Source organism: Schistocerca americana, chromosome 3 (genome assembly GCF_021461395.2).
Source record: "Schistocerca americana isolate TAMUIC-IGC-003095 chromosome 3, iqSchAmer2.1, whole genome shotgun sequence".
Lineage (NCBI taxonomy): Eukaryota > Metazoa > Arthropoda > Insecta > Orthoptera > Acrididae > Schistocerca > Schistocerca americana.
This window is the reverse complement of record NC_060121.1, coordinates 19,389,217-19,533,395: the sequence shown is the minus strand read 5'-3', so window position 1 is coordinate 19,533,395 and position 144,179 is coordinate 19,389,217. Positions and strand designations below refer to the sequence as shown.

At 40.1% G+C, this 144,179-nt stretch overlaps 1 protein-coding gene across 1 annotated transcript; it reads left to right on the top strand.

Moving 5' to 3' along the window:
- Positions 1-54,916: 54,916 nt before the first annotated feature.
- LOC124605201 (molybdenum cofactor biosynthesis protein 1-like) lies at positions 54,917-119,486 on the top strand. Its single transcript, XM_047136735.1, has 7 exons — positions 54,917-55,045; positions 56,152-56,372; positions 63,783-64,038; positions 83,037-83,261; positions 92,235-92,380; positions 97,281-97,366; positions 119,431-119,486. The coding sequence occupies exons 1-7, from the start codon at positions 54,917-54,919 to the stop codon at positions 119,484-119,486; spliced, it is 1,119 nt and encodes a 372-aa protein (XP_046992691.1).
- The last annotated feature ends 24,693 nt before the right edge of the window (positions 119,487-144,179 follow it).

Genomic DNA, 144,179 nt, shown 5'->3' with positions numbered 1-144,179 from the left:
AGTATCTGGGCAGTAGTTGACTGGAGTGCAATCATGCCATACTGAAGAGTGGAAGTTGTGGATCAGACCGGAGGTGGTTCTGTGATGTTTTGGGGCAGTTTTCGCACCGTGACTTGCGACCATTCATTGCCATGAAAATAAACCACGATGTTCATCTCTACATTATCTGTAATTAAGCATTACCCCTCTACATTTTGATATGGATATGCTGTGGACCCTCCCGTCTTCCAGGATGACAGCAGCCATTTTCACAGGGTTGTATTCTTATGTTCCTGGTATGACAAACACTCTCACTCCTCTCTGCAGATGACAGCTCTTGCAGGGGTGGATTCGTCAAGTGGATGTGGCATGCCTGAAGAAAGTTCTGGAGCATATCATTGTGTGGAACTGAAATATATACCAAGCGAAAATTTGAGAAGTATAAATTAGAAGGACCGAAGATTTGGCTTCCTTTCAGCATCATCATGACTAGAGACTGTGCATAAACTGAGATGTGTGAAGGGTGTGAAGGGAAATCGGCGTATGCTTTTCAAAGGATCTATCCATGCAGTGACCTGAAGTGGTTCAGGGAAGCCACGAAAATCTGATCTCAGTGTGGGGCGAGTATTTGAATCCACCGTCCTCCCCAGTACGAGACCCTTACCTTCATCACTACGCCACTTCAAATGATCAGAAGTTGGGGGGAATTTGATCCTTTCAGATGAGGTACTATCGAAGAAGGTAGTAAAGTAGAGAGACGGGATACGAAACAAGGAGGTACTGAAAAAACAGCCCGCCGCAGTGGCCGAGCGGTTCTAGGCGCTACAGTCGGGAACCGCGCGACCGCTACAGTCGCAGGTTCGAATCCTGCCTCGGGCATGGATGTGTGTGATGTCCTTAGGTTAGTTAGGTTTAAGTAGTTCTAAGTTCTAGGGGACTGATGACCTCAGATGTTAAGGCGCATAGTGCTCAGAGCCATTTGAACCATTTTGAAAAAACAAATAGGCCCTATATTAAATCTATGGGAAAGCCTTACCAGTAGAATGGTCACGTTAATGGAACATTTGCCACGCAGGCCGCTAAAATTAATTTTGCGCTGGAAGGAATTAGAAATGGAAAAAAGTAATGTAGGTGTAGACAGATACTAGAACACGCGTCCTAGTACAAAGAAATTATAAACTTGGTGTTCTAGATACGTTGAAACAGACTTCGAGGGGTTGTAGATGGTATCTTGAGGAATACGTTGCGGGTAGAAACCCGTGTTGGGGAACGTCGTTCAACGACGCTAGAGCGCGCCGATGTTATAGGCGCTGGCAGAAAACGTGACTTTGCACGCTGAAGGACGGTAGGCAGAAAGTCTCTTAATGTTGTTTGTTTATTCACTGATCGACTGATTACCGCGACCTTCAGTGGAGAAGGTGGAGCTAGCTGCTGCTTAGAACGGCTTTGTTTCCTATGAATACGATGCTCTGGTGCTTCGGTTGGTGGCGGTTTCTGACACGAGTATCCACCCGCAGTTTATTTTTCTCCTGAAACCCTCTAAAATACAGGAGAAAAATAAACTACAGATGGAAACCCGTGTCCGAAACAGTCATCCACCAAGGCAACAGAACATCGCATTCATTGGAGACAAGGCCTGTCTACGCAGCAGCTAGCTCCATCCTCTCCAATGGCGATCATGGCAATCAGTTGCGATCACTGAGTAAGAAATAACATTGCGAGGCGTTCCTCTTACATTTCGTCAGTGTACAATGTGAATTTGCTGCCGAAGGGGTGCCCTAGTGGCAGACATAGGCTTCTATGACTTCGACGTTCTGTAGCTTCGTTGGATGAAATTTCTAGACACGTACTCCTATCCTCCATTTGTTCCTCAAGACACCCTCTACAACTCTTTGAATTTTGTCGCAACATTTCGGGGACACCCTGTAGAGATGAAAAGTAGTGCAGAAGATAGGAAGCGATGTAGGACTCCAAACCAGTCGAAAGACAGATGAATTAAAAAAACAGACAGTACTTTGGATACACAGCTGTACACCAGGATAAACTGAAGCAATACCACGTGGGAAGACTGTGGCTAAGGTCCTAAATTCTAAGCTTGTATATGTATTGTCAAGCAACGTACAACTGGTTCATGAATCAGTACTGACAATGTTTCGCGTCAATTGTTAAATGTGTGATATAATAACCAGAACATGTTTCGGGACTGCGTTATTACGTTATAAAGTGGTATAAAGTAAGGAAGCAAATTGAAGATCGCAATACTACATACACTGAAAACCATGTAATTATATTGTCCTGCATTATACCATACCCTGATTGAGCCGTGCGCGGCTCGTGTTAGTGCCGTTTATTGCTTAACATCTTGTCTTTGCGGTACTGCCGTCCTGTTTCTTATTAGATTTACTGGCGTCACTAAGTTGCTGGCTTGCCTGCCCGTGAGTGGCACCAGCGGCGCTTATCGATAAGAGGACTGTCGTACTATCTTTAGAGCGACCGCTAGTATTTCCGGGTCGTTGTGTGTTGGGACGGAGCAGCAGTGAGGTCCGGACAGCCATGTACCTGTTATTGGAACACAGCATTCTGGACAGCTCAGGAGCATATTTAGATAGTTGCATGTATTCTCTGTGGTTAACAAGATTAGTGGTGAACCATCTTTTTTTCTGATTCAGTGCTGGCAGACAGTAATAAACTTAGTTTCATGTAAGTACTGTGTGAATTATGAAATTTTTCCACCACACAGTGCTGCCTGCATATTACTGGATGTTCTGTGAGTAAATTTTCCACTGTAACTGCGAGAAATGCGTTCGATTTTCCCCAGATAGTAGCATAGCTATATTGTTAAAACACTTTCCCCGGTTTTCAGAAAGCATGGGTGGTTTTTCAGGAATTCCATTTCTAATCTGTGCAATCGCATTTGAGCAAACTTTTTTATATCCTATTTTGAAATTTAATTCATAGTGTCGCACTTCGTAGATTTATACTTAGTCATAGGCTACAGAAGTGGGGGGGGGGGGGGAGGGAGGAGGGGGACGTCAGGGGACAGACAGCAAGGAGTTGCACTTGCCACCGACCCCCCCCCCCCCCCCCCCCCCCCACCCTCCCCACCATGAGCGTCTGCGATAAACTTCATCCATTTAAGAATTCTCACTAATTTCTGGATGTGTCCCGCATGTAATTCGTGACAGACTAAATATTGAGTGTCCTGTCAGTTATTTGTGCAATGTTTCATTCGTTATAATAAATACATCATTTGCCTGTCGTTTCGGAACACTGCTGAAACAAAGTACCTTGTGTTGCTTCTTTCGCCCCCTCATACAGCTGGAAATTAGTTGCGGTAATGGACAGTTCCGACTTAGCACCGTGTATACCTGTCTGACAACTGTCCGAAATTTTAAGAACAGCCCTTTCGTTTCTGGACATCGTGACCTTAACAAAATGTCTGAACTTTACCTGTTAAGGCTTGCTGAGACTTTAACAGCAGACAACTGGATTTCATATCCAAAGATTTATTTCATTTGCAGTATGGACAACATAACATCCTATACTATGTGTTTCTTTACTTTTGGTTTATCTGAGGGCAAACAATAATCCTAGGCTAAACACGATGGAAAATTGTGAATATTGAGGTTGAAATGGTGTTTGGATCTTTCTCAACTGCATGGTTGAGAATTTATATGCTGTATGACCCTGTCTCACTTCTAGTCACATAACTTGTGTACTCGAGTTCACGCATGTACACATGATCACTCCAAACCGAAGAGACGAAGACCATTTTGTTTGCATCATTGGCCTTTGATACGTGATTATGGGTATTCATGTCGGCTCTCCAGCCAGATCAGATGATGTTTTGAATCTGGAGCCCCGACATGAATACAACCAATTATTACGCCGGCAGAGATTACGGAATCACATGAAGATCCTCTACGGTGAGGGGACGTTTCAACTTTCAAGGGTATTTCATGAACTTCGTAAGAAGGGGAAATTACTGAGCAACCTCGCTTTTTGGCTGAGATGCTGGAATGAAGTTTTAATACCTAAATTTGCCAGAATTGTTGATTACATTGAGACAAGAATGGCCAGCACCATTAAGAAGCGTGCTGGTTTTGCCTTACTAAGGGAGCGCAATAGTTTTATACGCGCACAACTGGATTTCATATTCAAAGATTTATTTTATCTGCATTTGGCAGTTTCAGCGCTGCTTCCGCTGCATCCTGGAATTGGGTCGACAGTTCGTCCTGGGCAATATCAGACTGGGTGTAGGCAAACGCCGTCAGTAGGAAATCTTCGAAAATTCAACGGTTTTCTTCGCAGTCTACACTGATAACACCCGTCGACATGTGATTAGTCTCACAACGAAAGAGTGAACGATGCTATGCCTGCAGTATTGGAACAGGAATTCAATTTTACCCATACACCCAGTGATGTTCCAATTACGGAATACATTTCTGCCGTTGAACAAGTCGTGTCCAGGTTTCCCGACCATCTAGCTGATGAGGTTAGGTAAGAGGTGTCTCAGCTGTTTCAGGTGCCACCCCCGCGAGGTAACATCTCGCTTTAAAGAGCCGCAATCCGGTCCTTCAGAGAAGATTTCGTAATTCCTCCAGCGGACAAGGCCAGTTCAACGGTTCTTCTTTTGCGGGACAATTATGTGCTTAAAATTTATCTCTCTCTTGCACACTTGGCATTCCAAAGATTGCAGAACTATCCAACTCACCGTATAAAACCCAAGACTCTCAAGACTCTTCCAGTCATTAAAAGAGACTTCATTATCTGATGAAGTTCTGGGAAAAACGTCGACCTGGTTCTGCAGTCCAGCCGAGATTATATGGTTTGCCTAAGGTAGACAGGAAGTACTTTCTCTTCGGCTTTTTGTTAGAAATTTGGGCACTCCTACTTATAAGTTGGCTAAGTATCTAGCGTCCATGCTCAGTCCCCCAGTCGGAAATTGCTATAATCTTATTTCCAATTCTCTGGTTTTTATTCAACATATGACTGAGTCTCAATCCCAAGAATTGGCTCTTTAGTTTTGATGTTGCGTCTCTGTTTTCCAAAGTTCCTCTTGAGGATTCTTTGCAGTTAATTTGTGAAAAATTGGACGAAGAAACAACAAGCTTTGTCGCCATGTGTTGACGTTGACGTATTTTTTTACTTAATGACAAAAGTTTTAAACAAACTGAGTGGCTATTGGGAGTCCATTATCCCCCGTGGTCGCCAATTTGTGGAAGATTGAGGACATTGCAACATGGTTCTTTAAACCAACTTGTTCATGGAGATACGTCGACCATACGTTTATGGGATGGCCATTTGGGAGGGATGTTCTGGATCGTTTTCTGTATCATTTTAATTGTGTGCATCCCAATATTGAGTTCATTATGGAAGTCAAAGAGGACGGCGAACATTCGTTTTTAGGTGTCTTGGTCCACAGGAGGGGTGATGGGACATTAGGACAGTTTATCTGAAGCACACGCATACGAACAGATATCTTTATCCATCAGGCAGTTATCAATCCTACCAACGCAACGGGGTCCTACTTACATTGGTGAAAAGGGTTTACGCTATCTGAGATGCAGACAGTTTGACGCAAGAACTGGAGACTGGACATTCGCGGGAACTAACAGAAGATACAAGCAAATCTGCGGAATTCCTACATTTTGCGGGGAGCATATCTTCAGAAACAGGAAAAAGTTTAAAGAAGTTTGATATTAAAAGTATTTTCCGTCCACCGCCTGAGACCACAGCTCTGCTGGGCTTAGTGAAGGATAACTTTGGTTCGAGAAAGCCCGGGATCTACACAATTCCCGCAGTTGCGGGAAAGCCTGTATTGGATGAACTATTTGTACGCTCCAGTATCGTTGCGTGAAGCACGATCGGCACGCACATTTAATTCAGCCAGAAAAATCTTAGTGTCTGAACATTGTCTTACTGAAAAATATGAAATGTTGTACGATGAGACAAGTGGTTGACCCTGCGTCGCTGTATTGGGACTGTGTAGTGGAAGAAGCCATTGGAATGCCGCTATCTAACAATACTCTGAATTGAGATAAGAGGTACCCTTTAACTAACAATTAGAACCTTGTTCTGTTTGATGTTAAGAAACACAATGGTCCCTGTTTCGGTCATCAGAAACGGTCAGTTTTTTATATCTATTGTTCCCACGAGCTTTCACCACCTGTGCGCTGTTGTGCCTGTCGCTAGAGGGCAGTTGTGTTCGCGCACGCGCGGTGGACCCACGGTCGATGGATATTTGTGTTCCGGCTGATAGTGCGACGGCTCACAGCCATAGTATTGTGACCAGATGACGATGTGTTCCACCTGGAGACCTGACATGAAAACAACCAATGGGGACGTTTACGGAACCTCAAATGGTGATTCTGCTGACCAATTCTATAGTTGTTTTTAACTATTATTCTATGTTCACATTCACATCAAGCATGTCAGAAGATGTACTGCTGAGGTACGCTTACTTTCAAGGTACAGCTGCCATCTACATTTGAATAATGTTCGCTGTGTAGCTGTCAAGCGTTTGAGACAGGATAGGCTGTGTGTACTTCATGTGAAACTTATTTCTGCTGCCAAGGGTATTTAACTCCACTGGACGCTCTTTGTTGCTTCCGTACAAGGTAAAACAAAATTAACCACTCTGGAGCAACCCATACTCTAGCTACGCTACATATAAATCTGACCACAACCAACATTTCATTGGGGAGTTGGCAGTATTTCTAACTAGTCAAAATCAGCCTCTGATTATCACAAGAAGCAACTGCATGGAAAAAAGCGGGAATTTCAGAACATCCTTTAGTTACATGATTTGGCGTCACCAAACACCTGTAATACTTTACTCGGAAGAAACACAGCAGTATGATGAATCTCACAGGATACTGAGCTACAAGCATGTGAATTGGGCATTGTTCAAGGAAATGCTTGAAAAGTCGTATCCCACAAATTCCCAAAATTACACAAAGCAGGAAACTTGTTGAAGCTGTCAAAGCCCTTACCACCGCAGTTCAGGATGCAATAGCAGGTACCATTACAGTACTTATACCACAAGAATGCTCAATGGCCCTGCTCCCAGAAATACAGGGGCCGATGTCAATGAGAGATCATCTCGGGAGATACTGGCTGTACAAACAGAATATTAGCAGGCTCCAGGGGATCATACGGGCTAAATTAAAACTTTTAAAACCACAAACTGGGACAATACACTCCCAGGGCTGCACACCACATGACCTGGAGTGTTGCAAATAGCTGTCCACTCCACCAAGAAGAAATACTACACACCAAGTTTACAAATACCTTACAGACCAGCATACTCCATGGAGGAGAAGCATGAGCTGATGACCAGAACACTAGCAACATCATTCACACTGAATCTGGCTCCTTCCAATCCAGCACTGCTACTTGAAATGGACCAGGAGGTTACATGGCTTGTAACCCAGCCCAAGTGCAGTGTAACAATACATACTGCTACACATGAAATTACACAGGTTATTAAGCACAAAACAGCTAGAAAAGCTCCTGGTCCCAATCACTTTCAAAACCGTGTCACCCAGGAGTTCATGAATAAAGCTATAGAGCATCTCACACATATGACGAATACCATTCTACAACATCAACACTTCCCTGTCCTGATGTTCAGGAAGCCAGGGAAATACCACTCCCTACCACAAAATTACGGAGCCATCAGCCTGCTGAGCTCCCTAATTAAGATTGTTGAGAAGATGATTCTCAAACATCTTACTATGCACTGCAACACCAATGACTCGCTGAGACTGGAGCAATTTGGATTCAGCAATCACCACTCCACAACACAACAACTCCTCCGCGTAGTAGAACATATTACACACACCCCCAACACCAACAAAGCTACAGGAGCGCTGTTCCCGGTCTTCAGTCATCTACAGCACAATCGTCTCATTCGCAAACTCTGCACTGCTAGTCTCTCCGATGAGCTCATACATCTTACACACTCATATCTCACCCACAGAAGCTTCAACACCGACGTTCAGGGCAAACAGTCAACACAACACAGTATACAAGTGGGAGTACCCCAAGGCAGCATCCAAGGGCCCCTCTTGTTTAATCTCTACGTCAATGACTTTCCAACTGAACAAAACACAATGGCAACCATCTACGCAGATGACACTACCATCCTAGTGCAAGACTGGAAACCATCAGGCATAATTCGCAACTGCAAGCAAAACTGCCTAGCTGCAATGACAGTGTGTTAAAGCAAATGCTGACAAGTGTGAAGCAGTTCTGTTCATTGACAAGCCATAACAACTGCACAAACATTAAGTGTTCTGGCATACCCACAAGCTCTGGAATGAAAATTAAGATCGCAAGAGCAAAGAAGGCAGCCAATAGCCCATTGGCAAGGACCACACCACGACGGGAGCAGGCCCCTAGACCAAGAGAATATAAGTGCCGCTCCTGCCAGCCTCGGCCACTCAGTATTTGGACAGGATTAGGACAGTATACGGACAGGCCTAGCGCAGAATGGTACAATAACAGTTATTAGTGATCCACAAACTCTGTGTCAAACTTGCACGAACATTGTATATAGCAAAGGACTCTGATTTATACTGCATGTCGCCTATTGCTTGCGACACCATTGTAAATTCCAGGTTAAGCATTGTCAAACTTCTTATTTGTAATAAAAACTATTGATGTTGTTTGCTTGAATTGTTGTATAGCATTTTGAGAATGCAGCATCCTTTAGGCACCCTATATGAGATGAGTGGGCAGGACCCCACATTAAGACTGCAGACGAATAACACTACACACACGCCCGATACGTTTCAGTGTGAAAGTCAAACACTTCAGTGACAGGCCAACTGAGCAAATGCAAGGCTCAAACAGTGTTACTCTAAGCTCAGCAGGCATAGCACACTGAATAGGAGGGTATCGAGGTCCGTGTACATGATACTGATTAGACCCATGATGATACATGCAGCTGCAGTCTGGGGTTACGTGGCTCTGACCGCCTGTGCTGCCTACAGGTGATACAGAACGAAGTGCACCACAGTCCACACACACACTGTTGACCTTCACAGAGAATACTGCCTTGAGACTCACACACAGATATTCAAAAAACTCACCACACGACTGTACAGGAACTTGAGACACTCTGACAATCACTTCATTCTTAACCTGGGAAACTACAACCACAACCATGGGTGAAAACACAACTGCTGAAAAACACTTCTATCTAGGGACAATTAATCACCTGTGGACAGCACAAGCTCACAGACAAAATAAACACTGGTGAATCCCTGCATTACAGCAAAACTAAATGGCATTGCCAGCTGCAAATATCTAGCTGACCAACTGGCAATACGGGAAAGCAGTATTGCACACTAAACATAAACATATCCAACCAAACCTCTTTATGGCCAATTGACCACTTGTATAATGACCTTGGCATGTTACAAGTACAGATGCTGCAGGTGGCCCAGGAGACACTCAGGTGCACAGCCCAGGAGTACCCCAACTCAATAGGACTGACACTCGTAAAGAGTGTTTTAAGCTGCGACAGTGGTATTGAGCATCGCACGATACCCAAAACTAACGACAACCTCACCCTTGCAGACAGAAAGAAACTGCTACTGCTCTTACTATCTGTCCAGACTATTGCAGAAGTTCTTTTCCTTTGGTGCTTGCCTCGGCACTTTTCTCCCTCTGCCCTTAAAACTGCTACGTTCTGCTCACTTCTTGACCACTTCTATCGCCTCAAAGTACCTGTATTAGTGGGTAATCCTACGGACAACATCATGATCCCGCATCCTGTGCACTTCTCAATTGTAACAAAGCAAACGGAGGTGATGGTAGAACTTTGGTGATGGTCACCATGTCAGTGTGGGTGTGGAGTAGTTTCGCCCTTTAAAGAAAAAGGCATTACCACGAATTGGACCTGGGTCCTCCACATAGCAGCAAGATATGCTGACCTCTGAGCTGCTCAAATGGACAAGAGAGAATTTAGCATTAATTGCAAAGTTTGCAACCATAACAATCACAATATAAATAATTTCCATAGAGAATATGCATTGAAGCTTAGGGTTAAGAAAACTGTTTTATATTCAGGTGCAACACCCTTTTAACATCTGCCAGCCGACATTAGGAGCAATCTGGAAATCCCCAAATATTCAAAATTAAAGTAAAAAATGTTTTATTAGCCAGTCCACCAATAATTTACCTGGATATGTGAATTTACCTACCTGTCCCACCTCAGATACACAACGCACAAACACTTTCTAACAGAAACCATATTTAGCCATGCAACATATTCTCTAGGAGCAGACAGGAATGGCAGATGGTTTACTCCACAGAGGGAAGCTGGCAGCAGCTTTGGAATGCCTTTTGAAGTGGTGATTCCACCTTAATAATAGCCTATGTGCAGGTACGGTTGGTTCTCCACGGAACAGAAACTACTGTACTGGTCCCAACGTGGCATTGACAGCATAAAGGGCAGCAGCCCTGTAAAGTTAATTGTTTTGGTATCATTTTAGAAGTGTCAACTACATTTCATTTTTGATTATTTTATTTTTGTGATTTAGGAGCAGAAAACTATAGTGGTAAGTATACTTCCCACTGTCTTTAGTAAGCTGTTATGAGTTACTACTACATGTGAAAAAAAGGAATTTTCTGTTTTTATTTGACTATCTATTTTACAATCCTAGAAACTTCATTCAACACTACGTAAAGAAACGAGCCGAGACAAGTCACAATAGCATATATTGCAGAATGAAACAATGTGTTCTGTTGTAACAAGTGACAAAAGCACTGATGTCATGACAAACAGACACCAGTTGTTTAGCATATTATCACAAAAGGTCAACCACATCCAGAGGAGGTACAACATTTCCCCAAGAGCATAGTAAAACAACTAAATTAGTGGTAAGTATGGTCAGTTGGTGGTAAGTATCCTTTCTGCTGTCCAAAAAAGAAATTAATTTTGTGGTAAGTATATTCCCCTTGTATCATGGAAAAATTACTTTGGTAGTAAGCATACTTCCCAGTGGCCTTCAGAACAACATTATTTGGTGGCACATATAGTTGCAACTGCTTCTGAAAGGAACAAGTGACATTTAATGACAATTAAAAGCTACATTTCATAACAGACAGAGAGTTCAGCTGGTGCAGCAAACTAACATCAGGTGCCAGGTGCATACAGAGCTCGTATGATGTGTTCTCAGGAATACAGTAAAGAAATACAGTTGATGGTAAGTACACTTCCCACATCCTGTGAAATGGTTAAATCAGGAACTTCTCTCACAATATATCGAGCGAGGTGGCACAGTGGTGAGCTCACTGGATTCACATTCAGGGCGACTAACAGTTAAAGTCCATGCATTACTCTCCTGTGGCAACCTGTTCATCTCAGAGTAGCCCTTTCAACCTACAGCCTCAATTATCTGCTGGATGTATTCCAGTCTCTGTTTTCCTCTACAGTTTTTGCTCTCTACAGCTCAATCTAGTCCACCCAGAATTGGGTTTTCTGAGCTTTCTCTAAATCAGTATAGGCAAATGCCGAGATGGTTTCTCTGAAAGGGCACAATAAATAGCCTTCCCATCCTTGAAACAATCAGAGTTTGTGCTCAGACACTAAAGACCTCAATGTTTATGGGACATTAAACACTTATCTTCCTTCATTTCTCCTTTCTCAATATTCTTTTGTCTACCAGAAATCACTAAGTACAACTGACTGTGTAATGTAGGTGAAAGCGAACCTGCACTCTCATTTACCTTAGCAGAGTGCACTGTGTCTCCATTCGTTAATGGGACAGTGTGACTCACGTGGGCCGTACAGTCTGTCGACCTGCTGCAAAGAGTCACTTAAGGCTTTTACTGGTCATGAGAGATATACTTAGCAGTAGCTGTGTTTCTTTACTGCATTTATGGGAATACATTGAACCACTCTGCATGCTCCTGGCATCCAGTGATAGTCCGCTGCACCAGTTTACTTTCTTTTTGTTATGAAACATAGCTTTTAGGGCTGTGAGAAGTATACAGCCCACCAAATAACAGTGTTTTAATGGCTCTTGGAAAATATGCTTTCCATCAAAATAGTTTCTCAAAATGGTTTGGGAAGTACACTTACTGTATTTACCCGAATCTAAGCCGCACTCGAATCTAAGCCGCACCTGAAAAATGAGACTCGAAATCAAGGAAAAAAAATTTTCTTGAATCTAAGCCGCACTTGAAATTTGTGCCTCGAAATTCAAGGGGGAGAAACGTTTTAGACCACATCTCCAAACCGAAACAAAGTTGGTCCATTGTAATATGAGACAATTTAGGTCGAATGAATGATGATACAGCTACAGTAGTTTGGTGCGTGTGGTAAACTTAGCAGTTAAGCTTTACCACGTAGTCATTGCTATGTGTCAGGCTCTCTGTCCGTATTTATACTAGAGAGCCTTTTTCACGTGCTTCGTCTGGTTTGAATTGATTGCTTGTTTTTCTTTGATCTGATAAGTGCCGTTCTCTCTGTTATAGGTGTTTCCGTCAGTCTAAGCTCAAAATGCATTATCATACTGTGCCATTCTGATTATGCGTGTTTACAGCCTGTCACCGCTCGCGGGATGGCTTGCTTTTGCGCACGCTACCGCCGCTTACAATTAAAAAAAAAAAAAGAGAGGAATCGTCTCATCAGCAAAACAATGGGAAGAGACTGCTATTTGTTGTTACTTACACTGCCACTTTCTTTGATAATGATCAACAAGAACCATATAATAGACTGCATATGATAGATGTTCCAAACGAAAGTTTAGCGAAAAATTTTCTCCGTTTGAAAATTTTTGCAGACGCCTCTTTAGTGCATTACATTCTGCACAGAAATTAGATCCATCTTAGGTTTAAAAATCTAGTCAGTTGCCATGCTTCATTTCCGACTGTATCACTATTCAGCATAGGAATAATACGAATATAAACATGACATGATATATATATTCTTCCGCGTTTGCTGTTGTCTCTCTCTAGTTTTGTAGTTTATTAGGAAGACAGGATTTAAATGAGATAGCAGGAAACACGTAGGAATACATGGCAAAATGTTTACATTCGAATTATTCTTATGGTGAAGAGAATACTGCATGTGATTCACAATTCATAAAAGTTGCTATTAACAACCATCTCTTGTCACAGGTGGGACAAAAATTCAGAACGTAGACTTGGCCATATTGACAAACATCCCAAACACTCTTCCAGTTGGATTTTCGTAGTACATTGAAAGGCTGCAACATTTGGAGATGAAGAATACGGAATTTGTATTTACTTCATTGGATAAAGTATGAAAATGCAGTGGTCGAAACTTGGGGCAGAGAAAAAAGCTCGTCTTCCACCCCCCCACCCCCATTTTTTTTTAATTTGTTTACTGACGCAGAGGTTTTGGCGCCAGTATTTATCTTTGTGCCTGCAAAGCATGCCTGTGTAGTGCTACAAATATTCGATGGCAGAAGTTAGTTGTGGCGGCACCTACCAACATTTTTCAGAACTTCCGCTTACTTTGCACTTGATTCTAAGCCGCAGGCGGTGTTTTGGATTACAAAAACCGGAAAAAAGTGCAGCTTAGATTCGAGTAAACACGGTATTACACAATTATGTCTTTTGTGAATCTCGGGAAGCATACTTGCCAACCACTTAGTGGTTTTACAAAGCTTTTGGGAATATATATTACCATCTGTAGATGTACCTGGTATCTTGTGATAGTACACTGTACCAGATGCATAAAAATTGCTACAACAAATAGTTTTTGTTTGTTGTCTGATCACTACTATCGTCACCTGTGTAGTTGGAAAAAAAATTGCCTCATTTTCACAGTGGGAAATAGCAGCTCACAAAAGGGCTTTAGGAGAAATACACTACCACTACAGTTTTTGTCCTAAACCACAAAATAAAATTACAAAAATAAATAAATAAACAAACTGATCACATGTCCAATATAACATCAAAAAATTTGACTTTGCAAAGGGATTAAAGCGTTAATGCTTAAAGACTGCCCAAGCATTGTTACTTTACAGTAAGAATGTTTGTCAGCATGGAAAGTTACCACACAATTGGCAAACACTACAGCGACGTCATATGAACATTCCACAGCCTTTGCAGTAACAAAATGTTAAAAATCGGCACTACAGAGATTGCTCAGAGCCAACAACAACTGACGACTGCTAACTTCAAATTATAGCTGACAGGTAGTACCTCGGGAAATTAATGTAACTGCACTGTGACTTTTTTTGCAGCTAATGGGGAGAGCTGTGTTGACTCACACGGTACACAACCATCTCAACCCATTCAGTGGGGTCTCTAGGTGTCCATTATGTACTACAGTACAAACCCCCGGGCAATGTAGTGCACAAAGAATCGTGGTGTACATGGAAACCGATGGATGGAAAGCGACATTCTTTTTAAGGAGCACTAGTGAGAAAATTTAGAGAAATGGCTGTTGACGCTGACTGCAGAACAATCTACTGCGACTAATGTACATTCCATGTAAGGGCCATGAAGACAAGTTTAGTGAGATTAGGGCTCATTCAGAGGCATATAGACAAGTCATTTTGCCCTCACTCTGTTTGTGGTACAACAGGAAAGGAAATTACTAGTGGTGATACAGGGTGTCCTCCAGCGGAACTTGGATCAGTGGTATTGTATTCCTTTCACAATAAGTGAAGCATTTCTTTGATACCTGATGATCCTTGTAGAAGGGTGCGGAAATGACCAGGTACCAATGCATGTCTGAAGTGTGAAGACCCACAGATTCAGCACATAGTTGAGTCAGCCTGGTTTTGGTCTGGTGTCACCTATGGATATCAAATGCCTCTAATAACTAGTAAGTATAATTTGAGAGCTGTGCAGTATCAGAACTGAATCCTCCAGCCTACTGTCTAGCCAACATAATGTCAAAATTTCAGCAATGGGTCTCTCGATAAATAGTGCACAATGGCATAGGTCCTGTTCTTAGCATGCATTTATTGTAATTTCCTGCTTAATACAAAGTCCTAAGCAATTGGAAAAAGCACGGTAATTCCTGTATATAAGAAGAGTAAAAAAATGGACCCACAACATTACAAACCAATATCCTTAACATTGGTTTGCTGCAGAATTCTTGAATGTATTTTCACTTTGATTTCCACGAGACAGAAAAGCTTCTGTTCACAAATCAGCACAGATTTAGTAATCATCGTTCGTGTGAAACTTGACTTGCCCCTTTCTCACAAGATATCCTGCAAATCACGGATGAAGGGAACAGGCAGATTCCACATTGTTATTTCCAGAAAGTGTTTGCCACAGTGCGCCACTGCAGACTGTTGATGAAGGTCTGAAATTACAGATTAGGTTTCAAGATATGTGAATGGCTCGAGATGGCTTCTTGTGTAGTAGAAGCCAGAATGTCGTCCTTGATGGTGAGTGTTCATCAGAGGCAGGGGTATTGGGGTTATTCTCAGGAGTGCCCCGGGGAAGTATGATAGGACCACTCTCATTCCCTATACAGGGTGTTACAAAAAGGTACGGCCAAACTTTCAGGAAACATTCCTCACACACAAATAAAGAAAATACGTTATGTGGACATGTGTCCAGAAATGCTTAATTTCCATGTTAGAGCTCATTTTAGTTTCGTCAGTATGTACTATACTTCCTCGATTCACCGCCAGTTGGCCCAATTGAAGGAAGGTAATGTTTACTTCGGTGCTTGTGTTGACATGCGACTCATTGCTCTACAGTAATAGCATCAAGCACATCAATACGCAGCATCAACAGGTTAGTGTTTGTCAGGAACATGGTTTTGCAGTCGGTGCAATGTTTACAAATGCAGAGTTGGCAGATGCCCATTTGATGTATGGATTAGCACGGGGCAATAGCCATGGCGTGGTACGTTTGTATCGAGACAAATTTCCAGAACGAAGGTGTCCCGACAGCAAGACGTTCGAAGAAATTGATCGGCATCTTAGGGAGCACGGAACATTCCAGCCTACGACTAAGCGACTGGGGAAGACCTAGAACGACGAGGACACCTGCAATGGACGAGGCAATTCTTCGTGCAGTTGACGATAACCCTGTTGTCAGCATCAGAGAAGTTGCTGCTGTACAAGGTAACGTAGACCACGTCACTGTATGGAGAGTGCTACGGGAGAACCAGTTGTTTCCGTACCATGTACAGCATGTGCAGGCACTATCAGCAGCTGATTGGCCTCCACGGGTACACTTCTGCGAATGGTTCTCCAACATTGTGTCAATCCTCATTACAGTGCAAATGTTCTCTTTACAGATGAGGCTTCATTCCAACATGATCAAATTGTAAATTTTCACAGTCAACATGAATGGGCTGACGAGAATCCGCACGCAATTGTGCAATCACGTTATCGACACATATTTTCTGTGAACGTTTGGGCAGGCATTGTTGGTGATGTGTTGATTGGTCCCCATGTTCTTCCACCTACGCTCTATGGAGCTTGTTATCATGATTTCATACCTGTGCAGCTAGAACATGTGCCTTTACAAGTACAACACAACATGTGGTTCATGCACGATGGAGCTCCTGCACATTTCAGTCGAAGTGTTCGTATGCTTCTCAACAACAGATTTGGTGACCGATGGATTGGTAGAGGCATACCAATTCCATGGCCTCCACACTCTCCCGACCTCAACCCTCTTGACTTTCATTTATGGGGGCATTTGAATGCTCTTGTCTACGCAACCCCGGTACCAAATGTAGAGACTCTTCGTGCTCATATTGTGGACGGCTGTGATACAATACGCCATTCTCCAGGGCTGCATCAGCGCATCAGGGATTCCATGCGATGGAGGGTGGATGCATGTATCCTCGCTAACGGAGGACATTTTGAACATTTCCTGTAACAAAGTGTTTGAAGTCATGCTGGTACATTCTGTTGCTGTGTGTTTCCATTCCATGATTAATGTGATTTGAAGAAAAGTAATAAAATACGCTCTAACATGGAAAGTAAGCGTTTTCGGACACATCCACATAACATATTTTCTTTCTTTGCGTGTGAGGAATGTTTCCTGAAAGTTTGGCCGTACCTTTTTGTAACATCCTGTATAGACTGGTGGTCCAAGACATTATGACCTGCTTAATAGCTTGTTTGTCCATCTTTGGGACAAAATACATCACTGATTTTGCGTATGAGGGATCAGACGGCTTGTTGTTAGGTTTGAGGAGGTATGAAGCATTAGATGTCTGCACACAGGTCTTGTAATTCACGTAAATAACATTTCACTGATTTGCATACGTGGTAATGATGCTCAATAGCGATCCAGATGGGTTCTTTAGGTTTACATCAGGCAACTATAATGCTTTTCAAACCTCTGTAGCATGATTCTGGCTCTGAGACACAGACATTTACACTGCTGAAAGATGACATCGCTGTCGGGGAAGACATCAAGCATGAAGGGACATAGGTGATTCACAGCTGTCGGCATGTCTTCGATTACTACATGCAAGTGCAGGAAAATGTCTCCCAAGCATAATGCTGCTCCCACCAGCCGGCATCCGTGGTGTGCTGCACATTTGGAGCCGCCATTCTCCTCAATGATGGTTTTTGTGGAGACACCTATCAACCTGGTGTAGCAAAGAGCCAACAATTCCATTGATTGATGGTTTAATCCGAATGGTCCTGTGCCCACTGCAATCACAACTGATGATGTTGTTGGGTAGACATGTGAACATGTAGGAGTGGTCTGCTGTGGAGCTCCGTGTTCCAGAATTTACAATGAACAGTGTGCTATGGAACACTTGTGCGTGCACCAGCATTGTGCTCTTTCAGCAGAGTTGCTACAAATCACCGTCTATCCTACATTGCAGACAGACATGCCCTCAAACCCCAAGTACTGTGAAGCGTCATGGATGTCTAACCATTTAGCACCTAGTGATAGATAGCACATGAACATTTGACCAGCATTGCTGCTTTTGAGATGTGTGTCACAGGCTCAGCATAATAATAATCTGCCATTTATCATAATCACTTATCTCAACTGATTTCCCCATTTGCAGCCCATATCTTCCCTAAAGTGAGCCCCCGTCTGTGTCTGCTCTATTTACATATTTTTGTTACCGCATCACATGCCCGCAATGCCACCAGGCAGCATCCAACTCGCAGTGGGCAGTGGTCATAATGTTTTGGCTAATAAGTGTACATTAAGGATCTGACAGCCAACGTGGCCAGCACTATGAGGCTGTTTGCTGATGACGCTATTGTGTATGAGCAAATGTCGCCATTGAGTGACTATAGGAGGATATAAGATGACTTAGACAAAATTTGTGATTGGTGAGATGAATGGAAGCTTATTGTAATTATAAAAAAAATGTAGCTTAATGCAGATGAGAAGGAAAAAAAATCCCATGATGTTTGAATACAGCATCAGTAGTATGCTGCTTGACAGTCATGTCAATTAAATACCTAGGCATAATGTTGCAAAGCAGTAAGACATGAAACAAGCAAATTTGGTTGTAGGGAAGGCAAATGGCCAAACTGGTTTATTGCAAGAATTTTAGGAAAGTGTAGCTTATCTGTAAAGCACACAACACTAGTGTGACCCATTCTTTACCATTGCTTGAGTGTTTGGGATCTGCATGACATTGGATTAAAGGAAGACATTGAACCAATTCAGAGATTTATCACCAGTAAGTTTGACCAGCACATAAGTATTATAGAGATGCTTCATGAACTCAAATAGTAACCCCTGGAGGGAAGATGATATTCTTTTCACAAAACACTATTAAACTATTTAGGTACCTCGTACTTGAAGCTGACTGCAGGACGATCCTATAGCCACCAATTTACAATTCATTTAAAGGCCACAAAGACAAGAGAAATTAGGGCTTGTACAGAGGCATATAGACTGTCGTTTTTCCTAGCACTATTTGTCAGTGGAACAGGACAAGAAATTACTAAGGTGGCTTGTGGGGTATGTACGTAATTTTAATCAGCACGATAGATACATTTTTGTGCATGTTTACTTTCAAGGAACTTTGTTGTGCTGTTCTTTTTTAATAAAAACAAATACGAAGCTCGTGCTTATTCACTCCATTCCTGGCTGATGAAAGTGTCTATTGTAATTATCATCTTTCTCATGTTCCCAGTACCTCGGAAGCTCTCTGTCAATTGTATTTCTTTTTATTTGGCATTTATGGTGTAGACATCTTGGAATTCGCGAGCATCTATTCTGTTATCAGAAACATTACATTCTCTTCAGACCATTATGCTGCTCAAAGATCTTGAGTTGAAGACAAAAGTTCACTGATGAAACACCAGAATTTAGCTCTTTCTCTCCTGCTCTCACCAATGCAGAGATAATGGAGACTTCATTTGACAGTTCATCGAAAGACTGATAATGGGCAGAACACGAGTGAACACCTGTGAATGCTAACCAAATGCAACAGAATGGTGTCTGCTTGTGCTCAGCTACTGTTCAGAGCCACAGAGAATTCTTGTTCATTTGTGTCCGCTCCAGTGAAAAATGAGTTTCAGACCTGCAGTCCAGTCTTTTAAGTTTAGCAGGCAGATGGATCGGTCATATTTTGGGCCAGTATGGTATACAGATGTCTGACACATCTCATTTCGAATGAGGCTATTTGAGGGCTGTGCAATGTGATGATAGGATCCTCGAACCTACTGTCCTGTCATATAGTCGACGTTTGGATGATCATTGGTTGTGTTACAAGATGACAATGCACAAGTACACCATGGGATACGAATGATGGAGGAAATCAAAGTCAAAATGAGGGCAGCTCAGTCTGTATTATTGTAAAATATTAGGAGAGAGAGAGTCACGGACATGATATGCAAGTTGAGATGGTAATCACAATAAGAAATACTTTTTTGCTGTGGCAAGATCTTTTCACAAAATTCCAGTCTCCAACTTCATCCTCCAAATGCAAAAACATTTTCATTTTCATAGCACTCACCTTCATAGGGAAATATGATTGTTATAATAAAACACAACAAATCAGAGATCACACAAAGCAATTTAAGTGTTACTTTTCCCCACACATTGTTCAAGAGTGGAACGGTGGAGAAAAAGTATGAAAGTGGTTTGATAAATCCTCTGTCAGGCACTGAGCTGTGAAATGCAGAATAGTCATATAGATGCAGACATTTCATATCCCATAAGCACGGTGGTTGTGGTGGTCTAGTGGGTAGCGCACTAGACTCCAATCAGGGGGTCCTGGGCTCAATTCCCAATAAAACATAAAAGGTGGGGATTTTTCCTTGTTCCAGTGACTGCAGGGTGGCCCCAGGTGACGCCAACCTGTTATCAGATGACTCCTGGGGATATTTCCCAGGGGTAAAAGGAAGCTGGGGTGATAGGCCATAACCCTCTCCCTCCTAGTGCCACGGTGAACAAAGGCTGCACCCTACCTGCTGTCAGGACAACAGCCCAGTCACTGCCTGCCATCATAGACCTTACTTTAACTTCTATGTTGTATGCATCTGAACAATTACTTTAACACAGAACAAATACGGAATGAACAAGACCAGAATAATTCACATATTCTGTTGGATTTTCTGTTGCGGCTATATCATAAATTAAACAACAACAGAAAGACATCTTCAATCAATTTTCTAAAATTCATGACATAAAAGTATTGTATAAATCATTAAAATTCTACTGTACTCTATCGAAATTGTAATACTCCTGGGTAGATGCCAACGTTAGCATGCAGCTAGAGCCAGTGTGGACATAGTTTTTAGGCTGTTGTCCACATCCGACTAGATGAATAGCAGACTGGTATGCACACCCCACATCAGTTACATGATCCTCAAACATTTTGAAAACATTCTCACACTTTCACACACGATAATATTAGATACATACAGATACAGGGTACATAACTTTCATCCTGGTGTGGGTTGGAAGGGGGGGGGGGGGGGAGGTGGCACGGAAAGGGCATCTGGCCACAATTTACCACTAATACTACCAAATCCACATTAACATGCTGAGACTGTGATAGCAGGGGATAAAGACTAAGAAAAAGTAAAATGTATCAAAGTTGTGAGGTAAAAGTCTGTGCCCACTGCCAGAAGAAAATTCACTCCAGATTTAATGTTGTAACAGTGCATATGGAGTACATGAAATGATCACATTTACAGATCAATACTGCAAATGCTTCTGAGCTATCATGTATCGACCCGTGCTAAAACACACACATTAGTATGTGGTGTAGCCCTCACTGGTGACAATGCAGGCACTGACTGTGGCATGCAGTCGATAGTACAGATGGCAAATACTGTCCTGAGATAAATTATGTCACACATGCTCAATCTGTTCAGATAGTTATGTAAGAGTTGTTGGTTGACAAGTTGCATGAGTCACTTCTCATCCCATGTTCCCACATGTGCTCGGTTGGAGACAAACTCGTAGAACATGCTGGCCCAGGAAGTCACTGCTCATCTTTCGGAGAACACTGAGATTCGTGATCAGCGTGTGGGTCAGCACTGTACTGTTGGAACAGTACATTACCTTCCAGTTGCAAGAATGCAAAAATAACGGGTGTAACATCATTCTGCATGTACCAAGTGCAGAAACACAACAGACGAATGAGAGTTGTAGTTTATCGCACCCCAGACCATAAGGCCTGGGGTGGGGCCACTGTATCTTGGACGAATGCACTCTACAAGAGAGTGCTCACCAGATTTATGTCATTTGCTGATACGACCATCACTTGTGTGGGAGCAGAATCTGCTTTCATCACTTACGACCATGGCGTGCCATGCCATCCTCAAAGAGATCCTCTGATGGCACCACTCGAGCCATGCATGTCAGTGCTGAGGCACGATTGGAAGACGGGATAGATGTGTGCACGTCCGTAACGCAACTGGCAATAACTGCTTCGCAACAGTTTGTGTTGACACATCTGGGGCTCACAAGACCTTTTATCTGTGCTGTGGTAGCCGTACGATCTGCAACTGCTGCCCTTTCAGTACAACAATCCTAGTGAGCATCTGTGCTGTGTGGATGTCCAGAACCTCGACTACGTGTGTGAGAATGTTCACGTGACTACTGATACTAGCAATGTTGCATAACTGACGCAGCACATCCAACTTGTGTGGCAATTCCCCCGAAAGGACCATCCTGTCACTCGGAAGCCCACAATTTGACCCCTTTTTAAACTCACTCGTTGGCTATAAGAATCACAAGTGTGCCTTCCTGGCATGGTTGCCTGCTTGCTTCACATGTCTGCATCACACTGGCTGTGAGCATTTCCTATTAAAGGGTAGACACATATAGCACTCTGATAGCTATGCCATTACACTATCTGTTGGCGGATGACACTGAAACCATTGCCAGTACATCTACTATTCCCAGGTGACATGTGTTGTCATCAGAACAAAATTGACATTGTATTGCCAGGTGTACAATATAAGCTGTATCAGCAGAAACATGTGACTAAAAAGATGCTAGCCTTACATTATTCTTGCACATTATCATTATCTTTTATGTTAATATGACAAGAAACATGAAAAATGCAATATCGAAAGTGAAGTTCATGGGAGAGATCTATGAACCGTTCAAAGTAAAGACAGGAGTGAGGCATGAGGAGAAAATAATCAGGACATGGGACAAAAGAGACAGATGGGTGAAGACTGAACCGTCGCCCTCCAAGTGCCGTGCCAAACAAAGACTGCACTCTACGTGTAGTCAGATCATGTCACACACCACACCATGGCTTGCGGAATATATATGCACATGTAGATAAAATGTCTGGCCTTTGCTGATGATATAGCCATCATAACAAATAACAGAAAAGAAGACAAAAAAGCTCTACAAACTATTTATCAAATCTCAGTCAAAACGGGACTACAAATCTTACATGAAAAAAACTTGTACATTGACACAATGTGAAGAGACAGACACCCACTAGTAACAAAGTATGGAACGATATCACATGAAGAAAGTTTCCAGTGCCTGGAAGAGATTACACAGAAAATGGGACTGAACTCAACATCCAATGAAAAAAGAATCACAAAACTACATAAGGTATTCAGACTTATATGGAACAATTATAACAAAAGAAGTTTTTCCATCAATGCCAAATTAAGACACTGTAGTACAGTAGTTACCACAGGCCTTGTACACCTCAGAACAACAGCCATGAAGGGAAGAACAAAAATCAAAGAGATGGAAAAACAGAAGGAAAGATCTACAGGCCAGTTCAGAGAGAGGGGATCTGGATAAACATATTGACAAAAGAACTGTACAAATACAAACAGAGGATTAAAAACAGCACCAGGTAAAGAAGGACAAGGTTCTAGAGACACATACAAATTATGCACAAAAACAGACTTACCAAGAATATTTTTAATATAGTTATGACTAATAAAGTGAAAACCAACTGGGTATAGGAAACCGTGGAGGACCTCAAGAAACTAAACATCTCCGCAGAAGACATCACAGACAGGAAAAAATACAGAGTAAATAACTGGAAAACAGAAATTTCAGCAGATATTGAAAGAAGGAAACGGGGAAGAACGGTACAGAAGAGAGGAAGAAGAATCACAATGAATATATGAGAAGTTTTTGAAAGACAAATGAAAGAGACAGAAAAAAACCTTGAAAATTGATGGTGCTTTACTGCTCTCCTAAAGGGGGTATTAATTAACAATAATTCAATATAATAATAATAATATTTGTTGTACTTTAGAAAACATCAAACAACAAGTACAAAAAATACTGCAACAAAATAATGTGCAATCAGAAGAAGAAGAAAATACAGTAATGGACTCAAACATCCCAGAGCAAACAAACAAAGAACAACACGCATCGATTAAACAATCAGAGGAAAACGAAATCTTAAGACAGCCACCAGAACAAGCACAAATAGAACATGAAGTGACACACATGTTAGATATAGAAGAAAAATTTCAGCTGACATATATAGAATACAAAGACACAAATACAGACATTAGACCATTCTTGCAAAGACCGCCAAATAACCTACAAGTCGAAACAACAATAAAAACTAACAACACAATCATACACAACAAAATAAATGAAAACACAACTATGGAAGAGTTACAACTACTGGTTTATACAGGAGCACTCACTACACTAAATATACACACTAGGCAGAGATCAGAACCAACAAACACACACAAGAAACCCACAAAACCAGCATGGCAACACAGGCTACAGATCAAAATAGAAAAACTGAGAAAAGACATCGGACAGCTAACACAATTTATAAGAAATGAAATCTCGGAAAGAAAACGAAAAAGGTTGGGTAAAATCTCACAACAAGAAGTGACAGAGCAATTAGATGAAAAGAAGCAGAAATTACAAGCATTAGCCAAATGACTCAGAAGATACAAAAAAAGTGAAAATAGAAGGAAACAAAACCAAACATTCAACACAAACCAAAAGAAATTTTACCAGACAATAGATAACAAACACATTAAAATAGACAATCCACCAAACATAACAGACATGGAACACTTCTGGAGCAACATATGGTCAAACCCGGTACAACATAACAGGCATGCACGGTGGATACAAGCAGAAACAGACACATACAAGATGATACCACAAATGCCTGAAGTGGTAATTTTGCAACATGAAGTCACCCAAGCAATTAATTCTACTCACAATTGGAAAGCCCCTGGAAAAGATAAAATAGCAAATTTCTGGCTAAAGAAGTTCACCTCAACACATTCACATCTAACTAAATTATTTAACAGTGACATTGCAGACCCATACACATTCCCTGATACACTTACACGTGGAATAACTTGTCTGAAACCTAAAGATCAAGCAAACACAGCAAAATATCGCCCCATAACATGCCTACCAACAATATACAAAATATTAACTTCAGTCATTACACAGAAATTAATGACACATACAACACAGAACAAAATTATAAATGAAGAACAAAAAGGCTGTTGCAAAGGAGCACGAGGATGTAAAGAGCAACTGATAATAGATGCAGAGGTGACATATCAAGCTAAAACTAAACAAAGGTCGCTACACTACGCATACATTGATTACCAAAAAGCTTTTGATAGTGTACCCCACTCATGGTTACTACAAATATTGGAAATATACAAAGTAGATCCTAAATTGATACAGTTCCTGAACATAGTAATGGAAAATTGGAAAACCACACTTAATATCCAAACAAATTCAAATAATATCACATCACAGCCAATACAGATTAAGCGTGGAATATACCAAGGAGACTCATTAAGTCCTATCTGGTTCTGCCTTGCCCTGAACCCACTATCCAACATCCTAAATAATACAAATTGTGGATACAATATTACTGGAACATACCCACACAAAATCACACATTTGCTATACATGGATGATCTAAAACTACTGGCAGCAACAAATCAAGAACTCAACCAATTACTAAAGATTACAGAAGTATTCAGCAATGATATAAATATGGCTTTTGGAACAGACAAATGTAAGAAAAATAGCATAGTCAAGGGAAAACACACTAAACAAGAAGATTACATACTGCATAACCACAGCGACTGCATAGAAGCGATGGAAAAAACAGATGCCTATAAATATCTAGGATACAGACAAAAAATAGGAATAGATAATACAAATATTAAAGAAGAACTAAAAGAAAAATATAGACAAAGACTAACATAAATACTGAAAACAGAATTGACAGCAAGAAACAAGACAAAAGATATAAATACTTATGCTATACCAATATTGACCTACTCATTTGGAGTAGTGAAATGGAGTAACACAGACCTAGAAGCGCTCAATACACTTACACGATCACAATGCCACAAATATAGAATACATCACATACATTCAGCAACAGAAAGATTCACATTAAGCAGAAAGGAAGGAGGAAGGGGATTTATCGACATAAAAAACCTGCATTATGGACAGGTAGACAATTTAAGAAAATTCTTTATAGAACGAGCAGAAACTAGCAAAATACACAAAGCAATCACTCATATAAATACATCGGCTACACCATTGCAATTTCACAACCACTTCTACAACCCCTTAGATCACATAACATCAACAGACACGAAGAAAATAAATTGGAAAAAGAAAACACTACATGGCAAGCACCCGTATCATTTAACACAGCCACACATCGATCAAGACGCATCCAACACATGGCTAAGAAAAGGCAATATATACAGTGAGATGGAAGGATTCGAGATTGCAATACAGGATCAAACAAAAAACACCAGATATTACAGCAAGCATATTATTAAAGATCCCAATACCACAAGAGATAAATGCAGACTTTGCAAACAACAAATAGAAACAGTAGATCACATCTCAAGCGGATGTACAATACTAGCAAATACAGAATACCCCAGAAGACATGACATTGTAGCAAAAATAATACATCAACAGCTTGCCTTACAACATAAAGTTATAAAACAACACAGTCCCACATACAAGTATGCACCACAAAATGTACTGGAGAATGATGAATACAAATTATACTGGAACAGAACCATTATAACAGATAAAACAACACCACATAACAAACCTGACATCATACTCACCAATAAAAAGAAGAAATTAACACAACTAATCGAAATATCCATATCCAATACAACAAATATACAGAAGAAAACAGGAGAAAAATTGAAAAATACATCCAACTGGCTGAGGAAGTCAAGGATATGTGGCATCAGGATAAAGTTGACATTATACCAATTATACTATCAACTACAGGAGTCATACCACACAATATCCACCAGTACATCAATGCAATACAGCTACATCCAAACATATATATACAACTACAGAAATCAGTAATTATTGATACATGTTCAATTACCCGAAAGTTCCTAAATGCAATATAACACATACCATACAGTTGAAAGGAAGTGACGCTTTATCAAGGTCCACGTCACTTTCCATTTTTAACCAGACTTAACGTCTGAGGAAGTAAAGAATAACAATAATAATAATGACACTGTCTCTGTCTCAAGAAATTGATCTTCGAAGATCAGCTGAAGTTATCTCCCATGTCTTACTCTGCCTCTGTCCATGTGAATAACAGTAAAATTTAGGCTTATTTGGGAAAACAGCATCAAAGAAATTGTTTATTACAAATGGAACAACAGTATTATAGATTGCACATGACAAAGATTTATTGTCACAAATTGATGTTATCACCACTCTTGATAAATCCTGTTAATACAGTCCAATAAAAAATAACAACACCCGATAAATCTCTGTACACACGCCACATTACCACAAGTGAAAACTACATGGAGTGGAAACAGAGGGAGATACTACGACGCAAAATTGTTTCCATCTTATGACCTTCTTGTTGTTGCTGTGGTAGTCTGAAGATTGGTTTGCTGCAGCTCTCAATACTAATCTATCCTGTGCAAGCCTCATCACCTCCACCTCTACATATCTATTACAACACCCACCCATTTAAACCTGCTAGTTGTCGTGAAGTCTTGATCTATTTCTACAGTTTTTATACCCCTTCCCTTCCAACACACAGACACACACACACACACACACACACACACACACACACAAGCCACCAAGGAAGAGCCTACAGCTTTGATTCAACCTCCCCCCAGTCATACCCTCATACCTCCCTAACTATGCTTTGTTCATTACTCCATCTTCCACAATCACTACGAATTCCTCCATCCTCCACGAGATATATACATCCTAAGCACCAATCCTGTAAAACTGTTGTCAACCTTTCTGCCACAACTCTTAGCCCTGCAGAAGTCTTGGTACTTTCTAAAGGCCTCACCTTTAGCCCAAAACCTAAATTCAAGTGTGCTGGACTTGTAAAGGACCTTCTTTCCTTACCTAATCTCTGCAGCTGAAATTTCTTCAATGTGCATTAGAGAGGTATGAGGGTATGACTGGAAGAGGGGGGGGGGGGGGGTGAATCAAAGCTGTAGGCTCTTCCTTGGTGGCTAGTGTGTGTGTGTTGGAAGGGAAGGGGTATAAAAACTGTTGAAATAGATCAAGACTATGCTCCAGACTGAACGCGGAAAGGCATAATCAGTCTTAAATGATGATGATGATGCATCCCACTAATAACAGCCAACAAAAACCTCACATAGAACCTTGCTTAAAACAGTTCCAGCCTCCCTCCGACCCTGAACCTCCCATTCCAGCCAGTCATCTCTTGGTTATCTTTCAGGAATTCGTCACTTCTAACCCGGCCTTACTTTCCTTTCCTAAATTCTCCCTAGTGAGACCAACATCACTCCTATGTAACACACACCTACCCATATCCTGAAAATCAATCCGTGCCTTATCATCTTCCCTACAGATAAAAGCTTCATCACAGTGTTCATGAATCATAGTGACTATGTGGCTGAGAGTCTTCACCAACTTTCTAACACCTCTGCATACAAACCTTACAACCATGATCACATCCTTGAATTCCAACAAGACTCCAGCAGCTCTCCAAGACCTTAAGTCCATCCCATAACCTGACTCCTGGATCTATCTCCCTCCTCACACCACTCCTTCCTTTTTACCTATTCGCCAAACTACACAAACCCAACTACACAGGTCTCTCCAGTTGTCCAACTGTGGCTGGGTACAATCCTCCCACTGAACATCACATGCAAACCATTGTCTGTAACCTCCCATCCTACAGTGAAGACAATGCTCACTTCCTTCACCGCCTTTCTGCATTTCCTGTTTTGCTACCACATGACTCCTTGCTGGTTACTATGGATGCAACATCATTTTACAACATCCCCCATGCCCGTGGCCTCACTTTCCAAACATCCTCCTGATACCAAACCCACCACCTCTTTCCTAATCCCCCTACCCAATCTCATCCTGACCCACAATTATTTCACTTTTGAAGACCAAGTCACAGGGTGAAATGCCTAAAGCTCGCACCACAAGTATGAAGTGCTATTGATTTGCGGCTTTGACAGAATGGATTGGTTGTCAGGGACTCATTATTGTTACCCAATCAACAGATTGTAAAAATCCTTTCTTGTGCAGATGTACACTTTTTAAATGAAACTGTGCTTACTGACATTAACAAACTAAAAATATGGTAAATCAGAATGTCAGTGGGGTTTGTTGCAGGATTCTAGTACAAGTTGTCAATGAGATACAATATTTTTAAAAGTTTCCACACCAATACTAGTTTGTGCCACTCAATCTGGGTAGTTGCTAGGTATGATGTTATCAACCTCTTCAACCAGTTATGTGGAAGTCATAGCCTAACTCTTAGCAACATAACAGATGAAACAAGTAGTTGATCCACATGTTACCTCTTGCACAATCGCATGTGGAAATGGCATTAATCGGGCAAGTGTCCTATGCATTCTCCATTGATATAGGTTTATCCCTTTCTATAAAGAGCTGCATGGAATTGATCAAAAGAATTGTGTTAACTTCCATACATGGCCATTAAGACAGGATACTCCAGATGTATCATGTATCTTGTTTAGTGGTGAAGGAAATTTTAACAATCGTGGCCTGGTAAAGTGCTGAAATAAGCACAATTGGTCTGTTAAAAATTCTCTTTGGCTGTGGCAGGTGGAATGTCAGCATCCTTGGAGTGTAAACGTGTGGTGTGGGGCAGTGAACCATCAGCTCATAGGCCCGTTTTTCTTAGAAAGAACACTGGATGCGCACAAGTATCACAGCCTCCTAACAAATCATCTTCCACGGATGCTAGAAGAGATTCCTCTGCAGACTAGGAGCAACTTGTGGTACCAATACGATGGCTGTACAACCCACAGTGCACGAAGTACAACATGGCTTCACAAACTGTTTACAAATCATTAGATTGGATGCAGAGGACCTGTATCTCGATTGATCCATTCGCCAAATTTCATGCCTGCAGACTTTTTTTCTATGGGGAAAGCTGAAAGACTGTCTACAAGGGCATACCAACTACATCTGATGATATGCAATGATGTATTACTGCAGCCTGTCGGATTGTCCCTGCTGAAATACTGGTTTGTGTGCAGCAGTCTTTCCATACCAGAATGGGAGCATATACTGGTGCTGCCAGTGGTCGTTTTGAACACAGCCTGTGATGGTCAATTGTCTCATTACTGGTCACAATCCACATAACTAGTGTATGGACTTGGACTGTTCTTTGGTGTGTGCTACCGCAGTACATTGTTGTACCACACATTACGGTTTTTCCCCATTCAATGCTCATGTGGAGTGTGGGAAGAATGATTCTTTAAATGGTTCTGTGCATGCTGTAATTAATCTTGCCTTCATGGTCCCTATAGGAGTGATACATATGCGGTTATTGTATAATCCCTAAATACCTCACTTAATACAGGTTCCTGAAATTTCATAAGTTAGGTTTTGTCATATATTTGGCGTCTATCTTCACTTGTCTGGCATTTCCAATTTTTAGTAGCTTCTTGATGCTCTCCCATGCATCAAATAAATCTATGATCAATCATGCTACACTATTTTGTATACATTCAATGTCTGCCATTAGCCTTATTTGTTATGGGTCATACTTAAGCAATATTATAGAATGGGCCACACAAGTATTTTGTAAGCAATGTCCTCTATAGACTGATTGCATTTTCCAGTATCTTACCAATGAATTGAAGTCTGCATTCTGCTTTGCCTACAAGTGAGTCTATGTCACCATTTCATTTCATCCTGATATTTGAATGAGTTGACCAATTAAAACTGTGATTATTTGATAATGTAGTCATACAATACTGTCTTTTATTTGTTTTGTGATGTGCTCCAATTTACATATCTTTGGATGTTATGACCTGACTCAAATTTGTGCAGATATTTTTCGGGTAATAATTCATTATAGACAACTCTATCATCCAGGAAAAGTATGAGGTTCCTTATAATATCGTCTTCCAGAACATTAAGGTACAACATTAATGTAATGGTATAAATTACTATAACTGTATAAATAAGTTTATAAGTGTGTAAAATACATTGAACTATTTGTTACAACAAAATATTGTACCGGTATACTCAGCAAGATGTTAAATCAGCAGATAGCTACATTTTATGTTCAACATTTTGTGTACAGCATATATGCTGGAAAGGATTTATACCCAAATTAAATAAATCTGAAGAAATGGTAGTGTGTATCTGGAAAAAAAAATCCGTAAAAACTCATACAGTCCAATTTGCTATTATGTCACTGTTACTGAAATATAATACAAAGTAACTGAATTCGATGAACATTCTCAGAGTGCAATATGCCTCAGAATGAAATGCACAGTAATGTCAACATTATTTTTCAAGGCTATGTTTGTGAAAATGGATGAAAGCAAACCACACATTTTGTTCTCAATCTGCGGAAGCATTATGCACTGTGAAACACTGTACTGCTGTTATACATAAAAGCTGTCTCATTGCCAACATCTTTTCCCTGCTGGCTGTTCTACACTTCTCGTCACTGATTCAACACATTGTAAGATATTTTATGCTGTATGACACCACAGTCCAATCTGGTTAGGATAGCATAAAAATAATATATGAATTTCAGTATTGAAACTGGAACAGCAGAACAGCTCTCATCACACTGGATATCAAATCGAGGTTGGATTACAGCCATGGGTACATCATTTCATGCTACTCAACTGTTATGTCATATGTCAGAGTTCATCAACTGTAGTGGCTGGCGACTGGTGGCATACCCATCTCTTGGCATCCTGTGAACAGACGTTCTCCACAGGTGACAGATTTGAAGGAAATGCTGGATACGGCAACAGTGGAACACTCTCTGTATCGAGGTAGCTCAGGTGATGTGTAGTCTTGCATTATCTTGTTAAAAGATAACATCACGGAGCCCTTGAAAATAGGGCACAGCGATAGGCCTTAACAAAACACAAATGCAATGGCTGCTGTCCAAATTACTGGCTATGTGAACCAGAGGTTGTGACATGAATCCAGTTGCACCCCATACCATCACATCACGTGCTGGACTCACATGAGAATGACAGATACAATCTGGCCAGGTCTGTTGGCATCAGAGCCTCCACACACATGTACATCAATTGTGACGATGTTGCAGAACCGAGACTCATCCAATACGATGACACAGTGCCATTCCTGTGCCTGGCATTGTTGTCAGTTGCACCGCTGTCAGTTCACCTCTCTCTAGAGCTGCATTAAGGGCTTGACAGTCTGTGCTGCTCCAGATGCCATCACATTGTCTGTGTGGATACTTGTCTCACTGTATACAAGCCCACTTCCTGACTAAATGTACACAACTTCACTGCAGGATCACGTACGCATGAGCAAACACTTGTCTGCCCTCTCAGGTGCTAGTTGGGTGGCACTACTGAGGCCCTGCAAGGCATTTAGCATGGCCCTCCTGAACCTACCAATTCTATGTTCGCACAAAATGAGATTCTGAGCAATGCAAGCAGCAATATAGTGAAACAATAAACCAGATTCTCAGCAGACCATGAGCCTGCCACTGCCAAATCTGGAATGCTGATAAACATTTCTCCTTCTTCCATTATGCTTAACACGGTCTTCGTGTAAACAACCAACACTGAAATAGAATTTCTGAATGAGAAACCTGCTCCATATGCTTTTCTTGCATACAGAATATGCATGGGAGTGCTGAAAAGTAATGCCTCTGAATTTTTTATTCTGTTCTCAATATCAGTCGAGGTATGACACGTCACACATATTACTTGGTCAGCTTTTCCACTTCACTGACTCGTGGCACACCCCCCTCCCGCAAACAGATGGAGTCGCAATAGGCAGCCCACTCTGACCAGAGATTGTGAATATGTTTACGGTGCACTTCGAGGAAGAGGCCCTGATGTCATCCAAATGGAAATCCATCTTCTTCTTCTTCTTCTTCTTCTTCTTCTTCTGTTATGTGGATAACACACTTGTCATCTGGCCTCATGGAAGAGACAAACTTCTTGACTTCTTTGTACATCTGAACTCCACACGCCACAAAATCAAATTCACTATGGAGACCAAAGAAGAAGGAAGACTACCATTCCTGGACATCATAGTCAGGAGAATAACGGACAGCACCCTGTGCCACAGCGTGTATCTGACTCTATAAAACACATAAACTCAGTTCTCCCTATGGCACTGCGAATAATTTCAATAACAAAAAGTGAGATGAATGTTGCAGCGGATATTTAATTTCCTCTGTGGCTTTGCATTCAAGATCAGTCTTACCTGAGAGTGCAACATTACATCTTTGGTTAATTTAATTATATGTTCATTAGATTTTGGTTATAAGGCACGTTTTGGTGCCTAATGTTTCATCTCCAAATGCTGGAAACAATCCATGGAGGAAGAGGAGTATGTAAGACATTGGTGGACCAGGTTGGAAGAATCTGTGAATTTCAATACTCTGTAGAAGAGCTCAGTCATTTGAAAATAACTTTCAGACCTTGTGGCTGTTCTAACAGATATACATAAGGCACTACATTCTAAAATATTTGCATCTGTCACTGAAAAACAAGCAACTAGAGGAAAAGTTCTCTTGCCATTTGTAAAAACTGTCGCAGATCATGACCTCCGAGTGCTATGAAGAGAAGGTATTGACGCAGTGCTTAAACCAAACTGAAGACCACAACAGCAGCCATACTCAAGTAAATTGCTGTGCAGTAGTTTCAGTGAATTTGACAATGATGTGGCTGCTTTCATGGTGGCCCAGTCATATTGTGGGGTAGGGAATGCCAGTGACAGGGCTGGAATTGTAGGTGACAGATGGATTTTTGGCAAAGCCTTGTATCAATACCTCCTTAATTATTGAGCTGAAAAACTGTAAAAAACATTCATACAGTAAATTCACACAAAAAAATTTCCTATTTCTGCAGGTATTGTGCCTTCTGGTTCTTTTTCATTACAAAAACATATTGATTCATGTTTATAAAGTCACAACTATGTCACTGTGATTTGTGTAACACACATTCTAGAACATGTTCCAGGAATGTCATGAAACAGACAGCTTTAAATACTTACTCTAGCTTATCTTTCAAGACTTGCATGCCAACAACAACACCATCTATCCAATCTGTTTTTATTGTACTTTCATGTAAAGATTTCTCCACAAAGGATATCATCTGCCATGTAGGCAGTGCAAGAGGAAATTCCACACTAACATTTGGGTAATCAAGTGGATTCTGTGTCTTGTCAGAACCAAGTACAATCAACCCAATTTCATCTTTACCACTGGTAAATATCTGGAAACATATTAAATGGTAAAAATAAGTTTTGTTTATAACAAGTTGTATACCAATAAAAACATCACACACAGATACTCTTTATAAAATTATTTAATTGGATAGATAAAAAATCTACTCACCAAGCAGTGGCAGAATACACACATAAAAGACTGTTGCGATAGGCATGCGTTTGGAGCCAGTGACTCCTTCTTCTGGCTGAAGGGTTGCAGGGGAAGCAAGAAGGGTGAAGGAAAAGGACTGGAGAGGTCTAAGAAAAGGGGTAGATTTTGAGAAAGTTACCCAGGACCGTGGGTCATGGGTGACTTACCGTACAGGATGAGAAGGAAAGACTAATTGTTAGGGACTGCATCGGGCAAGATTCGGAAACCTGAGAGCTTAAAGGTGGAAGACAGGGTAATATGCAAGACAGAGATTACTACTAAAACTGTACATGAGTTCATAAGAGTGAGAAGCTAAGTGTATTGTATGCAATAGCTGTGGGAGGGGGCAGTGAAAATAGACGATAAAGACAATGACATATGTAAAAAGCTAAAACGGAGTGAAGCAAAGAGTAATTACAGTGAAGAAAAGCTGAGACAGGAGAAATTAACGTAAATTAAGGCGAGGTGGGTGGTGAGAACCAAGGACACGTTGTAGTGCTAGTTCCCAGATGCGGAGTTCTGAGAAACTGGTGTCTGGCGGAAGAATACAGGTGGCATGTGTGGTGAAACAAGTGCCGAGGTCACGTATGCCATGTTGTAGAGCATGCTCTGCAACAGGATATTGCGAGTTTCCAGTATATACACTATGCCTATGCCCGTTTATCCTAACTGATAATTTGGTGGTAGTCATGCAGATGTAGAAAGCTGAACAGTGTTTACATAATAGCTGGTATATGACATGTGTCATTTCTATTTTTCGCCTGATCCGCAGTTCTGGGTGACTTTTCCAAAATCTACACCTTTTCCTGGAACTCTCCAGGCCTTTTCCTTTACCCTTCTTCCTTCCCCTTCAACGCTTCTGTCTCGAGGAGCCATTGGCTCCGAAAGCTTGCCAATCACAACAGTCTTTTATGTGTATGTTCTGCTGCCGCTTGGTCAGTAGATTTTTTATCTATTCAATTAAATAATTTTATCAATAATTTATTGTTTTTGTAAAAAACAAAGATGAGGTGACTTACCGAACAAAAGCGCTGGCAGGTCGATAGACACACAAACAAACACAAACATACACACAAAATTCAAGCTTTCGCAACAAACTGTTGCCTCGTCAGGAAAGAGGGAAGGAGAGGGAAAGACGAAAGGAAGTGGGTTTTAAGGGAGAGGGTAAGGAGTCATTCCAATCCCGGGAGCGGAAAGACTTACCTTAGGGGGAAAAAAGGACAGGTATACACTCGCACACACGCACATATCCATCCACACATACAGACACAAGCAGACATATTTAAGGATGTCTGCTTGTGTCTGTATGTGTGGATGGATATGTGCGTGTGTGCGAGTGTATACCTGTCCTTTTTTCCCCCAAGGTAAGTCTTTCCGCTCCCGGGATTGGAATGACTCCTTACCCTCTCCCTTAAAACCCACTTCCTTTCGTCTTCCCCTCTCCTTCCCTCTTTCCTGACGAGGCAACAGTTTGTCGCAAAAGCTTGAATTTTGTGTGTATGTTTGTGTTTGTTTGTGTGTCTATCGACCTGCCAGCGCTTTTGTTCGGTAAGTCACCTCATCTTTGTTTTTTACATACAATTTTTCCCACGTGGAATGTTTCCTTCCATTATATTTATTGTTTTTGTTGTTATAGTTACTCATTATAACCTACTTAAAGTACATCACGTACCCTCCTCTCCACAATTCTTCGAACACATAGTTTTGCCTTTTGCAAAAAATCACTGCGTTTCTGTATAACATACTTGGAGTCAAAGTGTCCAACATCTATTACAATTATAAACAGAAGAAAGAAAGTCATTGTATTTATTGGCAGTATTACGCAATCAAATATTTTGAAAGAGTTCCAGTGGTATAAATTTACAATATCTTACAAATAAATATATACGTTTATTCTTTAAATCAATTCTTAGCAATAACATAATAGTATAAATTGCAGAATCAATATAGCCAATTTTAATGTAATGACTGCAATACATATACAATATAACAGTGGTAAGTTATAACAAATGAGAGAGAGAGAGAGAGAGAGAGAGAGAGAGAGAGAGAGAGAGAGAGAGAGAGGGGCATTTAGACAATGTTTCATTACAGTGTGAAACTTATTAGAATTAAAATGAAGCCATAGTGAATTATTACATTCCAAAAATAATAATTATTGTGTTCTTTCACCCCAAAATAATACATTCATTAGGTAATATATACTTTTAATTTCAGAAATTTTTACAGCTCTGAACTTCACTGCTTCGATGAATTTATTACACGTGTCAATGAATGAGGGTTGATAACACTGCTTTAGTCATTCAATTGTTCGTCATGTGATATTCGCAATGTTCTTAATAACTTCTTATGTAAAGTTCTATCATCAAAAAGATAATCTACATAAATTTTAAAAGTTGTGAATCTTTAAACAACAACTTGAAAATGGGTGTATCAGTATTTTGTATACATTCTAGCATTGCTAGATTTACTTTTAAATTTTAAAGTATATGAGCAGATTGAGCGACTTTCCATCCAGAAAATTTACTGTTGGCAAGACCTCACTACAAAGAAAAATGGTCTTTCCGGAGTCAAATGCTAAAAAATTCATAAATACCAGCATTGTAAGTGATACAAACAGGTATTAAGCAACAGGCATAAATATCGTTCTGCTTGATGAGAAAAAAAGTAGGTACATGAAAGAGTAAATTGGGTGCAAGGATTGAACATAAACTGCAAAGGTTAAAAAAAAAAAAAAGAGGGTCACTGCTCAAGAATTGAGAACTGCCCCCCCCCCCCCCCTCCCCCACCCCTTCCTTTTACAGGCTTACTTTCACTTTTCAGATGAGACCATGTCCCCAATATGTGAAGAAAATAGCCAATATGTAAAGAGAATTACAGATAAAGAGTTTTCTAGAATGAGATTTTCCCTCTGCAGCATAGTGTGCACTGATATGAAACTTCCTGTCAGATTAAAACTGTGTGCTGGACCAAGACTCAAACTTGGTGATCGTAACCCCAGACCTGTGTTGCCGTTTTGGGAGGTAGATCTTGTATCTGGAAAGAGGAGATGACAGTTAGGATACTATGGGCGAGCAGCTGCCATCAATTTTTGATGGTGCAGAACCCACAATAGTGGAACTGCTGCCTAGTCCAAAGGCACCTATTACCAGTCTTACCCCACAATAGTGTATCGAATCCAGAAGTAATGTCGAAGCTGATAAAAAGTCGTATGAGAGATTCCTGTAATCTAGGTGTGACTGCACCAATGCTGCATACAGGCATATCAAAGTAGAGTGGACCACACCGCTGAGGCATAGAAGAGCATTCAGGTGCGACCTACATGTCTGCTTTAGTTGACAAAGACGGGGAAGCCATGTCAACTAGGCATCAAAGACCAGTCCTAAAAAACACAATGACAGAAATGCATAACGTAGGTCATGGCAGCCAAAAAATGGATGCTATGAGTGAAAGCCCAGGATTGTGCTTGGTGTATTGCTCCCTGCATTCTGCCTCCAGCAATAGCCGTCACGGATGAACAAAAACGATGGGGACACCATATGTCATGCAGCTGCCGCCAGATCATTGATAGCCACAAAAAGGAGAGTGACACTCAAAACAGAACCTTGTGCAAGTTCCTTCTCCTGCAGGGGGAGATGCTACAGGAGGCACCAACCTGTACCCAAAAAGTGTGACATGGAAGAAAGTTCTGGATAAAAATCGGGAGTGGGCCATGGAGGCCCCACTCCTTTAAGGTGGCAAGGACGTTATGGCACCATGTGGTATCATAAGATATACATGCAGATCAATGAAAACTGCAACAAGGAACTGATGCTGAGCAAAAGCTGTTCAGATAGCACACTTCAAGTGGACTAAATTATCTTCAGTAGAGCGCCCTTGGCGAAAAGCACCCTGGATCGAAGCCAAAAGATCCGGGGATTCAAGGACACAATACAGCCTTCGATTAACCATATGTTCAAGTAACTTGCAGGACACTGAGTAAACAAGCTGGACGACAGCTGTCCGTTTGAAGAGGCAATTTATCTGATTTCAAAAATGGAATAACAGCATTTTCTCACTACTGGGAAGAGAATTCTGCATTGCACCAGGGATGGTTAAAGAAAGGCCAGGTACACTGATGAAAAAATTTGCAACACCAAAAAGTAATTAATGTAGAGTAATGAAATACCAGGAATATATTTGTTGAGACAACGTATGTAAAGTGATTAATGTTGCAGGATCAATGTGAGTGTGAGATAAGCCACTGCAAGACATTGCTGAAGATGCCACTAAGTGAGACAAGTTCATAGAGAATTGCAATAGAAGGCAAAATCGTCAAAAAAAAGGGAGCCGGAGATGCCCAGTGGGAGACAGGCCATTATAGGGTTTATGGTGATAGCAAAGAGAATGACACTCAGAATGGAACCCTGAGACACACCATTTTCCTGGATAAAGGTGTCCGACAAGGCAGACCCTTCATGCACCTGGAAAACTCGGTCTTTTAAAAATGTCTGAAGGAAACAGGGTAGGTGGCCACGGAAGCTCCACATGTGAAGAGTATGGAGGGTACTAGCTCTCTAGCAGGTGTCATAGGCCTTTTCCAAATCGAAAAACACAGCGACAATCTGGGATTTCTGCAGAAAACCATTCATGACATGGGTGGGCAAAATAATGAGACGGTCCACTGCAGAATGCCCTGTTGAAAGCCACACTGTGCATTCATCAAAAATTGTGAGACTCGAGCCACCATATCATCCGGGCATGAATCATATGTCCCATCACCTTGCGAACACACTGGTAAGAGAGATGGAGTGGTAGCTAGTAGGAAGAGTGTGTGTGTGTGTGTGTTTTTGTGTGTGTGTGTGTGTGTGTGTGTGTGTGTGTGTGTGTGTCAGAGAGAGAGAGAGAGCTAATTTCAGCAAGAGCTGGATTTCCATCAATAAACTGAGTTGAAGTCTGCTGTTGTGGTCTTCATCCAACTACTGCTTTGGTGCATATCACCAGCCTATTCCAGCCTTTGTAAGCCTCTTCATCTCTGCATAGTATTTCAACCTAAATCCACTTAGAATGGTGAACCACCATTCAGAGAATAACTTTTTAACAACACAGTTTGACTTCTGTAAAGGCTTCTATACTGAGAATCCAACATAATGTCTCACAAATTCAATTCCAGTAGAATTAAATAGTGGAAATTATCCCCTCTGTCATCTTGCCAAAGCCTTTGACTGTTTAGATTAAAAAATTCTGTGAGGGGGAGCAGAAAAAGTATGGCATTAAAAGTCTTCCCCTTGCATGGATTGAGTTGTACTTTAACTACAGAAAATGGAAGGTCACATTAACAAATGATAAGACAGGAATAAGATTAAACTCAAAAAGGGAGAACATAAAATATGGTGTGGCACACAGTGTTTGCTGCCAAGTCCACAAAAATGATTTACTTGGGGCACTGGAGGGCTTTGGAAAAACTCTAATGTTTTGCAGTGTCACAAACTTATTGATGCAAGATCTAAACTCATCCATACCAGAAACATCCAGGAGAATAACAGAACAGGCTTGTACTGATCAACAGATACCAGCTTAATGCCTAAAAACTTGTATTGTGCAGTTCTAAAGAAATAAAAGTGACTTACAGATACGAATATCAAAAGTAGGGATAAATGGGTAACTAGGCTCCCGTGTTCTGAGTTCCTGGAAATGCAGATACCACTCACATGTGAGACCAGCATGTGAGTCAGTTAACCGAGAAGCTCAGTTCTGCCCATTTTGTGCTTAGAAATCTCTTACTGTATCAAACTGGACAAAGGATTGCTAACACACTTCCACTCAGTTTACTCATATGGCATAATCTTCTGAGGTACTTCAGCTAAGCGGAAAAAAATATTTATTCTACATCTTGAAAAAGCTTCTTCAGGGACCCATGGATTCTCACACTTACATGCCTATAGAAGTTATATTCCCTAATGGTATATGTGATTAATAACAAGATTTAGTTTAAGATGAACTCAGCAATTCAGAACTGCAATACTAGAAGCAAAAATAATTTCCATATATAAAAACCTAAAATCAGGTTTGCCACAAGTTTCTCCAAGTGAAATTCCCTGATATTTCTCTGATTCCACAGACACGTTTTAGAATTTTTCCCCGACAAATTTTGAGGTCTCAAGGGGAGGTAAAGACATAAGTCGACAAAAGAATGTATTTGTGATTAATAACAAGAGTTATTTTTAGATGAACTCAGCAATTCAGAACTGCAATACTAGAAGCAAAAATAATTTCCATATATAAAAACCTAAAATCAGGGTTGCCACAAGTTTCTCCAAGTGAAATTCCCTGATATTTCTCTGATTCCACAGACATGTTTTAGAATTTTTCCCCGACAAATTTTGAGGTCTCAAAGGGAGGTAAAGACATAAGTCGACAAAAGAATGTAAGGGCTTTGTATTTCTCCCCCATTTTGTTTTAGGGCGCAAAAACAACTAGGGTCATATGTGTCCATGCCAAAACTGTGAAACACAAAGATGAAATGAGGAGTTAAAAATGATTACATGTCACCGTTTAATGACAGAAGATAGGACAGCTACAAACAGGGACGTGGAGGAGAAAGCTCTATGAAATACGCAATAGGGAAATGGAGGCCCAGAACTAAAAATTAAATGGCCTTCACTATATTGCTACAACTGATAAAAAGTAAAACACGGTCGACAGCCCACGGATTGTTCACTAAAATGGCCAATAACTCAGATGGCAAACCCAAACGGGAATGTAAACGGTAAAAAAAAAGGGCATCCCTTCAGGAAACGGCAGACAGTTAAAAGTTGGGTGCAATGTGCACAAAGTAGTAGGGGAGCACCACTTAACAAATGGTGATGGCTAAAAAAGCAGTGCCCAATATGCAACCTAGTTAAAATGACCTCCTTGCCGCAGGAGGACTGAGAGGAGGTTGTCCAAGCCACTGGGAGAGGCATAATAACCCAGAGTTTATTCCTATGAATGGAGGACCAGTGGTGATGCCAAAGTGACACCACCTCCTGACAGAAAGCAACAAGAGATCATCAGAGGGAGTGCAAGAATTATTGGGCTGAAGTACGAGGAATGCAGCTTTGGCAGCAGTGTCAGCAACCTCTTGGACCGATATGACCTGGAACCCACATAAACATCACAGTGGCTCCATAAAAAGTGAGGAAGTGGAAGCTTTCCTGGAACGGGTGCACTAAGGGATGGACATGTCATAGGCTTTCTCCAAATTGAAAAACACAGCCAGTCTGGGATTTCCACAGAAAACCATTCATGACATGGGTAAACAAAGTGGGTGATAGCCAGAAGGAAGTTGTTTGTCCTTACCGGGCTTAGGTGTGGGTATGACAGTGGCTTCACGACAGTGGCTGGGAAACATGCCCTCTGCCCAGATCCGGTTGTACGTATTAAGCAAAAAGTGTTTGCCCACAAGAGAAAGGTGCTGCAACTTTTGAAAGTTAACAGTGTCTGGTCCAGGGCGGAGGATTGAGATGAAGTGAGAGCATGATCTAGCTTCCTCATAGTAAAGGCAGCACAGTAACACTCACGATTCTGAGAAGAGAAAGGCATTGTTCGAGTCTTCTCTGCTCATTTCCAATAGAGGTAGGCAGGACGATAGTGGGAGGAGCTCAAAATTTCTGCAAAATGGCGACCCAAGGTGTTGGAGATAGCAATAGGGTACACGATGATAGTGTCTGCTACTGTCAGGTCGAAAATTGGGGAATGTATCTTGCACCCAGAGAACCGTCGGAGGTTGGTGCACACGATGGAAGAGGGGGGTGAAACTGTTAAAAGAACTAGTGAATGAAGTTCAGCTGCCTTTTTGGTTATCCCAAAGAATGCGAATTGCATTGCAGCTGGCTTCAGTCCACCAAAGGACTGGGACACAGCATGGTAAAGAGGAATGTGAGGAATGGAATGTTCTGCGATGGTAAGGATAATGTTTGTAAGAAATTCCACCTGGTCATGACAACTGCGGAAATCGTGTTCGTTGAAGGTCACCAGGGAGGAGTAAAGTCTCCAGTCAGCCTTAGTGAGCTGCCATTTCGATGTGCACGGAGGTGGGGTAGGAGTTAGCAAATGGATAGCACACAGGAAATGGTCGCTCGAGTAGGTGTCAGAAAGAACGGACCGTTCAAGATGATGTGCAGGACAGGCAGTGAAGAAGGAAAGGTCCAAATGGGAATAGGTGTGTGACGAGTCTGAAAGCAACATGGGTGCTTCTGTGCTAAAGAAGAAAAAGTTAAGTTGATTAAGAATGGCAGCGAAGAGGGCACCTCTCGGATAGGTTCTGGAAGAGCCCCAAATGTGATGGTGTGCATTAAAGTCCCCAAGCAGCAGAAATCGGCGAGGAAGCTGTCCAATAAGCTGGAGGAAGTCGAACCTGGTGACATCGAATGACGGAGGGATGTAAATGGTAGAAGGGGAAAAGCTCAAGTGAGGAAGGAAAAGACAAACTGCAACAGCTTGATGACAGGTAGTCAGGGAGATGGATGGGTTGACTATGAATGTCATCCCATAAGAGCAGCATGACTCCCCCATGAGACAGAATGCCAACCTCGAGCGGAAGGTCAAAACAGACCAGGAAGAAATGTGAAAGCTCAAAGCAGTCGTGAGGATGAATTTTGTTTCCTGAAGACAGAGTACAAATAGAAGCTGCGATTCTAAAAGCAGTCATAAATCCTCTTTGTTGGATCAAAGGCTGCAAAAGTTCCATTGGAGGACAGTCACGATGAGGACAATAGGAAGGGGTGTCACCTCGGCAGCTGCCGAGTGCCAGTCTGCGAAAACTCGCTGCTACAGGGCACAGAGGCAAGAGGATCCTGCTCCATGTGGTCCTACAGAAGTGTCGGCTTTCTTCTGCTGTCGACATGAGGAATCCAGGGCATGTTGTCTGTAGTTCAACAATGCCTAGATGATCAATACTGCAGTTCGATTACATCTGCATTATTACACTGTGCCAAGAAGGGCTCTCAACAAGGGTAGTGTCCAGGCATCGTGGAGTGAACCATGGCAATGTTGTTCAGACATGGAGGAGAAACAGAGAGACAGGAACTGTCAGTGACATACCTTGCTCAGGCCACCCGAGGGCTACTACTGCAGTGGGTGACGCTACCAACGGATTATGGCTCTGAGGAATCCTGACGGCAATGCCGCTGTGTCGAATAATGCTTTTCGTGCAGCCACCTTACATCACATTACGACTCAAACTGTGTGCAATGGGCTGCATTATGTGCAGTTTCACTCCACACATCCATGGCGAGGTCCATCTTTGCAACTGCAACACCGTGCAGCACGGTACAGATGAACCCAATAACAAGCTGAATTGGACTGCTCAGGATTGGCATCACGTTCTCTGCACCAATGAGTGTCACATATGCCTTCCGACGATTGTCAGAGATGTGTTTGGAGGCAACCCGGTCACGTTGAACTCTTAGACACACTGTCAAATGAGTGAAGCAAGGTGGAGGTTCCCTGCTGTTTTGTATGGGTTTATGGGGGGCTGATGCGCACTGTTGGTGGTCATGGTAGGCACCATGACAGCTGTGCTATAAGTGAATACCATCCTTATATTAGAACAAATAAGCCCTCGGTCACAAATATTAAGTCAAAATTGACCAGGTTTCGATGCTACTATGAGCGTCGTCTTCAGAATTACACTAACTGTTCTAGAACATATTATGTATATAATACATTAATAAAATTAAAGTTTGTACTGACTGGAAAAGATGAAGTACAAACTTTAATTTTATGAATGTATTATATACCTAATATGTTTTAGAACAGTCAGGCTAATTCTGAAGACGACGCTCATAGTAGCATCGAAACCTGGTCAATTTTGACTTAATATTTGTGACCGAGGGCTTATTTGTTCTAATATAATTCTGACACGGGCACTGAACCTTAGCAGCTATGTTCAAAGTTTTATGAATGCCATCCTCCGACCAATAGTGCAGTCATATTGGCAACATATTGGCGAGGCATTCGTCTTTGTGGATGACATTTCGCATCCCCATTGTGCACATCTTGTGAATGACTTCCTTCAAGATAATTACATCACTCGACTAGAGTGGCCAGCATGTTCTCCAGACATGAACCCTATCGACCATGCCTGGGATAGATTGAAAAGGGCTGTTTATGGGCATGTGACTTGCCAACCACTCTGAGGGATCTACGCCGAATCGCCGTTGAGGAGTGGGACAATCAGGAGTGACAGTGCCTTGATGAACTTGTGGATAGTATGGCACGACGAACACAGGCATGCATCAATCCAAGAGGACGTGCTACTGGGTATCAGAGGTACCCGTGTGTACAGCAGTCTGGACCAACACCTCTGAGAGTCTCGCTGTGTGGTGGTACAACATGCACTGTGTGGTTTTCATGATCAATAGAAAGGGCGGAAACGATGTTGATCTCTATTGCAAATTTCTGCACAGGTTCAGGAACCGAGGGGATGCAAAACGTTTTTTGATGTGTGTGTGTATGTATGTATGTATGTATGGGATGGGCATCAGTTGTTTGGTAAGTGGTGGTTAGGTGTGTGTGTGTGTGTGTGTGTGTGTGTGTGTGTGTGTGTGTGTGTGAGAGAGAGAGAGAGAGAGAGAGAGAGAGAGAGAGAGAGAGTGGAGGGGGGGAAACTGTGGTTGGTAAGACCTTTTTCCTTTTTGTAATGTAGTGGATTTGTTTACGGTTCATTGAGGTAATTTATGTTTGATTAATTTGGTATTATTTTTTGGGGGTATTTATTTGCTTATATCGGTGGGTTTTATGGAGTGTGGTCTGGTGTTGTTGATTTGTGGCAGTTGGTAGTATTGTGCACCTTGGTTGAGCTATATAGGTCAAGTGAAATTTGCAGTACCAGGTTTTTGTGTCTGGTTTCATGGTATCTCTGGCTATGTTTGAGCCGTATAGACCAAGTGAAAGTTTCAGTGTATGTGTGGGTTTCTAGTATCACTGTCTTCATTGGAGCTGTTTAGTTCAGGCAAAATGTATGATACCAATAGCTGTTATTCGCAGTTTTGGGGTGGGATGATTGTTGAGGGTTTGTTGAGGATTTTGTGTGCATAATTTTTGGTTTGATATTTATTTTGGAATGGTGTCATCATCCTTATTGTTGTGTGTGGTGATTGACACTGCCCAAAACCCCTACTTCGAGCGGTTCCCCCATTAGTTTCACTTTATTTCTGGTGTTAAATATTCCACTTGTTAGGGCCTGTTTATGTTTGTTCATGGGTGTAGTGATAGATGTCGTGGTCTCCATATTGAAAACGCTTGAAATAGGAGTGTCACCATCTTGAAGATGCCACGGGTTAAAGCAAATAAGAGAACAAGAACTTTTGGTAATTCCCTGCTGCCTATGTCTGTAAAATATGCTAACAACAAATTATGGCTAGTGCTACTCTGCTCGAATTGATAATTATGAAATTACTTGTAGATTTGTTATGTCAGGGGTAAAACAGCGATTTTGAAAATATCCACTGCTCGTCCTATACTATTTAGCTGCTATTTTTATATAATACTTCAAACAAAACATTCATGTAATGGGACGCAGACTACTGTCAGCTCTCTATATATGGGTAAAGTCAGGATCTATATAATAGTATTAGTATGCAGAATTTACGTTCTGGAGCCCAGGTATTCTTATAAATTATGGACACCTTGTCTCATGGGGTATTTTTTTACTTCATTTTTAAGGATTTGGGGATTTTTGTTTGCCTGTCCGTCTCTTGTCATACTGTTACACTTTTCTAGCAGAATATAAAGCTGTAATCTGAACCGTACGGAGAGGTGCACAGTCTACATGGAAATATGCCATTGGTACTTGAGGGAACATAGATATATTAATGCTTAAATTCACATCATTGATTTTCCACAATAGTATTTGTCTTATAGTCAGTTATAAACCAGCTTTTGGCATTCTGTGTCATCCTCAGACAATTTCTGATGATGTCCAAAAAAGCCAAAATCTGATTCATAACGAACTATAAAATAAATGACTTTGATCATGCTGAGCACCACAGCTGAGACCAATATTAATGATTATATGTGTTATTACATATTTATCATGTTGCAGTTGGTTTCACTGATTGAACATCTTCAAATTGCCCATTTGTGTCATGACTTTACACATGTAGGCCACCTGAATATGTTTAGTGAACAAATCTGGTCATAACACAATAAATGTGTAATAATACAGCTTAGATGGTTATTAATATGAAATAAATATTATTATGGCACATCAATCATGTGTATTTCCAGGGTTGCCACATGTTCTGGAAATCAGGGAATTTCAAATGTATCAGGGAATTTTGAAAAGAGCACTGGAAAAATCTTGTTTTTGTCTCAGTAGATGAAATGGTTTGTTTACTGAGATGTCATGTGTCATCACTGGCTGGGTGCAGCTGAGTACGTGCGTAACTTCCGTACTCCCTTATTCTTACTGCTTCTCCCCTTTATACCACTCCCCTCGAATTGCAATCAGTACCACCACCACTTCTTGCCACTAGCCTAGCAGCTATCGACAAGAGACAGGGAGGCAGGAGGAGTGGTTATTTGAATCTGATTCTCAGAGATTGTTGACGCAGCAGCCAGAGGTGGTGATCACGTATACATGAGTTGTGTCTGGGTGACTGTCTGAATATCTGTGTGCTCTTGTTTTCTGACAAAGGGTATGGCGGAAGTTTAGTTGTGAGAATGTTATTGTCTTTTTTACATGCCTGGATGTGGCTCAGCAATCATCTTTACCGTGAGTTGCTACTATCCTCATTAGCGTTGATTCTCAGAGTATTTGTGCAACTCACCAGCTACACAACCGGCAGGCCGGAAAGGACAGAAGGAAGACTCCCTTGAAGACTTGCTACATCCCTCCAGCCAATCAACACATGAGTCTCCCTCTGCCAACTGGAAAGGCTCAAAAAAGTCCACCAAAGGCAAATGGTCTTCTGTTTCGCTGACCCAAAGATCCTCTTTGATGGTGTCGCCATGTGATACCTTCTCCTGGCCGGCCACCATTTCGCCAGTGTGCCCCACCAACCTTTCTTGTGCCCTGGATTCCTCATGTCGACAGCAGAAGAAAGCCGACACTTCTGTAGGACCACATGGAGCAGGATCCTCTTGCCTCTGTGCCCTGTAGCAGTGAGTTTTCGCAGACTGGCACTCGGCAGCTGCCGAGGTGACACCCCTTCCTATTGTCCTCATCGTGACTGTCCTCCAATGGAACTTTTGCAGCCTTTGATCCAACAAAGAGGATTTATGACTGCTTTTAGAATTGCAGCTTCTACTTGTACTCTGCCTTCAGGAAACAAAATTCATCCTCACGACTGCTTTGAGCTTTCACATTTCTTCCTGGTCTGTTTTGACCTTCCGCTCGAGGTTGGCATTCTGTCTCATGGGGGAGTCATGCTGCTCTTATGGGATGACATTCATAGTCAACCCATCCATCTCCCTGACTACCTGTCATCAAGCTGTTGCAGTTTGTCTATTCCTTCCTCACTTGAGCTTTTCCCTTTCTACCATTTACATCCCTCCGTCATTCAATGTCACCAGGTTCGACTTCCTCCAGCTTATTGGACAGCTTCCTTGCTGATTTCTGCTGCTTGGGGACTTTAATGCACACCGTCCCATTTGGGGCTCTTCCAGAACCTATCTGAGAGGTGCCCTCTTCGCTCCCATTCTTAATCAACTTAACCTTTTCTTCTTTACCACAGAAGCACCCATGTTGCTTTCAGACTCATCACACACCTATTCCCATTTGGACCTTTCCTTCTTCACTGCCTGTCCTGCACATCATCTTGAACGGTCCGTTCTTTCTGACACCTACTCGAGCGACCATTTCCTGTGTGCTATCCATTTGCTAACTCCTACCCCACCTCCGTGCACATCGAAATGGCAGCTGACTAAGGCTGACTGGAGACTTTACTCCTCCCTGGCAACCTTCAACGAACACGATTTCCGCAGTTGTCATGACCAGGTGGAATTTCTTACAAACATTATCCTTACCGTCAGAACATTCCATTCCTCACACTTCCTATTTACCATGCTGTGTCCCAGTCCTTTGGTGGACTGAAGCCTGCTGTGATGTAATTCGCATTCTTTGGGATAACCAAGCAGGCAGCTGAACTTCATTCACTAGTTCTTTTAACAGTTTCACCCCCCTCTTCCATCGTGTGCACCAACCTCCGACGGTTCTCTGGGAGCAAGATCCATTCCCCAATTTTCACACTGACAGTAGCAGACAATATCATCGTGTACCCTATTGCTATCTCCAACACCTTGGGTCGCCATTTTGCAGAAATTTTGAGCTCCTCCCACTATCATCCTGCCTACCTCTATAGGAGATGAGCAGAGAAGACTCGGGCAATAACATCTCTTCTCAGAATCCTGAGTGTTACTGTGCTGCCTTTACTATGAGGATGCTAGACCACGCTCTCACTTCATCTCAATCCTCCGCCCTGGACCAGACACTGTTAACTTTCAAGTGTTGCAGCACCTTTCTCTTGTGGACAAGCACTTTTTGCTTAATACATACAACCGGACCTGGGCAGAGGGCATGTTTTCCAGCCACTGTTGTGAAGGCACTGTCATACCCACACCTAAGCCCGGTAAGGACAAACAACTTCCTTCTGGCTATCACCCACTTTGTTTACCCATGTCATGAATGGTTTTCTGTGGAAATCCCAGACTGGCTTTGTTTTTCAATTTGGAGAAAGCCTACAACATTTGTTGGAGGACTGGTATCGTTTGTACTCTCTACACATGTGGCCAACTGCGCCATCTCCTTGAGGAATTTTTAAAAGACGAGTTTTGATGTACGTATGGGGTCTGCCTCCTCGGACACCTTTATCCAGGAAAATGGTGCACCTCAGGGTTCTGTCCTGAGTGTCGTCGTCTTTGCTGTCGCCATTAACCCTACAATGGCCTGTCTCCTGCCGGGCATCTCCGGCTCTCTTTTTGTTGATAATTTTGCCATCTACTGCTGCTCTTTATGAACCTGTCTCATTGAGTGGTGTCTTCAGCAATGTCTTGATCGTCTTTACTTATGGAGCATGGACAGTGGCTTAAGTTTTTCTACTGACAAAAACATTTGTATGAATTTCTGGCAGCACAGCTGGTTTCTCCCACCATTTTTACATCTTGGGCCTGTTGCTCTTCCATTCATTGAAACTACAAAATTCCTGAGGCTCCTGCTTTATACAAAACTATCTTGGTCCTCCCACTTCATGCTCCCTGCAGCTTTTTCGATGGGTGTGAACCCTTCACCATCTTGGCTTCGTGCGGCAGCCCATCTTCACCTTGACCTTCATTCACTTTCTAAAGACACTGCACCAGGCTCGGTCTATTGCCTTCAGTTTCACGACCTATGCATGGAATTTTGCAGTAGTATCTTTGTGTACACTGATGGCTCTTGGACTGACCATGGTGTCGGGTGTGCCTTCAACGTCAACCAACATTTTTTGGTACTGACGTCCGGCACATTGCTCAGTATTTACAGCAGAGCTCTTCACCCTGTATCAGATCATCGAGTACATCTGCTGACATACTCTTTTCACTGTGTCACTGCTCAGACTCTCTTGGCACCCTTCAAAGCCTCTGTGCAGTGTAGACTGTCCATCCCTTAGTGCACCGGTTCCAGGAAAGCTTCCACTTCCTCACTTTTTATGGAGCCACTGTGATGTTTATGTGTGTTCCAGGTCATATCGGTCCAAGAGGTTGCTGACACTGCTGCCAAAGCTGCATTCCTCGTACTTCAGCCCAATAATTCTTGCACTCCCTCTGATGATCTCTTGTTACTCTCTGTCAGGAGGTGGTGTCACTTTGGCATCGCCACTGGTCCTCCATTCATAGGAATAAGCTCTGGGTTATTAAGCCTCTCCCAGTGGCTTAGACAACCTCCTCTCAGTCCTCCTGTGGCGAGGAGGTCATTTTAACTAGGTTGCATATTGGGCACTGCCTTTTTAGCCATCACCCAACTTTTAACTGTCTGCCGTTTCCTGAGGGGATGCCCTTTTTTTTTTTAGAGTTTACATTCCCTTTTGGGTTTGCCATCTGAGTTATTGGCCATTTTAGTGAACAATGCGTGGGCTGTCGACTCTGTTTTACTTTTTATCAGTTGTAGCAATATAGTGAAGGCCATTTAATTTTTAGTTCTGGGCCTCCATTTCACTATTGCGTACTTCATAGACCTTTCTCCACGTCCCTGTTTCTAGCTGTCCTATCTTCCGTCATTAAACATTGACATGTAATCATTTTTAACTCCTCTCTTCATCTTTGTGTTTCACAGTTTTGGCATGGACACATATGACCCTAGTTGTTTTTGCACCCTAAAACAAAATGGGGGAGAAATACAAAGCCCTTACATTCTTTTGTCGACTTATGTCTTTACCTCCCCTTGAGACCTCAAAATTTGTCGGGGAAAAATTCTAAAACGTGTCTGTGGAATCAGAGAAATATCAGGAAATTTCACTTGGAGAAACTTGTGGCAAACCTGATTTTAGGTTTTTATATATGGAAATTATTTTTGCTTCTAGTATTGCAGTTCTGAATTGCTGCGTTCATCTTAAACTAAATCTTGTTATTAATCACATATACCATTAGGAAATATAACTTCTATAGGCATGTAAGTGTGAGAATCCATGGGTCCCTGAAGAAGCTTTTTCAAGATGTAGAATAAATAATTTTTTCCGCTTAGCTGAAGTACCTCAGAAGATTAAGCCATATGAGTAAACTGAGTGAAAGTGTGTTAGCAATCCTTTGTCCAGTTTGATACAGTAAGAGATTTCTAAGCACAAAATGGGCGGAACTGAGCTTCTCGGTTAACTGACCCACATGCTGGTCTCACACGTGATTGGTATCTGCATTCCCAGGAACTTAGAACACGGGAGCCTAATTGCCCATTTATCCCTACTTTTGATATTCGTATCTGTAAGTTGCTTTTATTTCTTTAGAACTGCGCAATACAAGTTTTTAGGCATTAAGCTGGTACCTGTGGATCTATACAAGCCTGTTCTGTTATTATCCTGGATGTTTCTGGTATGGATGAGTTTAGATCTTGCATCAATAAGTTTGTGACACTGCAAACATTAGAGTTTTTCCAAAGCCCTCCAGTGCCCCAAGTAAATCATTTTTGTGGACTTGGCAGCAAATACTGTGTGCCACACCATATTTTATGTTCTCCCTTTTTGAGTTTAATCTTATTCCTGTCTTATCATTTGTTAATGTGACCTTCCATTTTCTGTAGTTAAAGTACAACTCAATCCATGCAAGGGGAAGACTTTTAATGCCATACTATTTTAGCTTCCCCTCTCAGAATTTTTTAATCTAAACAGTCAAAGGCTTTGGTAAGATGACAGAGGGGATAATTTCCACTATTTAATTCTACTGGAATTGAATTTGTGAGATATTATGTTGGCTTCTCAGTATAGAAGCCTTTACAGAAGTCAAACTGTGTTGTTAAAAAGTTATTCTCTGAATGGTGGTTCACCATTCTAAGTGGATTTAGGTTGAAATACTATGCAGAGATGAAGAGGCTTACAAAGGCAGGAATAGGCTGGTGAGTTGCACCAAAGCAGTAGTTGGATGAAGACCACAACAGCAGCTTCAACTCAGTTTATTGATGGAAATCTAGCTCTTGCCGAAATTAGCTCTCTCTCTCTCTCTCTCTCTCTCTCTCTCTCTGACACACACACACACACACACACACACACACACACACACACACACACACTCTTCCTTCTAGCTACCACTCCATCTCTCTTACCAGTGTGTTCTCAAGGTGATGGGACATATGATTCATGCCCGGATGATATGGTGGCTCGAGTCTCACAACTTTTTATGAATGCACAGTGTGGCTTTCAACACGGCATTCTGCAGTGGACCATCTCATTATTTTACCCACCCATGTCATGAATGGTTTTCTGCAGAAATCCCAGATTGTCGCTGTGTTTTTTGATTTGGAAAAGGCCTATGACACCTGCTAGAGAGCTAGTAACGTCCATACTCTTCACATGTGGGGCTTCCGTGGCCACCTACCCTGTTTCCTTCAGACATTTTTAAAAGACCGAGTTTTCGAGGTGCATGAAGGGTCTGCCTTGTCGGACACCTTTATCCAGGAAAATGGTGTGTCTCAGGGTTCCATTCTGAGTGTCATTCTCTTTGCTATCACCATAAACCCTATAATGGCCTGTCTCCCACTGGGCATCTCCGGCTCCCTTTTTTTTGACGATTTTGCCTTCTATTGCAATTCTCTATGAACTTGTCTCACTTAGTGGCATCTTCAGCAATGTCTTGCAGTGGCTTATCTCACACTCACATTGATCCTGCAACATTAATCACTTTACATACGTTGTCTCAACAAATATATTCCTGGTATTTCATTACTCTACATTAATTATTTTTTGGTGTTGCAAATTTTTCCGTCAGTGTACCTGGCCTTTCTTTAACCGTCCCTGGGGCAATGCAGAATTCTCTTCCCAGTAGCGAGAAAATGCCGTTATTCCAATTTTGAAATCACATAAATTGCCTCTTCAAACGGACAGCTGTCGTCCAGATTGTTTACTCAGTGTCCTGCAAGTTACTTGAACATATGGTTAGTTGAAGGCTGTATTGTGTCCTTGAATCCCCGGATCTTTTGGCTTCGATCCAGGGTGCTTTTCGCCAAGGGCGCTCTACTGAAGATAATTTAGTCCACTTGAAGTGTGCTATCTGAACAGCTTTTGCTCAGCATCAGTTCCTTGTTGCAGTTTTCATTGATCTGCGTGTATATCTTATGATACCACATGGTGCCATAACGTCCTTGCCACCTTAAAGGAGTGGGGCCTCCATGGCCCACTCCTGATTTTTATCCAGAACTTTCTTCCATGTCACACTTTTTGGGTACAGGTTGGTGCCTCCTGTAGCATCCCCCCCCTGCAGGAGAAGGGGCTTGCACAAGGTTCTGTTTTGAGTGTCACTCTCCTTTTTGTGGCTATCAATGATCTGGCGGCAGCTGCATGACATATTTTGTCCCCATCATTTTTGTTCGTCCGTGACGGCTATTGCTGGAGGCAGAATGCAGGGAGCAATACACCAAGCACAATCATGGGCTTTCACTCATAGCATCCATTTTTTGGCTGCCATGACCTACGTTATGCATTTCTGTCATCGTGTTTTTTAGGTCCGGTCTTTGATGCCTAGTTGACATGGCTTCCCCGTCTTTGCCAACTAAAGCAGACATGTAGGTCGCACCTGAATGCTCTTCTATGCCTCAGCGGTGTGGTCCACTCTACTTTGATATGGCTGTATGCAGCATTGGTGCAGTCACACCTAGATTACAGGAATCTCTCATATGACTTTTTATCAGCTTCGACATTACGTCTGGATTCGATACACTATTGTGGGGTAAGACTGGTAACAGGTGCCTTTGGACTAGGCAGCAGTTCCACTATTGTGGGTTCTGCACCATCAAAAATTGATGGCAGCTGCTCACCCATAGTACCCTAACTGTCATCTCCTCTTTCCAGATATGAGATCTACCTCCCAAAACGGCAACACAGGTCTGGGGCTACGATCACCAAGTTTGAGTCTTGGTCAAGCACACAGTTTTAATCTGCCAGGAAGTTTCATATCAGTGCACACTATGCTGCAGAGTGAAAATCTCATTCTAGAAAACTCTTTATCTGTAATTCTCTTTACATATTGGCTATTTTCTTCACATATGGTCTCATCTGAAAAGTGAAAGTAAGCCTGTAAAAGGAAGGGGTGGGGGAGGGGGGGGGGCAGTTCTCAATTCTTGAGCAGTGACCCTCATGTTTTTTTTTTGTTCAATCCTTGCACCCAATTTACTCTTTCATCTACCTACTTTTTTTCTCGTCAAGCAGAATGATATTTATGCCCGGTGCTTAATACCTGTTTGTATCACTTACAATGCTGGTATTTATGAATTTTTTAGCATTTGACTCCGGAAAGACCATTTTTCTTTGTAGTGAGGTCTTGCCAACAGCAAATTTTCTGGATGGAAAGTCGCTCAATCTGCTCATATACTTTAAAATTTAAAAGTAAATCTAGCAATGCTAGAATGTATACAAAATACTGATATACCCATTTTCAAGTTGTTGTTTAAAGATTCGCGACTTTTAAAACTTACGTAGATTATCTTTTTGATGATAGAACTTTACATAAGAAGTTATTAAGAACATTGCAAATATCACATGACGAACAATTGAATGACTAAAGCAGTGTTATCAACCCTCATTCATTGACACATGTAATAAATTCATCGAAGCAGTGAAGTTCAGAGCTGTAAAAATTTCTGAAATTAAAAGTATACATTGCCTAATGAATGTATTATTTTGGGGTGAAAGAACACAATAATTGTTAGTTTTGGAATGTAATAATTCACTATGGCTTCATTTTAATTCTAATAAGTTTCACACTGTAATGAAACATTGTCTAAATGCCTCTCTTTCTCTCTCTCTCTCTCTCTCTCTCTCTCTCTCTCTCATTTGTTATAACTTACCGCTGTTATATTGTATTTGTATTGCAGTCATTACATTAAAATTGGCTATATTGATTCTGCAATTTATACTATTATGTTATTGCTAAGAATTGATTTAAAGAATAAACGTATATATTTATTTGTAAGATTTTGTAAATTTATACCACTGGAACTCTTTCAAAATATTTGATTGCGTAATACTGCCAATAAATACAATGACTTTCTTTCTTCTGTTTATAATTGTAATAGATGTTGGACACTTTGACTCCAAGTATGTTATACAGAAACGCAGTGATTTTTTGCAAAAGGCAAAACTATGTGTTCGAAGAATTGTGGAGAGGAGGGTATGTGATGTATTTTAAGTAGGTTATAAAGAGTAACTATAACAACAAAAACAATAAATTATTTGTGATTGGCAAGCTTTCGGAGCCAATGGCTCCTCCAGACAGAAGCGTTGAAGGGGAAGGAAGAAGGGTAAAGGAAAAGGCCTGGAGAGTTCCAGGAAACGGTGTAGATTTTGGAAAAGTCACCCAGAACTTCGGATTAGGCGAAAAATAGAAACGACACATGTCATATACCAGCTATTATGTAAACACTGTTCAGCTTTCTACATCTGCATGACTACCACCAAATTATCAGTTAGGATAAGTGGGCATAGGCATAGTGTATATACTGGAAACTCACAATATCCTGTTGCAGAGCATGCTCTACAACATGGGATACGTGACCTCGGCACTTGTTTCACCACACATGCCACCTGGATTCTTCCGCCAGACACCAGTTTCTCAGAACTCCGCAGGTGGGAACTAGCACTACAACGTGTCCTTGGTTCTCACCACCCACCTCGCCTTAATTTACGTTAATTTCTCCTGTCTCAGCTTTTCTTCACTGTAATTACTCTTTGCTTCACTCCGTTTTAGCTTTCTACATCTTTCATTGTCTTTCCCGTCTATTTTCACTGCCCCCTCCCACAACTGTTGCATACAATACACTTACCTTCTCACTCTTATTAACCATATACAGTTTTAGTAGTAATCTCTGTCTTGCATATTACCCTGTCTTCCACCTTTAAGCTCTCAGGTTTCCGAATCTTGCCCGATGCAGTCCCCAACAATTAGTCTTTCCTTCTCATCCTGTACCGTAAGTCACCCATGACCCATGGTTCTGGGTGACTTTCCCAAAATCTACCCCTTTTCTTAGACCTCTCCAGTCCTTTTCCTTCATCCTTCTTGCTTCCCCTGCAGCCCTTCAGCCTGAAGAAGGAGTCACTGGCTCCAAACGCTTGCCTATCACAACAGTCTTTTATGTGTGTGTTCTGCCACTGCTTGGTGAGTAGATTTTTTATCTATCCAATTAAATAATTTTATAAAGAGTATCTGTGTGTGATGTTTTTATTGGTATACAACTTGTTATAAACAAAATTTATTTTTACCATTTAATATGTTTCCAGATATTTACCAGTGGTAAAGATGAAATTGGGTTGATTGTACTTGGTTCTGACAAGACGCAGAATCCACTTGATTACCCAAATGTTAGTGTGGAATTTCCTCTTGCACTACCTACATGGCAGATGATATCCTTTGTGGAGAAGTCTTATCATGAAAGTGAAATAAAAAGAGATTGGATAGATGGTGTTGTTGTTGGCATGCAAGTCTTGAAAGATGAGCTAGAGTAATTATTTAAAGCTGTCTGTTTCATGACATTCCTGGAACATGTTCCAGAATGTGTGTTACACAAATCACAGTGACATAGTTGTGACTTTATAAACTTGAATCAATATGTTTTTGTAATGAAAAAGAAACAGAAGGCACAATACCTGCAGAAATAGGAAATTGTTTTGTGTGATTTTACTGCATGAATGTTTTTTACAGTTTTTCAGCTCAATAATTAAGGAGGTATTGATACAAGGCTTTGCCAAAAACCCATCTGTCACCTACAATTCCAGCCCTGTCACTGGCATTCCGTACCCCACAATATGACTGGGCCACTATGAAAGCAGCCACATCATTGTCAAATTCACTGAAACTACTGCATAGCAATTTGCTTGAGTATGGCTGCAGTTGTGGTCTTCTGTTTGGTTTAAGCACTGCGTCAATACCTTCTCTTTATAGCACTCAGAGGTCGCGATCTGCGACTGTTTTTACAAGTGGCAAGAGAACTTTTCCTCTAGTTGCTTGTTTTTCACTGAAAGATGCAAATATTTTAGAATGTAGTGCCCTATGTATATCTGTTAGAATAGCCACAAGGTCTGAAAGTTATTTTCAAATGATTGAGCTCTTCTACAGAGTATTGAAATTCACAGATTCCTCCAACCTGGTCCAACAATGTCTTACATACTCCTCTTCCTCCATGGATTGTTTCCAGTGTTTGGAGATGAAACATTAGGCAGCAAAACATGCCTTATAACCAAAATCTAATGAACATATAATTAAATTAACTACAGATGTAATGTTGCACTCTCAGGTAAGACTGATCTTGAATACAAAGCCAAAGTGGAAATTAATTGTAAGCTGCAACATTCATCTCACTTTTTGTTATTGAAATTATTCACAGTGCCATAGGGAGAACTGAGTTTATGTGTTTTATAGAGTCAGATACACGCTGTGGCACAGGGTGCTGTCCATTATTCTCCTGACTATGATGTCCAGCTATGGTAGTCTTCCTTCTTCTTTGGTCTCCATAGTGAATTTGATTTTGTGGCGTGTGGAGTTCAGATGTACAAAGAAGTCAAGAAGTTTGTCTCTTCCATGAGGCCAGATGACAAGTGTGTTATCCACATAACAGAAGAAGAAGAAGAAGAAGAAGAAAAGAAGAAGATGGATTTCCATTTGGTTGACATCAGGGCCTCTTCCTCGAAGTGCACCGTAAACATATTCACAATCTCTGGTCAGAGTGGGCTGCCTATGCCGACTCCATCTGTTTGCGGGAGGTGGGTGTGCCATGAGTCAGTGAAGTGGGAAAGTTGACCAAGTAATATGTGTGACGTGTCAAACCTCGACCGATATTGAGAACAGAATAAAAAATTCAGAGGCATTACTTTTCAGCACTCCCATGCATATTCTGCATGCAAGAAAAGCTTATGGAGCGGGTTTCTCATTCAGAAATTCTATTTCAGTGTTGGTTGTTTACACGAAGACCGTGTTAAGCATAATGGAAGAAGGAGAAATGTTTATCAGCATTCCAGATTTGGCAGTGGCAGGCTCATGGTCTGCTGAGACTCTGGTTTATTGTTTCACTATATTGCTGCTTGCATTGCTCAGAATCTCATTTTGTGCCAACATAGAATTGGTAGGTTCAGGAGGGCCATGCTAAATGCCTTGCAGGGCCTCAGTAGTGCCACCCAACTAGCACCTGAGAGGGCAGACAAGTGTTCGCTCATGCGTACGTTATCCTGCAGTGAAGTTGTGTACATTTAGTCAGGAAGTGGGCTTGTATACAGTGAGACAGATATCCACACAGACAATGTGATGGCATCTGGAGCAGCACAGACTGTCAAGCCCTTAATGCAGCTCTAGAGAGAGGTGAACTGACAGCGGTGCAACTGACAACAATGCCAGACACAGGAATGGCACTGTGTCATCATGTCAGACGAGTCTCGGTTCTGCAACATCGTCACAATTGATGTACTTGTGTTTGGAGGCTCTGATGCCAACAGACCTGGCCAGATTGTACCTGTCATTCTCATGCGGGTCCAGCATGTGATGTGATGGTATGGGGTGCAACTGGATACGTGTCACAACTTCTGGTTCACATATCCAGTAATTTGGACAGCAGTCATTGCATTTGTGTTTTGTTAAGGCCTATCGCTGTGCTCTATTTTCAAGGGCTCCGTGATTGTAGATTGTATTTTATTGGTCCTGTTGTCTACATAGCAGCTTATGCATAAGACATTGGACAAGTCAAGTTATGAATATACAGGCTGAAAGTAATTTCAAAGCATACATATTTAAGCTTACAATAATACACTTTACACACAAGTATTTATATAACACATTTCATAAATTTAAATATTCTTCAATGGAATAAAAGCAGTGATGCTGTAAATATGACTTTAGAGATTTTCCAAATGTATTGACCTCAGTGATAGCTTTTATGTTTTCAGGAAGTTTGTTATAAAGCTTAACTCCCATGTGAAAAGTACCTTTTTGGCACAGTGCTATGCTGATTTGAGTCATATGTAAGTTCCTGTTTTGTCTGGTAAAGTGCTCACGTATATCACAGTTTTTTTTAGCCTCTGGTCCTTGCCTATTACATTTAATTTAAAGAACAAAAGGGTTTCCATAATGTATACACACGGTAATGGGAGAATACCAGATTTCTTAAACAGGGGTTTACAAGAGTCTCTGGGCTTGCACCCAAACAAGATTCTAATGGCCCTTTTTTTGTAGTTTAAAAGTGCTATTAGCTATTTTAGAGTTTCCCCAGAAGGTGACCCCATATCTAAGACGAGAATGAAAGTACGCATGATATGCATTCAATACTGTTTTCTCACTACAGCATGATTTTAATGAACAAAGAAGATAACGTGTTTTGGTCAGTTCTGCATTGAGACATTCAATATGCTTGTTCCATCTGATGTCACTCTGCAGCCAAAGTCCTAAGAATTTGGTTTCAGTACTGTTACCAACTGGTTCGTCATTGATAGAGACTGATGGGATAAACATGTCCTTGTTAGGAACATTGTGGAATTTTAGAGCAACGGTTTTCTTACTGTTTATTACAAGCCGATTACTCTGTGCCCAGCTGCTAAGTTGTTTCGTGACTGTGTTTACTGTCTGCTGTAACTGTTCATCGTCATCTCCTTTTAGTAGAATCATGGTGTCATCTGCAAATATGATTGATTTGTGTGCATCAATATTTAAGCTTAGATCATTTATGTACAGAAGAAACAGAAGGGGTCCCAATACGGATCCTTGGGGTACACCACATTTTATTTGTTTATAGTCAGATAAGTGATTAGATACAGTTTTTAGTTCAATATTTGTGTGCTTGACGCACACTGCCTGCATACGATTTGTCAGGAAGGAACTGATCCACTTGTTGGACAGACCTCGAATACCATATCTTTCTAGCTTTGATAGCGGAATTTTATGGTCCACCATGTCAAAAGCTTTTGACAAGTCAATAAAGACTCCTATTGTTTCCTGTTTTTTGTCCATCAGGTTTAGGATGAAATTGATGCACTCATAGACAGCAGTTGTCGTTGACCTCTTATTTCTGAATCCATGTTGTTCATTACATAGGATGCTGTTTTTATTTATAAATTTCATAAGTTTCTCATACATAACTTTTTCCAGTACTTTAGAGATGCAGGAGGAAATTGTGATGGGTCTGTAGTTATTTACATTGTCTTTATCCCCTTTTTTATATACAGGAATAACTTTTGATGTTTTTAACACATCAGGGAAAGTGCCTGCCTGAAGTGAGCAGTCGCATAAATGTGTGAGTACTTCAGTTAGGTTTGATGCGCTCTTCTTTAACACTGTTGCAGGTATACCATCAATACCTGCCGATTTGGAATTTTTTAGTCCTTTTATTGCTTTAGCTACTTCATCTTGTGAAACAGAACCGATGTACATTGATCCTCTACATGTACTTATTTTATATTCATTTGCCTGGATGCTCTTAAAGTTTGATTGTAACATATTTTCAGCAACACCTGTGAAAAAGTTGTTAAATGTGTTAGCTACTTCTAAGGGGTTTGTTACTTTTTTATTTTTATGTGATAGTGTTATATTTTTCCAAGGTTGTCTGTATTCTCCACATTCTTTTTTTATAACACTCCACATAGACTTTGATTTATTAGCTGCATTATAAATGATTTAATCATTATGCATTATTTTTGCTGCTTTTATTACTTTTCTTAATATTTTGGAGTATTTTTTATAGTATGCGCGTACTACAGGTGAGGAATTTTTCGAGTTACATATTTCATGAAGTAGTCTTCTCTTCTGGCATGAAACCCTTATTCCCTTTGTGATCCAGCTGTTTGTTCTAGAGTGTCCCCATATGGTTAATGTTTTCAGTGGGAATGCAAGTTCAAAGAAATGGGTTAATGTATCAATGAAAGTGTCGAATTTTTCATTAATATCATTCATTTTGTACACTCCTAGCCATTTTTCTTTGTGTAATAAGTTGTTGAAGTAGTTCACATTATGCTGATTATAGCTTCGATATGCTGTTCTAAAAGACATGTTGTTAATAATACTGCTTTGTACTTTTATGCTTAATATTTGAGCAAGATGATCACTAAAACCTGCATTGAAAATTTTTAGTGAGGTGTTGTGTAAACTCTTATTTACTAGAAACTGATCAAGAGCTGTTTGACAAGTTTCTGATACTCGGGTAGCTGCTTTTACTTCAGCCTTTAAATTGAAGGACGTTGCAAGGTTCAAAATGGTCTCCCTATTTCCACTATTCATGAGGAAGTCAATATTGAAGTCACCACAGATTATAAATTCACAATCCATTTTATTTACTTTATTTAGCAATGACTCCACTTTGTTTAAGAAAAGTTCAAAATTCCCAGACGGTGATCGGTAAACTGTAGCAATAACCAGGTTGAACTGAGTAATTTTTATAGCTGCAATTTCATAATCCTTTTCGACATTTGCCCTAGTTAAGTCAGGTAGTGTAATAAAATCTACATTATCCTTTGTGTAAATTGCTACCCCACACTGTTTGCTGTTTTTCCTGCAGTAGTAAGCAGCCAAGACAAATTTGTTTATTTTAGTATTCTGGATTAATTCTGGGCTAAGCCAGTGCTCAGAAATGCATAACACTGAGATATCATTAAGTTCATGTGTTAATAGAACGTTAATTTCATCGATCTTATTACGCAGGGATTGCACATTATGGTGATAAATTTTTAAATCGGGCGTATTCACAATTTGGTAATTGGGAATCATATTTACAGCATCACATACCTCTAGTTTAAATTAGGAAAGTCAGCAGCGTTGTATTTTTGTTCTTCTTTCTTGTTTATTTTGTTTTCCTCGCTGTTGGAAGGATGTTCAGGAAGCTGATAAATTGTTCTATCCCTTACAAGTCTTTCTTTGATGTCATCTTTTAACAAGATAATGCAAGACTACACATCACCTGAGCTGTACTGAGCTACCTCGATACAGAGAGTGTTCCACTGTTGCCGTATCCAGCATTTTCTTCAAATCTGTCACCTGTGGAGAACGTCTGTTCACAGGATGCCAAGAGATGGGTATGCCACCAGCCGCCAGCCACCAGTCGCCAGCCACTACAGTTGAAGAACTCTGACATATGACATTCAGTTGAGTAGCATGAAATGATGTACCCATGGCTGTAATCCAACCTCGATTTGATATCCAGTGTGATGAGAGCTGTTCTGCTTTTCCAGTTTCAATACTGAAATTCATATATTATTTTTATGCTATCCTAACCAGATTGGACTGTGGTGTCATACAGCATAAAATATCTTACAACGTGTTGAATTAGTTATGAGAAGTGTAGAACAGCCAGCAGGGGAAAGATGTTGGCAATGAGACAGCTTTTATGTATAACAGCAGTACAGTGTTTCACAGTGCATAATGCTTCCGCAGATTGAGAACAAAATGTGTGGTTTGCTTTCATCCATTTTCACAAACATAGCCTAAAAAATAATGTTGACATTACTGTGCATTTCACTCTGAGGCATATTGCACTCTGAGAATGTTCATCGAATTCAGTTACTTTGTATTATATTTCAGTAACAGTGACATAATAGCAAATTGGACTGTATGAGTTTTTACGGATTTTTTTTCCAGATACACACTACCATTTCTTCAGATTTATTTAATTTGGGTATAAATCCTTTCCAGCATATATGCTGTACACAAAATGTTGAACATAAAATGTAGCTATCTGCTGATTTAACATCTTGCTGAGTATACCGGTACAATATTTTGTTGTAACAAATAGTTCAATGTATTTTACACACTTATAAACTTATTTATACAGTTATAGTAATTTATACCATTACATTTATGTTGTACCTTAATGTTCTGGAAGACGATATTATAAGGAACCTCATACTTTTCCTGGATGATAGAGTTGTCTATAATGAATTATTGCCTGAAAAAAATCTGCACAAATGTGAGTCAGATCATAACATTTCAATTTGGTCCAAAGATAGGCAACTGAGTTTAAGTTTTCAGAAATGTAAATTGGAGCACATCACAAAACAAAAAAAAAGACAGTATTGTATGACTACATTATCAAATAATCACAGTTTTAATTGGTCAACTCATACAAATATCTGGATGAAATGAAATGGTGACATAGACTCACTTGTAGGCAAAGCAGAATGCAGACTTCAATTCATTGGTAAGATACTGGAAAATGCAATCAGTCTATAGAGGACATTGCTTACAAAATACTTGTGTGGCCCATTCTAGAATATTGCTTAAGTATGACCCATAACAAATAAGGCTAATGGCAGACATTGAATGTACACAAAATAGTGTAGCATGATTGATCATAGATTTATTTGATGCATGGGAGAGCATCAAGAAGCTACTAAAAATTGGAAATGCCAGACAAGTGAAGATAGACGCCAAATATATGACAAAACCTAACTTATAAAATTTCAGGAACCTGTATTAAGTGAGGTATTTAGGGATTATACAATAACCGCATATGTATCACTCCTATAGGGACCATGAAGGCAAGATTAATTACAGCATGCACAGAACCATTTAAAGAATCATTCTTCCCACACTCCACATGAGCATTGAATGGGGAAAAACCATAATGTGTGGTACAACAATGTACTTTGTCGGACAAACCCACAGTGGTTTATACAGTGTGCATGGAGACATGGAATCAGTTGACAGTAGCTGGGTAATGGTTCATATTGATTCCCATTTCCCTGTTGCAGTAGGTGATCTTATGCCTCTAATTATTTTTCCATTGCTATCTTAACTTGCATTCTTCAATTCAGTTTATTAACCCTTCTTATCTCTTTGTATTAGGGCAAATGTACAGTTAACTTTTGAGGAATTTGTATTTTCAATTTATCAACTGGAGTTTTGTTTCATATGCAGCAGCAATGTTACAAATTATTTGTTTCAGTTTTTTTATAATAATTTGCTGTTTCACGGGTGCTTTGAAGGAAATAAAAGATCTCGAAAGTGTCTTAATGACAACCGATGGCCTCATGTTGGCAAGACAGCTGGTTGCCTTGCAGAGGGCAGGGCTTGACGGTCTGAACATCAGCTTAGACACCCTGCAGTCCCAACGCTACAACCAGATCACGAGGAGGAAAGGCTGGGAGCGTGTCATGGTTGGCATAGATCTAGCCTTGCAACTTGAATACGACCCTGTGAAGGTATTACTAGTGCAGCTGTCATCGCATGCAGACTTTCATAAACAAAAGATATAAATCTGTTGTTAAGAATATCAATACAAGAATCACCATTTTAAAGCAGTATGCCCACACCCTCGCCCCCATCCCCGCTCCCACCCTCACCGCTGTCTCCACACTGCAGCTGTAAGTGAAGGAAGGTATATTATGACAGAAGAAGTAAATTTTAGCTGACGATGCTAACAGTTTCGTAGTTTATACAACATAAAAAGGATGCCTTGCAAGTTTACCAATTAAAAATCTTATATTTTCCTCCCAAGAGAGTCTTATGAGACTCAAGATCTTTACAGTTTCTCTTTTTTTCTTTTGTGTCTTTAGTTTAAAATAAGTTTCCACTATTGTGGTGTTGTTTTGGTAAAAATACTCGATTGTTTGGAAAAATTATTCTTAATTCTGTAGTCACATTTTTGTTGTGTCTAAGTACTACTGGTTTCAGTAGCAAGTGCCAGCATCAGTTCATCTTATTATCAAACATTTCTGTGCAAAATAAAAGCTGACCACTGTGGCCGAGCGGTTCTAGGCACTTCAGTCCAGAACCGTGCTGCTGCTATGGTCGCGGGTTCGAATCCTGCCTCAGGCAGGGATGTCCTTAGGTTAGTTAGGTTTAAGTAGTTCTAAGTCTGGGGGACTGATGACCTCAGATGTTAAGTCCCATAGTGTTTAGAGCCATTTGAACCATTTTGCAAAATAAAAAGCTTCTGTACAACTGCAAACTAGACATACCATTTTCAGGGTGCAGTTCACATCTATTGAAAGCACAACAGTGACCTTTACTTTTAGTAGATAAGACACCTACTGAGGTAAGTGACTTGATGACTGCACACAAGAAGTTGTCATTTATTCCATATGTAGCTACCATGCAGACTCATATTTTGTATTAGTTTGTCCTTACTCTTCCAAAAGGTTAAACCTTGTCTCTGCAGCCACAGCTTCCTCTCTTCAGCAGTTGTCTTCATCTCCATGTGTGAAGAAAATCCCATTCATTGATCATATTGTTTAAGTAGGATGTTCTCAGTCATCCCTTTGTTTTCTTACCTACGATCTTGCCTTCAGAAATGTTTTTTAAAAGATTATCATCTCCAGTTAAGTGTCCAGTGTATTTTGCTTTGCCCTGGCCTATAACTTTCAGTGGTTCTTTCTTCTCTCCTATTTCCTTTAATTTTTCTGTCAATGCAGATAGTTCTTGTACTTCTCCTCCAGAACCATATTTCAGAAGGTCTGAGGCGAGCTTCCTTTGGCTTTCCTAATGTACAGATTTTGCATCTGTGTGTCAGAACACTCCACACAAAGGTCTTTACAAATATTTTCTTAATGTGGAAGCTGATATGTTTATTCAGTTGCAGCTTCTTCTTATTTTGGAAGGAACTCTTCACCTGTGCTATTCTTTTCTTGAATGCTTTGAAATATTGATTGTTTTCTTGCAAAATGCTACTGAGATACTAAATTTCAGTTCCTTTCTTGAGTTGCTCATTGCCTGTTCTTGTGTCAGTCCTACCTCCTCCTCCTTTCTTGTCTGTAGCCATAACTTTTGTCTTCTTTGTATTCATTTTTAGCTTTAGTTTTACCACTTCTTGATTTAAGGCCTGAAACATTTTATTTAGTTCCTACTCTGATTTACTATTGTGATGTCATCAATCTGCAGTGTATATGCATGCAATTAAGTTTCCATATCGACATCATGCTCCAAAAACCACCTAACTGTGTGTGGCAGGGGGTACGTCTCATGCCACCAACTGATCCCCTCTGCCTTGTTCCACTTGTGAACAGTGCTTGGGAAGAATGACTGTCAGTACACTTCTGTATTATCTCTAACTTCTCAAATTTTCTTCTCATGATCATTTCGTGAATTGTATATGAGAGAAACTATTATGTTGTCAGACTCTTCTCGGAAACTACTCTCTCGAAATTTGGGTAGTAAATCTTTCCGTGATGCACAACTGCTCTCTTATGGCATCTACCACTGGAGTTGCTGAGCATCTCTGTAATGATCTCACAGCGACTAAATGATCCTGTGACAAAACACTCCGCACTTCATTGGATCTTCTTTCTCTCTTCTGTCAGTCTTACTGGGTAAGGACACAGGGGTAATTTACATTCACTTAAGATTCTTCCTGTGAATCTTAGTCTGGCATCTGCTTTTCTATTGCTGTTTTATGTGGTCATTCCACTTTAAGGTTGCTCTGGATAGTTACTTCTAGATATTTTATGGTAGATTCTGTTTCCAGCAATTTGTCATTAATAGTGTAGTTGTACAGTATTGGATTTCTTTTCCTGTGTGTGTGTGTGTGTGTGTGTGTGTGTGTGTGTGTGTGTGTGTGTGTGTGATGTGTTACATTTATTTATGTGCAGGGTCAACTGCCAGAGCCTACATCATTCACCAATCCTCTGCAGGTCATTGTGCAAATTGATACTGCCTTCTGTTATTGCTACTTTCTGATGGACAAGTGTAGTACCTGTGAACAATATTAAGGAGCCTCTGACACTTTCTACTGGATCATTTATATACATTGTAAATGTAATGGTCCTATCACATTTCCATGGCATATTCCAGAAATTACCTTTTGATTCCGGTCATCTTTTCTTTGTTGTTGTTATTACTTCCTTGATGAACATATTAAGGAAGTAAGGTGATAGAAGGCACCCGTCTCTCACTGCCCTTCTGGTTTTCCTTCTTTCATATCCGGTTCAGTACTCTGACTTTAGTATATACTCAAAATTAATCATCTGTCCTTCCACTTTGGACATTACTTTAAGGAATGATGATATAATGGTAATCTGTTTATTAAACAATATTTTAACGATACACTATGCTTTCTGATCATATAGTGGCTTGATGATGGAATTTGATACTGAAATTAGTAATCATTAGACAAAATAAAAGTGAAGCTATAATAAAAGAAAGTAATATTTTGGATCATGTCAGTTGTTGTTCCAAACAACAGCACGTCAGGAATAGGTTCAAATGGCTCTGAGCACTATGCGACTTAACTTCTGAGGTCATCAGTCGCCTAGAACTTAGAACTAATTAAACCTAACTAACCTAAGGACATAACACACATCCATGCCCGAGGCAGGATTCGAACCTGCGAACGTAGCGGTCATTCGGTTCCAGACTGTAGCGCCTAGAACCACACAGCACACTGTCCAGGAATAGGTACTAAATTATTTGTCCGCTGATGACCTCACAGCTTAGAACACTAAAACACAAATGTTAATTGTTTGCTATGTGCCCTGGTAGAGTTTACAGCTGTTTACAGTTCACGATTGGTTGTTGGAGATTGGACATTACTCACATAGTGTATTTAGTGCACAGTGCAGAAAAAGGCAGTGTCCAGAAAAGTAAACAAGTGTAAAGGCAAAAGTTTCATGACAGGATGTTGTGTCACCATACTTGGAAGACAATTATAGCCAAAGACAGAAATTTAAAAGAAACTGGCTCATTTGAGCTGTGGAGACCTAGTCGAGGATTCTCAGTAGATAATTGTTAGCACAGTAGAATTTATAAAGAGACAATGTCAGTTCGTGTCAGGGAAGGTTGATTGGTAAGTATCTATCAGCTTTCTCGTAAAACTCACAATTTGAAGAATACACATCAAGGAAAAGGTAGAAGTCCAACAGTGTCAAATCTAGACAATAATATCGATCATCCAACAGTTTTGCAAAATCCCCAGTTGTACTTTACTTACTTACTTACTTACTAACTTACTCAGATTTGCTGTGTACCATACAAGGAACTGGTTTCCACTAGTTCACTTGATCAGCTGCCAAGTTCTCACCTTCCTCCAAGTTTGTGTCCATGGATTGAAGATTCATTGCAAAAGTTCCAGGTGTTAAAAGGTCTTCCTGTACATCTGTATCTGTCCATTGATTTCCACAACAGTGTTGATTTTGGGATTCTTCCACCTTACATGTGTAGAACATAACCTGCAATCTTCAGTCTTCTTTCAACAATAATTTTGTGCAGGCTGTGTAGACCTCGTATTCTCAGCACTACATCATTTGTAACTTGGTCGGGTTAACATCTTCAGAATTCATCTCTAGCATTGTTGGTGAAAAATATGGAGACTGTGTGCTGATTTTACTGACATTTTCCAAGTCTCACAAATATAAACAATAAAGGAGTACAGGCAAAGCTTTGTTGACATATTACAGACCTAATTGCCATATGGACTGATTTTCCAGTTCTGCTGGTGATTTCTGCATCTGTGACCTCATTATTACATATAAAGCTACCGAGATATGGCAATCTGTCAACATCTTGTATTATCTTCTATTGCACTGTAATCGGGGAAGAGACGAGTAATTTCCACTTACTTTGCACATTCTGTTTACCTTATCCCCATTAATTTTCAGCCCTACACAATGGGGCATTTAATGAGAAAGCATATAAAAATTAACTTGATGCCTTCCAAGGAGACGGTCTCTACTTAGTCTCTACTCCTTCAAGCCTGACTTTGTAAGTGTAGACCAGACATGGCTTAAATTCAGAGAAATAGTATCGACATCAATTAAGAGATATATACCAAATAAATTGAAATGATACCAAATAAATTAAAAGGGTGGTGCACAAAATATGTCAAAACTCAGCTGCAGAAGCAATGAAAAAAAGCATGTCAAAATTTAAAAGAATGCAAAATCTCCAAGATTAGCGATGTTTTACTGAAGCTCGAAATTAGGGTGGGTTTCAGTGCAAGATGTGTTTAATAGTTCCCATAGTGAAACTTCGTTTTGAAATCTGGAAGAAAATCCAAAGAGGTTCTGGTTGCATGTGTAGTACACCAATGGCAAGACACAACCAATACCTTCACTGCGCAATAGCTGTGGTAATATTACTGATGACAGTGCTACTAAAGCAGGGTTACTAAACACGGATTTCTGAAATTTCTTCACCAAAGACAACAAAGTTATTATTGCAGTATTCAAATCAAGAACAACTGCAACTGTGAGTAACTTAGTAGTAGCTCTCCTCAGTGTCATAAAGCAGTTATGTTTCTTTCAGAGAATGCTGATACAATAGCTCCATTAGAAATCATATATAGCCCTGGAGATTCTAAAAGGTATCAGATAGATTATATAATGGTAAGACAGAGATTTAGGAACCAGGTTTTAAATTGTAAGACATTTCCAGGGGCAGATGTGGACTCTGACCACAATCTATTGGTTATGACCTGTAAGATTAAAACTGAAGAAACTGCAAAAAGGTGGGAATTTAAGGAGATGGGACCTGGATAAACTGAAAGAATCAGAGGTTGTACAGAGCTTCAGGGAGAGCATAAGGGAACAATTGACAGGAATGGGGGAAAGAAATGCAGTAGAAGAATAATGGGTAGCTTTGATGGATGAAGTAGTGAAGGCAGCAGAGGATCAAGTACGTAAAAAGACGAGGGCTAGTAGAAATCCTTGGGTAACAGAAGAAATATTGAATTTAATTGATGAAAGGAGAAAATATAAAAATGCAGTAAATGAAGCAGGCAAAAAGGAATACAAATGTCTCAAAAATGAGATCGACAGGAAGTGCAAAATGGCTAAGCAGGGAGGGCTAGAGGACAAATGTAGGGATGTAGAGGCTTATCTCACTAGGGGTAAGATAGGTACTGCCTACAGGAAAATTAGAGAGACCTTTGGAGATAAGAGAGCCACTTGCATGAACATCAAGAGCTCAGATGGAAACCCAGTTCTAAGCAAAGAAGGGAAAGCAGAAAGGTGGAAGGAGTATATAGAGGGTCTATACAAGGGCGATCCACTTGAGGACAATATTATGGAAATGGAAGAGGATGTAGATGAAGATGAAATGGGAGATACAATACTGCGTGAAGAGTTTGACAGAGCACTGAAAGACCTGAGTCGAAACAAGGCCCCTGGAGTAGACAACATTCCATTGGAACTACTGACGGCCTTGGGAGAGCCAGTCCAGACAAAACTCTACCATCTGGTGAGCAAGATGTATGAAACAGGCGAAATACCATCAGACTTCAAGAAGAATATAATAATTCCAATCCCAAAGAAAGCAGGTGTTGACAGATGTGAAAATTACCGAACAATCAGTTTAATAAGCCACAGCTGCAAAATACTAACACGAATTCTTTACAGACGAATGGAAAAACTACTAGAAGCCGACCTCAGGGAAGATCAGTTTGGATTCCGTAGAAATACTGGAACATGTGAGGCATTACTGACCTTACGACTTATCTTGGAAGAAAGATTAAGGAAAGGCAAACCTACGTTTCTAGCATTTGTAGACTTAGGGAAATCTTTTAACAATGTTGACTGGAATACTCTCTTTCAAATTCTAAGGGTGGCAGGGGTAAAATACAGGGAGCGAAAGGCTATTTACAATTTGTACAGAAACCAGATGGCAGTTATAAGAGTCGAGGGACATGAAAGGGAAGCAGTGGTTGGGAAGGGAGTAAGACAGGGTTATAGCCTCTCCCCGATGATATTCAATCTGTATATTGAGCAAGCAGTAAAAGAAATAAAAGAAAAATTCGGAGTAGGTATTAAAATCCATGGAGAAGAAATAAAAACGTTGAGGTTCGCCGATGACATTGTAATTCTGTCAGAGACAGCAAAGGACTTGGAAGAGCAGATGAACGGAACGGATGGTGTCTTGAAGGGAGGATATAAGATGAACATCAACAAAAGCAAAACGAGTGTAATGGAATGTAGTCGAATGAAGTAAGGTGATGCTGAGGGAATTAGGTTAGGAAATGAGACACTTAAAGTAGTAAAGGAGTTTTGCTATTTGGGGAGCAAAATAACTGATGTTGGTCGAAGTAGAGAGGATATAAAATGTAGACTGGCAATGGCAAGGAAAGCGTTTCTGAAGAAGAGAAATTTGTTAACATCGAGCATAGATGTAAGTGTCAGGAAGTCATTTCTGAAAGTATTTGTATGGAGTGTAGCCATGTATGGAAGTGAAACATGGATGGTAAATAGTTTGGACAAGAAGAGAATAGAAGCTTTCGAAATGTGGTGCTACAGAAGAATGCTAAAGATTAGATGGGTAGATCACATAACTAATGAGGAAGTATTGAATAGGATTGGGGAGAAAAGACGTTTGTGGCACAACTTGACCAGAAGAAGGGATCGGTTCGTAGGACATGTTCTGAGGCATCAAGGGATCACCAATTTAGTATTGGAGGGCAGCGTGGAGGGTAAAAATAGTAGGGGGAGACCAAGAGATGAATACACTAAGCAGATTCAGAAGGATGTAGGTTGCAGTAGGTACTGGGAGATGAAGAAGCTTGCACTGGATAGAGTAGCATGGAGAGCTGCATCAAACCAGTCTCAGGACTGAAGACCACAACAACAACATATAGCCACTCATTTGATAAAGATCCATACCTAGAGACTGAAAAGTTGCTCAGGTCACACCAATGCTCAAGAAAGAAAAGAGGAGTAATCTACTAAATAACAGACTCATATCACTAATGTTGATTTGCATTAGGATTTTGGAACATATATTGTGTTTGAATATTATGAATTATCTCAAAGATAATGATTCATTGATAAATAGCCAAGATAGATTCAGAAATATTGACCTTTTAAAACACAGCTAGCTCTTTAGTCACGCAAAGTAATAAGTGCTGCCGACTGGGGCTCTCAAATTTATTCCATATTTGTAGATTTCCAGAAGACTTTTTGAAACAGTTCCTCACAAGTATTTTCTAATCATATTGTGTGCCTATGGTGTATTGTCTCAGTTGTGCAACTGGATGTGTGGTTTCCTGTCAGAAAGGTCACAGTTTATAGTAATTGATGGAAAATCGTCAAGTAAAACAAAAGTGATATCTGACATTCCTCAAGGAAGTGTTATAGACCACCTGCTGTTGCCAATCTACATTAACAATTTAAGAAAGAATCTGAGCAGTCCTCTTAGATGATGCTATCATTTACAGTCTTGCATATCATTTACTGTCTTGTAAAGTGATCAGATGATCAAAACGAACTGCAAAATGATTTAGGCTACCTATCCATATGATGCAAAAAGTGGTAACTGACCTTAAATAATAAAAATTGTTATGTCATCCGCATGAGTAGTAGAAGGCATCTACTAAATTTTGGTTACATGATAATTCACGCAGATCTAAAGGCTGTGAAGTCTATTGAATACTTAGGAATCATATTTACAAATAACTTAAATTGGAATGCTCACATAGATAACGTGGTGGGAAAGCAAACAAAGGACTGTGATTTAATAGTAAAACATTTAGAAGGTTAGGATTACTAAAGAGACTATCTACAACTATACTTGTCTGTCCTCTATTGGAGTATTCTGCATGGTGTGAGATCCTTACCAGATAGGACTGACAAAGGACATCATTTAAAAGTTCAAAGAAGGGCAGCTCATTTTGTATTATTGGGAAACAGGAAAGTGCATGCCACAGATATCGCATGTGAATTGGGGTGGCAGTCATTAAAGCAAAAGCATTTTGCTGGAGCAGGTTCTTAAAATTTCAATCATCAATTTTCTCCTCCGAATGTGAAAATATTTTGTTAGAGCCCTCTTACATAGGGAGAAATGATCATTGTAATAAAATAAGAGAAATCAGAGCTTGTACGGAAATATTGAAGTGTTTGGTTTTCCTCAAATGCTGTAGGGGAGTGGAATGGTAGATAAATAGGTTGAGGGTGGTTCTCTGAACCCTCTGCCAGCAATTAATTGTGAATTACAGACTAGTCATGCAGATATAGATAATGTAGATAGGCTTTCAATATTGTGCACTGATTCTCTAATTTTATACATTGCTCAAATACTTTCGTGGCGCTTTGGAGTGACCCCTTCAAAATAACACTTTACCAGTCTTCTTAATATGTATTTTGGTAACCAGGTTGATAAGAAGTTACAACAATACTCTCTTATTACTCCCCAGTTTTGGGTTTTATTAATGAACAAAATCGCCGCAGTGTTCCATAACAATTACGGGCTGAAGTTTCCTGCTGATGGAACCAATATGATTTTCTGTGTTTCTGAGCATACAGGTTGTGTATGCTGTTTGGAGCCTGTTGTATGCTGAATCAAATGTTTTTATTGTTGTGATCTTCCATCTGAAGATTGGTTTCATGGAGTTGCCCATGCTAGCTTATCCTCTGTGACCCTCTTCACCTCTGGGTAACTACTGCAGCGTACAATAACTTGAACTTGCTTACTGCAGTCAGTTTTTGGTCTCCTACAGTTGTTACCCCCATTATATTCACAGATGACCACATATTGTGGAAATTGCATATTGTAATGTAGGATGCAACAATAAGGTACAGAAAGTTTCTGTTGAAAATTATGAATTATTTAGGAATAAAGGAGATGGCTCACCAAAAGGCAGAAGCACTGTCTCATCGATAGGCACACGAACAAAAGGTATGTAGAATGAGATTTTCACCGTGCAGTGGAGTGTGCACTGATATGAAACTTCCTGGCAGATTAAAACTGTGTGCCGGACCAAGAGTCAAACTTGGGACCTTTGCCTTTCGTGGGCAAGTGCTGAGCTATCCTTGCACGACTCACGACCCGTCCTCACAGCTTTACTTCCACCAGTACCTCGTCTTCTACCTTCCAAACTAAAAGGTACGTTACTTGGTGAGCTTCCAGAATGCACTTTCTTTTTCTAGCTGTAGGGAAAACATGTGCGCGCGCCCACACACACACACACACACACACACACACACACACACACTCTCTCTCACATGCGCATGCATGTCTCCTTATGCTGTGGTCGCTCGACTGCCAGCTCTTTACTGGCCCATGGTGAGTGTTCTGGAGTGAGGTGGGGCTTTAGAGTGGGGTAGGATGGGGTGGGTTGAGGCAATGTGAGAGATGGAGAGAGATGGGAGGGGTTTGGAGGGAAGCATTTAGTGGCTCGTGGGAGAGTGGGGAGCCATCTGTGGGCTAGCTAGGGGTGCAGGTAGAGGGGTCAGGTGCCAGACAGCTGGGCACTCATAGACTAGGGTGTGACGTGAGGTAACAGCACACAACTAGCTGATTTGCGAGGGGGGGAGAGAGGGGTGTGTGTGTGGGGGGAGGGGGGGGGGGGCTGGAAGTTAACTTGGATTTAGGCCAGGAAGCAAAGGATGTGCTGTAAGTATGGCTACGAAAGTTGACTATTCTTAAATAAGATCAGCTGGTGCCAATGTATTGGAAAGTAACTGGCACACAAAGTGCAATTGTGGCTCCTTTTTCTTCAAAAGTTTTAAATAGTCTGCAGAGCAAATTGAATTAGGAGGATCAGGCATTTGTGTGGGTCTAGGAAAGTAAATTGTAGAGCCAGATAAAAGGCGCACAAGACAGGATGGGTACTACTACTCATCACTGCTGTATCGTGCTACTAGTACATGTCAGTGTGAGTGCACCGAGAGTGGTGTTGCCGTACATGCGTCTTTAAATTGGTCACCGACTGATCATTGCAGGCTGGCTGCTGGAGGCCGTCTCTGGGAGCCAAGCGTGCCGTGCGGTCCCTGCCGTGCCATCTGCTGGTGACTCGCACATATATTAGTGTGGAACAGTGCTGACTGACTCTCTGTGTGATTCTAGTTTGTAATGTGCACATCAGTGTTCTGTGTCTTGTTGAGTCCTTAGAGGCATATTGTTCGGAGGTTATTATTAAAGCCATATTTGTGCGACTTGGATCACACTTCAGTATTTATTTATTTATTTATTTCTTGTTCCATAGATCCAGTTAGTGAGTCAATCACAAGGATATGGAACGTGTCAAATTGTACAGGTTTCAATTTAAACTATACAAGGGCAATTCAATGGCAAATTGTACATAGTTTAAGTAAGACATACTATAAATACAGTAACAGATACAATATCAGCTAGATAACATAACAACCATTTGACAGAAAAAGGAGTTGCAAATAAAGGTTAAAGGCAAGAGCACAAAGTTAAATCAGATATTAGGCCTACAAGAGTAAATACATGTACAGCCAATCTGTTGTTACAAAAAGTGAGCTAATTCCCAAATGCACAATAAAATCCATTGAACTACTTCTAGACACAATAAGTTTAGTGATGGTATACATTTTCTTTCAGGTATTCATCCACAGTATAATAAGATTTCTCTGTCAGGTAATCTTTGAGAACTCGTTTAAATTTTGGCAGTTCTGTATGAACACATTTGATATGTAGTGGTAGAGCATTGAACAGCTTAATGCTGGAGTAGTAAACTCCTTTTTGTACCAGAGTGAGACGTTTCATTTCTAAATGTAGATTGTTTTTGTTTCTGGTGTTATAACCATGGAATTTACTGTTGTCTTGGTAGATGGAATAATTTTTGCACACAAAGGTCAGCAAGGAAAAAATATACTGTGAGGCAGTTGTTAGGATACCTATCTTCCGAAACAAGTGCCTGCAAGAGTGTCTTTGATTAACCCCACACGTTATTCTGATTGCTTTTTTTTTTGGATGGTGAAAACTTGTTTTGCAAGTGGTTGGTTCCCCCAGAATATGATAGCATATGACATCAATGAGTGGAAGTAGCCAAAGTAGGCAACCTTAATTATGTCAACTTCAGCCACTGAAGAAATTACCCGTAGTGAAAATGTTGCCGAGCTAAGTTTTTTACATAGATGAAGAATGTGAACTGACCAATTACATTTACTGTCTATGTAAGCACCCAGGAATTTTGTTTCTTCAACTTTCTGTATTGGTTGATCTCTACATTTTATGTCAATTTCATTGGGATTACTTTGTGATGTATGGAACCTCATATAATGAGTTTTATCTGCATTGAGTGAGAGACCATTTGAGGAGAAACAATTTAAGATGTCATTAAAAACAGTAGTTGTAGTTTTTTCAAGATCATGATCAGTCAAATCGTCAATTAGAATTGTGGTATCATCAGCAAACAGGGTAAATTTGCTGTTTGTCTCAGAACAAAGAGGAAGATCATTAATAAAGATGAGGAAAATCAGTGGGCCCAAAACGGAGCCTTGAGGCACACCACACGTTATCATGCCCCATTCAGACGAGGCAATTTCTCCAGAAGAGCCATTTAGCATTACAGTCTGCTTCTGATCCTGTAGATATGATTGTAGCCACAAGCCAACAGTACCACCTAACCCATAGTATTCTGCCTTTTTCCAAAGAATTTGGTGGTTTACACAGTCAAAGGCTTTCGTAAGATCGCAAAAAATACCCACTGGAGACATTTTTTTGTTAATGGCTTCCAAAACTTGGTTGCTGAAAGAGAATATTGCCTGTTCAGTACAAAGACTGGCACGAAAACCAAACTGATTTTTGCTTAAGATACTATGGAATTTGAGATGGTCTACAATCCTCCTGTGCATGAGTTTTTCTAGAATTTTCGAGAAGGTAGTTAATAGGGATATTGGGCAATAGTTTGTAACAATGCTTTTATCCCCTTTTTTAAAGAGAGGAATCACTACAGCCAACTTAAGTCTGTCAGGGACAATCCCATCTTGTAGGGATGCATTGTATATGTTGCATAAGGCGGGACTAACAAATTTATAACAGTGTTTCAGTATTTTACTAGAAATATTGTCCACACCAGCAGAATTTTTGTTTTCTAATGATCTAATTACTCTTATGACTTCGCTTACAGTAAATGGAGATAAGGATAACTGTGGGATTCTGTTGCTAATAGCTTTCTGTAGGAGGGACAATGATTCTTCCATAGAACCATTACAGCTTGTCTTCTCTGCTGCTCTCAAAAAGTGGTTATTAAATATTTCTGCAACCAACTCAGGTTTCTTTATGATACTGTCCCCTGTTTTAATCTCTACCTGAGACATGTTCCCTGTTGTCCTGCCAGTTTCCCTCTTTATTACATTCCTTATAGTTTTAATTTTATTTTCTGAGCTTTCAATTTCTGATTTTATGCGCATACTTTTAGATTTATTTATAACCTTCTTGAGAATGCTACAGTAAAGTTTGTAGTGTTGTCATTTCTTTGGATCATTACAAGTCCTGAGAGAACTGTATAACATCCTTTTTGTTCTACAAGATGTTGTTATCCCTGTAGTGATCCAAGACTTCTTGGCATTGCCTATATGACTATTTCTAACTACTTTTTTTGGGAAAGATGGACTCAAATACAGACATGAATTCATTTAAAAATGAATTGTACTTTTTGTTTACATCTGTTTCCCTATCAACTCGGCTCCAGTCTATCTCTTTTAGGCTATCACTGAATTTTTTAAGGCCCTGTTCATTTATTATCCTAAAAGATTTCCAAGAATGCTCGGAACTGTTGCACACACTGATGTAATTGAGCCTAAGCAAGTGACCACCATGATCAGAAAGGCCAAGGATTGGATGTACAGTGATCTCATTCCATGTAGACTTATCTATAAATATATTATCTATCAGACTTTTACTGTTAACAGCAACCCTAGTTGGGAAATCTACTATTGTCATCAGATTATAAGACTCCATTAAATGTACTAAATCAGCTTTACTATTGCTCTCATTTAGGAAATCAACATTAAAGTCACCAGTAATTATCAAGTTCTTGGACTTTGAGTACAGTATGGATAATAAAGAATCTAAGTGCTTAAGAAATACATTCAAATTCCCTGAGGGAGATCTATACAGTGCTAACACTACAGCCGTGAAGTCATTTACAGTAATCTCAACACCACATACTTCAATTTGTTGCTCTATACAATGGCTCTTTAAATCTAATGCATTGTAAAATATGTTGTTTTTTACATAAATTACCACCCCACCTTTTTCCATGATGGTTCTTGAGTAATGCGCTGCCTGACACACAGTATTACTTGGTTAGTACATCACCACAAACATATGGACTGGGACTGTACATGCTTTGACAGTTTGCTACGTCTCTCTCTTCTAGGACTGACATGGTAGCTGCGTTGCATTTCTTAATGAATCTGACCTTGTCAACCACAAACCGAATCTTAGTACAGTCATGATTTCCCTGAAGAGATTACATGACAGCAGAGACTTGTAAAATTGTGTTACCCATTTCTCTAGCCAGTGAAGATTCATTCTATACCTTCAGATACAGTGTCATTTAGGAGTAGAACAGCAAGAAATACGTAGCTCCTCTAACAGTAATGACAGTTTATCACCTCCCAGCACTACATGTGCCAATGTTTCAGTGCATTTTTGAATATGTTTGTTAACAGATTCATCAACACAACAAAAATTTACGATCTCAGTAGCATCTTATTTTTTAACTCATACTTTACTATTCATCAGAATCTTCATCGCTGCTCTTTGATTCGTCAGAGCTCCCTGCTGTACTTTGTTTTATTTCATAGTCAGAATTAGTTGAAATACCACCTACCGTATTTACCCAAATCTAAGCCGCACTCAAACCTGAAAAATGAGACTCGAAATAAAGGAAATAAAAAAAAAAATTTCCCGAATCTAAGCCACACCTGAAATTTGAGACTCGAAGTTCAAGGGGAGAGAAAAGTTTTAGGCCGCACCTCCAAATCGAAACAAAGTCGGTCCATTGTAATATGAGACACAATTTAGGTCGAATGAATGACGATACAGCTACAGTAGTTTGGTTCGAGTCGTAAGCTTAGCAGTTAAGCTTTACCAGGTAGCCTTTGCTATGCGTCAGGCGCTCCATCCGTATTTATACTGGTACCCTTCCTTTTTCATGTGCTTCATCTGGTTTGAATCAATTGCTTATTTTGCTTTGATCTGATAAGTGCCGTTTTCCTTGTTATAGGCGTTTATGTGAAAAAAAAAAAAAAAAAAAAAAGAAGAAGAGAGAGAAATCATCTCATTAGCGAAACAATGGCAAGAGACTACTATTTGTTGTTCCTTACACTGCTGCTTTCTTTGATAATGATCAACAAGAACCAAATAATAGACTGCGTATGATAGAACATGTTCTGAACGAGAGTTAGGTGAAAATTTTTCTCCATTTGAAAATCTTTGCGGCCGCTTCTTTAGTACATCAAATTCTGCACAGAAATTAGAGTCATCTTGGATATAAAAATCTAGTCAGTTGCCGTGCTTCACTTCTGACTGTATCACTGTTAGGCATAAGAATAATATGAATATAAACATGACACGATACGTATATTCTTCCGCGTTTGCTGTTGTCTCACTCTAGTTTCGTAGTTTATTAGGCAGACAGGATTTAAATAAGATAGCAGCAAACACGAAGGAATACGTGGCAAAATGTTTATATTCGTATTACTCTTATGATGAAGAGAATACTGCATGTGATTCACATTTCATCAGGTTCCTATTAGCAACCGTCTCTTCTCACAGGTAGGAAAAAATTCAGAACATTGAGTTGGCCATATTGACAAACATCCCAAACAGTCTTGCCGGTCGGATTTTCGTAATACATTGAAGTTCTGCTACATTCGAAGATGAACAATACGGAATTTGTATTTACTTCGTTGGATAATGTATGAAAATTGTCTTCCACCTTTTTTTTTTAATTTATTTACTGACGCAGAGGTTTTGGCGCCAGTATTTATCTTTGTGCCTACGAAGCATGCCTGTGTAGCGCTACATATATTCGACGGCAGAAATTAGTTGTTTCAGCACCTACTGACATTTTTCAGAACTTCCACTTGCTTTGCACTCGATTCCAAGCCGCATGCGGTTTTTTGGACTACAAAAACCAGAAAAAAAGTGCGGCTTAGATTTGAGTAAATACGGTACATCCTCTCCTTTGGATTCAACTTCTTAAGTATTATATTTCAAGTCAACACCTGCTAATCTGTGAGACCGAAATGATGAGCCATACTACTCTATTTCACTGTACCTGTATGTTTCATTTGTATAACATTTTATTCCATCATAGATGCTGCACTTATAGTTTCATATATGCATTGCAGCAGCAGACACAATAAAAGTAGCAATCAGCAGTGCTTAGTTTGTTGAATGGGTAAAAAATATGCCATTGTCCCAGTTCCACATATCCCCAAAATTTGATTCTGCCAAATTCTGTACTCTCTGAAATCGAATGTTTAATCCAAAGATGAAAGTGAACAAGTTTGATGCAGTATTGCTAATATTGTTTATTACCCATCTTGCTGAATGAAGTGCATACCGTATCCTTTCTGAAAGGTTTGCAGAAGTAATGCACATACCAGTTTTCTAAAAACTTACATTGAGATTGTGCTCTCCTTCCTCTTGTACAAATTAGTAGAGCCCTTCGGATTACTCCGCAATATGCCTCTTGGCAAGGTGGTAACGACAGTATTATGAAAAGGATAGATTGGCACTCACTGTATAGTGTAGATGTGTTGCTCGCAGGGGGGTGGGGGGGGTGGGGGGGGGGGGAAAGGAACACCACCTATTATTAAACACGTAAGCTTTTGGTGGAAACCCCCCCCCCCCCCCCTTCCCTCACACACACACACACACACACACACACACACACACACACATGCGCGCAAATGCAGATCACACATACATGACCACTGTCTCCGGCTGCTAGGGCCAGACTGGGAGGAACTGTGCATCATGGGAGAAACAACGGTCGTGTGTGTGTGTGTGTGTGTGTGTGTGTGTGTGTGTGTGTGTGTGTGTTTTTTGTCCACTTTGGAAGAAGACTTTCTGATGGAAAGCTTACGTGTTTAGTAGTCTTTTTGTTGTGCTTGTCTGTGACCTAACATCTCCTGTATACAGTGAATAGCAATGTATCTTTTTTATAATATGGTCATTACTCCAGCCTAGATTTCTATTGTTTGTTTCCTTTTAAGACCTTATAAAGACAGTTACTGACAATTTCTTTTTTCTTATTGGAGAAAAGTAAAACCATATGGGGGGCCAGACGTAGATTGTAAATGAATATGGAATAGAGTATTTTTATTCTCCCTGTATGCAGTGTCAATAACGTCACCTCACACACTTCATTTCTGGCAGCACCTCCTTCTCAACACATGACTGTCCCCCACCACCTCACCATAGTCTTCAAGTTATATCCTATAGCACTTCTGGGTGGACAAATAGATGAAGGATGTAGTTTAAAACAGTATAACTAAACTTAAAAGTCAAACTGCCCTTTTATAGAGACTGCCATCATTATTTAAACATACTAAACAACATCAAAACAGTCAAAAGAAATTTTTTTTCAAAAGAGCGGAAAATTGTAGTGAAATTCATGAGAGGATTGTTTTAAATTGTTATATCTTAAATCAATAAGTATGTCGGCATTTCCCAGGATTTTCTGGCTTAATTAAGACTAGGTCATGCCACCACAGTGGTCAGACAGTGGACTTGACTTCCAGAGGACAATGGACCCGAATCCCATCGGGCCATCAAAATTTGGGTTTTCCTTGATTTCCGTAAATGATTTAAGACAAATGCTGGGATGGTTCCTTTGAAAAAGATGACATTCGGCTGAGGAAGCTAATTTCTGTGACATGTCTGATGACACAGTGCTGGTGGAAGCACGAGTATTTCAGAGCACACCATTCATTGCACATTGTTAAACATAGGGCTCTGCTGCAGACAACCCCTGTATGTTCCCATGTTGACAACACAGTTGAATTACAATTTCTGTGGCTCAGGAGCATTGAGATTGGGCAGTGAATCAATAGAAATGTGTCATCTGGTTGAATCATTTGAGTTTCGCATTACACCTACTTGACGGTTTTGTGCACATACACTGTCAACAGAGTGAATTGGTGCTTGCAAGGTGCACTTTGCTACAGACTTAGGCCAGTGGGAGCAATATTATGCTATGGAGGACATTCACCTGGTCTTCTATGGGTCCTGTGGTAGTAACTGAAGGCTCCATAACAGCTTTGTTCTGTGTGAACGTTATTGTGCACTGTCCGCACCCTGTCCCTAATGAAGGTGACATGTTTCAACAATATGACTTTCAGTGTCACGAGGTCAGAATCAAATTCACCCCTTCTGAATCTGATGGAATACATCTGCAATGCTATCAGATACCAGTTCTGCACCCAGAAACCACTGATCTCCAATTTATGGGAATTACATGACCTGTGCTTAGACATGCGGTGCTGCATAATGCTGGGAACATACCTCACATAATGCTGGGAACATACCTGAAATTTGTTGAACTTGTCCCACACAAAATCACTGCTGTATTGTGTTCCAACAGTGGACAAACACATTATCAAACAGGAGGTCATAGTGTTTTGTCTCATCAGTTTATATATTCAATGCTTGAATGAAAGGTGTGCTCTTTTCCTTTTTTCTGCCATTGCGTGTATGTGTAAAGCAGGATGTTCTACCATTTGGGCTTGTTTATATGATGGCTGTCAGTATTACCACCTGCACAGATACTAAATGCTCCTTTTCTGAAGACCTTTTATCTTGAGAACACTTTCAACTTTGTTTCACAAATGGCAGCACAGTTTCATGTAATTGTTAAAATAATACTTTCAGCAAAAGATGTGTGCGTTGGAGTGGGGAAAAAGATTGGAGATGTATGTAGTTTAATTTTCATAAATTGTTAAGAAGGTTAACAGCTTGGCATGCTAAGATAAATTCAGACATTCTCTAAAAAGAGAGAAAAAGATTAATTTAACAGAATCAGTGAGGTATACAAATATAACAACAGACTTGTAGAACCATTATTTTGTAGGTTAGATTAGATTAGATTCAGCTTTTGTTCCAAGACCCAAAACATTAGACGATTCTCATGGGTGAGTAACATGCCAGAAAGTATAACATAAAAAATATAAAACATTTGAATACCCTGATCATTTGTCAGGAGATTGTCAAACTAGGTGAATACAGTACAAACTGGAACAGCTAATATTTTCAGAATTGATACGCTGTCAGACTGAAACATTGTTATGCACTATTAATAAATTTATCAAACAAAAAGTACATAATCTTGACTGTTATGACAAAGTGCTCTCAGAACTGAAATCTAACAGACATTCTTATTTAAGCTGGCCTAACAGCCACTGTTAAGATATTCATCTATTGAGTAGGATGAGTTACCTATCAAAAAGTCTTTCAAACTCTGTTTAAACCATGCTTTATCTGATACCAAGTTTTTAATGGTGTCTTTCTTCCACAGATAAATTGTGTTGTAATGCGAGGTTTTAATGAAGATGAAGTGTGCAGTTTTGTGGAGTTAACAAAAGAGAAAAATGTTGATGTAAGATTTATCGAGTACATGCCTTTCAGCGGCAACAAATGGAATGATGGGAAGATGGTCTCATTTAGTGAAATGGTCCAAATAATTAGAAAGCAGTGGCCTAATTTTGATCCTCTGCCCAATGGGCCCAATGATACCTCAAAGGTACGTGCAGTATTACATATGAACATGCATTGAAAATAATTTAATGTTTATGACTTACTACCAATCACAATAATACTTCACATCTGCTGGTGGTATGAGAGATGGACTGGTTTAGTTACATATTTCTCATCCCATTCAGTAAGTCTGTCCTGGCCTGGGTTTCTCTGCAGCTTTTCTACAACTCTCCCCATTTCCTAAACCTTGACAATCCTTTTCTTTCTTCCCTTTTCCGTCCCCTTATTGTTTCTGCCAGAAGAAGAAGCCACTGGCTCCGAAAGCTTGCACATTTCCATAACTTTAAGGGGAGTTAGAAGCGGAAAACATTCTTTTTCACTTTTTCGGGTTTTTACCTGATTATAAAATTTGCAATTTTCCAAATAAAATGATATGTATATTACTTATAAACTTGCGTGGGAAGTATTTTATTTTATTTTCTAAAATATAATCTACACTAGTTGAAAATGTTAAAATTTTTACACGCATTACTTCAAGACCTAATAAAATCGGTAATTTTTTATATACAGGGTAGTCCATTGATCGTGACCGGGCCATATATCTCACGAAATAAGTGTCAAACGAAAAAACTACAAAGAACGAAATTTGTCTAGCTCGAAGGGGGAAACCAGCTGGCGCAATGGTTGGCCTGCTATAAGGCGCTGCCATAGCTCAAACTGATATCAACTGTGTTTTTTTAAATAGGAACCCCATTTTTTATTGCATATTCATGTAATACGTAAAGAAATGTGAATGTTTTAGTTGGACCACTTTTTTCGCTTTGTGATAGATGGCGCTGTAATAGTCACAAACATATGTCTCATAATTTTAGACGAACAGTTGGTAACAGGAAGGTTTTTTAAATTAAAATACAGAACGTAGGTACATTTGAACATTTTATTTTGGTTGTTCCATATGTGATACATGTACCTTTGTGAACTTATCATTTCTGAGAACGCATGCTGTTACGGCGTGATTACCTGTGAATACCACATTAATGCAATAAATGCTCAAAATGATGTCTGTCAACCTCAATGCCTTTGGCAATACGTGTAACGACATTCCTCTCAACAGTGAGTAGTTCGCCTTCCGTAATGTTCGCACATGCATTGACAATGCACTGACGCATGTTGTCAGGCATTGTCGGTGGATCACGATAGCAAATATCCTTCAACTTTCCCCACAGAAAGAAATCCGGGGACGTCGGATCCGGTGAACGTGCGGGCCATGGTATGGTGCTTTGACAACCAATCCACCTGTCATGAAATATGCTATTCAATACTGCTTCAACCGCATGCAAACTATTTGCCGGACATCCATCATGTTGGAAGTACATCGCCATTCTGTCATGCAGTGAAACATCTAGTAGTAACATTGGTAGAACATTATGCAGGAAATCAGCATACATTGCACCATTTAGATTGCCATTGATAAAATGGGGGCCAATTATCCTTCCTCCCTTAATGCCACACCATACATTAACCTGCCTAGGTCGCTGCTGTTCCACTTGTTGCTGCCATCATAGATTTTCCGTTGCCCAATAGTGCATATTATGGCGGTTTAGGTTACCGCTGTTGGTGAATGATGCCTCATCGCTAAATAGAATGCATGCAAAAAATCTTTCATCGTCCTGTAATTTCTCTTGTGCCCAGTGGCAGAACTGTACATGACGTTTAAAGTCATTGCCATGCAATTCCTGGTGCATAGAAATATGGTACGGGTGCAATCGATGTTGATGTAGCATTCTAAACACCGACGTTTTTGAGATTCCCAATTCTCACGCTTTTTGTCTGCTACTGATGTGTGGATTAGCTGCCCCAGCAGCTAAAACACCTACTAGGGCATCATCATTTGTTGCAGGTCGTGGTTGATGTTTCACATGTGGCTGGACACTTCCTGTTTCCTTAAATAATGCAACTATCCGGCGAATGGTCTGGACACTTCAATGATATCGTCCAGGATACCAAGCAGCATACATAGCACACGCCCCTTGGGCATTTTGATCACAATAGCCATACATCAACACGATATCGACCTTTTCCGCAATTGGTAAACGGTCCTTTTTAACACAGGTAATGTATCACGAAGCAAATACCGTCCGCACTGGCGGAATGTTATGTGATACCACATACTTATATGTTTGTGACTATTACAGCAGCTGGCTGGAGTGGCCGAGCAGTGCTAGGCGCTACAGTCTGGAAACGCGCGACCGCTACGGTCGCAGGTTCGAATCCTGCCTCGGGCATGGATGTGTGTGATGTCCTTAGGTTAGTTAGGTTTAAGTAGTTCTAAGTTCTAGGGGACTGATGACCTCAGAAGTTAAGTCCCATAGTGCTCAGAGCCATTTGAACCATTTTTTACTATTACAGCCCCATCTATCACAAAGCGAAAAAAGTGGTCCAGCTAAAACATTCATATTTCTTTATGTACTACATGAATATGTAATAAAAAATGGGGGTTCCTATTTTAAAAAAATGCAGTTGATATGAGTTTGACCCATGGCAGTGCCATCTACCAGGCCAACCATAGCGCCATCTGGTTTCTCCCTTCAAGCTAGACGAATTTCGTTCTTTGTAGTTTTTTCATTTGATGCTTATTATGTGAGATATTTGGCCCGGTCACTATCAATGGACCACCCTGTAGAAAGCTGTGGATTGCTGTGTTATAAAGGTTAAATTATGTGTTTGTATTGGTAGCACTGTCAAAAATAGTATCGTATCTTTTCATAGTATAAACATGCTTTGTATATCGAAGTGCTAACATTTTTCTGAGGAATAGTGACGAATAGACTGGTAAATCTCTCAAAAAGTATGACTCCAAAATGAAGTGTTTTTAAGAAATGTGGGTTTCATGGTAATAAATTTTTGAATAAAGAGAAACATTGTGTTCAGCATGTGGTGTGTGAAGTTACAGACAATGAAATACTCGCAAACTCATGAGTATCTAGAGAAACACCCATTAGTGCTTCGAAGATTAAAATAAAACATAGTGATAACACAGTTATCTCAAAACAAAACTCATGTAAATGGTAGGTTAGGTTATATTCTGATACATCTACACATCGTAACAGGGGTGTTATGTGAATGTGTGTGCTGTATGTATGTGGAGGGCCAGTTAGTTTACTTGAAGACATTGAGGTATCAAATGGACTAGCCAGGAAACTTATCATTAATTCTGCCAGTTGTAAATATACTCATTCATTTTGGAGTTCTGATAAGTGTTAAGATAATTATTTTGAAATAAATGTTAGGTGGTTTTATGGATTGAGAGCTATTGGCAAAGGACACACTGCAGCAGAAACAATGTGTGTCGTGATGTATATGCCACGCCCACTTTGTAAAATGGACAAGTATGCAGGATTTATTGGAGCTGCTGTGAAATCCACTGCATGTGAGTCAATTAAGGGTGCTGCAAATGAAGCTGCTGAAATAAACGATGGTATGATTGACATATCAGTAGCTTTTGGGGCACTTGGTAGAAGCGCAGCTGAAGTTCTAAGAATTCTGTTGCTACAGTGACCAGTGGTGGATACTGGAAAGCTAATAGATTTCCAGATTTTAACCAAACATTCTTATAAGTATAAATCAGGGAATGAAGAAGGGCATATCTGTGACAGAAATTATGAAGGACAACTAGTCGTACGGAGGCCTGTGCAGCTGTTGAAATTTATAATCGATCTGTAAACTAAAGGGGAGTGTGTTACACTAAGTTCTTAGGTTGTGCAGACTCAAATGCATATAACAGTGTAGTAGCCACTCAGCCTTATGGTGAGAAGCTTATCACAGAACTGGAATGTGTTGGTCATGCCCTCCTGGATCTGGTTCATGGTGCAATTACCGCAATGCCCAGTACTCAAACAGGTCATACAGCCATAAACATTATATCCCAGCAGCAGTTGTGGATATCATAAAACCTGTTTACAGAGACCTGGCAATCCTGAATTATTGAAGAAGTGTCTGCATTGTCAGACTCAAAATCCCAATGAGTCGTTCAATAATCTTATAGCGTCAGTGTCGTCGTAACTGCCGTCTGCGTCACGTCTGCTATGCAGCGAGCTATGCTGATTTAAGTATTAACTCTATTTTTCTTACTTGTAACTTCTTCTTCCGTGTGTTTTTGCTTTTAGGAAGCTTTAATTGTCGAGTGCTAGTAATAGTGTTCCATAGATTTTGTGTTTGTTTTGAATACAGTCAGAGAAAGTCCGTTTAGTCAGCCATAGTGCCAGTAGTGCTAGTGTTTGTTTTCAATACAGTCCAGAGACAGGTAGTGCTATTTTCATTGTTTTCTACAGGAAGTGTCTAGTAACCACAGTTTAGTCAACTATCAGCCGCCTTTAGTGAATTAGCAGTCTAATTATAAGTTGATTAACTCTCTACAGTAAATTGATTTCTTAAGATGGATAGGATGTGAGACTGCTGTGTACGGACACAGGAGGAGCTGGCCACTGTTCGCAAACAGCTGAACGTGTTGATGGCCGCGGTTAGCCGTCTTCAGGCAGTGGTGAGTCTGGTGCGTTGCATGGTACACCCCAGGTGTTACATGCTTCACCCACTGACCCTGCTGTCGACACATCTTTGCGGATACCGGGCGCGGTTGTGCCACCCTCTTCCCAAGGGGAGTGGCGGGTTCAGCGGCATTCGCGGCGCACAAGGTGGAGGGTCAGTGTGGAGCCTGGCCGTGTGGCATCGCCCGTTCTGCCTGTGAGTGGACATGTGGCCACTCCTTCAGCAAGGTCCGAGCAGGCACATGGGGGGAGGGGTTTATTAGTTATTGGGAGCTCCAACGTTAGGCGGGTGATGGAGCCGCTTAGGGAAATAGCGGAAAGGTCGGGGAAGAAGGTCAGTGTTCACTCTGTCTGCTTGCCGGGGGTCTCATCCGAGATGTGGAGGAGACCGCGCCGGCAGTGATAGAGAGCACTGGGTGCACCCGACTGCAAATTGTTGCTCATGTCGGCACCAATGACTCCTGCCGTCTGGGTTCAGAGGTCATCCTCAGTTCGTTCAGGCGGTTAGCGGAGTTGGTGAAGGCGGAAAGCCTCGCGGGGTGGAATCTGAGCTAGCTATTTGTAGTATCGTTCCCAGAACCGATAGTGATCCTCTGGTTTGGAGCCGAGTGGAAGGCTTAAACCAGGGACTCAGACGATTCTACGGAGATCTGGGGTGCAAATTTCTCGACCTCCGCTATCGGGTGGAGAAATGTAGGGTCCCCCTGAATAGGTCACGCATGCACTACATGCAGGAAGTGGCTACAAGGGTAGCGGAGTATATGTGGAGTGCACATGTGGGTTTTTTAGGTTAGAGAATTCCCTCCCTAGGCCCGACAAGACACCTCCTGAGATGCGGCAAGGTAGGAGTAGACAAAATGCAACAGGGAATAACAATATTAATGTGCTAATAGTAAACTGCAGGAGCGTCTATAGAAAGGTCCCAGAACTGCTCTCATTAATAAGCGGTCACAATGCCCACATAGTACTAGGGACAGAAAGTTGGCTGAAACCAGATGTAAACAGTAATGAAATTCTAAACTCAGATTGGAGTGTATACCGCAGAGACAGGCTGGACAGTGAAGGGGGAGGCATGTTTAAAGCAATAAGAAGTGCAATAGTATCGAAGGAAATTGACGGAGATCCGAAATTTTAAATAATTTGGGTGAAGGTCACGGTTAAAGCAGGCTCAGACATGGTAATGGGATGTCTCTATAGGCCCCCTGGCTCAGCAGCTGTTGTGGCTGAGCACCTGAAGGATAATTTGGAAAATATTTCGAGTAGATTTGCCCAACATGTTATAGTTCTGGGTGGAGATTTTAATTTGCCGGATATAGACTGGGAGACTCAAACTTTCATAACGGGTGGCAGGGACAAAGAATCCAGTGAAATTTTTTAAGAGCTTTATCTGAAAACTACCTTGAGCAGTTAAACAGAGAACCGACTCGTGGTGATAACATATTAGACCTTCTAGTGACAAACAGAGCTGAACTATTTGAAACAGTTAACGCAGAACAGGGAATCAGTGATCATAAAGCGGTTACTGCATCGATGATTTCAGCCGTAAATAGAAATATTAAAAAAGGTACGAAGATTTTTCTGGTTAGCAAAAGTGACAAAAATCAGATTTCAGAGTACCTGACGGCTCAACACAAAAGTTTTGTTTTAAGTACAGATAGTGTTGAGGATCAGTGGACAAAGTTCAAAACCATCGTACAATATGCGTCAGATGAGTATGTGCCAAGCAAGATCGTAAGAGATGGAAAAGAGCCAGCGTGGTACAACAACCAAGTTAGAAAACTGCTGCAGAAGCAAAGGGAACTTCACACCAAACATAAACATAGCCAACACCTTGCAGACAAACAAAAATTACGCGAAGCGAAATGTAATGTGAGGAGGGCCATGCGAGAGGCGTTAAATGAATTCGAAAGTAAAGTTCTATGTACTGACTTGGCAGAAAATCCTAAGAAATTTTGCTCCTATGTCAAAGCGGTAGGTGAATCAGAACAAAATGTCCAGACACTCTGTGACCAAAAAGGTACTGAAACAGAGGATGATGGACTAAAGGCCGAAATACTAAATGTCTTTTTCCAAAGCTGTTTCACAGAGGAAGACTGCACTGTAGTTCCTTCTCTAGATTGTCGCACAGATGACAAAATGGTAGATATTGAAATAGATGACAGAGGGATAGAGAAACAATTAAAATCACTCAAAAGAGGAAAGGCCGCTGGACCTGATGGGATACCAGTTCAATATTACACAGAGTATGCGAAGGAACTTGCCCCCATTATTGCAGCAGTGTACCGTAGGTCTCTACAAGATCGTAGCGTTCCAAAGAATTGGAAAAGGGCACAGGTCATCCCCGTTTTCAAGAAGGGACGTCGAACATATGTGCAGAACTATAGACCTATATCTCTAACGTCGATCAGTTGTAGAATTTTAGAACATGTATTATGTTCGAGTATTATGACTTTTCTGTAAACTAGAAATCTACTCTGTAGGAATCAGCATGGGTTTCGAAAAAGACGATCGTGTGAAACCCAGCTCGCGCTATTCGTCCACGAGACTCAGAGGGCCTTAGACACGGGTTCCCAGGTAGATGCTGTGTTTCTTGACTTCTGCAAGGCATTCGATACAGTTCCCCACAATCGTTTAATGAACAATTTAAGAGCATATGGACTGTCAGACCAATTATGTGATTGGATTGAAGAGTTGCTAGATAACAGAATGCAGCATGTCATTCTCAATGGAGAGAAGTCTTCCGAAGTAAGAGTAATTTCAGGTGTACTGCAGGGGAGTGTCGTAGGACTGTTGCTATTCACAATATACATAAATGACATTGTGAATGAAATCGGAAGTTCACTGAGGCTTTTTGCAGATGATGCTGTGGTATATCAAGAGGTTGCAACAATGGTAAATTGTACTGAAATGCAGGATGATCTGCAGCGAATTGATGCATGGTTTAGGGAATGGCAATTGAATCTCAATGTAGACAAGTGTAATGTGCTGCGAATACATAGAAAGAAAGATCCCATATCATTTAGCTACAATATAACAGGTCAGCAATTGGAAGCAGTTAATTCCATAAATTATCTGGGAGTATGCATTAGGAGTGATTTAAAATGGAATGATCATATAAAGTTGATCGTCGGTAAATCAGATGCCAGACTGAGGTTCATTGGAAGAATCCTAAGGAAATGCAATCCGAAAACAAAGGAATTAGGTTACAGTACACTTGTTCGCCCACTGTTTGAATACTGCTCAGCAGTGTGGGATCCGTACCAGATAGGGTTGATAGAAGAGATAGAGAAGATCCAACAGAGAGCAGCATGCTTCGTTATAGGATCATTTAGTAATCATGAAAGCATTACGGAGATGTTAGATAAACTCCAGTGGAAGACTCTGCGGGAGAGACGCTCAGTAGCTCTGTACGGGCTTTTGTTGAAGTTTCGAGAACATACCTTCACCGAGGAGTCAAGCAGTATATTGCTCCCTCCTACGTATATCTCGCGAAGAGACGATGAGAATAAAATGAGAGAGATTAGAGCCTGCACATAGGCATACCAACAATCCTTCTTTCCACGAACAATACGAGACTGGAATAGAAGGGAGAACTAATAGAGGTACTCAAGGTAGCCTACACCGTCAGGTGGCTTGAGGAGTATGGATGTAGATGTAGATGTAGACCAAAAAATGTTTTTCTTGTAATGAAGACACTAAAGTGGGGGTCAGTCATGCTGTTATTGCTTTTAATGATGGCAACATTGGTAGCGTGAAAGTGCTACAACATATGGGAATTAATTCTGGAGCAAACTGCATCAGAGAATTTGAATGGATGGACAAGGTTTGCAATGGTAAAGCACTGTATGCAGCACAGTTGGCCACTACGGAGTCCAGAAAGAAGAAAACAAGAAAAAACTTAAAAAAGGTCAAGAGGATGATATGCAGTATGGTGCAGGGTGCTTCTGAGTGACTAAAAATAAAATGTTAAGCATATATTGAGTTACAGTCTATTAAAACTTTAAAAACTCTTCTTGAAAATTTAGATTTTCTCTTGCATTTTTCCCTAAATCTCAGAAACTACTTCGAGTAGCGAATTAAAATTTTCAGGGAGTAATAACATACGTATTCTGAGTCTTCTGAACTAAAAGAAGAACATAATATTATGCATAAATAAAATTATTTAGAATAACATACAAAAAAGTACACAAAATTTTAACTGTGTAATTAAAAAATTGCATTTCCAAAAGCAGTGGCTGAAATGCAATTATTGTAAGACTCAGAACATATAGTTTAATGTCCTGTAAAAGTTTCTTGTCAATGGCTACAGTTGTTCCTGAAATACGGGGAAGTTAAGTCACCAAATTTAACATTGTCAGGATAGGGCGTTCAAACTCCCCTTAATGCACATTTTCTCCTTCCTCCACTTGGTGAGCAACACATTTATAGTATTTACACAACAGCAGTAGCTATTTTCTTACAATTTCTTTTTGCAGGCATGCCATGTCCCGGGCTTCAAGGGACGTGTGGGATTTATTACCTCAATGAGTGAACACTTCTGTGGCACGTGCAACCGTTTACAGATAACAGCTGATGGCAATTTGGAGGTGTGTCTCTTTGGGTATTCAGAGATATCTCTCAGGTGAGTGATGAAACATAGAATAATCATGTCCAAGTGAAAATTCGTGCGAGGAAACCATAAAATTACTAGAAGACTGACAGAGTGATCAGTATTTTACCTTCAGGAGGTGAAATTCCAAAACTTCTTATAGACACATTCGTTCCTCTTGTCCTCACATTAGTCATGGAGTCCGAGTGACCTTTGAGACCTTCAGAAACTTATCCCTCTTTCCTCTCTCATGAAGGAACTGATAGTTCCAAATGCTGAGTATAGAATAATACTTTCAAACTGTTTGCCATGCACATTAGGTATGTGGTTGGTATATGGAAGAGATAAACTGCAGTTAAATCCAGCAGGTATGAAATGAGTAATCTTTTCTTGAAGTTTTCAGCTTGCACCCTCCTCCCTCCCAGACATACAAACCAGATACCTCTAGCTAAATAATTTGTGAGTATATATAATTTGCCTCTGTCAACATCATGTTACACTAACCTATTTGTGAGATTAAATTAAAGGAAAGTAATCAGAACTGGAAATTATGTAAAGACATTTTTGGCTATGTCCCTGTGTTGTATTAAAGTTAACACAGTATTTCTGTCCATGTGATGGTAACTATGATTCGCCAGCCACCGTTGCCGAGCGGTTCTAGGTGCTTCAGTCCAGAACTGCGCGACTGCTACGGTCGCAGGTTTGAATCCTGCCTTGGCTCAGATGTTAAGTCCCATAGTGCCCAGAGCCATTTGAACTGTGATTCATGATTATCAGAGTCTATATGTTCCAAATAAAAATTGGAACTTCATGTGTATAAATGTACAAATTATTAGACAATGGGACCAACAACTGACACTTTTAAATTGATGACTAGACTAAGACTTGGCGATAAGTTTGTTTCAGGACATGGTAAGGGGGGTGAGGGGTGGGAAGAATCAGCTCTCTCTTTGTGAGCATACCAGAAATCCTTTATCAACCGAAGGTAACATAAGATATAAAAATACAGGGTCAAACAATTAATTTAAGTATCTTAAATACCAAATGACTAATAAAATTGGAAGCTAAGAAAAGTAAGTTCATAGTAAGTAGGGTGAAACACAGGGGGCTGCAACATATTGCCATTGTTGTTTGACTTGTCTATCAAAGAAAAAAGAAATGGATCAAAACAAAATAAAAGTGAGAATGGAAATGTATCAGAAGCAAATAGGAATAAGCAAGGAACATATTCTTTAATTAAAAAAAAAAAAAAAAAAGACATGTGAGGCAGATGTTCCTACAATTTTATGTTCAAAGCACAGCAGCCTGTGAAAGCAAAATATTTATGACATTGAAAAAAGAAAATCAGTGAGTGAAAAGTGTGTGTAGGTGAATTGTGGTGAAAGACTGGATATTGGAACTTCTGTTATGCTGCCCAGTATTAGTTGACTTGGTAGTAAAGGAGCAAGTTTGCAAGGGCGGATAACTGTTTGGCTACGTAAAATAGAGTGGGAGTATGGAAAAGCTAGTCCAAGATAGGATGAAAAAGATAACAGCAACTTAAAAAATGAACCCCATGAACCCCATTCCCATCTAGTGAATGCAGTGGTTGACAATATCTTGTGACATTCACCTATAAGGCTCAAACAATAATTGCTAAATAAAAATACAAAATGTTGACAAGACTGTATCTAAGCTGTCACTCTCTTTTGAAACAAGGGTGTTTAAACCAACAAACACGCAGGAAAGCAGGGACAACTCACACACTAGAGAAGGATGGGCAGTATCATTGAAGGAGTGAGCATGAACCGTGTGGAATATGTGTGGTACAAGTAAAAAAAAAAAAAAAAAAAAAAAAAAAAAAAAAAAAAAAAAAAAAAGTAATGATAGTAAAATTCCAATCCCGGGAGCGGAAAGACTTACCTTAGGGGGAAAAAGGACAGGTATACACTCGCACACACGCACATATCCATCCACACATACAGACACAAGCAGATATATATATGTCTGCTTGTGTCTTTATGTGTGGATGGATATGTGCGTGTGTGCGAGTGTATACCTGTCCTTTTTTCCCCTTAAGGTAAGTCTTTCCACTCCCGGGATTGGAATGACTCCTTACCCTCTCCCTTAAAACCCACTTCCTTTCGTCTTCCCCTCTCCTTCCCTCTTTCCTGATGAGGCAACAGTTTGTTGCGAAAGCTTGAATTTTGTGTGTATGTTTGTGTTTGTTTGTGTGTCTATCGACCTGCCAGCGCTTTCGTTCGGTAAGTCACCTCATCTTTATTTTTATATATAGAAGTTTATTATTTTATTTACCGGTCTTGCAGTTTCCTTGATTTCTTGCAAAGTACAGTACAATGAAAACCTACCATATTGCATAACAAGTAGATGAGTATAAACTTCAGAATAGCATCATCGCCATTAAATGACCTATGTTTTCTTTACTAACAAGAGAAGGGACAGAAGCAATAAACACAAAAGCAGAACTGCTTTTGCTTGATTACAGCAGGGACAATAATTTTTAACATCTACATTTACAACAGATCATATTTACAAAATGTTTTCGAAATTTGCTCTGTTTGCTCAAATGAAAGTATTGCACTGCTCAATCATTCATTTACACTCAACCCCGACTGCTGCACATGCTGTGGGGTGTGTCATCTGGTTATGTCATATGTTCAGTGTTTCTCACCAATTTTTGGGGTATTTTGAAATGTACAAAAAGGAAAATAAAGAAAGTTATCACATTTTGCTGCACATTACCTGCGTCACAGAAAAATAATGTATACAAATCTTCTCAGATTTGCCACTGAATAACTTTGTCCAAGCCTCACAATATTTCACCAACACAACTGTTCGTCATCTTCAGGTAGTGGTGGGTCCTGTCATCACTGCTGCAAGATGTGGCTGGTGATATTCGCACAGCAGAATTGAAATTTGTCAGGCTAGAAGCAGGAGTACGAATGTGTGGACAGGCACTCCCAGTTGGATGTAAATGCCATTCATAGTAGCCTTCTGCTTATGTGTTGTGGGCAATGACTGCACTTCTGGACACTCGTGTGGTTAAGAGCTGAATTAACTCTCTGCAAGGTACTGCATCAGGTCATACATCGGAGGATCTGGTTTCTACTGTTTTAATTTCATGGCAGTCAGTGCTGGATTCTGGGCAGTGCTTAGTCAAAATTCCATATTCCTGTTGGTAAGATTGCCCACCGTATGGATACATGCCTCATTCTTAAAAACACAGTCCTAGAGTGATGATGCTGAGGATACAATTTCAGTCCTCTTGGGAAACGTGTGGTGCCCTGTATTCAGGCAGTGCTCTGCTACCATTAATTTACTGGGTGGCATTTTTGTCAGCGCTGTTGAACACAGTGTTCTTGCACAATGTGAGGTGTCTGCCCTATATAAGGTTTCCCATAATGGCATCAGATCTTATATATGATCTGTGTTTTCTAAGGTCAAGATTGTCTTTAACTGAACACAAACAATTCCTTAGTTTTGCTGGTAGACGAAAAACACACTTGATTCTGTTTCTCTTAGCGATTCTTTTAATTTTGAAAACATGCCACTGAAATATGGCAAGAAAGCCATTTGCAGTGCTTGTCTAAGTATCTTCATTTACATCCCTACACTGAACTTGCTTTGCTCAGAACACATTGCAAATCTGTTTACAAGAATAAACATTCTGCTGGAACACTGTTCTTAGGTGTTACAGTTCACCAGGCAGACTGTCGGTATCTGAAATCACGTGTGCTCTATGTGCCAGGGAGTGTAAGACACTACCACATTGTGCAGGGTGACGGCAACTTTTGGACCTCAAATATAACTCTGCGTGTATCAGTTTGCAGTAGAGACTAAGCCCCAGTGCTATGTCAGCTTTTCTTCTAACCGTGACATCCAGGAATGGTAAGCTGCTATCTTTTTGTACTTCCACAGTGAACTGAATATTCAGATGGAGCGAGTGCAAATGCTGCAGGGACATAGGTAGTGTCTGTATTATGTGGGCCACACCACAAATGTCTCTTCAGCATTCTGCCAGAAGGAGGAATGTTGGATATTTACTAAGGGAAATAGAGGATCTCCCATGGGAACACTGTCCACTTGATTAAAGTAGTTGGTGTTACATAAGAAATAGGATGAGGTATGCACATGTTTAAACAGCATCACAATTTCTTTCTCAAACTTGCTGCTAATAACCTCTAATGAGGGCTGCAGGGGCACTTTTGTAAGTAATGATATAACATTTGAGCTAACTAAAAGATCTGAAAGTTCTAGTTTAAGCATCTTCAGGTATTCTATGAAATCCTCTGAATTCTAAATATGATGGTCATAGTCATCCACATGATAAATTTCAAAGCTGTCACGTGGAAATTGCCAGTTGCATCTTGCAGCAGTGATGGTGGAAATCACCACCACCTGAAGATGCCAAAACGTTGTGTCACTGAAATATTGAGGGAGGGACTTGCATAATGTTATCTGGTGGGGAACCCAAAGTGTTTTTGCAACAGATCTATTAGGCAAGCCTGAAAAGTCACATATACTCCAAGCAGTAAGTACCTGTTATAAAATGGTCACATTAGTGAGCTTGGCAATTAATTAAGAGTTTATCAATAAATTTGGCTTCATTTTGCAAGAAATTGTGCTGTGTTCCAGTACTCCCTCTTCAACAAAACTAATGTCAGTTTCTGCTCCACCTCTTCAGCCCGAGATCCTATGTATACTCTTGAGCATTTGTGTAAGATACATGTTTATTTATAAAAATAAAAGTAACTTCTATCATGACTTTCCCATTCTTGTCCAGTGGGTTTGTTATCCTGCTGTTGCCTACTGCAGACTACAAGATTACTGTTGAAGATTTCTGCAAAGTTTTTCTTCCTTTTTAGTGTACCAACATTTCACTGTGTGGTAATTGCCTGGTACTGTTTAACGGGTGTTTTAACTGTTGTTTCAGAGATGCAATACGAAGCAAATGCAGTGAGGATGACTTGCTTGCCATGATTGGGGCAGCATTGAGAAGAAAGAAGAAACAACATGGAGGTAAGATACATTACAGCAAATGTAACTCTGTAGATAGAAAGAAAATTTCTGCTTAACAAGTCATAGCAAACATAAGAGCAAAATAGAATGAAAAGCAACAGTGATAGAACCTGTGTTTTTTGTGTAAACTTGGATTTAATTTTTTATTTAGTATTCATTCTGATTAATGCCCATTGGTCAACAGTATATTTCAGCCCTAGAATTTGGTTCTGCAAGGTCCACCAGATAACCATATATGGCTGTTGTAACTCCTTTATTGGACTTCAGAAGTTTTCCAGCAACAAATCTTTTTTTTTTTTTCTTTCTTTCTTTCTTTTTTTTTCTTTTTCAAAAAAAAGCTAAAATGCAGAAAACATCATAAAGCAAACACTCACAGAAAAGCATCAGTGTCCTTGAAACAATGGAAACTCCAGTAGGAATATCAACAATGTTGGAAAAGACAGATTACTACTTACTGATGAAGGCTGTGGCTGAAAGCTTTATGTAAGTGTCTTTTAATTCTTCCCATCTGCAGCCTAAGGTATCTTCTTTATGGTAAGTAACAGTCTGTCTTTTCCTTCATTATTCATTAGTGTTCTTTTTTTTTTATTGCTGTTTAGCAAGCATCGTGTGGTATATAAGGGATGTGAATAGCGTCAGATGTTGAATCATCACTCTGGAGGATATGAAGGTGCTGCATATTGGTGTGAGACAGCATTATCTGATGAGAGTTTGAAAGAAACCTCATTGTGGATGTCCATTTGGTCCCCTGGTTAAACCTTGCAACATCTGTATTTTTGGAGTATTTGGATCTGACAGTGGCCTGATGTTGGAAAGTAAGGGCTTACTCATCATCAATGTTCCAGTTGACTACATCAGACCACTACAAGGGAGCATCACTGTGTAGTGTACTGAGTACATTGTAACCTGTTCACGTCTGTGACTGCCATCTGAGAACAAGTACAGTAAACTCTCGTGCAGCTACACTTTTGGCTAGCTAGATTGACACTTGACAAGTTTCAATTTCCGTGCACCTGGAGCCAAGCATTTGCTGGTGTTTTTTGGCAATCTACTGCTAATCAGTGCACTGGTGCGTGTCAAAAGTCCAAGTATCGTCAATTCGTGCGTGTGTTGGTTGAAGCTCTAGTGCGTTTCTTATTCGTATTGCATGGTTTCATGCCACTGCCATCTATTGGAACTCCTTGGAAGTACAGTACATACAGTATTGTTCTATGGAGCGCAACGTAGGCCTGTCGAAACTGACAATTAGAGTGCGCCGCCTAACTCTTTCCACTTGTTGTCGGTACATCAAAGCTGAGTGTTTAACAGTGAACGTACAACACCCTGTTGTGTTGCCACGTGGGCTTGGGTAGAACAGAGGAAATGGCATAGATGTATCGAATGCTTTCATTTGATGGCTGCCACAGCCTGGTTTCAAAAATCAAAAGTTTGTCTAGTGCATCTCGAGTGTTGTCAAGTTGTGCATTTGTGTGTTTCTGATTTGAGGTTTTGTGCTCCCACTATGTGCCTTAAAGTGTCCAGAGATAAAAGGGGCCAAAAACCATAAAGGACTCAGTCGAGTGTCTGTAAAAAGAACACTGAACGTGACTACGGGCACGTAACATAAAATGAATGTGATCTTGTTGGAAAAAGAGCATCACACTTTGCAGAGAATTGATGCTGGTGAGCCACCCACAAAAGTTGCTGCAGAGTAGGAGTACAATTACTGATCGGAAGACAAATCGATCAGGAATTGAAAAATTTTTGTTCCAGCCAAGCATTGGGCAGCGCAGTGAAATCTTGAAAAACAATGAGAAAAGGTGCACATCCTCAGTTAGAAGAGGCATTATTTTTGTGGCACGAATAAATAAGAGCCAAAGGTGTGTCAGTTTCAGGTCCTCTAATTTGTCAAAATGAGCTAATGAGCTGATAGAAGGAAAGAAGCAAGAATTCCTCGGAAGTAATGGCTGGCAGGATCATTTCAAGAAGCAGCATGGCATCCATGAAATTGCCATCAGTGCCAAATCATTATCTGGGGATGAAGCTGCTATGCTGATTTTAAGAAGAAACTGCACACAATCATTGACAAAGGAGGTTATACTGACAATCAACTTTACAAATGTGATGAAACTGGGTTGAATTACAAAATGCTGCCAACGAAAACCCTTGCCTCTAAAGAAGAAGAAATGGCTTCCAGATACAAAAAAATCAAAGAAAGATTTACTGTCCTCGCTTGCAGTAATGCCACTGGCAATCATAAACTGTGTCTTACTTTAATTGGCAAATCCAAAACACCAAGAGCATTTAGACACCAACCAACCAGCTTTCCCACTGAGGTACACGAATCAGTCTTAAGGCATGTATGAACAGTGCCGTGCCATCTTCAGAGAGTGGTTCCAGGCAGAGTTTGTTTCAGCTGTAGTAAATTACATGGAAGGAAAAGGACTTCCTTGAAAAGCGCTACTTCTTGTGGACAATGCTCCTTCTCACCCAGGTGATCTGCAAGATGGGGATATCAAAGTTGTATTTCTTCCACAAAATGTCACATCTCTATGTCAACCGATGGACCAAGGTATTCTTGAGGCGATGGAAAAACATTACAGACACAAGATGCTGGAATACTTAATAGGTGTGATTGATGCTGCAGATGATTTTGTGGAAGCTCTTAAAAAAATTGATGTTTTAAGTGTCATTCATTGATTGCTGAAGCTTGGAATCTAATTCCTCCAGTTCCTCTTGTTAGGTCTTGGAAAAAACTCTTAGATCGTAAGGCAACCTAAGTGGTGGGAAGGAGGAGACAACACCGAAACTCAAGCTGACATAATTTTGGTGAATTTACTGGAGAAGCTGGTTGTAAAGACACACACTTCGAAGACATTGAAGAGTGGATGGAAAATGGCATTTTTTCATGTGACTGAGGATGAAATCGTCCAAATTGTGACCGATCATAAAGCGTTAGAAGACTATGTTTCTGATGATGAATCAGAGAAAAATATTCCTCACACATTCTGTTACGAAGTGATCCAAACTGCCCTGGAGTACATCAGCCAACAGGAGGAGACGATTTATCCTGAAATAGTTTGATTTCAACGTTGGAGATGTATTGTTGCAGCAATAGTTTCTCAAGCAAAAAAACAAAAGAAAAAGATGTTTGTGACTTCATTACCAAAAAATAAACTCTAATGAAGCATCCTAGAACTTCTGTGTCCATAACTTAAAAAGTTTTTTTTTTTTTTAATTTTCTTGAAAGTTCCTCTAGACAGACTTTTTGTTCCTTTGAGTAATCTCTAGATTTGTTTCATAATTTTGTTCAGTAGTTTATTTTTTATTCAAAAGAGTAGGTAATAAAATTAAAACTCCTGTTTTTTCCTGCTGCCAAATAAGGGAGATTTTTTCTGTAAGAATGCAAAATAAACGAGCTTTGTTATATAGCATTTAAAAACTTTGAGTTTTCAATCATAGTTTGGTGCCTTTTTAACATGTCAACACAATTTTTTCAGTAAAAAAGTGTAGGGTTATTTGCAACCACATCAGTACTGTTTTACATACCCTACGCACGTTTTACGATCGTATTTCGCAATATTGACGCAATTTGGAGTGTTCACATGTGAAAACAGGGGGACTTTGATTTATCTGGAATTTTCGTTATCGGAACTGACCACCGTCCTGATCATTTCGGATAAACAGGAGTTCACTGTAATAGTCTCCTTGCAACGTGCTGTGTCATACAGCTAGGAGCAGCCAGACTATGGAATTGCCGTCCTGCGCATAGGCTGCCATTAACACCCAAGCAAATGACTGCATGTGAAGTGGTGCCATGATCAAGAAGTACGGACTGCTAATGAATGGCGTCACATTATGTTCACTGATGAGTCCCAGTCCTGCACTGCTCCAAATGACTATCGTGGAGAAGTTTGACAGTGACCCGGGGAGATGGGGAGAGGTCCCATTCTTCCACATTTTGGGGGGGGGGGTGGGTCACAAAGGAGTCCCATGGTGTGGGGAGCCATTGGGTATGACTTCAGGTCACGGCTTGTAATGGCCGTGGGAACTCTGATGGTACAGCAGTGTGTAATAGTATTGTGGTACTATTTTTCAACAGGCCGGTGCTTGTCCACATGTAGTATGTGTCTCTTTAAATTGTCTGTGTGATGTTGATATACTCCTGTGGCCAGCAAAATCCCCATATCTGTCCCCGATATAACATTATGGGACCAACATGGACGTCAACTCCATCCCACTGCCTGTATCCATGATTGCAATGTCCAGTTACAACAGTTGTGGATCACCTTTCTCAGGAGGGTATGCAGCAGCTTTACGACATCCTCCCGCACTGTCCAGGCCAGACAGGGTGCATTGCTGTACTGATAAGTGGGCTCAAACTGATAAGTTCTGTGTAAATTTGACTCTGTTTTGTTATCACTGAAATAACATCACATACCCTCTAAATTAGCTATGTTTCAATTTGTTTTCTCCCCACATTCTGAGTGTCTCACTTTTTTTCAAGCAGTGTAATTTAAGACAGACATAAGAATATGAAAATGGGATGGCATATCACATTGCTATTCAACTACGCCCCTAAGAAAATTGTAAGATAATGGAGAAGAGCAGGTGCGCTATTACACTGACTAGAACGTAAACTTAAAGATAGAATTATATTGTGTAACCTATACCGATGACATAATACTAATTGACAAAGACATCACTGATATGCTAAAGCAATTTGAAATATTAAGGGAGCAAGCTAGGAAAATTGGACTACTAATTTCACCTGGAGAAAAAATTCTTGGCTGATACCAAAATGGCACTGGGTGAACTTATATAGGCAATGACATAGTATTCGGTGTTAAATAGTTTAAATAATTTGGTGAAAAAGACCACTGAACATCATAATGAAAAGAAGGCCATAGAATCCAGACTTCAGAAAGTACAAACTGTCTCTCAGTTAACTAAAAGTATTTTTCCTGGAACTCTAAAATCTAACATTGTACAACAGTGATCAAATTAGAATTTCTTTATGCATGAGAGAGACTCTTTGTCCAACACAAGACATGAAAACAGCAAACTGAATTAGAAGAATGTAAAATTGTAGTAAAAATCTTAGGTCCAAGAATAAAGGATGGGATACATCACACAGAACCCAGTGTGAAATCTCCAGGCAAATTCCTAAAAGCTCTTGTTACAATGTGTCTCCAAGGAATCCAACTTGTGGGACATACAGAAAGAATGTATCCAAACAGGCAGCTCATTGGATTCCCACATACTTGAAAAATAAGATCCTACTGATGAAAACAAACAGGAAGAGACCTTAAGAAATTGGAATCACCACATTTACAGTATTCTGATGTAGTGATGAGTCACACAGAGTGCAGTTTCGCAGTAGCTTGATCGATGCTTATAATTGTGTATGTAGTATATGCAAGTGTGTACAGCGTCTCTTCTGGTGTACTCACGATATGGTAATTTAGTGGCCGAGCAGTAAACCGGATCCCTACTCGGTTCCAGTGTGCTGTGCTAATTATTCTTCTTCACTTGACATTTATGCTTGGAGCTGCAAGAGAGGCCATTTTCCAGATAATGCCACAAAAACAACAAATTCTCAGATATCAGTTTAACTTACACGCTTCAACATCATAGACAACATTTCACATTAATATGTTGCAGAACACTAGATTAGTGTTAAAATTGCCAGAGTAAACATTGTTCTCCATGTGACAGATTGTCACCCGATGTCCAAAATCGATAAATTTTATATCTCTGCACAGAGAAGCAGCTGGTTGCTCATTGTCATCTGTGGTGCTAATCAATGGGTCGAGCTCGTTGCTGGCACAGCGCCACCTCAGAGTAAGTGGCCCCTCATCCCAGCAGGTGTCGATGTTTAAACACCCGTATAGCTCCCAAGACTTACTGCGTCTGTGGATAACTCCATCTCTGCACAGAACTTCCCACATTTCCCACACAGTGGGCCCTCGTGTCTCTTACACACAATAAATCTTCAAACTTATTTCATTGGCTAAGTTAAATTTCGAGTGTGATGTGCTATTTCGTAAAAAATAGCAAAAGGCAGACGTGGATGTTATTGTGACTCTTTCCTAAGGCAACATTTGTGTATTACACTTGTAGAAGTGCACTGCAACATAAAACAGTAGACCGTAAGTTCAAACAATGGAAACTCCAGGTTGGAATATCAGCAGTGTAGGAAAAGATAGAGTGCTAATTACCATAAAGATGGCACGTTAAAATGCAGACAGGCACAGTTAAGACACTTACACATAAGCTTTTGGCCACAACCTTCATCAGAAAAAGAAATAGAAATACACACCATTCATTCACACAAGCAAGCACACCTCACACACACATGACCGCCAACTCCGACAGCTCAGACCAGAATGCTAGTCTGTAAGTTTGCTACACAATAAAATAATTATTCTGAGCTACAAGAAAAATGGATTCAAAGAACTAAACAGCTTGAAGAAAAAAAAGGGAAGCTCCCTGAAGCAACGTAGTTTCACGAGTGTGCATACCAGTGGTAAATTATGAGAGTCGCAACTCTCTGAAATGGATACAAAGGCCACCAGATTGCATTAGCTTTGTTTGTGTCTCGGATTGTTACCAAGAATGGTAGGAGCTATAAGAGATGTGAAGAGTGTAAGATGTTGAGTGATCCCTGTGAAGGACACAGATGCCCTGTACTTCTGTGAGTCAGCATTATCAGCACGCAACAAAATTTGAAGGGGCCTAATTGGGTGTCTCCATTTGCCAGGCTGATTGAATTATGCAATATGCAGATTTGTGAGTCATTCAGATGTGGTAGTGGCCCCATGTTGGACTGCTTGGGAACGTAAGGGTGGTGTGCTTGTCAGCAAGCTTCCGGTTTACCGTGTCTGACGAGCCCATGGGAGAATTGCTGTAATGTACGCCGAGCACATAGTAACCCTTTCACACCTGCACCTGTCATGTGACCAGCAGTGAGACATTCTGCAAGACCCGCGATGACAGTTGTCAGTGAGTATGACAATGACATAGGGAGAGGGCGTGTGGGGCAGCATCGGATATGACTTCAGGTCACTCTGACAGCACAGCAGTATGTCATGGACATCCTACATCCTCATTTGCTACCTCCATGTCCAACGGAGTTACAAGAGACAGACCAGTGAAAACATATCCAGTTGTTGACTCACAAAACGGTTTTGAGCTGTGACGCATGTAGTCTTAAGTGAATCATTCATACAAAAAGAAAAGAAGAAGAAGCTAAAGTCAGAATGTGAAAAAATTGGAGAATGGAATAGATATTTGAAGACTTCACACTTGAAACTCCCAGTTTTCCTATTGTGAAAGTGCCTTTGTGACCGTATGCATTTCACTGACAATAAACTTTTTTTTTCCCCCTGGGTCTTGGCTCCATTTTTTTTCATCCACTTGAGTCAGAATACTTGCATTGTATTTGTGAGGTATTGTTTCAGTCTTGCAAGCTAATCTAAAATAGAAATCCCTTTTGCATCCTAGAAAACAATGACCACTCTTTCTCTCCGATTAAGTCACCTTGGCTATTTTTGTGCAACTGCTGTTTCATTTCATCCACGGGAACAGATTGGTGCATAGAATCAGTTGTGTGTCAGATTGTCCCAAATTGTTTTTCACATTAGGTTGTAGTCAGGCTTCAACAGACATGCCACTCACTTTCTGGTATGGCCACGGCATCAAATGTTTTGCACATCTTTTTAATTACTGATCTTGCAATATCACACTGTGTTCTTTCTCAGCATTTTCATATTTGATTGTAATTCTAGGAAGTTGTTCATGAGTCATCTTACAGAGACATATGCTACATATGAATTCAGCCACCCATTCCTTAACTGTTGACTATGAAGGAACTCCCCCCATGAACCATGGACCTTGCCATTGGTGGGGAGGCTTGCATGCCTCAGCGAGACAGATGGCCGTACCGTAGGTGCAACCACAACGGAGGGGTATCTGTTGAGAGGCCAGACAAACATGTGGTTCCTGAAGAGGGGCAGCAGCCTTTTCAGTAGTTGCAGGGGCAACAGTCTGGATGATTGACTGATCTGGCCTTGTAACATTAACCAAAACGGCCTTGCTGTGCTGGTACTGCGAACGGCTGAAAGCAAGGGGAAACTACAGCCGTAATTTTTCCCGAGTACATGCAGCTCTACAACTTGACTAGAAGAAGAGATCGGTTGGTAGGACATGTTTTGAGGCATCAAGGGATCACAAATTTAGCATTGGAGGGCAGCGTGGAGGGTAAAAATCGTAGAGGGAGACCAAGAGATGAATACACTAAGCAGATTCAGAAGGATGTAGGTTGCAGTAGGTACTGGGAGATGAAGAAGCTTGCACAGGATAGAGTAGCATGGAGAGCTGCATCAAACCAGTCTCAGGACTGAAGACCACAACAACAACAACATGAAGGAACTGACTCCTAATAAGTAAGATGATGCCTGTAGAAAAGTACAACAAAACAGTAATCTCAAAAAAGGACAGGATAGACAGTACATTCTGTAGGACATATTAAAAGTGATTGGTAAAAGAGACTTGGTGTGTTAAATGCAGCTTTTGGTTACATGATAATTGAATTGGATAGATAAACAATCTACTTGCTAAGTGGCGGCAGAACACACACATAAAAGAAGATTATAATTAGGCAAGCTTTCAGAGCCAGTAGCTCATTCTTCAGGCAGAAGGGTTGAAGTGGAAGGAAGAGGGGTGAAGGATAGGTCTAGGAAAAATTGTAGATTTTGAGAAAGTTACCCAGAACTGCAGATCAGGGGAGACTTTCCAGATGGGATGAGAAGGAAAGACTGATTCCACATCTACATACATACTCCACTAGCCACCATATGGTGCATGGCAGAAGGTACCCTGTCTCACTACAATAGTCTGAATAAAATTACTTGATAGTTGACATCAATCACTTGCCGCAACAATGTTGCCACATTGGCTACCAGCTACCGTTTGGTTACAGGTGACAACAAACAAGCGGCTCACTTCACAAATTATGTTAAACGTTTAACACAGAGCAATTTTTCTAGTGGCTGGTGCAAGGTATGTCAGAAATGTTGGATACTCTGTCGACTATTGATTTAAAGTGACCAGTGACTGAACTGGGGAAGACGACCCGTTTTGTATCCCTGACTGTAAACTTGTGTCCTAACCCAGCCGAGAAAATTGTGGTCAACAGTCTGCAGCAGTACTAATATCATGATCACTTTGTTCATGGCGATTAAAGCTAACGCTTAAGGGTAAACTCAAGACAACAAAAACTCAATTTCAGGGCTGAAAGCAAATTAAAATTTCTCCGTTTCATTTGTTACCTGTAAGTATCCTTACTCTAGCTGTACATGCTGCCATGTTAGAAACCAGTGAACAGTCCATGTGGGCACTTGTTCGTGGATTATAGATGACTGAGGCAGATTCCAAATGAAGAAATAGTGACAGGAAGAAAAATAAGACCAAATAGAACAGTCAAAACAATGATGAAAAATGATGCAGCAAAGTATTAAAAATAAAAAAAATACATTTAAACCAATTAATTGAATGAAAATAATAATCACACTCTTTTGGTTAGATTTAGAAATAAAAATTTTGCTACATTGATGAGATTCAAACCTACGACATGCTACACATTAGATTAATCTGCCAACCATTGTGCTATGCCACAGCACTGCATGAAGTATTTATATATGTGAATGTAGTGACCCAGTTGCAACTATGAACTGCAACCTTAAAAATTTCAGTTTCACACAATGTAGTGAAAAGCTTATCTAATGTAAGATGATCTCTGTGAATATGATAACTATATGTATGATACTGAATTACACCTTGTGCTGAGTTATTCGGTAGTGTTTGGTTAGTGCTATGAATGAAATGTGTGTCTTTCATTAGCATTGTTAATGTGTGTTGTTTTTGGTGTAGCTATCGCGTGTCATGAAATACATAATAAAAGTGTCGGGCTCGTAATTCGGGATACAAATACATCAAGAAAGAATGCTGAACCAGGAATTGGAAGTGACTGGCCAATTTTGGTGGAGTTTGGCAACAGCAGACAGTTCAAGTGTGACGCTGACTACTCTTATTGGCGTTTGAAGTGCCAACTATCAAGTAATTTTATTTCAACTGTAGTCAGTTCCTTTTCCGTTCCATCTGCCAATCGATTGAGGAAAAAGTGAATGTCTATATGCCTCTCTATGAGTCCTAATTTGTCGTCTCTTATCTTCGTGGTCCTCACGCATAATGTATGTTGGTGCAATCAGAATTGTTCTGCAGTCAGCACAGTGTTCCTCAAAATCCCTCCAGGGATTCCCATTTGAGTTCCAGAAACATCTCCATAATACTTGTATGTTGTTGTTTCGACCTACTGTTAACAAATCTAGTATCCTGCCTCTGAATTACCCCAATGTCTGCTTTAATTTGACCCCTTGTGGATCCCAGACACTAGTATCCTATATGTGATGTCCATCACAGCTGAGCCACACTGTAGTAAAATCCACCCAACAAACGAAAGATGATTATTCGCCCTCCCTACCATGACCCTCACAAGTTTGTTCCATTTCATATCACATTGCAACGTTATGTCCAGATATTGAAACAATGTGACTTCATTCATGACACTACTAATGCTGGATTCTGGCATTATGGATTAGTTTTTCCAACTCATCTGCAGTAACTTATATTTTTCTACATTTAGGGTTAGCTGTCATTTATCACACCAACTGGGAACTTTGCCCAAGTCATCTTTTATCCTCCTAAATCACTCAACGATGACACCTTCCATACACCACAACATCATCAGCAAACAACCACAGATTACTGTCCACTTTGTCCATCAGATCAGTTATGCACATAGAAAATATGAGTAATAGCGCTCCTATCACACATCCCTGGAATGATCCTAATGATACCCTAGTCACTGATGGACACTCACCGTCGGGATAATGTAGTGGGTTCTATTACTTCAGAAGTCTTTGAGCCACTCACATGTCTGGGAACCTATTCCATGTGCTTGTACCTTTGTTAAAAGTCTGCAGTGAGGCACTATGTCAAATGCTTCTCGGAAATCAAGAAATATGGAATCTGGGTTTGTGAATTTTGTGATGGCAAAGTTAGAGGAGCAATGCATCTGCATTAAATTTTGCGTGAAACTCAAGAAAACCTTTACACAGACACACCAAATGATGCAGGGAGTCTATAGCGATGAGTGCTTAAGCCATACTTGGTGTTATGTATTATTCACACGTTTTAAAATGGCTTTACAAAAGTCAAAAATAATCCTTGTTCAGGACGCTCTTAGATGTCCCCTGATGACGCTTGTGTCAGGAACGTCAAAGAAATTGTGTGTGGCAGTCGAAGATACACTGTCTGAGAGATTGTAGAAGAATGTAACATTTCAATTGGATCATGTTATGAAATGACACAGCATCTTGGAATGCATTGTGTTGCCGCCAAGTTCATTCCACGGCTCATGAGTCAAGACCAAAAAAACTTTTGGATCTCACAAATGAGAATGAGATGTTCCTTGCGAGAATAGTATGACCCCTGCAGACTTCTTTTTATTTCCAAAGTTGAAAAGGATGAAGTTCTGCAATGGTAGATGAGATAAAAGAAAATTCGCAGACGGCACTTTATGCGACCCAGCAAGAGGTGTGTCAAGACTGCTCCTGGAAGTGGAAATGATATGGGGAGCAGTGTATCAATTGTGGAGGAGAGTATTTCGAAGGAGACAATCCATAGTAATTAAAAGATAAGCATAGAAAATTTTGTGGACAAAGTTTTGGAATTTTTTGAACAGACGTCGTATGACAAAAGGGCATGCTGAGTTGGCCATGAGCGATGCTTTGTACTGATTTGTGGACATAAACTTATTGGTCTCTATGAAACTGATTAGATTCAAACCCAGAATATGTTCAAGAATTCTGCAGCAAACTGATGTTACGGGTATTGGTCTGTAATTTCGCGGGTCTGTTCTTTCGCCCTTCGTATATACAGGAGACGCCTCTGTATTTTTTTCCCCAGTTGCTAGGTCTTTCTGCTGGGTGAGAGATTCACAATAAATACAAGCTAAGTAAGGGTCCAGTGCCATATAGCACTCCTTGTAAAACCAAATTGAGATTCCATCTGCAACTGGCGACTTATTTGTTTTTAATTATTTCAGGCGTCGGGGATGCTTACGAGGGTGGTTTGAAAAGTTCTTGAAACAGAATAGAAAAAATGTACTTATGTCACTGAAACTTTTTTGTTTTTCAATGTACCCTGCTTGTAGATTAATTCACTTGGTCCAACAGTGTTCCAATACCTCGATCCTATCTCGACAATGATTTTCCTCCAGGCCTATAAAATAGTTGTCAACTCAGGCTATCAATTCTTCGTTTAAGTGAATCTTCATCCACAAAGAAAAATTTTAAGTTTAGGGAAGAGGCACGTGTGGCAACAATTCATACCTTAGTTTGTGTAATTTTACCATGGCGATGGTACATGCATGCGAGCGTGCATTTGCTTGATGCTAGACGACTTTCTTCCTTATTAAACCTGGCCTTTTTCGCATATCATTTGTTGCAATTTGTCCAGAAGGTTAGCATAGTATTCTCCAGTAATTGTTTGCCCAGTGGGGAGATAATGTACAAACAGAATCCACTTCTCATCCCAGAACACTGATGCCATGCCCTTCCCCGCTGAAGGAATTTGGTGGCGCATCCCAGAACACTGACGCCATGTCCTTCCCCGCTGAAGGAGTTTGGCGGCGGAGATTCAGCATGTTTCCACTGCCTTGATTGTTGCTTTGTCTCTGGGGTATAGTAGTAAACCAAAGTTTCCTCGTGGTCACAAACCAGCACAAAAGATCTTGTTTGTTTCTCCTAAAACAGGCCAAACATTGTTGTGATATGTCCATTCTCATGCGTTTTTGACACAGCGTCAAGAGTCGCGGCACCCATCTTGTGAATACCTTTCAGATGACATCTGGCAAGCGTGAGCAATTTCATGCACTCTAAATTGGTGATCCTCCTTGATCATTATGCGGACTTTTGCAATGATTTCTAGAGTAGTGACACGTTTTGGCTGACCTATTCATGGACGATCATCATCTAAGCTCTCCTGACCAAATTGAAATTCATTTATCCACTTGGCAACAGTTGAAGACAAAGGAGCAGAGTCCCCTGGTGTTTTCTGGAAATCGGCATGAATGTCCTTCACTTTCATACCTTTCTTTATGAAGTACTTAATCACTGCTTGAATCTCGACCCGACCCCCCGTCCCGTACCGTCGCGTCTTTGCAGATCACTGCACAGGAACAACAGCAGAGCCATGTCACTGCCACAGCTCTCTTCCAAGAGCACTGACATGGGACGGGTTTACAGGCAACAGTCCAACGAATATCATGTGAACAACTTGTGCTAGTGCTGGCCTCTTGTGGTGATTGTTGTTAGGTGTCTTTGTGCTATTGTCAAATGACGGTATGTTTATATGATTCTCTTGCATGAATGATTTCTTAAATGCAAAATTTAAAACATTTATCTCCTACTGCCACACCAGACTGGTCAAGTGACTTGATGGAATTCTTTGACTCACTTAGTGATTTTACATAGGACAATAAATTCCCCTGCTTCTCAGCCAGATCTTTTGCTGAGGTATGACAGTGGTAGTAACCTTTCCTTGTTGCCATTTGGCATTCTCTTTTGAACCAAGAGTGCAATAGCTTTTCCTTCCTCAGTATTTTCCAAATTTCATTGTTAAACCGCAGTGGCTCTTTTGCATCCTTAATTCGTTTACTAGGTACAGACTTGTTGAGAGTGCAATTCACGATCTGTTTAAGCTTTGACCATAATCTCTCTACGTCCATCTTAATGGAACTAAGTGATGTCAGTTCTGTCTAAGTGAGATGCTAACATCTGCTTATCTGCTCTTTCTGGCATGAACATTTTCCTAGCCTTCTTGACTGATTTATTAATTTTTGTAACCTTAGTTGTTATGATGTTATCATGATTATTAATCCCCATCTCTATGCTGAAGTCATTGATGATATCTGGCCTGTTTGTAACTACAAGGTCTAAGATATTTCCATTGCATGTGGCATGGCAAACTAGGTGCTCAAGACAATTTTTGAAAACCACATTCAAAAGTGCTTCACAAGATTGACTGCACCCCCTGCAATGAAGCCATAGGCTACCATCTATACTCAGTAGGCTAAATTCACCTCCAACTAGTATTGCATGATCTAGGTATTTACGTGCTACTGTCTGTAGACTTTCTGTGAATGGCTCCAAAACTGTCATAGCAGAACTGGGTGGCTGATTATCCATTAATTAACGTGATTTCACCTAGACTTGTTATACGCAACCAGATAACTTCACTGTCACAATCAGCTTTGACCTCAATAGAGACAATGGACACTCCCTCTCCTACAGTGTCTAACCTGCCTTTCTGATATATATTCCATTAATCACTAAATATGTCAGAGCTTTCTGCTCTCGGTTTCAGCCATCTCTCAGTCTCTGAGAATAATTTGAGTGCGATACTTTCCTGGATGGCAGTAAATTCGGAAACTGTGTTACAAGTACATTGACAACTGATAAAATTTTGACAATCTACACTGGAGTGAATTCAAAAGATAAACCTCAACCAACATTGAATGTATCTTGGTGATAAAGAGCCCAAATAAATAAATTGATGATTTTATTCCATTTCATCTGATTGAATGAAACACACACAGCATAACTACTCAGAAAACAACTATAGTGCTGATTACATTTACTATCATACATGTAGCACTCTGAGAACATTTCACCTTGTCATAGTAGTCCTGTGTTTTGTAACTAGGCAGTGCTTCATTTCACAAAGCGAAAGGAATAGCTTGTGTAAAAAACAAAAGAAGGGGAAATAGTGGTTGCTGGTGTTTTTAACATTATCATTCAATTTAGTTCCTATTGTGAACTTTGCAGCTAGGATATGTAAATGCTCTGAGACTGCTATTGATAATATCTTTATGAACAAATCTAGGGGAAAGACGTCATATCACAAAACCAATAGTAAATGGACTATCTGATCACAACGTGCAGCATCTTGTGTTAAATGTTGAAACTTGTCAGGATAAAAAAATATTAAATCTGAGTACAGGAGGATAATAAATAAGCCAGAAATTGAGGAATTCAGGAAATTGCTCAAAGACATGAACTGGAGAGATGTTTACCTGACTCAAATGGAAAATGCAAAGCATTTATTAATAAAGTTACCTCCTCTTTTGAAAATTGTTTTCCCCTAAAGGTAACTCAGATCACACAGAAGTCAAAAGATAAACCATGGATTATACAAGGAATAAAGATATCATGTGGGGCAAAAAGGAGACTGTATCTACTATCTAGGAACGTTTCTGATATTAGAATTGTAATGCATTACAAAGAATACTGCAAAATATTGAATCAAGTAATCCAGAAATCGAAGTAGCTTTATTAAGAGAAAATGATAATTGTATCGGGCAACAAAATAAGAACTGTTTCAGATATAGTGAAGACAGAGAGAAGTGGGGCCAAAAAGGAAGTGGAACAGATAGCTCTAAAAGTAAATGAGACTTTGGTAACAAGTGCATGTAGTGTTGTAAATCTCTTAAGCAAGACTTAATTTTTGTTACTGACGGCTCGGGGTTATCAGGTTCGGTGAATGGTGCAATGGAGTATCTGGGACCAGTCTTTGAAGAACATCGTGTAGAACCTATTCGAGGAACTTTGAATTCCAACCATTGCTTCTCAGTATACTTACTCCTTAATGAAATTTGTTGCAAGTTATATATCTATATTTCCAACAAGTAGCTCAATACATATTATCAATACTAGGAATAAGAAAAATCTACATAAAGACCTAAAATCACTTATGTTGGTCCAAAAGGGGGTCCAATATTCAGGAACACACATTTTCAATAAATTACCAGCAACCATTAAAAACTTGGTTTCAGATAAAGCACAGTTTAAACAGAGTTTGAATGACTTTTTGATAGGCAATGCCTTCTACTCTATAGATGAATATCCTAACAGAGACTGTTAGGCCAGCTTAAGTAAAAATATGTTAGATATAAGTTTTGACAGCACTTGGTTGCAACAGTCAAAATTAGGTATTTTGTGTATGATAAATTTATTAATAGTGCATAACAATGTTTCATTCTGACAGCGTATTAATTCTGTAAATATTAGCTTTTCCAGTTTATTGTATTGTATTCACCTATTTTGACAATCTCATGACAAATGATCAGGGTAGTATTCATTATATTAAAATGTTTTGTGTTATACATTCTGACATGTTCCACACTCTCGAGAATCATCTCATTTTTTCGGTGTATGTAATGAAAACTGAATCAAATCAAATCCAATCACCATCTCTCATCATGTAATAACTTCACTTCTTCTTCTTCCCTTGTCGTCTCCTGTTTTTCCAGTACTCGTCCATCTCCTCCTCATGTTTTTCCCCCTTTATTCTATTCGTGTTGTTCTCAATCCCCTATTTCTTCTGCATTGAAACCCTTTTATTTTTATTTACTTATTTTTTTTATTGAGGTGAGTCTCTACGGACTGCGTGGTAACAACCGACTTCACTCTAGTGTCCAGGTCTTGTTCTTGCTCCAGCTTTGACTTCCTGCCAGTATCTTCTGAGCCCCTGCAAGAAGTGCCTTTTTATGCTCTTCAGATAATGGTCCTCACTGTCTTTCGGATGTTGATGCCATGTTAAAACCTTGGTAGTTGGTCACCAATCTTCTAAATTTGTTCCTTTCAGGAATTTCTCTCTGAGGTACCAATCTGCTTAAGATCTTTTTCACATTCTTTGAACCATCTCGGCCTCGTTTTCTTAGATGGGATAAAACTCCATATTCTTTTTGTTAGTCGATCACCGTCCATTTTCATGAGATACCATAAAATAACAATCATTTCTTCGTAATGGATGCTGTGATAGGTTCTGTCTTGCTGCACGAGTCCTCATTTGCTCTCATTCGCCATTGTCCATCGACCCATCTATTACCTTAGGATTTTCCTTAATATCCTACACTCACGCTTTTCCAGCCGCTCAGCTTACCTTGTCTATTCGTGGTCAAAGATTTGGATGCTTATAAGCCCTCAGGTTTTACAACTGTATTATAATGTTGGAACTTGGCCCATATACTCATAGACTTTTTGTTATAAGTATTCTTTGTCAGTTGGTATGCTTGGTCTAACTTCCTCATCCCGACAATTGCTTCTTCTTTTAATCCATTCTCCAGGTGGATGACTTCACCGAGATACCTGAAATTCTTAACTCATCCAATTTTTTCCCAGGTTGGTTATTATCCATTCAGGTCCATCACAGATGTTTGTCATATGTTTTGTCTTTTGAATAGAGATCTGGAGTCTAACTTTTTTCAGCAATTTCTGACAGCCTATTTATCTTGTTGACTGCTGACTCTATGTTGTTAGCAAAAATGGCTAGGTCAGCCGCAAAATCTAAGCAGCCAATGCACACCCCTTTGTTCTTAGGACCAAGTCTGAACCACTCTTCATTTGTTTCTCCTTGGGCTAATAACTTTCTCCACTCTTGAATGACCTTTTCCAAGGCACAATTGAAAAGGTTCAGATACCTCACCCATAAATTTAATTTTTGACACTGTGTTAGTAAGAGTTTGTTTGATCAGCTTTCTTGATGTATTATCCACCCCAAACTTTTCCAAAATATTCATTACTGCCTGTCAGTCGATGGAGTCATATACTTTCTGAAAATCAACAAATATGACCACATAGTTATTTTTCCAATTTTTTTTGTACCTGATCATGTTCTTCAAGTTAAAGATCTGTTCTGTGCAAGAATCGCCCTTTCGGAAACCAGCTTGATAGTCCCCAATCAGTTGGTTACAATGATCTTCTATTCTATTCTGTATCACTTTGGAGAGAATCTTATATGGAACAGATACTAATGAGGTACCCTTATAGTTATTGACATTCTATTTATCACCTTTTTTGTGTATACAATGGATTAAAGCTGACTGCCATTCAGTTGGTATCATCCCAGCTCTCCAGATCTCCTCAAAAAGTTGGACTAGTATATCTAGAGTTTCATTATTTGCCAGCTTCAGTAGTTCCACCACTATTGAATCCTCTCCAGCTGCCTTATTATTCTTAAAGTTGTTGATGATCTCTTTGGTCTCCTCTTTACTAGATGGAGATGAGGGGTAGTTTGTGGATTGGGGCACATACAGGGAATCTTTCTTTCGGTTCATCACAATTAAGTAGGTTTTCAAAGTAACGAGACATTATCTTGCAGTTCTCTTTGTTGGTCAGGCCGAGTGTGGTGTGCGTACTGTAAGACCTTCAGTACACACACCATCAGATTATTTGACTTGTTGCTCTAACGAAGTAAGCGAGTGTCAGCAATATGTCTCGTGGTCTTATCATGGCATGTTTATCTTCTGCCATTAGGTCAGACGATAGAAATGCCACTTGCACACTTAGAGTAGCAGATTGATGGTGACCAACTTTAAATAGAACTTGATTAATTTTCACACACATTTATTAAAATAATAACAAATATAAAAATTATTTAACTTGGTTCTGGATGCTATTTACAATTGACAATCTGAAGTTCCTTTGGTATTGGTACATTAATCTTATTCTTACATATATCTCGGATACTTGACAAAAGTGTCTATACATTTATCTTCATGGCTATGTACAGGAATATGGTAATCTTATTAGGCGCAGACTGGATCTTGACTATGGACTGGCACAGACAATTGTAGAACTCGTACAGACTGGTACAGACTAATGCAGACTGGTACAGACTAATGCAGACTGGTGCAGACAAATGCAGACTGACTGATCGAAGGTCTTTACACCCGTTATAATACCTCGCACGTTCGTGTATCACTGCGTGAGTGTGATGCGCGAGGAGAAAGTGTTCTATGTTAGCAGCAATCTCATTGGCTGCGTTACATATTAATACGCGGATCGGCGGAAGCAGAATTTGGTCCGTCTCTATGGCAGCGCCATCTCGTAGTGGGGAGATGGACGAGTGCTGCGCCTGCGCTGTTGTGCTTAGCGGGGCGCACTCTAGTGGGAAATTTGTGTACGCGCTGAATACGCGGAACTATGTACACAACACTGAGCTTTCCATTTTCGTCTCTAAAACAAAAACTAGGGGCGTGGTATCCTTTCAAATTCGATTTGAACGTCTGATAGAAGTCTCTGACATTGTTTATCTGGAAACGCTGATCGATCTGTTCTAACTGCTGTTTCTCATGCAGTAGAGTTCTGGCTGCATATTTTTGAACTTCATGGAATACATCAAAATCATCAGGTCTCCTGGTAGAGTTCCACTACTTCCATGCACTTGCTGTTTGGGCCACCACCTCACCACAAACCTCATTCCACCATGTATGATTCCTCTTTTTAGCTGTCAGGATTGTAGTATTAGCTGCTTGTTGGATCATGGAGGCAATGTCTGCCCATTTATGGGATTCAACTGTCAGTTACTGGTGGCATTGTTCCATTACGTTTTGATTGATTTTGAGCTTCGCAGTATCATATTTATGAAATTTATTTCCGGTTTTCACAGTCTTATTGAGAGGGATGAAATTAATTTTGATCTTGGAGAGGTGATGATCCTTTTACATTCAGTATGTTATCTGTAAAAAGGTTTCTTTCTATTATTTCTGATTGTTTGATGTTGTTTCTTTCTTATTTCTGTAATCCATGCTATCATTGATTCCTTCTTCCAGAACTACTCATTCAGTAGAGGTCTCTAAAAAAAGATTAATCTTCTTTTAGCCATTACTTCTGATATTTTCTCAAAATTTTTGTAGATCTCCTCATTACTTCTCATTTTCCAGCCATCTGTAGCTTGTATTGCAACCATTATTTTCTAATAATGCTCCTTTGTGGAACCTCTGTTCTGTCCAGCTTATAGTTCATCATTAGGCATCCTCATCCATGTAAACATCCTGGTCATACCACTGTGGGATAGTGTTTAAATTTGTTTTTTTTAGTTGTACATTTCTTGTTGTAAATATCCTTTGTCAAACGATTTGCTCTCTCCAGTTTGCTGACTCTTGCATCTACTGTTAATTCTTCTAGTCCATTTTGTTGTACAGTTTGTCCAATATATTTAAATTTACTTACTAATGCTATTTTACATTTTTGTTTTTCTAAGAATGTTGATGCATTGTTTGAAATTGTCATCAATGTTGTTTTTTCGGCTGAAATTTTGGGACCAGCTCTCTTTGCTATTTCCTCCAAAAGATTTCTTTTAATAACTGTCTGTCAGATTTTTTGAAAGTATATCAGAATCATCTGCAGAAGCCAGGCAGTTTACCTTAATTCCATTTGTTTTTCGTCCTAAAACTATTGGTTCAATTTTGTGATTTTTTTTCTCCAAATTCCAATAACTTTCTATTTTTTCTAGAATGTAGTGTTACAGTAAAGGTGATAAACTGTCCCCTTGTCTAACACCAGTTTTTATTTCAAATGGTTGAGATACTTCTCCCATAAATTTAGCTTCAGTCACCCTATTTGCTAGTGTTTTGAGGATTATGTTTGCTTTAACACAAAATTCTTTGATGATTTTTACCCATAATTTCTCTGCCTACCAAATCAAATGTTTTCTTGAAAACAATATGTGATACTATTAATGGTTTGGTGATTAACAGTCTGTGGAGAATTATCAATTTTCTAATAAACATCTGTTCTGTGCAGGGTCTTCCCTTTCTAGAGCTCCTTGAGATTCTCCCAGTTATTTGTCTAAAGTTTCTACAACTCTGTCCAGAGAATTTTTGATAATATTTTGTATACCACTGGCAGAAGTCAGGCATCTCTGCAATTGTTGACATTTTGTGTGTCCCCTTTTTTTCATAGCTGTGGATTAATGCTTTCAATAATCTCTTCAGCTTTCCAAATGTTCTCAAACAGCAGTTGTAGATCATTTGTGTGTTCTGACTATTTCAATAATTTTGCTGTAGTGGAGTCTTCATTTGTTGCTTTGAAGTTTTGGAATGATTTGATGGCTTCATGAATTTATTGTTCTGTTAGTGGAAAATCGTCCTCCAGATGTTGTGGGACTGCTATTATATATTGCTACAATGTGCTGTTATTGTTATTGTTGTTGTTGTTGTTGTTGTTTGGTTGCCTGTTCTTCAGCACTATCTTTCTGTTTCGTTTATCTATTTGCCGCCATTTTAGCCCATTTACCGGTATTTTCAGCTTGTTTTTCACTTATTTGACCTTTTGGTGGCTCCTCTTGAAGAGATCTTATTTCTCAGCATTTAAAATTACATCATCTGCTGCTCTTTTGAACTCAATTTCATCATGTCCAGTCTAGTTTTTTCATTCATTTAACCATCCATCTTCCTTGACTCAAGATCCTGAATTTTCATCCTTAATTCTTGAACAGTCTCATTTCTCTTTTTACATTTTCCAGATGAAGAAACTTTTGGTCCTCAAAGCTAAGATTAGTATCAGTTTTTTTATTTGTTTCTGCCTATGGCTGCTATATCTCTTTAGTTAGAATATTTTCTCTCTCTTGTATTTGATTATAGTCTAAGTCTGAATATTTTTATAAGTACATTTATTGCTGTAGCAATGAGTAAAATAAATTGTATTGCACTGCCTGTAGCATATAGCACCATTTTGACTGTTAGTCCTCTTGCTGTACAAAAAGTAGCTTTGATGATTACTTAATGCAAGTATTTTGTAAGAGCTGTGGAATGGTTAGTAGCTGTTTATATTTTTCTGATTAATTCAAGCTCGTCAATGCACATCCTGTGTTAAGGAAATATTTGCACTGAATTTACTGTGTGTTAAATATAAGCAGTGGATCCATTGGGGTAGTCTTTTTGGTAGAAATATGTCAAGGTGAACAAAACAGGAGATTGTGAAGGAAGAGAGGGAAAAGATCAACATTTGCTTCTCATCAGCAATATAACTGGGTTGAAACATTCAGTGAAAATTATCTGTGACAGGAAGTTGTCAGAAATACATTTTTTGAAGAAACTTTATGTTTGTATAAGCATTTATTAAATTTAAAAATTGGATTTCATGTGTTAATACAAAAGGTAATGTTTTGCATTGCAGGCATGCTGAACCCGTCAAAGATGAAGAATCGGCCAATGATTCTTATTGGAGGATAACAGTATGTATAACTTAAACTTGAGATTCTTGAAAATAAAGCTAGTCAGTATTTCTTAACAGTACTGATTTAAATACATCTAAAAGATCGCTGTTACCTAAATGAAAGTTGACGAGCAAAGTCTTAGTGGACATTTGTATAAATTTGTCATAGGTGTTATTTACAAGAAGAGTAAATAGTTTCAATAGGAATGTGGTGAGACATTTAACAAATGTAATGACCACACATTAATAGGACCTTGTAACACTACCATTATGATATTAGTATGCTTTTATGTAAATAACAGAAACCCTGTCTCTATGTTGCCACGTATAACCCTCTTACTAAAATTTAGTTTAGTTTCCAAATAAAATACACTGTGGACGGATAGTCCTGTTTATAGGAAAAGATAATCAATAGAGTTATCCTTCTTACAGGATTTACCGTGTGTTGCGTCTAATGGATAAGTAAATTGGACTATTCACTTCTTTTCCTAAGATCTTACCCAGTGGCTAGATAGAAACACAGTATGAATAATAATATACTGAAGCTAGAACAACTCATTTCCAAGTTCATTTAGTGGTTTAAAACATGTACTTAATGGTCACCAACCTATCCTGGCAATGAAATAGTGAAGTATTGGAGAAGCAGAAATGTGAATTTTGCCTACTTTCTTGCTACTGTTTAGTTTGGCTCTTCGAATAAATTACCCCACTTAAACAATTTTGGGCTACATCTTTATACATTATGATTTAAAAAAAGAAAAAGCCCAGTAGATAACTTCAAGGAAGGTAAAAAAAATTAGCCGGGGATGGGGGGAACAACCTTTAGAAAAGCACTTTCCATAATCAAGAAACTTAAATACTTAGACACTAAAGCACACACTTTTTAACTGAACATTTCACTTAAAGAAAACCTCTTTCTTGGTGGAATTTACTTTCAAAAGCTATTATTCTTTGAACTAATTCTGTATAGCCATCTAACAGGTTCTAGTAACTTGGCTTCACTCTGATTGAATTTTATGTAAGCAAACTATAACACTTTGCAATAGTTAAGAAAACATTTTTATTATTTACACTAAAGCAATTTAAATGGTGCCTCTTTATATTAACTTGGCACTTCACTCTGATTGAATTTTATGTAAGCAAACTATAACACTTTGCAATAGTTAAGAAAACATTTTTATTATTTACACTAAAGCAATTTAAATGGTTCCTCTTTATATTAACTTGGCACTTCATAAGTCTGTAAAACAGGACACTCGGATCAATCAAACACCAGGAAGGAACCCTATACAGATGTATGATTAGGATGAAATGACAGGGTGAGCCAGTTTCCGTAAATTTCAAGAATGATTATTAAATCACAGTTTAAATTAATGGTTCATGCTGTACAAAGGTAAAAATAGAAAAAAATCTTATCTGGTGGCTATAGGCTTGGGTTTGGCGAACAGTTATGATGGCTACACTACCCACACTATGGCCTGCAAGTTTCTTGCTGTATGGGCTCAATTTCTCTTCTTGGCTTCATTCAGTTTTACATACAGTAGCTCAACAACTCGCAGCTATGCTGTAAGCTGTTTGCAGTCTTCAACCAAGGCATTTTTATGAAAATTTGCAGGCAAAGCTTCTGCTCCACAAAGGAGTTACCTCAATCACTGCTGCCTACAGACTGTGTGACTTACTTCCCACACTTGCTCAAGGTAGCACGCCAATTCGCCTTTCGCACCTTTTCCACTCCCCACAGCTATTTTCGTTTCAAACAAAAGCACACTGGCTTTTACATAACACCTATTTCTTACATTGTTCCTAAGCATGACCATTTCTTAAATTGTCAAATTTACATCAACATGAACAATTTATACACACAAATATTTTTAAATACAAAATGTTATCAAAACATTATTTAGACCCTTGGTATCCTTTGTAGAGGACTTGGGCAGGTTTGTCCCATCCTAGTACACATTATTTTGTTACCTCCCTTCAGATATTCCATTTAGCTACATCTACAATAATTCCCAATGTTCTGCCTTTTGAGGTGTCCAGTGCGGGTTGTTTTTATTTTTTATTTGATATGCGTATTCCATAGATCCGTACATGCGAGTGATTCGCCTGGATGTGGAACATGTCAATACAATTGTACAAATACAATTAATGCTACAGAATAGTAATATAATTCAATGATATAGATATTACAAGCTGTCATTAAACTAGTATAGCAATTCTCAACATAACATTATAACTATAACATTAACACTATAACATTAACATAATATTGTATCATCCATCTAATAACTAAGAGACTAAATACATCTATTATTAAGGGAGGGCATTACTTCTGGAAAAGAATTCATCTAACGAGTACAGTGGATGGTCGAGCAGGTATTTTTTTAACATACCTTTGAACAGCGTTTCATTTTCTATTGTACATTTAATATAATTAGGCAATGCATTAAAAGTCTTTATAGCCGCATACTTTACTCCATTCTGTACAAGTGTTAAATTTTTTAGTTCAACATGTAGATCATCTTTACCTCTAGTATTGTAGTTATAGTATGAACAATTTGTTTCATACTGAGCATAGTCTTTATTAACTACATTCATCAGAGAGTATATGTACTGACATGTTGTGGTCAGAATACCTAACTGTATAAAAAGTTTTCTACATGAGGTTCGTGGAGGAACCCCACACATGATTCTGACTGCTCTCTTCTGAGCATTTAAGATTTTTTTTGAGGCTGGTGAATTACCCCAGAATATTATTCCGTAACTCATTAATGAGTGAAAGTACCCAAAGTAAGACGATTTTAAAATGTTGATGTCCCCAAAATGAGTAATTATTCTTAGAGCAAAAGTTGCTGATGAAAGCCTTTTTAGAGTAAGGGACACATGCTGTTCCCAGTTGAGCCTACTGTCAATGTGAACCCCCAGGAATTTAGTGGATTGCACCTGTTCTAGTTCCTGGTTGTCATGAGCAATTACTATACTTTCTAGAGTTTTATTTTTATGTGGAACTGTATAAAAATAGTTTTTTTTAATATTAACTGAAAGAGAATTAATTGAAAACCAAGCTGTAACTTCTCTGAGTATATCATTAACATCAGTCTCCATATCAGCAGTAGACTGACCATCAACGACAATGCTTGTATCATCAGCAAACATTGTGAATTCACAATTTTTACTAATGGACAGGGGTAAATCATTAACATATATTAAAAACAGCAAGGGTCCAAGGACAGATCCCTGGGGAACTCCATGCTGAATTTTGCCCCATTCAGAATCCACTAGATTAGGAGATCCTTTGTTGCAGCCATGTAGAACCACCTTTTGTTTCCTGTCTTGAAGATATGATTTTAGCCAGTTACCTATAGGCCCTTTGATTCCGTAATGATAGACCTTCTCCAAGAGTATCTTGTGGTTTACACAATCAAAGGCCTTGGAAATATCACAGAAGACACTAACTGGTGACTTCTTACTATTAATAGACTCCAAGACATCATTTGTGAGTGAATATATGGCACACTCTGTGGAAACCCCTTTTTGAAAACCAAACTGTCTGTGGTTAATAATATTAAGTTTATCAAGATGTGCCACAATCCTGTTATACACTGCCTTTTCAAGAACCTTTGAGAATGTTGTTAAGAGAGAGACAGGACGATAATTTTTTACATCTGTAGCATCGCCAGACTTGAAAAGAGGTCTCACAGTGGCATATTTCATTCTCTCTGGAACAACTCCCTCATAAAGAGACATGTTGCAAATGTGAGCAAGTACTACACTTACATCATTACTGCAGGCTTTCAACAGTTTATTAGAGATGTTATCTATACCTGAAGATCCTTTACTTTTCAATGAGTGAATTATTTTTTTTATTTCATTAACAGTTATGGGTGTTACATTTATATCATTAAAACATTGTGGGAGGTTAAGTTTCAGAATATCTAAAGCTTCTCTTAGGTCACCACTGAACCTATTTGAGAGGTGACACTTAGAAAGTGGTTGTTAAATGTGTCTGCTATCTGTTTACTATCAGTTATTTCCAAATCGTTAATTTTTAGGACAGCAGATTTTTCATTGTCAGATGGTGAAGTACCTGTTTCCCTCTTTATTACATTCCAAATTGTTCTGATTTTATTGTTTGAACAGTTAATTTTAGATTGCATGCACATACTTTTAGATTTTTTAATGACTTTAGTTAAGATTTTGCAGTATGTCCTATAATATTTCATCTGCAGGGGATTATTGGATTGTCTAGATATTATATACAGTTCCCTTTTTCTCTGGCATGATATTTTTATGCCCTTGGTGAGCCATGGTTTTTTGCTTGATTGCCTGTTCTGTAGTCTACAGACCTTTTTTGGAAAGACATTTTCAAATATATCTGATAATTCATCAGTAAATAAATTATATTTTGTATTAACATCATTTGCAAGATAAACATACCTCCAGTCAGTCTCCCGAATGCATAATTTGAATTTTTGGATATTTTCCTCATTCATGTTTCTAATGGTTTTCCACTGTGCACTAGCTTTGTTCTGATTTGTATTAAAGTTGTCAATTGTGAGTATTTGCCCATCATGATCAGAGAGTCCATTTATGACTTTTTCAACTTTGATGTGATTAGTTTTACTCATATCTACAAAGATATTGTCTATTAGAGTGCTGGAAGTGGCAGTAGTTCTTGTGGGAAAACTGACAGTGGAGACAAGGTTGTGGGTATGCATTAAGTTTGCAAACTCTGTCTTAGAAGATGAGCTTCCTAGGAAATCTATATTAAAATCTCCAGTCACTATAATGTCCCTATTTTTTCTTGTGAGATACAATAGCACAGAATCTAATTGTTTCATGAATACTTTAAAATTACGAGATGGAGCCCTGTATACTGCTACGATTACCAGTTTCTTGTTACCTTCTACTATTTCTGTGACACATGCCTCAAAGTCTTTCTCTACACAATTTTTCTCTACATCTATTGTATCAAAGGACAGGCTGTTTTTCACATAAATAACTGCCCCACCTTTGCACATATGCTTTCTACAAAATGAGGTAGCTAAACCATAATTTGGTATATTGAGCATTTCAATGCCAAAAGTGATATGGTGTTCTGTCAGACAGAGAATATGAGCACAATTTGCGCCTGTTGGTTCATCAATATTTACAATAAATTGGTCTAACTTACAGAGCAGGCTTTGAATATTTTGGTGAAAAATTTTGAGCTCATTTTTAATTACATGATTAGTTGTGGTGTTACCATTGCTAGGACTGAGTTTTATTACTTTTGACATACCAGTATTACAGGAACAGTTTTCTGCAGGGAAGAGGGAGCTGTTGTGCTGGTAACACCCACATTTGTTGTTATTAACTACATTACTTACATTCTGATTGGAACCTTCCCCCTTCTGCCCCAGTACCATAAAAAATCCCCATTTGCAGCTGAGGACTTTCTTGATCTCAGGCACATCCTATGTGGAGCAGCTGCAGTCACTACTGTGCTCCTTTTTGCCATAGAGGGTGGATCTCCTGTTGGTGAGGTTTCTACACTGTCGGCTTGTACACTTGATCCTGTGGGGGTTGGTGTTGCTGTTTCTGCTATTGATGACTGTTCTTCCTCCTTAAATGCTGCTGCTTCACAAGTTGGCGGTGGACTAACGTTTCCCACTTGAGTTGTAACTGCTGATGCTGTCTTGCTTTTGTATAAAAGACCTGTTTGTGTTGATTCACATACAGGTGCTGCTGCATATGAAGTCTTCCCTTCAGCTGTTCCATTAGGTTTGAAGGAGTATTTTGACGACACTGTATGTATTTCTTCCAATGGTACAGTTTCAATGGGCACAGGTGCTTTTAGAATGATTGGAGGAGTGGTGTTTTCAAATAGTTTGAATGTTTCTGCTAATAATGCTTTAGCGAGTACACGTTTTCCTAGCCAGTTCCTGTGCATTCCATGCCGAGTAAAATGGTTTCTCTCTTCGGAATTACTGTCCAAAAACTTCACGTCCTTGAATGCTTTGCATACCTTTTGAAACATTCTGTTTGTGAATTTGATTTCATTATTTACACATGAACTGTTTATTAGGTCATGTCTATATGGGATGCTAACGATGATTGTTTTTCTTGGCGAGATTCTTTCCAGTGCATTTCGCAATGCTGTGATTGCATTTTTCGACTCATTTTTATAAACATCGTTAGCTCCAGCAATAATTACACAAACATCGTTTGGTTGAGGGCTTAAATCTTTAATTATTTGCTGGAAAGGAGCCCCGGGTTTTACTGTGGCAGTAACGGAAAATTTAGATTGCATATTCGTAAGAATAGTGGCTAAATCTCGTCCATGGCTGTCTGCAAAGATATAAACTTTTGGTTTTGTCTCGTCTTCTCTCAATAATTTCATTTGTCGGTGTTTCTCTTGTGCAATGGGCGCAAACGAGTTTTTCGTAACTATAGCAGATATTGGAGCACTTTGAATTTCAGTAACGGTTTCTTTGAGAGTGTTGTAGTTTTCACTTTGTACATTTTTCACAAAAGGATTAAAATCGACATTCAAAGAATTAATTAACGATTCGATGTCATTCATATATTTTTTAGCTATTGCGAGTTCTTCTTTCAGCACATCAGAGATGAGTTCTTCAGTACCAGCATTATACATCTTGACTGCACTTTTTCGACCACTGCACTTAACAAAGCCACATACACAATTCGGATTTATCACTTTTCTGTTGTTCATACACGATAGATGGATCCATATATGTGAAAAAGAGCACAAACAAATACCGCTATGAATACTGTTTTGGCAGATTATGCACTTTAAACTAAATGTAATACGATTTTCTATGGCACGATTTACTACTGCTTGCATACTCGACGCCACTTCCTGGGTGTATTGTATCGAGTTAGCTTTTTCAAATTTCCATGTGGGTTTATCAATGTATTTTGTAACTGATATTTCAGCACCAATGATAACTTTTGTGAGCCAATGTACACTCCTTGAAAAATGTTTCAGTACTACTATTGAGTGATTCAGTGGTAATTTGTTCTCATCAGTGGAAAAGATGGATGGGTAAGGTTTTGTATCAGTTTCCATCTGCCTGCCCAAAACGTTTTAAATTCCTTGGCATCAAACTTAGATAATTTCTTGTGTGTTGATCCATTCGAACAATGGTTCTCTATTTTTGTCTCTATTCATGTATCTCCGGGTTGTGTTTTGGAATTAAAATCTTAAACATATACGTGCTGTCTAGTTGCTGTGTGTAAGACTAGCGTCAGACACTTTCCGTTAGGTGATTTGTGGACTGATGTAATAACCAGGCCTTTGAGTTTTATTCTAATTACTTCTACATCACTAATTTTCTGACAGCTTAAGCCAGCATAATCCAAGAGCTGTTTCTTTTTTCATTTATTGTGGTAGCACCTAACAATTGAGAGGAGTATTGATATTGCTTTATATTGCGTAATCTTGCATGTAGCTTCTGAATTATCACCTAAATGCATTTCCTATAGAGCTATAATACTGACGGCATGCTCATCATCTAATTTGCTTTGGTAACTGCATTTGTCACTTGTTAATCCTACGTTAATTTGCATAATATGGACACCTTGCCTGATAATTTTTGACTGTAAGCTCTGAGAAGTACTGGACCATCTTTTGTGTAGAGTTTTTGCTGTATGCTCCTGCAGTCACACTGCCTTGGTGGACCATCTCGGGGGTTGTCTACATGCCACACAACAGTCTTTTTGGTGTCCCGTGTGAATGATTCACTGGTAAATATCCTGTCCCATACACTTTTGTTTGTAGACAATACTTCTGTGTTAGCTGAAAATAGAGCCAGGAAGCAGTAGTCTCAGTACCTCAGAGAATTAGTTTCAGGTAAAGTATATGGATCTAACATATCTAAAATGCACATGGTTTAGTTTGGAAACCACACAAACACCCAAATGTACACACCCGCAGTAGCTGCACGGGGTGGGGTGGGGGGGTTGGGGGGGGGGGGGGTGGGGGGGGAGGGGGGGGGGCAGAGTGATTGGAGAAGACAGTACATTGTCTGAATGGGAAAAGATTGGTGGGTACAGAAGAGAGAAGGGAAAAGGTGAAATGATACAGTGGGAAACAAATTAGCAGAGGTTTAGGTCAGGTGGATGGCACTAGATGTGCTGGAGAGACAATTTCCACCTGCGTAGGTCAGAGAAACTTGCACTGGAAGGGAATATCCAAATGGTATGTCTAGTGAAGCAGTTGTTGAAGTGGTGTACAGCCTCTTGGCAACTGCAATGTCAAGTCTGTGGTTTGCCACAGTTTGGTGCTGGACATTACTGCGAGTGAACAGTTGGTTACTTGTCATCCCTACATGGAAAATTGTATGGTAATTGCAGCATAGCTGATTTTTAACAGGTTGCTTTTGCACATGATCGTGCCTTTTATATGGTGGGAGATTCCTGCGACTGGACTGCTGTAGGAGGTGGTGGGTGGATCTGTGGGACAGGTCTTGCACCTGGGTCACTCACAGGATTAGGGGCGGACAAGGATGTTCTCTAGATTGTGTGGGCAGTGGAACATTACTTTGCAGGAATAGGGTAGTATCTTGAGTACAGTATACCCCATCTGAGATAGCCAAAGCCCCAGTGAAGGATGTGGTTGAGCTTTTCAAGGCCTGGGTGATTAGATGAGTGCTGACCATTGTCTGGTTAGCAGGGTTACAGGTGTGAAATGAGGAGATGGCACGGGAGATCTATTTATGAATGAGACGGATAGGATACTGTGGCTCTGGTAGTGCTATTGCCATATTTAGACAACTCCTGCTTTCCACTGGGGATAGTGAGTCCACGTGTGACAAGGCTGCATGGAAGAGCCTTTTTGACATGGAATGGGTGACGGCTGTCAAAGTGGAGGGAGGTACTGTTGGTGGTTGGTCCACTTGACATGTATTTATGGATATCGATGTCTAGTGATATGGCGCATTGAGTTGAGAATAATCAGGTTAAGGTGATTTGGGAGTAGGTTTTTAAATTATGGAAGAAGCAGTCTATACCATGAGTCCAGATCATGAAAATGTCTCAATTACTCTGAATCAGACAATGGGTTTTAGGTGTTGACAGGATAGGAAGGACTTCTCCTGACGGCCAATATAAAAGCTGTTATAGGATGGCACCATGCGAGTACCCATGGCAGTACTACAGATTTGTTTATACAGGGATAATCACTTAAAACCTGCACCACAAACATTGCAGAAATGGAAAGTGCTATTGATGTGTGGTTTTCACAGAATGGATTGGTAGTTGGGGGCTTATGCTAGTAACCAACCAACAGGTTGTAGTGATATTAGAAAGTGCATTTTTTGTGCAAACATAAACTTTTTTAAATGAAACTATGCCTATCGGTATTAACTAAAAGTAGGGTAAATTAGTCTATCAGCGGTGTTTGTTGCAGGAGTCTAGTGTGAGCCATTCATGAGATATCATATTTTGAAAAGGTCCCACGCCAACACTTGTACATTAGCTGTAAAGTTCCCACACCAACACTTGTACATTAGCTGCGGTAGCACAAACCAAAGAACAGTCCAAGTCCATACACTAGTTATGTGGATTGTGACCAGTAATGAGACAATTGACCATCACAGGCTGTGTTCAAAATGACCACTGGCAGCACCAGTATATGCTCCCATTCTGGTATGGAAAGACTGCTGCACACATACCAGTATTTCAGCAGGGACAATCTGACAGGCTGCAGTAATACATCATTGCATATCATCAGATGTAGTTGGTATGACCTTGTAGACAGTCTTTCAGCTTTCCCCATAGAAAAAAAGTCTCCAGGCATGAAATTTGGCGAATGGATCAACCGAGATACAGGTCCTCTGCATCCAATCTAATGATTTGTAAACAGTTTGTGAAGCCATGTTGTACTTCGTGCACTGTGGGTTGTACAGCCATCATATTGGTACCACAAGTTGCTCCTAGTCTGCAGAGGAATCTCTTCTAGCATCCGTGGAAGATGATTTGTTAGGAGGCTGTGATACTTGTGCGCATTCAGTGTTCTTTCTAAGAAAAACGGGCCTATGAGCTGATGGTTCACTGCCTCACACCACACGTTTACACTCCAAGGATGCTGAGATTCCACCTGCCACAGCCAAAGACAATTGTTAACAGACCAATTGTGCTTATTTCAGCACTTTACGAGGCCACGATTGTTAAAATTTCCTTCACCGCTAAACAAGTTACATGATACATCTGGAGTATCCTGTCTTAATGCCCATGTATGGAAGTTAACACAATTCTCTTGATCAATTCCATGCAGCTCTTTATAGAAAGGGATACACCTATATCAATGGAGAATGCATAGGACACTTGCCCGATTAATGCGATTTCCACATGCGATTGTGCAAGAGGTAACATGTGGATCAACTACTTGTTTCATCTGTTATGTTACTAAGAGTTAGGCTATGACTTCCACATAACTGGTTGAAGAGGTTGCCTAGCAACTACCCACACACACAAACACACTGTAAGCAAACAACATCATACCTAGCAACTACCCCCACACACACACAAACACACTGTAAGCAAACAACATCATACCTAGCAACTACCCAGATTGAGTGGCACAAACTAGTATTGGTGTGGAAACTTTTAAAAATACTGTATCTCATTGACAACCTGTACTAGAATCCTGCAACAAACCCCACTGACATTCTGATTTACCATATTTTTAGTTTGTTAATGTCAGTAAGCACAGTTTCATTTAAAAAGTGTACATCTGCACAAGAAAGGATTTTTACAATCTGTTGATTGGGTAACAGTAATGAGTCCCTGTCTACCAATCCATTCAGTCAAAGCCGCAAATCAATAGCACTTCATACTTGTGGTGTGAGCTTTAGGCATTTCACCCTGTGACTTGGTCTTCGAAAGTGAAATAATTGTGAGTCAGGATGTGTTTGGGGAAGGGGATTTGGAAAGAGGTGGTGGGTTTGGTATCAGGAGGATGTTTGGAAAGTGAGGCCATGGGCATGGGGGATGTTGTAAAATGATGTTGCATCCATAGTAACCAGCAAGGAGTCATGTGGTAGCAAAACAGGAACTGCAGAAAGGCGGTGAAGGAAGTAAGCATTGTCTTCACTGTAGGATGGGAGGTTACAGACAATGGTTTGCATGTGATCTTCAGTGGGAGGATTGTACCCAGCCACAGTTGGGCAAGTGGAGAGACCTGTGTAGTTGGGTTGGCGAATAGGTAAAAAGGAAGGAGTGGTGTGAGGAGGGAGATAGATCCAGGAGTCAGGTTATGGGATGGACTTAAGGTCTTGGAGAGCTGCTGGAGTCTTGTTGGAATTCACGGATGTGATCATGGTTGTAAGGTTTGTATGCAGAGGTGTTAGAAAGTTGGTGAAGACTCTCAGCCACATAGTCACTATGATTCATGAACACTGTGATGAAGCTTTTATCTGTAAGAAAGATGATAAGGCACGGATTGATTTTAAGGATATGGGTAGCTGTGTGTTAGATAGGAGTGATGTTGGTCTCACTAGGGAGGATTTAGGAAAGGAAAGTAAGGCCGGGTTAGAAGTGATGAATTCCTGAAAGATAATCAAGAGATGACTGGCTGGAATGGGAGGTTCAGGGTGGGAGGGAGGCCGGAACTGTTTTAAGCAAGGTTCTATGTGAGGTTTTTGTTGGCTGTTATTAGTGGGATGCATCATCATCATCATTTAAGACTGATTATGCCTTTCCGCATTCAGTCTGGAGCATAGTCTTGATCTATTTCAACAGTTTTTATACCCCTTCCCTTCCAACACACACACACTAGCCACCAAGGAAGAGCCTACAGCTTTGATTCAACCCCCCCCCCCCCCCCCCCCCCCCGCCTCATCCAGTCATACCCTCATACCTCCATAACGCACATTGAAGAAATTTCAGCTGCAGAGATTAGGTAAGGAAAGAAGGTCCTTTACAAGTCCAGCACACTTGAATTTAGGTTTTGGGCTAAAGGTGAGGCCTTTAGAAAGTACCAAGACGTCTGCAGGGCTAAGAGTTGTGGCAGAAAGGTTGACAACAGTTTTACAGGATTGGTGCTTAGGATGTATATATCTCATGGAGGATGGAGGAATTCGTTGCGATTGTGGAAGATGGAGTATCGAACAAAGCATAGTTAGGGAGGTATGAGGGTACGACTGGGGGGGGAGGGGGGGGGGGGGAGGGGGTTGAATCAAAGCTGTAGGCTCTTCCTTGGTGGCTAGTGTGTGTGTGTGTGTGTGTGTGTGTGTGTGTGTGTGTGTGTGTGTTGGAAGGGAAGGGGTATAAAAACTGTAGAAATAGATCAAGACTTCACGACAACTAGCAGGTTTAAACGGGTGGGTGTTGTAATAGATATGTAGAGGTGGAGGTGATGAGGCTTGCACAGGATAGATTAGTATTGAGAGCTGCAGCAATCCAATCTTCAGACTACCACAGCAACAACAAAAAGGTCATAAGATGGAAACAATTTTGCATCGTAGTATCTCCCTGTTTCCACTCCATGTAGTTTTTGCTTGTGGTAATGTGGCGTGTGTACAGAGATTTATCGGGTGTTGTTATTTTTATTGTACTGTATTAACAGGATTTATCAAGAGTGGTGATAACATCAATTTGTGACAGTAAATCTTTGTCATGTGCAATCTATAATACTGTTGTTCCATTTGTAATAAACAATTTCTTTGATGCTGTTTTCCCAAATAAGCCTAAATTTTACTGTTATTCACATGGACAGAGGCAGAGTAAGACATGGGAGATAACTTCAGCTGATCTTCGAAGATCAATTTCTTGAGACAGAGACAGTGTCATTATTATTATTGTTATTCTTTACTTCCTCAGACGTTAAGTCTGGTTAAAAATGGAAAGTGACGTGGACCTTGATAAAGCGTCACTTCCTTTCAACTGTATGGTATGTGTTATATTGCATTTAGGAACTTTCGGGTAATTGAACATGTATCAATAATTACTGATTTCTGTAGTTGTATATATATGTTTGGATGTAGCTGTATTGCATTGATGTACTGGTGGATATTGTGTGGTATGACTCCTGTAGTTGATAGTATAATTGGTATAATGTCAACTTTATCCTGATGCCACATGTCTTTGACTTCCTCAGCCAGTTGGATGTATTTTTCAATTTTTTCTCCTATTTTCTTTTGTATATTTGTTGTATTGGGTATGGATATTTCGATTAGTTGTGTTAATTTCTTCTTTTTATTGGTGAGTATGATGTCAGGTTTGTTATGTGGCGTTGTTTTATCTGTTATAATGGTTCTGTTCCAGTATAATTTGTATTCATCATTCTCCAGTACATTTTGTGGTGTATACTTGTATGTAGGAACATGTTGTTTTAAAAGTTTATGTTGTAAGGCAAGCTGTTGATGTATTATTTTTACGACATTGTCATGTCTTCTGGGGTATTCTGTATTTGCTAGTATTGTACATCTGCTTGTGATGTGATCTACTGTTTCTATTTGTTGTTTACAAAGTCTGCATTTATCCGTTGTGGTATTGGGATCTTTAATAATATCTTGCTGTAATACCTGGTGTTTATTGTTTGATCCTGTATTGCAATCATGAATCCTTCTGTCTCACTGTATATATTGCCTTTTCTTAGCCATGTGTTGGATGCGTCTTGATCGATGTGTGGCTGTGTTAGATGATACGGGTGCTTGCCATGAAGTGTTTTCTTTTTCCAATTTACTTTCTTCGTATCTGTTGATGTTATGTGATCTAAAGGGTTGTAGAAGTGGTTATGAAGTTGCAGTGGTGTAGCCGATGTATTTATATGAGTGATTGCTTTGTGTATTTTGCTAGTTTCTGCTCATTCTAGAAAGAATTTTCTTAAATTGTCTACCTGTCCATAATGTAGTTTTTTTCTGTCGATAAATCCCCTTCCTGCTTTCTTTCTGCTTAATGTGAATCTTTCTGTTGCTGAATGTATGTGATGTATTCTATATTTGTGGCATTGTGATCGTGTAAGTGTATTGAGTGCTTCTAGGTCTGTGTTACTCCATTTCACTACTCCAAATGAGTAGGTCAATATTGGTATGGCATAAGTATTTATAGCTTTTGTCTTGTTTCTTGCTGTCAATTCTGTTTTCAGTATTTCTGTTAGTCTTTGTCTATATTTTTCTTTTAGTTCTTCTTATTATTGTTATTGTTATTATTATTATTATTATTATTATATTGAATTATTGTTAATTAATACCCCCTTAAGGAGAGCACCATCAATTTTCAAGGCTTTTTTTCTGTCTATTTCATTTGTCTTTCAAAAACTTCTCATATATTCATTGTGATTCCTCTTCCTCTCTTCTGTACCGTTCTTCCCCATTTTCTTCTCTTTCAATATCTGCTGAAATTTCTGTTTTCCAGTTTTTTACTCTGTATTTTTTCCTGTCTGTGATGTCTTCTGTGGAGATGTTTTGTTTCTTGAGGTCCTCCATGGTTTCCTATACCCAGTTGGTTTTCACTTTATTAGTCATAACTATATAAAAAATATTCTTGGTAAGTCTGTTTTTGTGCATAATTTGTATGTGTCTCTAGAACCTTGTCCTTCTTTACCTGGTGCTGTTTTAATCCTCTGTTTGTATTTGTACAGTTCTTTTGTCAATATGTTTATCCAGATCCCCTCTCTCTGAACTGGCCTGTAGATCTTTCCTTCTGTTTTTCCATCTCTTTGATTTTTGTTCTTCCCTTCATGGCTGTTGTTCTGAGGTGTACAAGGCCTGTGGTAACTACTGTACTACAGTGTCTTAATTTGGCATTGATGGAAAAACTTCTTTTGTTATAATTGTTCCATATAAGTCTGAATACCTTATGTAGTTTTGTGATTCTTTTTTCATTGGATGTTGAGTTCAGTCTTATTTTCTGTGTAATCTCTTCCAGGCACTGGAAACTTTCTTCATGTGATATCTTCCCATACTTTGTTACCAGTGGATGTCTGTCTCTTTACATTGTGTCAATGTACAAGTTTTTTTCATGTAAGATTTGTAGTCCCGTTTTGATTGAGATTTGATAAAGAGTTTGTAGAGCTTTTTTGTCTTCTTTTCTGTTATTTGTTATGATGGCTATATCATCAGCAAAGGCCAGACATTTTATCTACATGTGCATATATATTTCGAAAGTCATGGTGTGGTGTGTGACATGATCTGACTACACGTAGAGTGCAGTCTTTGTTTGGCACGGCACTTGGAGGGCGACAGTTCAGTCTTCACCCATCTGTCTCTTTTGTCCCATGTCCTGATTATTTTCTCCAAAACTGAGTTAAATAGAGTGGGTGATGGCCATCCTCATGCCTCACTCCTGTCTTTACTTTGAACGGTTCATAGATCTCTCCCATGAACTTCACTTTCAATATTGCATTTTTCATGTTTCTTGTCATATTAACATCAAAGATAATGATAATGTGCAAGAATAATGTAAGGCTAGCATCTTTTTAGTCACATGTTTCTGCTGATACAGCTTATATTGTACACCTGGAAACTCAATGTCAATTTTGTTCTGATGACAACACATGTCACCTGGGAATAGTAGATGTACTGGCAATGGTTTCAGTGTCATCCGCCAACAGATAGTGTAATGGCATAGCTATCAGAGTGCTATATGTGTCTACCCTTTATTAGGAAATGCTCACAGCCAGTGTGATGCAGACATGTGAAGCAAGCAGGCAACCATGCCAGGAAGGCACACTCGTGATTCTTATAGCCAACGAGTGAGTTTAAAAAGGGGTAAAATTGTGGGCTTCCGAGTGGCAGAATGGTCCTTTCGGGGGAATTGCCACACAAGTTGGATGTGCTGCGTCAGTTATGCAACATTGCTAGTATCAGTAGTCACGTGAACATTCTCACACACGTAGTCGAGGTTCTGGACATCCACACAGCACAGATGCTCACTAGGATTGTTGTACTGAAAGGGCAGCAGTTGCAGATCGTACGGCTACCACAGCACAGATAAAAGGTCTTGTGAGGCCCAGATGTGTCAACACAAACTGTTGCGAAGCAGTTATTGCCAGTTGCGTTACGGACGTGCACACATCTATCCCGTCTTCCAATTGTGCCTCAGCACTGACATGCATGGTTCGAGTGGTGCCATCAGAGGATCTCTTTGAGGATGGCATGGCACGCCATGGTCGTAAGTGATGAAAGCAGATTCCGCTCGCAGACAAGTGATGGTCGTATCAGCAAATGACATAAATCTGGTGAGCACTCTCTTGTAGAGTGCATTAGTCCAAGATACAGTGGCCCCACCCCAGGCGATAAACTACAACTCTCATTCGTCTGTGGTGTTTCTGCACTTGGTACATACAGAATGATGTTACACCCGTTATTTTTGCATTCTTGCAACTGGAAGGTAATGTACTGTTCCAACAGTACAGTGTTGACCCACACACTGCCCACAAAACTCAGTGTTCTCAGAAAGATGAACAGTGACTTCCCGGGCCAGCATGTTCTACGAGTTTGTCTCCAACCGAGCACATGTGGGAACATGGGATGAGAAGTGACTCGTGCAACTTGTCAACCAACAACTCTTACATAACTATCTGAACAGATTGAGCATGTGTGACATAATTTATCTCAGGACAGTTTTTGCCATCTGTACTATCGACTGAATGCTATAGTCAGTGCCTGCATTGTCACCAGTGAGGGCTACACCACATACTAATGTGTGTGTTTTGGCATGGGTCGATACATGCTAGCTGAGAAGCATTTGCAGTATTGATCTGTAAATGTGATCATTTCATGTACTCCATATGCACTGTTGCAACATTAAATCTGGAGTGAATTTTCTTCTGGCAGTGGGCACAAACTTTTACCTCACAACTTTGATACATTTTACTTTTTCTTTTTCTTAGTCTTTATCCCCTGCTATCACAGTCTCAGCATGTTAATGTGGATTTGGCAGTATTAGTGGTAAATTGTGGCCAGATACCCTTTCCATGCCACCTCCCCCCTCCCCCCCAACCTTCCAACCCACACCAGGGTGAAAGGTATGTACCCTGTATCTGTATGTATCTAATATTATCGTGTGTGAAAGTGTGAGAATGTTTTCAAAATGTTTGAGGATCATGTAACTGATGTGGGGTGTGCATACCAGTCTGCTATTCATCTAGTTGGATGTGGACAACAGCCTAAAAATCATGTCAACACTGGCTCTAGCTGCATGCTAACGTTGGCATCTACCCAGGAGTATTACAATTTCGATAGAGTACAGTAGAGTTTTATTGATTTATACAATACTTTTATGTCATGAATTTTAGAAAATTGATTGAAGATGTCTTTCTGTTGTTGTTTAATTTATGATATAGCCGCAACAGAAAATCCAACAGAATATGTTAATTATTCTGGTCTTGTTCATTTCTGTATTTGTTCTGTGTTAAAGTAATTGTTCAGACGCATACAACATAAAAGTTAAAGTAAGGTCTATGATGGCAGGCAGTGACTGGGCTGTTGTCCTGACAGCAGGTAGGGTGCAGCCTTTGTTCACCGTGGCACTAGGAGGGAGAGGGTTATGGCCTATCACCCCAGCTTCCTTTTACCCCTGGGAAACATCCCCAGGAGTCATCTGATAGCAGGTTGGTGTCACCTGGGGCGATCCTGCAGTCACTGGAACAAGGAAAAATCCCCTCTTTTATGTTTTGTGGGGAATCGAGCCCAGGACCTCGTGATTGGAGTCTAGTGCGCTACCCACTAGACCTCCACAACCACCGTGCTTATGGGATATGAAATGTCTGCATCTATATGACTACTCTGCATTTCACAAATCAGTGCCTGACAGAGGATTTATCAAACCACTTTCATACTGTTTCTCTACCGTTCCACTCTTGAACAATGTGTGGGGAAAAGTAACACTTAAATTGCTTTGTGTGATCTCTGATTTGTTGTGTTTTATTATAACGATCATTTTTCCCTATGAAGGTGAGTGCTATGAAAATTAAAATGTTTTTGCATTTGGAGGATGAAGTTGGAGACTGGAATTTTGTGAAAAGATCTTGCCACAGCAAAAAAGTATTTCTTTTTGTGATTACCATCTCAACTCGCATATCATGTCCGTGACTCTCTCTCTCCTAATATTTTACAATAATACAGACTGAGCTGCCCTCATTTTGACTTTGATTTCCTCCATCATTCATATCCCATGGTGTACTTGTGCATTGTCATCTTGAAACACAACCAATGATCATCCAAATGTCGACTATATGACAGGTTAGTAGTTTCGAGGATCCTGTCATCAAATTGCACAGCCCTCAAATAGCCTCATTAGAAATGGTATGTGTCAGACATCTGTATACCATACTGGCGCAAAACATGACTGATCCATCTGCCTGCTAAACTTAAAAGACTGGACTGCAGGTCTGAAACTCATTTTTCACTGGAGCGGACACAAATGAACAAGAATTCTCTGTGGCTCTGAACAGTAGCTGAGCACAAGCAGACACCATTCTGTTGCATTTGGTTAGCATTCACAGGTGTTCACTCATGTTCTGCCCATTATCAGTCCTTCGATGAACTGTCAAACGAAGTCTCCATCATCTCTGCATTGGTGAGAGCAGGAGAGAAAGAGCTAAATTTTGGTGTTTCATCAGTGAACTTTTGTCTTCAACTGAAGATCTTTGAGCAGCAGAATGGTCTGAAGAGAATGTAATGTTTCTGATAACAGAATAGATGCTCGTGAATTCCAAGATGTCCACACCATAAATGCCAAATAAAAAGAAATGCAATTGACAGAGAGTTTCCGAGGTACTGGGAACATGAGAAAGATGATAATTACAATAGATACTTTCATCAGCCAGGAATGGAGTGAATAAGCACGAGCTTCGTATTTGTTTTTATTAAAAAAGAACAGCACAACAAAGTTCCTTGAAAGTAAACATGTACAAAAATGTATCCATCATGCTGATTAAAATTAGGTACATACCCCACACGAGCTTTGTATTTGTTTTTATTAAAAAAGAACAGCACAACAAAGTTCCTTGAAAGTAAACATGTACAAAAATGTATCTATCATGCTGATTAAAATTACGTACATACCCCACAAGCCACCTTAGTAATTTCTTGCCCTGTTCCACTGACAAATAGTGCTAGGAAAAATGATAGTCTATATACCTCTGTACAAGCCCTAATTTCTCTTGTCTTTGTGGCCTTTACATGAATTGTAAATTGGTCGCTGTAGGATCGACCTAAAGTCAGCTTCAAGTACGAGGTACCTAAATAGTTTAATAGTGTTTTGTGAAAAGAATATCATCTTCCCTCCAGGGGTTGCTATTTGAGTTCATGAAGCATCTCTATAATACTTATGTGCTGGTCAAACTTACTGGTGACAAATCTCTGAATTGTTTCAATGTCTTCCTTTAATCCAATGTCGTGCAGATTCCAAACACTCAAGCAATGCTAAAGAATGGGTCACACTAGTGTTGTGTCCTTTAGAGATAAGCTACACTTTCCTAAAATTCTTGCAATAAACCAATTTGTCCATTTGCCTTCCCTACAACCAATTTTGCTTGTTTCATGTTTTACTGCTTTGGAACATTATGCCTAGGTATTTAATTGACATGACTGTCAAGCAGCATACTACTGATGCTGTATTCAAACATCATGGGATTTTTTTTTCCTTCTCATCTGCATTAACCTACATTTTTTTATATTTACAGTAAGCTTCCATTCATCTCACCAATCACAAATTTTGTCCAAGTCATCTTATATCCTCCTATAGTCACTCAATGGCGACATTTGCTCATACACAATAGCGTCATCAGCAAACAGCCTCATAGTGCTGGCCACGTTGGCTGTCAGATCCTTAATGTACACTTATTAGCCAAAACATTATGACCACTGCCCACTGCGAGTTGGATGCTGCCTTGTGGCATTGGGGGCATGTGATGCAGTAACAAAAATATGTAAATAGAGCAGACGCAGATGGGGGCTCACTTTAGGGAAGATATGGGCTGCAAATGGGGAAATCAGTTGAGATAAGTGATTTTGATAAATGGCAGATTATTATTATGCTGAGCCTGTGACACACATCTCAAAAGCGGCAGTGCTGGTCAAATGTTCATGAGCTATCTATCACTAGGTGCTAAATGGTTAGACATCCATGACTCTTCACAGTACTTGGGGTTTGGAGGCATGTCTGGCTGCAATGTGGATAGATGGTGATTTGTAGCACAATGCTGGTGCACGCACAAGTGTTCCATAGCACACTGTTCATTGTAAATTCTGGAACACGGAGCTCCGCAGCAGACCACTCCTACATGTTCACATGTCTACCCAACAACATCATCAGTTGTGATTGCAGTGGGCACAGGACCATTCGGATTAAACCATCAATCAATGGAAATGTTGGCTCTTTGGGTGAATCCCATTTTTGCTACACTAGGTTGGTAGGTGTCTCCACAAAAACCATCATTGAGGTGAATGGCAGCTCCAAATGTGCAGCACACCACGGATGCTGGCTGGTGGGAGCAGCATTATGCTTGGGAGACATCCTCCTGCACTTGCATGTAGTAATCGAAGACATGCTGACAGCTGTGAATCACCTATGTCCCTTCATGCTTGATGTCTTCCCCGACAGCGATGTAATCTTTCAGCAGTGTAAATGTCTGTGTCTCAGAGCCAGAATCATGCTACAGAGGTTTGAAAAGCATTATAGTGACGTCATGTTGATGTCTTGGTGGCCAAATTTGCCTGATGTAAACCTAAAGAACCCATCTGGATCGCTATCAAGCATCATTACCACGTATGCAAATCAGTGATATGTTATTTACGTGAATTACAAGACCTGTGTGTAGACATCTAATGTTTCATACCTCCTCAAACCTAACAACAAGCTGTCTGATCCCTGATATGCAGAATCAGTGATGTATTTTGTCCCAAAGATGGACAAACAAGCTATTAAGCAGGTCATAATGTTTTGGACCACCAGTCTAAACAGGATATTACAAAAAGGTACAGCCAAACTTTCAGGAAACATTCCTCACACACAAAGAAAGAAAATATGTTATATGGTCATGTGTCCGAAAACGCTTACTTTCCATGTTAGAGCTTATTTTATTACTTTTCTTCAAATCACATTAATCATGGAATGGAAACACACAGCAACAGAATGTACCAGCATGACTTCAAACACTTTGTTACAGGAAATGTTCAAAATGTCTTCCATTAGTGAGGATACATGCATCCACCCTCCGTCGCATGGAATCCCTGATGCGCTGATGCAGCCCTGGAGAATGGCGTATTGTATCACAGCCGTCCACAATATGAGCATGAAGAGTCTCTACATTTGGTACCGGGGTTGCGTAGACAAGAGTATTCAAATGCCCCCACAAATGAAAGTCAAGAGGGTTGAGGTTGGGAGTGTGTGGAGGCCATGCTATTGGTCGGCCTCTACCAATCCATCGGTCACTGAATCTGTTGTTGAGAAGCGTACGAACACTTCGACTGAAATGTGCAGGAGCTCCATCGTGCATGAACCACATGTTGTGTTGTACTTGTAAAGGCACATGTTCTAGCAGCACAGGTATGAAATCATGATAACATGCTCCATAGAGTGTAGGTGGAAGAACATGGGGCCCAATCAAGACATCACCAACAATGCCTGCCCAAACGTTCACAGAAAATATGTGTCGATGACGTGATTGCACAATTGCGTGCAGATTCTCGTCAGCCCACTCAAGTTGACTGTGAAAATTTACAATTTGATCACGTTGGAATGAAACCTCATCCATAAAGAGAACATTTGCACTGAAATGAGGATTGACACAATGTTGGAGAACCATTCGCACATGTGTACCCGTGGAGGCCAATCAGCTGCTGATAGTGCCTGCACACGCTGTACATGGTATGGAAACAACTGGTTCTCCCGTAGCACTCTCCATACAGTGACGTGGTCAACGTTATCTTGTACAGCAGTAACTTCTCTGACACTGACATTAGGGTTATCGTCAACTGCACGAAGAATTGCCTCGTCCATTCAGGTGTCCTCGTCGTTCTAGGTCTTCCCAGTCGCTTAGTCATAGGCTGGAATGTTCCGTGCTCCATAAGATGCCGATCAATTTCTTCGAACGTCTTCCTGTCGGGACACCTTCGTTCTGGAAATTTGTCTCGATACAAACGTACCGCGCCATGGCTATTGCCCAGTGCTAATCCATACATCAAATGGGCATCTGCCAACTCTGCATTTGTAAACATTGCACTGACTGCAAAACCACGTTCCTGACAAACACTAACCTGTTGATGCTACGTATTGATGTGCTTGATGCTGTTACTGTAGAGCAATGAGTCGCATGTCAACACAAGCACCGAAGTCAACATTACCTTCCTTCAATTGGGCCAACTGGCGGTGAATCGAGGAAGTACAGTACATACTGACGAAACTAAAATGAGCTCTAACATGGAAATTAAGCATTTCCGGACACATGTCCACATAACGTATTTTCTTTATTTGTGTGTGAGGAATGTTTCCTGAAAGTTTGGCTGTACCTTTTTGTAACACCCTGTATAGAGAATGAAAGTGATCCTATCATACTTCCCCGGGGCACTCCTGAGAATAACCCCAATACCCCTGCCTCTGATGAACACTCACCATCAAGGACGACATTCTGGCTTCTACTACACAAGAAGTCATCTCGAGCCATTCACATATCTTGAAACCTAATCTGTAATTTCAGACCTTCATCAACAGTCTGCAGTTTCGCACTGTGGCAAACACTTTCTGGAAACAGCAATGTGGAATCTGCCTGTTCCCTTCATCGCTGATTTGCAGGATATCTTGTGAGAAAGGAGCAAGTCGAGTTTCACACGAACGATGATTTCTAAATCTGTGCTGATTTGTGAACAGAAGCTTTTCTGTCTCGTGGAAATCAAAGTGAAAATACATTCAAGAATTCTGCAGCAAACCATTGTTAAGGATATTGGATTGTAATGTTGTGGGTCCATTTTTTTACTCTTCTTATATACAGGAATTACCGTGCTTTTTTCCAATTGCTTAGGACTTTGTATTAAGCAGGAAATTACAATAAATGCATGCTAAGAACAGGACCTATGCCATAGTGCACTATTAGTCGAGAGACCCATTGCTGAAATTTTGACATTATGTTGGCTAGACAGTAGGTTGGAGGATTCAGTTCTGATACTGCACAGCTCTCAAATTATACTTACTAGTTGTTAGAGGCATTTGATATCCATAGGTGACACCAGACCAAAACCAGACTGACTCAACTATGTGCTGAATCTGTGGGTCTTCACACTTGAGACATGCGTTGGTACCTGGCCATTTCCGCACCCTTCTACAAGGATCATCAGGTATCAAAGAAATGCTTCACTTATTGTGAAAGGAATACAATACCACTGATCCAAGTTCCGCTGGAGGACACCCTGTATCACCACTAGTAATTTCCTTTCCTGTTGCACCACAAACAGAGTGAGGGCAAAATGACTTGTCTATATGCCTATTAGTTGCAGTAGATTGTTCTGCAGTCAGCGTCAACAGCCATTTCTCTAAATTTTCTCACTAGTGCTCCTTAAAAAGATTGTCGCTTGCCATCCACCGGTTTCCATGTACACCACGATTCTTTGTGCACTACATTCCTCGGGGGTTTGTACTGTAGTACATAATGGACACCTAGAGACCCCACTGAATGTGTCGAGATGGTTGTGTACCGTGTGAGTCAACACAGCTCTCCCCATTATCTGCAAAAAAAGTCACAGTGCAGTTACAGTAAGTTCCCGAGGTATTACCTGGCAGCTATAATTTGAAGGTAGCAGTCATCAGTTGTTGTTGGCTCTGAGCAATCTCTGTAGTGCTGATTTTTAACATTTTGTTACTGCAAAGGCTGTGGAATGTTCATTTGATGTCGCTGAAGCGTTTGCCAATTGTGTGGTAACTTTCCATGCTGATAAGCATTCTTACTGTAAAGTAACAATGCCTGGGCAGTCTTTAAGCATTAATGCTTTAATCCCTTTGCAACGTCAAATTTTTTGATGTTATATTGGACATGTGATCAGTTTGTTTATTTATTTATTTTTGTAATTTTATTTTTGTGGTTTAGTACAAAAACTGTAGTGGTAGTGTATTTCTCCTAGAGCCCTTTTGTGAGCTGCTATTTTCCTCTGTGAAAATGAGGCAATTTTTTTTTCCAACTACACAAGTGACGATAGTAGTGATCTGACAATAAACAAAAACTGTTTTTTGTAGCAATTTTTATGCATCTGGTACAGTGTACTATCACAAGATACCAGGTACATCTACAGATGGTAATATATATTCCCAAAAGCTTTGTAAAACCACTAAGTGGTTGGCAAGTATGCTTCCCGAGATTCACAAAAGACATAATTGTGTTTACTCGAATCTAAGCTGCACTTTTTTCCGGTTTTTGTAATCCAAAACACTGCCTGCGGCTTAGAATCAAGTGCAAAGTAAGCGGAAGTTCTGAAAAATGTTGGTAGGTGCTGCCACAACTAACTTCTGCCATCGAATATATGTAGCACTACACAGGCATGCTTTGCAGGCACAAAGATAAATACTGGCGCCAAAACCTATGCGTCAGTAAACAAACTAAAAAAAAACAGGGGTGGGGGTGGAAGACGAGCTTTTTTCTCTGCCCCAAGGTTCAACCACTGCATTTCCATACTTTATCCAACGAAGTAAATACAAATTCCGTATTCTTCATCTCCGAATGTTGCAGCCTTTCAATGTACTATGAAAATCCGACTGGAAGACTGTTTGGG

Coding starts and splice junctions, on each gene's coding strand:
- LOC124605201 (XM_047136735.1), top strand. CDS start 54,917: ATGACTTTCTTTCTTCTGTTTATAATTGTAATAGATGTTGGACACTTT. Junction 55,046..56,151: donor GAAGAATTGTGGAGAGGAGG/GTATGTGATGTA, acceptor ATATGTTTCCAG/ATATTTACCAGTGGTAAAGA. Junction 97,367..119,430: donor AAAGAAGAAACAACATGGAG/GTAAGATACATT, acceptor TTTGCATTGCAG/GCATGCTGAACCCGTCAAAG.